This window comes from Melopsittacus undulatus, chromosome 14 (genome assembly GCF_012275295.1).
Source record: "Melopsittacus undulatus isolate bMelUnd1 chromosome 14, bMelUnd1.mat.Z, whole genome shotgun sequence".
NCBI lineage: Eukaryota > Metazoa > Chordata > Aves > Psittaciformes > Psittaculidae > Melopsittacus > Melopsittacus undulatus.
Window position 1 is genome coordinate 341,777 of NC_047540.1, and position 144,179 is coordinate 485,955.

The 144,179-nt window shown below is 49.0% G+C and overlaps 2 protein-coding genes and 4 long non-coding RNA genes across 9 annotated transcripts; 2 read left to right on the plus strand and 4 right to left on the minus strand.

Moving 5' to 3' along the window:
* The first annotated feature begins 5,086 nt into the window (after positions 1-5,086).
* Positions 5,087-7,461, plus strand: LOC117436977 (uncharacterized). 2 transcript variants are annotated; one of them, XR_004550264.1, is made up of 3 exons: positions 5,087-5,133; positions 7,128-7,226; positions 7,381-7,461. It is a non-coding gene; the product is annotated as an uncharacterized lncRNA (long non-coding RNA). The 2 variants fall into 2 exon arrangements; XR_004550265.1 differs by having other exon boundaries at positions 7,354-7,430.
* Positions 7,462-12,086: 4,625 nt separating this feature from the next.
* Positions 12,087-118,363, minus strand: LOC101869562 (E3 ubiquitin-protein ligase RBBP6-like). Of its 3 annotated transcripts, XM_034069204.1 has the most exons (7): positions 118,274-118,363; positions 115,349-115,493; positions 114,298-114,394; positions 113,274-113,315; positions 112,587-112,623; positions 13,867-13,947; positions 12,087-12,186 (listed from the first exon to the last, which is right to left on the minus strand). In XM_034069204.1, exons 2-7 carry the CDS (start codon positions 115,413-115,415, stop codon positions 12,094-12,096), a joined length of 417 nt encoding a protein of 138 aa, XP_033925095.1. In that variant the 5' UTR covers positions 115,416-115,493; positions 118,274-118,363; the 3' UTR covers positions 12,087-12,093. The 3 variants fall into 3 exon arrangements, with proteins under 3 accessions (XP_033925095.1, XP_033925094.1, XP_033925096.1); XM_034069203.1 differs by lacking the exon at positions 118,274-118,363 and having other exon boundaries at positions 115,349-115,514; XM_034069205.1 differs by lacking the exon at positions 118,274-118,363 and having other exon boundaries at positions 12,108-12,186; positions 13,908-13,947; positions 115,349-115,514.
* LOC117436974 (uncharacterized) lies at positions 45,853-47,057 on the minus strand. Its single transcript, XR_004550260.1, has 3 exons — positions 46,998-47,057; positions 46,416-46,482; positions 45,853-45,910 (listed from the first exon to the last, which is right to left on the minus strand). It is a non-coding gene; the product is annotated as an uncharacterized lncRNA (long non-coding RNA).
* On the plus strand, positions 76,101-77,305 carry LOC117436973 (uncharacterized). Its single transcript, XR_004550259.1, has 3 exons — positions 76,101-76,160; positions 76,676-76,742; positions 77,248-77,305. It is a non-coding gene; the product is annotated as an uncharacterized lncRNA (long non-coding RNA).
* Positions 96,081-97,679, minus strand: LOC117436971 (serine/threonine-protein kinase pim-1-like). The gene is made up of 5 exons (XM_034069201.1): positions 97,608-97,679; positions 97,477-97,527; positions 96,800-97,166; positions 96,417-96,593; positions 96,081-96,175 (listed from the first exon to the last, which is right to left on the minus strand). Exons 1-5 carry the CDS (start codon positions 97,677-97,679, stop codon positions 96,081-96,083), a joined length of 762 nt encoding a protein of 253 aa, XP_033925092.1.
* On the minus strand, positions 109,274-111,275 carry LOC117436980 (uncharacterized). Its single transcript, XR_004550268.1, has 3 exons — positions 111,229-111,275; positions 109,457-109,545; positions 109,274-109,343 (listed from the first exon to the last, which is right to left on the minus strand). It is a non-coding gene; the product is annotated as an uncharacterized lncRNA (long non-coding RNA).
* Positions 118,364-144,179: the final 25,816 nt, after the last annotated feature.

A 144,179-nucleotide genomic window follows, 5' to 3' on the forward strand; every position in this document is an offset into this window, starting at 1 on the left:
TGTCTGCTGCAGGGGAAGTGCAAAGCTCCTGTGAGACACTGGTGAGTGCGGGCAGAGAGTGGGGTGTGCGCAGCAGAGAGGGGGCTACAGGCAGGAAGCTGTCCCAGATGAGGTGCCCTGTCCCCACAGCATGGGATACCTTGCACCCAAGGACAACACCTTTCCTCTTGGCTCTTGCCAGCAAGTTCTCAATCCAGACCATTGGCTTTCCCACTGCTCTCCCATGGTGCTCAGTTCTCTATCCTGATGGCATCACCCATTCCTCTAGAAGCCTCCTTTAGATCAGCTTGATGAGGGATATTCACTCCACCTTATGGATTGACACTATAGTAGCAGCCTGCAACTACTGGAAATGTGGCTTCAGAGATGATGGAGGTTTTCTTGCTAGCAGGAAGAGAAGGAAACCTCTACAGAGTGCAGCCTGGAAGGTTCAGACTCCAAGTTAGGAAAGAGAAATGTGTGTCAAAAGGTGGACTTGTGGTGCAAGAGGTGACCCAGAGGGAGTCTGGCTCAGCCCATGGCTTTGTGTTTCAAGGCACAGACAGCCATGGGTGCAGAGATGGGACTGAAGGGACAGAAATGCCAGGTGAGAGCTGGCTGGGAAAGCAAGATGGGTGTCAGCAGCCTGAAGGGACAGAGGTGCAGGCATGGGCCAGTGCAGGACAGCCTGCAGCAGAGATGAGGGAGGATTCTGGCAAGGCTGAAAGGCCCCAGAGAACAAAAGGTCTCTGTCCCCTGCCCTATGGCACTTGCCTCTTTCATCAAGGCCTGGGAGGAGAACTTTCATTCTCAGCATTTCAGGCTCTACTTCTCCAAGGGCTGTGCTCAGGGCTTGGCCTTTCTGCTTCATCAAACACACCAAGGGTGTTCTCACCATCAGACACCTGCACTTTGCCTTTGTCTGCTGTAATCACAGACTACAGGTACTTGCTTTAATGAGGCCCTGGGGAGGCTTTGTCAGGAACAGCCCTCAGTGGGGGCTATTAATGCTGAAGGGACCTGGGGCTTTGTTTCTGACTTGGACTTCTTGAGAGGTTTCTTCAGTCTCCTCTCAGTACCTGAGGTTCATGGACTCAGCCCAAATACACCATGGGGCTCATTAAACCCTGACGAGCCATGTCTCACCCTGTGCATTTTGTCAAGTCTTCCAGATTGTCTTCCAGGGAATTTGGAGGTTTCTGAGTGCAGGGAGATTACAAAGAGCATCTGATAAAAGTGATTTGAAAGGGTTTATTTTATCACTTTTCCGTTCAGAAATTCCTGTTCCATTGCCACTGATCCCGAGTGTCTCTTCCAGAGGCTGCACAGGCAGGAAAAGCAGCCCTTAAGGTCCAGCGCTGCACTGAGCACCTCGCTCCTCACCTCCCCACCCAACATTGCTCTCAGCGTCCACCTGGGACTTGCACCACTTCTCCTCACACCGGAATTCTCCATTGAATCTGGTGTCTGATGCTGCAGCTCCTGTGCACAGCTCCAGCATGGAGGGGAGCAAGGAAAAGTGTCCTACACAGTAAAATACACTCGGGCACCACGTGCCTGGTGCAAGCAGCACCTCACGGGGTCCTGGTCCTGCACAGGGTAATCTCATGAGGAAGGGTTTAGAGGCACAGGTGGGTAGAAAGTGTTGGCTTTGAACATGATTGAAGAGTTGTCCAAGGTGAAACAAGGGGAACAGAAAATCACAAAATGGAATTTATAAACTTTTAGAATTAGTTTTAAGCAATGTTAAGTTCAATGTCTTTGTAACAGTAGCAGTGGAAAATTACTGAGGTGCATAATACATAGAAAAAATAGAGTACAGATAGAGAACATACTGGCACAAGATCAATCGTTATAGTTGATGTGGTCTTAAGGAAAACAGTCTAGAAAAACAGGACACAGGGATAAGGAGTATCTGGGAATAGCAGGTGTCCAGGATGGGCTGTGGGTAAACTAACTGATAAGTAGGAGGATAGGGGGATTATTATGTCTCTGGTGCTAGTGAACCAATTAAATTGGTATGAGCATCTACTGCGCGTGCTTCAAAGGCTGCCAGAAGTGATGAAGATTGTTGGAAGAAGTAAACACCCCTCAGAGACACCACCACAGTTCTGTACACATGCGGGGAGCTTTCTGGAAAGTGATGTAATCCATACGTAGCCTCATGAATATGTATGTATGCCCAGGGACTATATAAGGATGGCTTGTGTAGTAATAGAGAGACACACGTTAGGAGGAGTTATCCCCCGTGTCTGCCGGCGCAGCAATAAAGAATAGCTGCTTGTCAGCTTGAAAACTGTGTTGGCAAGTTTGTTCCTGCAGTTGTCTCCGTATCCATTTGTCACCCCAGATGGGAGCCTCTCTGCTCGGCTGCAGGACCCGCTGAGGACAGGGCTCCCCTCCACTCATTGGGATCACTGCGGGAGCAGACAAGGACCATCTTCATCAAAGGTATTATTTTCTTTTCTATAGTCTGTAAGGTGCAGGGGGCATCTTGCATATAGACTGCATTGGTCATTGGGTTGGGTTGGTAAGTGTACGTAAGGTTTGGAAGCCTTCCATAAATCGAGATAAGAAATCTCGTAGGTAAAGGTGTACACCCGGCTGCTGGCGTCCGTTTGGGATACACCCACAGGAAGCAGGTGTTCTTGTGGTTTGGGTCCTGCAAGATGCAGGGGGTGTCTCGTGGAAATGGTTTTGGATCTTGTTGTGGCTTGTGACATTAAGGATTTTGGTCTTGTGATTTTGGTATTGGTGACAGGATGTTATAACTGTGTTATTAACTGTGGTTTGTTTGATAGAGTTTTAGTCTCTGTAACTGTGTGGAGTGTGTCTGTGGGATCCTTAGTGTGTGTGTGTGTGAGAGATTGATAATGGAAAATCAGCAGAGTGAAGAGATCATGCAAAAGAGTCCTTTAGGGTGCATGTTGGCACACTGGAAAGAACTGGGAGGGTCTCCTGGGGGCTCAGGAAATAAGAAAATGTTGGTAAAATATTGTAACCGATGGTGGCCTTTGTATACTTTGGAAGATCAGGAAAAATGGTCTAAAAATGGAACCTGAACTATAATACATTGTTACAATGAATGTTGTTTTGAGGCTGCAAGGAAAATGGCATGAAGTAATGTATGCCGATATGTTCTTCACTTTAAGAGACCACGTGGAGTGACAGACGCAATGCAAAATTAATATGGCTCTGCCAGATCCCTTAATTTTGGCTTTGGAAAAGGACAGGGAAAACCTGAAAGTTAAGATGGGTGGAGAGCTGTTGTTCAGCTGTGACACTGGGGAAAGATGTTTAGAGTTAAAAACAGTAATCAGGAAGATAGGCTGGAAAATTATCTATCACAGGTACCTCCGAGGAGCACCCTCTGCATCTGTCCTGTCTGATATTCATAAGGAGCAAGAGATCCCGGCACTGGCACCAAGCGGCAGATGCACATTCTGAGTTCAGAAAGGGTTAAACCAGCAGTGCTGTTGCAGAGGCATCTGCAGCCCCTGCAGAGCAGGGTGAGCAACTGTGAGGGGAAAAAAGGAAAACCAAAGGGGAAAGGAGGGGAGGTCGCGCAGCTCCTGTGTTTGAGCATGGGATGGGTGCTGGGGCAGGCAAACAAGTGGGAACAGACATGTTCACGGACGGGACTGAGGGGTTGTTGGATAAATGTGGACAGCAGGAAGCATGGAGAGCGTATAGGAATCGGGAACAGGTAGGAAAGGCAAAGCTGGGTCGTGCTATAGCCACAGCTGCGGTGGTTGCTTTGAAACTGGGGGGGGAGAGTTCGGACGCTGGAAGTGAGACTGCCCTTGGGGGGGGTAGTGCCATGGTGTGGCTCCAGCGACTGAATTGGAACCAGACTGACAGGGACCTGGGGAATCTACCCTGGCAGATCCACTGGTTAAATCAAAAGTAGGAGCTAGAGGACATAAAGTGGAATTTTAGTGGATAGAGGAGCAACTTCTTTGGTGTTAAATCTGAGAGAAAAGAAGAATTTGTTACAGATGTGGGAGCTACTGGGCACCAAGAAAAAGAGAAAAAACAACCAACCCACCACAAAGGACCCGAGGCATCTTTCTGAAACCCTTAAAGTACAAACTGGGAAAACAAATAGGAATGCATAAATTTTATGCATGCCAAATTCTCTAAAATCTTGATTAGGGTGAGAAGCAACATTTAAAGAAGGCAGAATGGAATTTAGAGTTAAAAACAATCAGTTAATTGCAGTTTTGAGTTTATTTTAATTCAACAGAAAAGCAAACAGGACCTCCCTGAAATAGAAGAAATCCTTAATCAGGTATATCTGGGAGTATGGGCATCTGAAATTCCAGGTAAGGTGAAAAATGCTTTGCCTGTTAAAGTGGAAATAAAAAGGGAGGTCTGCCCAAGGAGAATAAAACAATATCCCTGAGAATTAGAAGATCAAAGGGAATTAAAAAAAAAGTCATTGATAAATTTTAAAATATATATTATTAATTGAATGTGAATTGGAATATTCTGGACAGTAAAGAAATAGGAGGATAAAAGTTTCAGACTGGTTCAAGATCTCAGAGCAGTCAACAAAATTGCAGAGGATATTTGTCCAGTAGTAGCTAATCTGTATGATTTATTGACTAAATTGAATAATAATAATCAGAAATGTTTTGCCATCTTGGATTTAAAGGATGCTTTCTTTTGCTTACCGTTGGCCAAAGAAAGCCAAAATTTACTTGCTTTTGAATGGGAAAATCCTGACACAGGAAGGGAAACTCATTTAACTTGGATGGTATTACCTAAAGGGTTTAAAACAGTCCAGCAATTTCTGGACATCAGCACAAGAACCAGGATCATGGAAGCCACTGCTCAGATGGGGACTCTGTTACAATATGGGGATGACCTATTAATTGCTACAGAAATAAAGGAAGAATGTATCCAGTGGACAGTGGAATTATTAACTTTTCTGGACTGAATGGTTATTGGGTATCCAGACAAAAGGCCCAACTAATCCAAACCCGAGTTTCCTACCTAGGATATGAAATAACTGTAGGACAGAGAGAACTTGGAGCTGCTGGAAAAGAAGCCACCTGTCAGACTCCACAACCATCAACCGGCAAGGAGCTCTGGACATTACTGGGAATGACTGGATGGTGCAGACTTTGGATCCATGATTACGGTGTTCTGGTAAGACCACTATATGAACTGTTGAAGGGAAACCCTCCCTCTTTAGAATGGACTGATTCAGCAGAGGGGCTTTGAGAAACTTAAAACCAGAGCTAATGAGAGCTGCAGCTCTGTGACTTCTGGATGGAACTAAATCCTTTTGGCTCTATTCCTATGAAGAACAGGGAATAGCTCTGGAGGTCCTTGCTCGAAAACCAGGACCCTACAGAAGGGCAGTGATGTGTTTTTCACAACAGCTGGATGAAGCGAGCAAAGGATGGCCCAGATGCCCAAGGGCTGTGGCAGCCGTTGTCATGAATATTGAAGAAGCTCCAAATTCACCTTGGGACAAAATTACTGTGCTAATGTCCCATGTTGTACCAGCAGTCCTGGAACAGAAAGAAGCCCACTGGTTATCTCCTTCATGTGTTTTAAATACCAGGCCACCCTTGTGGAACAAGATGATATAGAAACTGTGGTCACTTATTGATACAATTTTAGAATCATAGGTTAGGGTTGGAAAGGACCTTAAGATCATCCAGTTCCAACCCCCCTGACATGGGCAGGAACATCTCACATTACAGTATGCCATGTTAGGCTTTGTCCAAACTGGCCTTGAACAGTGCCAGGGATGGAGCATTCACAACCTCCCTGGCCAACCCATTCCAGTGCCTCAGCACCCTCACAGTAAGGAATTTTTTCCTTATATCCAGTCTAAATCTCCCCTGTTTAAGTTTTAACCCATTACTCCTTGTCCTGTCACTACAGTCCCTAATGAAGAGTCCCTCCCCAGCATCCCTGTAGCCCCCTTCAGATACTGGAAGGCTGCTCTGATGTCTCCATGCAGCCTTCTCTTCTCCAGGCTGAACAGCCCCAGCTTTCTCAGCCTGTCTTCATATGGGAGCTGCTCCAGCCCCTGATCATCCTCGTGGCCTCCTCTGGACTTGTTCCAACAGTTCCATGTCCTTTTTATGTTGAGGACAGCAGAACTGCACACAATACTGCAGGGGAGCTCTCACGAGAGCAGAATAGAGGGGCAGGATCACCTCCTTTGACCTGCTGGTCACGCTCCTTTGGATGCAGCCCAGGACACAGTTGGCTTTCTGGGCTGTGAGCGCAGAAAGAGTCCTTTAGGGAGCATTTTGGCACATTGGGAAGAACTGAGAGGGTTTCCTGGGGGCTCGGTAAATGAGAAAATGTTGATAAAATGTTGTAACTAATGGCGACCTTTGTATAGTTTGGAAGATCAGGAAAAATGGCCTAAAAATGGAACTTTGAATTATGGTACATTGTTACAATTAATGCTGGTTTTGAGCTGGCAAGGAAAATGGGATGAAGTAATGTGTGCAGATATGGTTTTCACTTTAAGAAACCATCCCAAGTGACAGCCGGAATGAGAAATTAATATACCTCCACCTGATCCCTTAATTTTGGCTTTGGAAAGGAACAGGGAAGAACTGAAAGGTGACCTGGAGAGATGTTGTTCAGATTGTGATACTGGGGAAAGATGTTTAAAGTTAAGGAAAACCAAAGGGGGAAAGGAGGGGAGATCGGCAGCTCCTGTGTTTGAGTGTGGGATGGGTGCTGGGGAGGCACAAGTGAAGGGATGTGGGGCGGAGGTGGGGGAGTGGGTTCTTCTCCTGTGGGACCGGATCGGTGTGCGCTGTGGGGAGTTTGGACTTGGAAGTGAGACTGCCCTGGGGGCAGTGCCATGGGGTGGCTCTGGCGGCAGAATTGGAACTAGACTGACGGGGACGTGGGGAATCTACCCCAGCAGATCCACTGGTTAAACTGAAACTAGGGACTAGAGGAAATAAAGTGGAATTTAGTGGATACAGGAGCAACTTATTTGGCATTAAATCAGAGGGGAAAGAATTTGTTACAGATGTGGGAGCTACTGGCACCAAGAGAAAAAAAAAGGGCATTCTTTCTGAAACCCTTAAAGTACAAATTCAGAAAACAAATGGGAATGCAGAAATTGTTATGAACGCGAAATTATCCAACATTTTTATTAGGGAGAGAAGCAACATTTAAAGAAGGTAAACTGGAATTAAGAATTGTATGATCCAGAGTAGGAGCCACTGCAGGAAGGACCTGATCTTGACTTGGAGCAGGTATGCGACCTCCTAAAGTAAGATGAAGTATGACAGTGAGGCTTGGATCTTAAAACAAACACAACACACACACACAAATGGAAGTTAATTCAAAACCATCGTTCTCTCTATATTTTTTCCTCCCAAGCTTGGTTTGGGTTTTCTTCTCTTTCAGCTGCCAACATAATGCTGCTGCAAACTGAAGAGATAACATAGTTCAATCATTTGCTGCCTGAACATGGACCCTGTGCTGTGCTTCCTGCTGATCCAGGGAGTCTCTGGGACCTTCACGCCAGGGTTGGGGATATCCCAGAAAGGAACCACAGATCCCAGACCAACTCGGGACCTTGGTAAGACCCTGAGTTTATTTCTTTCAAAAGGCTTCTTTTTGGTAACTTGTCCACATGAGTCACAGGGGATGCCCTGCGCAGTGGGTAAGGATTTGTTTCCTTGTCTGGACATTGTATTTGGATGGAGGTCAGGACCTCTGCCTCCAAAGGGAGGATTTTGAAGAAATCCCCATTGGGTTGCATTTTGTAGGGTGGGTTTGGATGCAGATGGGAAGAGAGCTCTAGCCCCATCATGAGGTGAATAACAAAAGGGGCTCTCCGAGGTATACAAGCTCCTTACACCAGGGAGCAGGTGTGGAGGTGACTATCAAGGTGTCTTTTTCTGGGTCAGATTTATGAGCCTAGAAAGAGTTAGCTGGGCCCTTTAGGGAAGATCCTGAAAAAGTAACTAAAGTGATGGAGATGATTATTAGAACACCAGATCCAGACTGGAAGGGTTTACAGGTAGTCCTGGATACTTTGGTAAATAAAGTACAGTGCTGGCAAAAGCAAGGGAGGAGGCAGAAAAGATCCATATGTAGGGGGCACAGGGCAGTGTCAGTAGACAACCACTTTCCCTCTGCAGACCCTCCATGAGATCCGAATCATCTACCTGAGCAGGAGCTATTAACCAAATACCAGCGGTTGGTTTTGTTTGGAATGAAACAGAAGGATACAGGTAAGGACCCTGAAAAAGGTGCAGCACAGTTATACGTTATCTTATATCTCATACATTACAGCCTAGGTTACAAGTAACTATATATTGAATTTCCATAGCATACTTACAGTTCACAGCTTGTTCTGGCACCTGGGCAGTGCATGGTACTGTCTGTCCTCAGAGGACCTTTTGGAGAGGGGAGAACCAAAAAAGCCCATTCTGCTTATCTGAAGGTCATTTTTTAAGAGAAATTCTAAATCTGTCATTACTTACCACCTGTGGGTACTGATGGTTGCTGCTGGATCTCCTTACAGAGCCTTTTTGTGTAGCCAACACCATTTTTGAAGTTGTTCACAGCCTAGAGGCAGAGGAACATGTTATAAAGGTAACCTGAAACTTCAGCACACACACCAACAAAAGCCTCCACATGTATGTAAATACTTGAGCGTTAACACCAAATTTGAAAGTGAGGTGATTGTGTTAAACACAAGTGTGACCTGAATTTGCCACATTGTCTCTAAAGAGCTGTCAGAGATAATGTGTCTGAAAAGTAAATTTAGCCTTATTCAATTTAGCCTTGCTTAAGGCTAAATTAATATTGCAGTAATCTTGTCTTCTCTCTCAGCTCCTTACGAGCTCTTTGTCCAATTGATGTAAAAGTCATCACACTACCTGGCGTAGGCTCTTATTGGCAACTAAACCATCAGGAGGAACGTCTGTCCGGTGACACGCTGGGCATGTATATTCCTCAGTCTCCAGCAATGCTGTTCTAATACCTGTGCATAATTAGCATAATCACAATGCAATAGTTTTTAGCCAAACTAAGGAAAGCTGTTCGGTTCTAATCAAAACACGTATATGATTCATGGGTGAATGTGGTCTCGAGCATACAGCACGAAGCTGCAGATGTTCAAGTGTCAAAAATTTCTAGTCTGCAGCAAATAGTTACACAGTTTTGACATTTTGCTGTTGTAATATTTGGAGTGTCGGATGTGTCTTCCTGATTCAACCCATCCTTTTTCCACTGTCCGTGACAGCAAGAAGTCATTGACCCCAAAGTTAAAGAACAAAGCACATCTCAAAAAAAAGCATTTGTAGGTCTGAGTTCTGAAGGTTTGAACCAGCTCTCCCGTGGAGAAGAATGTGGATTAAATGCCTAACTATCCATTTGTTGCAGACCACAGCCAGTCACCAGAGATGGCTGTATAATTTTGTATGAGAGAAAGGGCTGTGGGCAAACATTTGGTACCTAATACTGTAATCAAATGCACAGTTAGACACTCCTCTGCATGTAAAGAGGATGTAACTGGATCTGTAGAAAGAGAAATAAGTTTTCTGCCTCCCCTTTTTCTTTAGTCCTTTCCTAGTCAGGGTATACTTAGGCTTTAATTAGAACAGGTAACAAAGTAATTTTGTTCTCTGCTATTTTTGCTTTCAGAAGATGAGATGTGATGTTTTCAATTAACAACATGGGAATAACACTTACAGTCGTCACAATAACTGCTTCCACAGCAGGGAAGAACAGCTGCATCGGTCATGATGTCTTTACAAATGAGACATAACAGCTCATCCGGAACAGGACCATCAGAAGAGGAGGAGGATGGCTCCTCTGGTAAAGATGGAGGCCTTTTCCTCTTTTCTCTAGCATAAGCTTCCCTGGAGGGCATGTGGGAAAGGAAAAAGAACAAATTTAAAGATGGGTAAAGGAATACTTGTCCAAGCTTTGTGTTTTATCAAAAGAAGATACTAGATGGAATTCTTCTCACTCCACATTACCCTTCTGAACTGTAGGCACTGAGCTGAAACTACTTCTCTATAGCCATAACTCTGTAAAATAAAAACCCAGAGGGGGAGGAAATCTCAATCCAACAGCTGTTGGTTCAATTCTTGTAAGAAGCGTTTGAAACATAAACCAGATGCAAAATGAGCTCTCAAAGAGAATGACTCCCTGTCAACACTACTGAAATGTTCTGCAGAAATACAGATCCTTGGTGCACCACAACATGAACCAACTTCCAGGGGCATGACAAGTATGAATGACCACCCTCTTTTCATGCGAACAAGCATCACAGATTTTAAGGTTAAAATGCAATGGCTGTGCTTCCTCTCCTGTAATTACAGATGCAGTCCAACTTGGTTGCATTATCCACTCAGATGTTTATGCATGCTTTCTCTCATTCGCTATTTGGTCGGTCCAATTAATCCCGTACTCATAGAATCATAGAATAGTTAGGGTTGGAAAAGACCTTAAGATCATCCAGTTCTAACCCCCCTGCCATGGGCAGGGACACCTCACACTAAACCATATCACCCAAGGCTTCATCCTGCCTGCTCTTGAACACTGCCAAGGATGGAGCATTCACCACCTCCCTGGGCAACCCATTCCAGTACCTCACCACCCTCACAGTAAAGAATTTCTTCCTTATATCCAGTCTAAACCTCTGCTGTTTAAGTTTCAACCCATTACCCCTTGTCCTATCATTACAGTCTCTAATGAATAGTCCCTCTCCAGCATCCCTGTACTTACGCATTAATAATGGGGATTGCATATTTTCCAGTGTTGGTAAGCATTGCACCCTTTGTGTTGGGATCTTTCACCTCTATCAGGAAACTCCTTGGAATTCCTGTGCTCCTTTTCAGTCTGGGAACAGACTCCACATTTCTGTCCTGTTAAGAAAAGAAATGCAGACATATCTCATCTTAAGACCTACACTTAAAATGACAGTTCAGTGACGACTGGAAGAAGCAAAAGCCTTGCAATCCTCTCCTTTTACCCAGCGTGAAGGTTGTTCAACCGAAGTACTTCTTTTCCTAAATGAACATGGCCAGAGTGTTCCTAAGTCACCTATTGTTCCTAAGCCAGCTTCTCAGGGAAGTGGTGGAATCACTGTCCCTGAATTCTGCAAAAACACACGTAGAGGAGTGCCTTAGTGACACGGCTCCTGATAGATTTGGCAGTCCTGAAGCATCAGTTGGACTTGATGCACCTCTTCCAACCTAGTTGGTTCTATGATTCTGTGAAAGGCTTAAGCAGAGTTTTGATCTGAGCCGACATTCTTTGGCTTAACAACAGGTTTCTTAAGGGTGAAATATCCCTTAGCACATGATCCACTGGGAGAAGACACACAAACCTGATCCTCCCCCAAAGCACAATTCAGAGAGAAAACTTAAGTCAGGGCTCTGGGTCAGCCACTGCAGAAACATCTATTCACCAGCTATGGATGAAGGTTGAATTCATACCTCGTGTGTATACATTCAGTGACTAATGTTAAAGGGCATGCACACTCAGCCAGAGACTTGTGTCGGTAAAACACACAAATATTCAATAGATGGGGTCAACAGAAACATCTTGGTTTCATGCAAAATACTGAAAACGCCAGCTCTCATTAAAAAGAGTTAAAACAGAAACATTTCCAGTAATACTGAAATACATAAAAATATGCATGTAAATTCACAGATTAAAAGATCTATGGACTTATTTCATGTCTGTGGCTTAGAAAAAAGAAAACATTACATTTATAATCCCGGCTTTCCCTTGAACTTTGAGGGGCTTTTCAGCATTGCCATGTAACCTCTGTATTTCATCTCAAGAGAAATAGTTCTTCATACGATTATTCCTGTGTTTGTTACCTGACTGCCAAGGTCAGAAATTAAACAAGGTCGGAAAGTAACACCACAAGTCCCCAAAATCTTACCCCATTTCTTGGGCAGTCCTTTCTATAGTGGCCAGGTTTTCCGCACCGAAAGCAAACATATGATGGTGGAGGTGTAGCCAAGGACTTCTTCATGGGACTAAAAAGGTTTCAGGAAAAGAAAGGTATGCATTTGTCTCTCTTGTTAAAACAAACATCTACACAATTTTTCCATGATCATCAAAGAACTGATTTGACTTTATCAACACTTACTGGACTGGATCATATTCACGGAAAGACTGTATCATCATGGCTTTTATTTTATCTTCTTCAGAAGCACTGGCTTCAGCCAGGTTGGCAGTCTGTTTAACACAGAATTATTTGACGCACACATTAGAAACACATGCAAGCTCAGCCAGCCAAAGACAACACCACTTGCTCAGTCCTGTACACAGCACCACAATACTAGCTGATGTTGCCTGAAAACAGATGCTTCTATGAAACAGTTGTCCTGAGAGTGTGCTGGGGAGACTTTGTGCTTGTAAATGATGCTTATGTGCCTGCTAGCCTACTTGAAAAGAGCCTTCTTGGGCACTCAAAACCTTAGGCTTGACATAGACTTGTGTAACCCATCCACTTTTCTTCCAAGTGGACTGAAGTGATGAGGAAAAGAAATGACACTAGCAATAGTTTTCAACTGGTTTTGAAGCTCCAGCCCATTTGAAGGAGAAGATGGTTACTGTGCATTTAATTGAGAAAGATGTCTGCAAGTTATATGATTTACATTTTGCAGCATTAAAAAGAACACACTATGTTAGTGTCAGGTCTCTAGTTTTTGCTTGCTGAAATTCAGCATCAGACACAGAAGCACTGAAGGGAGTCTTTCGGATCCCTCAGCAAGACACAAGGCTCTCTTCAGTATAAACGTGACCATCCAGTCCTGTAGGCAATCCAAACTGCATTTCCCCAAATAATATTTCACTGCACAATGCCCCTGTGCTAAGCCAGTCTGAATAAAGTGTTTAGAGTAAGTAACAGTTTTGAGCTGCTTTATGTTTTGTTCATGCGTTTCTCAAAAGGTTCAATGTGCACCACTTGGACAGTTTTTCACATCTGAGAGTAAAACTTCACATGGGCTTACAGAACCAAGGCCACATGCAGGGACAGCCAAAGGCACAACATTTAATTTCTTCACTGAGAGAGGGAAGATGCTGCCGGTGGGAAGACCTCTCGTTCTTAGCAATGAACTCCTGTCTCTTCTCAGGAGAAAGAACTAGCTCCCATCTTTTGCATTGACTTGGCTAACTCTATGCTTTTGCACAAAGTGCAGTCATTAGTGTCTTGCTGAAGTTACAGTGTTGAGCCAAAAGAGCACGCAGTTCCATCCCAAAACAGGCCACTGCAACATTTTCAGCTGGTCACATCTAGTACACTGTAAATACACACTGGTATAGTCCTCTAAACAATCAAGTACACAATTTACACAGCTGACACAGTCTGCATTCAAACAAATTTGTGTTCTCCACTGTCTAGAGCCTGGAATTTGTGGGACTGTGCAGTATTCAAAGAATGCTTCCGTGCCTCTAACGACCAGAAATTCAAAACCAGCCATGCCATTGTCCAAGTTCCAGAAACACTTGTACTTCAGCTGTTGCAAACTGCCCTGAAATGTCCATAACATACAGACAATTAAATTCCTTTGTAAAAAATCTGTTAGATTCCAACACAAAATTAATGAAACATAGGAAAAACAGTAAACAGCTTCTGAAGTACTGCTGCTTTATTTCCTGAAGATGAGTAACGCTGCAACATTGTGTTGGCGCTGAGAAGGCACTCCCCTTCTGTCTTCCCAAATTGGCCAGTACTCTTGAGAGTACAGTATCAAACTATACATACTTCTTAAGGTTAAAATAAATACTTTAATAAAAATTAAAGTTTTGTTCACATGACAACAGTTATCCATCTATAGACTGCAAGTAAGGCTTAAAATTATGAAGGAAACACTTATTTTTAAGTATTTTACAATACATATATATACACACCTTTGAAAGCTGGGCCAGAGAATTAGATGCAGAAGACTCACCATTCTTTTGTGCAGCAAAAAATAAACGCATATCCAAGTTCTAGAATCAAAACATAGCGAGAGTTAACCCCTACTGCAGTCTGAAAATCTGCACTATACCCACTGCGTGTCACTGAAAGAGGCATTTCCAACCTACTGTAATTTGTATTTGCTCAGAATAAAGTCCCAACCTGCGACAGCTGAAAAGTGCCTGTGTGCTTAATGAGACGGAACTAAACTAACCAGCTTGCTGGAGATGGACTTACTGCTCCAGAATATCTCAGAGAGGGGCCCTTGTGAAAAATGCTCAAGTTTATTGGAGAAGGAAGCATCACTACAGGAATCTTACTTGCAGTGTAGTTTGCAAATTAATCGGTTAATGTCCCATCACTTAAACATGCATTTATACAGTTATGCTTTGATGAACACAGTAGCTGCCTGTCAAGAAAAAAAGCAGCCCTGAAACATGTGCTCTGCCCTTCTTCTCAAGAACTGCAAAGATGCCAAATTCACTATACCCCACCAAACCCAAACACCAATCTGAACCATCAGCCACAAAAGTAACCTGCCAATTTGTCTATAAAAAGAAACTGCTCAAATTAAAAAAGAAAAAGGTGTTTACTATGACAGAGTAGCCTATAAAAATGGAGAAAAAAGAATTCTTGTATTTTTATAGACCACAGGACAAATGATCCAAATTAGTTTGGGAACTGTGAGAATTTTTATTATTCTTCTGTCAGAGCAAACCCAGTCTTTCATGGTGATGAAAGCATGGATTCAAAGCACAGTCATGGCAGTTTTTTCTCCACTGCAAACACACTCCTCCCTCCCAGCTGCCTACGCCAGTAGCTTGCCACAATTAAGTCCTCAGGCCCCTAGCTAGGAATGGGCCACAGTGTTTGCAGAGAGCTACTACTGATGTGCAGCTTTTACAAAAAGCACAGAAGAGGCTGTACAAACTCACAACATTACTAGCTATAGGCAGACAGAGCTCGAACGTGGCACCAAGTTCAACTGTGCACACCTGGAACCTGCATGAACTAAAGATGATCGGGCACTATCTGCACAACACAAAGTCACACAGGACATATTCTAGCATATGCGATAGGAAATACCATGCATTACTAGGCATAAATCCCAGCATTCACATCAGAACTGGGCAAATTGATGGCGTGACTCAGTTTTCACTATGATGAAACAGTACATTTGAATGACAATCTGTACTATGTTTTACTGGGAGATAGATGAAGTTAATGTTTGGAAAATTAATACAAGACTACATAGTTTAGAATTCAGTGCAGTGTGTAGAAAAAAAGGGTGAGATTGGGTTTTTACGTACTGCTGCTGATGTTCTGCTCACTGGCTCAGTTCGACTTCTAGGAGGAGACAGAAAGGTGATCACAACTTAAAGCACTTGTACCCAACAGAAAGCACCGAAAATCAATTATAAAACCCAAACATCACAACATTACGTTCTGATAGTCTACTGAATATGGACATTTATTTGTATACACAAACTGTTATCTCTTGGTCATTCAGCGCAACTAAGAAAACCTCCAAAATCCCATTTCTACTTTGTCGTAAGTCAGACTCACAGATACAAAACACACCCGTGCAAGAGAAAGCGCTCATATTTTCTCTGCCACCTAAGTATCAAATATATCAAGTCTGTACTACGGTTTTGTGTTCTTAAATAATCAACCCTCAAACTATGAAGGTAACTTCAGGCAATCTGTACATCCCTAGTATTACAAACAGGTGTCACCTACAGTACTTTAGTTTCTATGGCAGAACAGTGATAGCCCCAACACTTCAAAGGCCAAGTTTACTTCAGTGATAGAAAAAAAAGTCAATCATCTGACAAGGAACTAACAAAACTGTCAGCAGCTTAGCCTTTAGAACAGTGTTTCCTTGTGGAAGCCCAAGCACTGTGCTCAGGTATCTACCATACTTAGCCGTGAAAGTGCCAAAGTACTAGCCATGTTACATACGCTGTACTGACTAACACTAGTAGTAGAAATGTCACCTGAAAGAAGCTGCTCCTGGGATTTTGTGTGACTGAGGAGCCCTGTGACAAAAAAAAAATAAAAATCTTAATTGCCAGAATTTGTTTTACGATAATGCTGCAGCATTTTAAGAAATACTTATTCCATCTGAAACCTTGCTGCGGTTCCACGTACTCACTGACCAAACATTAAGCACTCTACCCCCTGTTTCTGCAATGTTTCCAGCTGAAGGAATAGAAAGCTGATCTGCCCCATCAGTTTTCAATGCTAGAAGAGCAGTGCCATTCTTTCCTTAGCCCCACAGACAGGTAAAACAGCATCAGGAGGATAGCCACCAACTGCTGGTAATGTGCTAAGTTGCTTACTAAGCTTCAGGTTTGGAAAGGATTAACTACTCCTTCACTGTACTTGCACAAGAGGCAATACACTTTATGACACTGCTCTTTTCGTCTTGCCCAAAACAGACCCTGGCTTTAGGAAACTAAGAGGAATCACTTTTGAATTGAACTTCTTGTTTGCACAGTTTGCCAGCTGGCAAGCGTCGGTCTTTCCTGTGTAGCCAGTATGCAAGCCCCATCCATTTGGGGCATAAGAATACCTGACATATCCTGTCCCTCTCCCCCAGATACAAGAAAAAGTCAAACACTAAGAATCAGACTTCTGAGACAGGAGCAAATTTTAAGTTTACACTACACTGCAGAACTGTCTTCTCTCTAAAAGCCATAAAAGCAAACACATTTAACAAGGAATCCCTCCACGCAGACAAAACAGGATCTACAACTTGGCTCTCAGAAAAATTAACCCCAAGAACCAAACCCACAGAATCATTTTAAAAGGTTCTATTGTTGCAGTTTGAACCCCATATCCCAGCAGGCGTAAAAACATAAGTCTGCTTCAGGACCAATACAGGAAAATCCACCCAGTGACAACAAAAATTAACAGAAGCTTTAACAAGAAAGATACAATCTGAATGTCTCATATGCACTGGAACAGTTCACACACTGAAACCAACAGCAAAGAGTACAATGCTGTGTGGACACTTACGTAACATCCGTTTTGCTGGTAGCTTTAACTCCTCCAGCAGGGATTCTTTTAACGATTACCAATGAGTTTTTAGGAATCAGGGCATCTTCTGTGTATTCTGAACCCAACAGAAATACAGGAAAAGATATTCAAAAGGGCATGTATTAGTACATCATGAACTACACAGCACTTCAGAGAAGGCCTTTACAGGTACAGAAGCCAAATCTTATATATAACATCGTGCTTTCATTGTCTGAACACACTAACAGTACCTTTCAAGGCATTTTCAGGTTTGATAACCAAACACCACCAGCTAAATCTTTTTCATTTCTTAAAAACAGTTTGAATGCCAACAGCAAAATGGTCTCAGAGGTCACTACAGGACAGCTGGCTAATACAGGGGTTGCATTCCTGAACTAACTGAAGTTGCTTTTGCTTCTATTAGGCTACAAAACCAATAGATCTCTGGAGATACACAAACCACTCCAAAGTCTCATCTGCTCAGTGCTTTACATGTGCTTGATCAAGTCTGATGCTAAGACTAGATCCAACCACACCTAGGCTCTCTCAGGAGTTTAGAAAGCCAGGGGGTGGGTGCACTCTGAACTTTGTGTCTCAGTGGGAGGGTCTCCTCTCTTTCATCTTCGGTTTCTATGCACATCATTTTAGCTTGATTCTACCTTGATTTTCTTTTTCTACATTCCATTAGAATAAACCATTGACCAAGCCTGAGACTAAGGCTAGATCTAGCTTCACCTAGGCTCCCCTCAGGGGTTTACAAAGCTCAGGGCTCTATTCTGGACACTGTAAATCAGTGTGCACATTTGACAAACTGGTGTAGCCAGCAGGATGCCAAATCAGATTTCATGACACCACCCCACTTAGTCCCTGGCACTGCTTACCCTCTTGGTGCTCCTGCCACCTGGCGGGATGGGCCCAGGCTCACTCATGCTATGTGGGGATGAGCCATCAAAGGCAGAATGCAGCTTCTGCTGGCTGCGGCCATCATGGGGTGCTCTGCAACGTCACCAGCCAGGACATGCCCAAAGCCCTGCCCCTGCTGCGCACACGTACCTTCTTTGGTCTGGGCATTGCTGATCTGCAGAGCACAGTTGGCTGCCTTCAGCTTCTCCTTGCGCATGATCTTGCACTTGAGGTCGCAAAGGGAGATGTCGAAGCCACTGAAGGTGACCGTATCATAGTCCAGCTTGGAGAAGAACTTGTAGTGGATGCAAGACATGGTCGGGGCCAGGCAGTGCCTGCTCCACTACCGTGTCTAGCTCGGCAAATGACAGATAGAGGCCTTGCAGCCTCTATGAAGGTGAGGGCACGCGGCAAAGCCCACCGAGGGCACTGGGGTGAGCAGCACAGGCTGAGCTTGTGCTGGCCAACGGTGTTCAGAGCATGCAGCACTCTGCCACAGCCAGGCCCGGAGATATCAGGCAGCCTCGGCTGACAGAGCCTCACGCCTCCATCCTGGCTTAGTGAGGCCCTGGCTTTGTCACCTTAACTACTGCAGGCTATGGCGCTCAGCAAGTGAGCTGTGCCGTGATGTCGGCACCAGCCCCAGTCCTCCTCAGAGCCCAGGGGAGGAGAGTTCCCTGAAGCCCCAGCCTGGCCTCGGTGTCCTCTCCCGCATGCAGCACTCTGAGGATCGACCAACCAACCTCTATGGCGACTCAAGCACCTCTGCCCCAGCCTTCACCAGGTGCCACAACACAGTGCACCCGGGTGACCCAGCGCATTGTGACAAAAGGCTTGTATCACATGCAGTTCCGAGCACCCCAAAGGGGGGGGACCCATCACACCTGGGCCTGTCACTGCCCTGAGCTGCTCCTGTCCCTGCTGTCTCCCCAGCCTGACCTCACACAGTGATCATCCTCTCATCCCCCGTGCCACAGAGCCAGCAAAGGGAGGCGACAGAACAAGCTGTTTGAGTGCATCTTAAAGAATCACAGACTTCAGTCAAAGCAGCCAATGACCATTTATGTTTATTGCCATTAACCAATGGATTTTCCCAGTGTCACACATCCACAGTTGCTTCAACTCTGGAGAAAAGGATTAAAAAGTAACAAATGTGCCACCAGCATTGGGAGAGGCTCCAGGTTAGAATCAGTATCTCTTCTGAGCCCCTCACTCCCAACTACTGACAACGTGTTGCAGCCCTCTGGCAGAATGTAGCTCTAAACAGCTTTTGTATCACACTTAGGGTTTGCAAAACTAGAACAAGCTACTGCAAATACCTGAAGGCAATTAGAAAAAGCCATTCCTGAAAGCACAAACAGCGTTACAGTCCTACAGGAAGAAACCAAATCATTATCACAAACGGTAATACAGGATCAATTAGCTCTAGATCACCTTTGAGAACTACCGGACAGAGTATGCACATTACAGATGATGTGCATTGCTGACTAACAGCCACTGGGGGTTTTATGTGAATCAGTACCACAAAAACAAAACTGACAGAAACAAGATAAAGACTCATTTAAAAATATGACATGAAGTAAGGCAGGGATTTCCACTAAATCTATTTGGGTGGCAAACTTCCTGACTCCCAGACAAAGGTAGAGGACTGTGAACTAAAAGGAGCCGAGTTGCCATACTCCCTCTCTTGTTTTGCTTTCTAACGATGTATGCCTGTTCTCACTGTTGTGTGACCTTATGAACTCAACTCAGGCCTTGAACAGTGAACAGTACAGTGTGACCCTGATGGTCACAAGAAAAGGAGGGACTGTCAGGAAAATCTCTTTCCCTAACTATTGTAGCAATTGGTCTTTAGAGTATGAAGCTGTATGAACATTCTTCAGGACCATATAGTTGACACTATAAACTGCATAGCTGTGGTTCAGTCAGCACAACTAAAGAACACCAGCTCACTGCAAGGGGGAGAAGAGCAGCCCCAGCTCTGAAGAAGAAAGGATATCTCTGCACTACCCAGAACAGAGCAGCAGCTCAGCCCCTCTGACATCTCACTGAAACTCTCCCCTCACTTTGCAGCAGAGATAAGGTACAGCAGCAAGACCAGCTGCAGGGATGTCTTGCTCAAGAAAGAAGCAGATGGATGACAACGCCACACAATTAGAGCTGCTTTGCAAAACAGCACTATATGTGTGTGTTGAGTAGGCACTGCACAAATCACTGAACACTTGAAAGGTGTAACAATCGTGTAAGAATCACAGCCTGTTTAGTCTAGAGAAGAGGAGACTGAGAAGGGATTGTCATTAATGCACAGAAATAGCTGAAAGACAGGTGCCAAGAGGATGGTGCCAGACTCTTTTCAGTGCTACCCAGTGACAGGATGAGGAGCAATGGCCATGAACTAAAGCACAACAAGTTTCATCTCAACATCAGGAAGAACTTCTTTACACTGAGGGTGTCAGAACACTGGAACAGGCTGCACAGGGGGGCTGAGGAGTCCCCCTCTGCGCAGACATTCCAAAACCACCCAGACACATTCCCGTGTAACTTGCTCTGGGTGGCCCTGCCTTGGCAAGGGGTTCAACTGGAAAATCTCCAGACTTCACTTCCAACCCTAACAATTCCATGACTCTGTAAAACCACATTCCTATGCCCCAGTTTCACTGGTACACCTCATGGCCATGAACAGAGAATTACTCTCAAAATTCCATATTTTGTGTCCTAGCCTCTCTCCTTGAACAGCACATGCCAGCTCAAGAATTTTAGACTCTTACTCCTCTCCCCATTCTGAAGGGTTTCCTCCAAGGCCTTGCCCCTGGCGAGGCCCACAAAAGCCTTCTGTTCATGGGGGGACACTTTACCTCCATCATTGCACTGTCCTCCCAGGAAATGATCACTCAGGAAGGACTCTCACTGAAAACACAACTTGAATAGGACTGCTGTGGGATGTGGGTCAGGTTGGCTATGGGGACTGGGCAAGCCATTCTGTGGTGAACCAGAGACAGCGGGGGAAGTCCAGGGTAGCCAGCTGCCAGTGCTGGGGCTCAGCAGCCTGCAGGACACACACACAGATTCCCAGCTGCTCACCAGTGCTGCTGACAGACATCAGGGGTTCTTGAGTTGCCACTGCTGGTCAGAAGGCTACATGCAGCAAAACATCTGCCTGCGTGACGAGGCCTAAAGCAGAAAAACACAGTTAACAAAAGCATCCCCGTGCACAAGGGAACCCTCCGGCTTCTCCCCCAAAAAAATCAACTGCATCCTTAGATGCATCATTTAAGGAGACAGAGGCTTCAGCAACAAGCCCAAGAACTTCTTACTTGTGCACCTGGCCACCTATTTTCAGTGCATGTTGCAAATGCTCTAAGGCAGCTCACTACCCCCATCCAGGTTTTAGAAAACTGTGCAACTACAAACCTCCTCCACTTACACCCTGAGCCACAGATAAGCCCACAAAGGGCAACGGGAATGTGCTAACACCCTGATTAAGACATTCACTGCTCACTGTGCTGCTCCAGGTAGTTGCACTGGCATGAAAGGGCACATTGTACTGTGGGACAGGAAGGCAAGGGGCAAAAGGTAACACCAAACTCCTTAAACAAGCAATGCCACCACAGTCTCTGCATCCTGCAGAGTCTTTTCTGAGGTCTCAAAGAAGCAGCCATGCTAATATGCCTCTTGGGACAGTGTGCACAAACAGCCTCTACCGGAGCACAAAACGGGATCCTTACTGGGCTCTCACTGAAGTCCCCACATCTCCAGGCTGGTGGGATATCGCCAGCACATCCGCACCTTTGATGTTCAGGGCCTACTACAAAGATGGTTTCCATCCTGTCACATCCTCCGAGCTTTAACCATGGCAAGACCAGAGAACGTTCATGAAAGCACCAGCATGCAAGTACACATCCTTATCACAGACCACCTGCCCCATTACCAAAGTGAGTGATGCCGTCAGTGTGTTTGCAGATCAGGGTCTCATGATCATCAGCACCAACAAAGTCAGTTGGAATTGGAAACGAGAAGAAAACCAGATGCAATCGGTCCGATTTCATTCAAGCTCAGGTACGTTCCATTTCACATTGACTGTGATTCACAGCAGGTCCCAGGCAACCCTCCAGATCCCAACACCATCCCTGGGCAGGGGACAGAGAGGGAAAGATGAGGAAAGGGAGCAGGACACCGATTCTCCAAGAAAAACAAAGGCAGCAGGACAGGTGAGAGAGAGGGAAAATGGGACAGGAAGGCAGGACAAAGGCAAAGACAGGCAAAAATAAGAGATGGGGAGCAGGACAGAGCTGGAGGTAAGAAAGCCAGGGCTGGGCAGGAGGACAGAGAGATGGAAGGAAAAAACCACACTGTGCTGCAACTGAGAAAGAAGAACGACAGAGAGCAAGACAGGATAGTGGTGGTGGGGAGCCCTAAGAGGAAGTATGGCAGAAAAATGGGGGGGACAGAGCAAAGACAGGGAGCAGGACAGAAACAGAGAGAAAATGAGAGGGATGGAGCAGGGCAGAGGTGGAGAAAGAAGGGAAAGAAGAGAAAGGCAGCAGAACTAAGGGAAAGAGAGAAAAGAGCAGGGACAGAATGCAAGAGAAAGTGATGGAACTGAAAATCCTGATGGGCTTCAGGCTCACGATGAAGGAATGAAAACAATGGGGAGAGCAGGCCAGAATGACAGAGAGAGAAGGAAGAGAGAGCAGGGCAGCACTGGAGGACAAAACCAACTGCTGGGCACCAGGTCAAGAGAGGGAGAAAGAAAAATTCCAGAGCCATAGTGAAAGAAGGTACAGCCAGCTGGACACAGAGGCTGAGCAGGAAAGAAAAAAAGAGAAAGAAAGGAAAGGAAAGAAAAGGAAAGGAAAGGAAAGGAAAGGAAAGGAAAGGAAAGGAAAGGAAAGGAAAGGAAAGGAAAGGAAAGGAAAGGAAAGGAAAGGAAAGGAAAGGAAAGGAAAGGAAAGGAAAGGAAAGGAAAGGAAAGGAAAGGAAAGGAAAGGAAAGGAAAGGAAAGGAAAGGAAAGGAAAGGAAAGGAAAGGAGGAAGGAAGGAAGGAAGAGAAAAAGAAAAAGAAAAAGAAAAAGAAAAAGAAAAAGAAAAAGAAAAAGAAAAAGAAAAAGAAAAAGAAAAAGAAAAAGAAAAAGAAAAAGAAAAAGAAAAAGAAAAAGAAAAAGAAAAAGAAAGAAAGAATAAAAGGGAAAGAAGGACATGAGAAGAATAAAAGGGTAGGGATCTGCACAGAGATGGAGAAAGAAGCAGCAGGGAAAGAGGAAGAGAGGCAAACAGTGGGAGAGGGAGCAGGGCAGAGAGAAGTAAGGACTACGGGATTGACAGAGATCATCAAAAGACGTGGTGGGCAGAGGAAAGGTGAGTGGGTAAAAAACAAATAGGGTCAGGGAGAGCTTGCTAGCAACACCAAGCTGTGTGGTTCGGTCGATACACTGGAGGGAAGGAATGCCATCCAGAGGGACCCTGACACGCCTGAGAGGTGGCCAATGCCAACCTCATGAAGTTCAACCAAGCCAAATGCAAGCTCCTACACCTGCGTCAGAGCAATCCCAGCAATCCCAGCTACAGGTTGGGAGCAGAAGAGACTCAGAGCAGCCCTGTCCAGAAGGACTTGAGGGTGTCAGTCAATGAGAAAATGAACATGAGTGTGTGCACACAGCCCAGAAAGCAACCGTGTCCTGGGCTGCATCCAAAGGAGCGTGACCAGCAGGGTGAAGGAGGTGATCCTGCCCCTCTACTCTGCTCTTCTGAGACCCCACTTGCAGCACTGGGTGCAGTTCTGGTGTTCCCAGCATAAAAAGGACACGGAGCTGTTGGAACAAGTCCAGAGCAGGCCACGAGAACGATCAGGGGCTGGAGCAGCTCCTGTATGGAGACAGGCTGAGAACACTGGGGTCTTCAGCCTGGAGAAGAGAAGGCTGCGTGGAGACCTCAGAGCAGCTTCCAGTGTCTGAAGGGGGGCTACAAGGATGTGGGAGAGCAACTCTTCATCAGGGACCAGAGTGACAGGATAAGGGGTGATGGGTTCAAGCTGAAATAGGGGAAGTTTAGGTTAGATATAAGGAAGAAGTTCTTCCCTGTGAGGGCGGTGAGGGGCTGGCACAGGCTGCCAAAGGAACTTGGGAATGCTCCATCCCTGGCAGTGTTCAAGGCCAGCCTGGACAGAGCCCTGGGTGACATGGTTTAATGTGAGGTGTTCCTGCCCATGGCACAGGCTTGGAACTGGATGATCTGAACGTCCTTTCCAACCCTAACTATTCTAGGATTCTAAAACCACAGCAACAAACAAGACTAACAACTAAGAGAAAGAGAAGTGCAGGAGCAAGGAGCAGCTCAGAGGGATGGAGAAAGAAAGAGAAGCATCAGAAGCCCTGCAGAGTGATGGAGGAAGGGTCTGGGAGCAGCAGACACAGCCAGAGAGAGGAGAAGTAGGCAGGGAGAAAGACAGAGACGGTGGGATACAGAATGAGCTGCAAGCAGGAGAAGGGGCTGGTAGAGAGACAGAGAAAGAAGGACTTGGAGAAGAGAGGGACGTGGAGGACAGCACAGGAATAGAAGAGAGGTCTGGGGAAGGGAGACAATGACAGCAAGGGGAAAGGGAGCGGGAGCTTGGAGAGATGAGAGGCAGACACGGCCCCAAGGGCCGGGCACTCACCACAGCTCCCACTCTCCGTCCTGCCAGGGAACCTCTTCAGCCCAGGCCCTTCTTTCTCTGCCTCTCTGTGCTCTCCCCTTTCCTCCTGTGCAGGCTCAGGGCCAGCTGCAGGCCGCAGGCCGGGCTGGGGCAGCTCTCGGCGCTCTGGCAGTCGGGGTGCCCGGTGCCTGTGCCCACAGCGGGGCTGTCTCCATCTCCACAGGGGCTCGCTCACCTCAGCGCTGGCCCCGGCCCTCCCCTCAGCACAACCTGCAAGCCCCAGCACCAACATGGCCGCCGGCAGCCCCAGCACTACAGCTCCCAGCATGCCCCGGGGCGCTCCTCCTGCTGCCAGGCCCTGCTGGGCCACCGTCCATTTGGGCCCTCCCTATTAGTCCCTCCCATTTGCCCCCCCCTCCCAACCCCCTGTGCCCCCCCCTCCATCCCTCAGATCCTGGCAGTGGATGACAAGGAGCTGAACCGTTGCTGCTCCCTGCACAAGACCTGCATGTACCGGTAAGGGGGGGTACGGGGGGGGTCCATGGGTGCCCCCCCCATGTATTAGGGGTGCTCAGGACCCCTTTGCCCCCAGCTCGGAGCAGGAGGAGCGGCAGGATCAGGCCAACTACAGGCGCCTACAGGGTCACACCTAAACCTACCCCCCCCCCATCCTCATCCTCATTCCTTTATCCTCACTGTGAAAAACTAAAGAATAAGGTATTGTTTATTAAGATATATGTTAGGTATATATATGTTAAGCCCAATATAAAGGTTAGACAACAAAAGATATGAAATTGCTTATGTGATACACGGGTAACCAATGTACAGGGGGGTAATATAGAGAAATTGTACAAGGGGGTTAAAGGAATTCCTTTACTTAAACAAAAGTATTGTCTGTCCTAAGTATCTGCCATTGCCACCTTGCCAAAGCATTGATTATTGCTGGAGGGGAAGAAGCAGATGCTAGTTCTGCTGACAAAAGCAGATGAAAGGTCCTGCTGATAAGCCGGGGAGAAGCAGACTGGGCGATCAAGCCTTAAGACCATGACAAAAACCACGGATGTTTGTTCCTACTGATAAGCAGTAGGAGAAGCAGACTGGGCGCCAACTAACCCTAAATCCATGTCTGAAGATTAAAAGGTGTAAAGGTTAAGAAGAGGAAGACTCATTTACTTCATCTTGAAGACCCCTGCCCACAGGAGGAAGACTCATTTACTTCATCCTGAGACCCCTGCCCATGACCAGAAGGGGCACTGCGCAAGTGCAAAGGACCTTCTGGCTCATTATAATACGAAGCGGGGATAGATAATACATATGTATAGGCGGATTGAGCAATCTCATGTCTATGTATACCTTAAGAGAATAAGTGTAAAGGGACAACCACCCTGAGGTGTGCATGCTTTGCAGGAGCTATCCCCATGCACCTCAGCGCTGAATAAAAGCATACCTACTTTACAACTTTAACTAGTTGTGGAGTCTATCCGAGTATCAATTTGGCGAGCCAGGCAGGAGGCCTCTGTCCGGCTGCAGGATCGGCCAAGGGGTGGACATCCTCGGCGCCACAGGCTGTTTGCCTGGAGGACCTCCACTTCTCGTCTGCTCACTGCGGGGACAGACAACAACCTGTGCCGGCTGCGGAGAAACGGTATGTTTGGGTTTTGGTAATTTGGGTTTTGGTAATTTAGGTTTTGGTAATTTAGGTGGCCTGTAAGGCGTACGCGTGGCCCGGGGCTGCTGGTAAGGCGCGCAGAGACGTCTGGCGCACAGCGAAGTTCCCCTTGGTTGGTATGGCTTGCAAGCGGGGGGCTCGCCGACCGATAGAGCGGCTGCTAGCGATCCTGGGAGCGGATCGGGTGAGCCCGGGTTTTCGCTGTATCCCAAGTTTTGGGAGCCAGGACGGACCTGCCAGGGGGGCAGGTGAAGGGTAAGCGAACCCACCAGGTTTCTGCTGTATCTCAAATTCTGAGAACCGTGAGGATGGTAAGCGGAACCATAGTATGAGTGGGGGATCCCATGTGTAACTTTGTGTTTCTGTGTGACTGAGACGTAGCATAGCTACGAAGCGAGTGTGGAGTCCCAATCCGCGGTTCCGTGTCTCCGCGAGGAGAGCGGCCGGAGACGGACGAAGTGTCTGTGTTTTGTGGTCCTGTCTCTGTCCTGTGTATAAGATTAAAAGAAAAAAAAAGAGAGAGAAAAAACACAAACTGAAAAAAAAAAAATGTAAAAAATGTAAAAAAAAAAATAATTTAAGAGGCATGATTGCAAAGGTTTTCTGTAACTGAAACTTGTGTAGGTGCTCTCATATTTTCATAAGTGCATTTGCAGAGCACTGAGAAGCTATAGAGATCTGTAAAAGATTGACTGAAATGGGAGCCGGTCAAAACAAGGAAATTCTGAGGAAAAGCCCATTGGGTTACATTTTGGCTCATTAGAAAGAACTGAGAGGATCTTCTGGGGCCTCTGTAAACAAGAAAACGTTGGTAAAATATTGTAACCAATGCTGACCTTCATATACTTTGGAAGATGAAGGAAAATGGCCCAAAAATGGAATTTTGAATTATGATACATTGTTATAATTAATGTTGTTTTGAGGTGACAAGGAAAATGGAATGTATGCAGATGTGACAGTGCAAAATTAATATACCTCTTCCTGATCCCTTAATTTTTGCTTTGGAAAAGAACAGGAAAAACTAAAAGCTAAAGAAATGTTCAGATTGTGATACTGGGGAAAGATGTTTAAAGTTAAGGAGGGAGCTCGAGCAGCTCCTGTGTTTGAGTATGGGATGGGTGCCGGGATTGACAAACAAGTGGAAACAGACATGTTGATAAATGCGGACTGGGAGTAAAGGAGGAAACATGGAAAGTGGATAAAAAGAAAGCGGTTGCTTTGAAACTGGTGGAGAAGGAATGTTGAGCAGAGGTGGGGGAGCAGGCTCTTCTGTGGAACCAGATCGGTGTGTGCTATGGGGAGTCTGGACCCTGGAAGTGAGACTGCCCTGGAGGGGAGTGCCATGGGGTGGCTGCGGTGAATGAATTAGAACTAGAATGACATAAAAGCTGGAAAGAAGAGAGTTTATCCCCTCGTTGGGAGGGACCATTTCTTGTTCTTTTAACTACAGAAACGGCGATAAGAACTGCTGAAAAAGGTGGACACATGCGTCATGGATAAAAGGATCCATAAAAGAATGGAAAGTTGTGACTGAACCCGGAGACACCAAGCTGACCCTCAAGAGGACTTGGATAAGTAACTGAGAGAATTCATATTGACTCCTGTAAATTTGATATGGGAAATGCAGATATAGTTGAAATTATTTTAAGAGCCAAGTGTCCCAGTTGTTTGAAGTATATTATTACTGGTAGGGGAGACCACGAATAGTTTTTGAGAAATCAATTACAGTTCTTTTTGCATTCGGTGTGAAATTACCACCTCGTTGGAATAGTTGTTGTGGGGTATACCTTTAACCTACCAGAGAGGGCAAGACCGGAGGGAGTCGGTGCTGCAGCTGAAAAGGTCTGCCAAGGGCTGCAACCCCTGGGGCTGTGACCGCTGAGCACTATGATCCTGACTGGACCTCTTTTGGTGTCGGTTCTGATAGGAACCATATGGGAAAATGCCGTGGCTTTTAAAAACATTCACAACAACTGTAGTTGAATGCATTACCACAACTAGAAGAAGGAGGATAACCTCTAAAACCTTGGTCTATCACACTGTTTATTGAATGCAAAGGAGCAAAGATAGGCAGTTGTATATATATAATCAAACTCAGTGAGAACAAATTCAGAAGAAAGAAGGTTAATTGGAATAAGTTATAATGAAGTTATAGCCAATTTGAGTACCTCACTGTCAATAATTTTTGATGCATGTGATATTATAGATGATAATTTAGATACTAATTGTGGAAGTTTAGAGTGGAGGTGGTACTATAGTAGCCAACCAAAATATATTTGCCCAGGTGGATACCAATGTCACATAAATCCTGATGATGTACCTAGTCAAACGGCTAGATATCAGTCATCACACCTCTGTGGAAGAAAAGGATGGTCTTGTGTATGCTGGAATACTGCAGGCTGGAGATATGACTATCAATGTAAGACTCTATGAAATTTAATAGCAGGAATAGCTGTACAACCCGTGCCTGCAAGCCAGTAAATTTAACTGAAATTTAACTGAAAAATTGGAAACAAAAAAAAAAAGTAACTAAAATTGGACTTAAACTGGAGAAGACCCAAATGTGATTATTAGTATTAAGATCAAAGAAAAATATAAAGAGTCAATACAACATCATGTATTAAACTGGAGTCCAATATGAAATTCCCACAGTTGCTAAAAAAATCTCTTTGTAAAGCATTGAATGTAACTGTTGTGTTTTTGGGGGAACTAACCGGGGAGAGAGATGGCCCTGGGAGGCAATGGAGAGTAATATAAGTGACCCTGCGGTCTGGAAAAATCTAAAAGGGAACAAATGGACCAGGCCAACAATGGCAGATTGACTTTACAGAACTGCCAAGGAAGGGGGGTATAGGCATTTGTTACTAAATTGAATAATAATCAAATGGTTTGCTGTCTTGGATTTAAAGGACTCTTTCTTTGCTTAATATTGGCCAAAGAAAACCAGAATTTATTGGCTTTTGAATAAGGAAAATCCTGGCACTGTAAGGAAAACTCAACTAATTTGGACAGTATTACCTGAAGGGTTTAAAACCAGTCCGACGAGTTTTGAAATCAGTTAACACTGGAACTAGAAACATGGAATCCACCACTCAGAGGGACTCTCTTACAATATGTGAATGACCTATTAATTGCTACAGGAACAAAGGAAGAATATGTCTCGTTAATGGTGGGATTGTTGAATTTTCTGGGACTGAATGATTATCAGGTATCCAGACAAAAGGCCAAACTAATTCAAACCTGAGTTTCCTACCTAGGATATGAAACAACAGGAGAACATAGAAGTTGGAACTGCTAGAAAAGAAGCCATTTATCAAACACCACGACCATCAGCCATCAAGGAGTACGTACCTGGGAATGACTAGATGATGCAGACATGGATACATGATTATGGTGTTCTGGTAAGACCACTATATGAACTGTTAAAAGAAACCTCTCTCTTTGGAATAGACTGATTCTGTAGAGGAGGGCTTTAAAACAGAGCTAATGAGAACTGCAGCTCTGTGACTTCCGGATGTGACTAAATCATTTTGGCTATGTTCCTATGAAGAGGGAATAGCTTTGGTCCTTGCTCAGAAACTAGGACCCTATAAGAAGACAGTGGTGCATTTTTCAAAACAGCTGGATGAAGCAAGCAAAGGATAGCCCAGATGCCCAAGGGCTGTGGCTGCAGTTGTCATGAACATTGAAGAGGCTTGCAAATTTACCTTGGGACAAAAGATTACTGTACTAGTGTCTCATGTTGTATTAGCAGTTCTGGAACAGAAAGAAGCCCACTGGTTATCTCCTTCATGTTTTTTTTTTTTTTTTTTGGTTTTTAAATTTAAGCTGGTGACTCTGATCAGGAAACTGGAAATAATTTGGCCAATATTGAAGCCAAACAAGAAGCTGAACAATCTAAAATCATTCTTTTAATCCCTGATGGCAAACTAACAATTGAGAAATCTAAACCTAGATATTCAAAGGAGGATAGAAAATTGATTGAAGATCTCAAAGGACAGGAAAAAAGGGGGTTGGGTTCAGATACATGATGGGCGAATTTTAATTCCCTGTAATCAATTCTGGAAGATACTTCAGGAGGGCAAATAAATTTTCCTGAGTTACCGAGAACAGGTTACCAATATTTGTTGGTGTTAACGGATACTTTTTCAGGGTGGTCAGAAGCATTCCTTTGTAGAATAAATAATGTAAGACAAGTAATTGGAACATCGTTGTATGATATACCTTGTTTTGGAGTACCAGAGGCAATTTCTTCCGACCGAGGCTCGCACTTTAGAGCAAAATAGTCACAAGAAACTAGCAAAAATTAGAAGCTGATTGGCAACTACATGTACCATACAGGCCCCAGGTCAGTGGGCAAGTAGAAAAGATGATTCATCTGATCAAAACATCAGACTGGTAAAATATGTCAGGAAATAAATTAATATTGGTACCAAGCCTTACCACTGGCTCTATTAAGGCTTTGAACTAAACCTCGGTCGAAAGAAAAGGCTAAACCATGTAAAATTTTATATGGAAGACCATATGGGGTCCAACAGGGAGTGCCTCTCCAAGTGGGAGAAGAAAACCATGTGGCTGGAACTCGAATCAGAGGACTGGAGAGTCCAGTACATAATATACAACCTGGAGATTATGTACACATAAAATCTTTCAGACCACAGAGGAAGAAGATCTCGAACCAAGGTGGAAGGGGCCGTTCCAAGTATTACTCACGACTTGCACTACTATCAAAATTAGAGAACAAAGAGTCTGGATTCAAAAAAGGCTCCAAAAGCTCCCTGGAAAATCACATAGAGCGGTAATAACAGACAAATTTGTTAACACAATGTTGCAATTGTATTCAGAATATAAATCCAGGTATCATTTACTACCTGAATGAGATAAGGGCAGTACAAGTGCTGCGCATACTACATGAAGCTTGGCCTAATTAGGTGTATACCTGGTCCATTTGGTGTACACCCACAAGAGGCAACGGGCATCCTGTGGTTTACAGTCACAGGGGACAGTGAGCATCTTGTGGTTTGGGTCCGCAAGACACAGTGGATGTCTTGTACAAAAGGTTTTACGCACGAGAGGCAGCGGGCGTCCTGTGGTTTACAGACACAGGGGGCAGTGGGCATCTTGTGGTTTGGGTAAAGGTGTAAAACAAGAGGCAGCGGGCGTCCTATGGTTTACAATCACAGGAGGCAGTGGGCATCTTGTGGTTAGGGTCCTGCAAGACACAGTGGGTGTCTTGTAGAAAAGGTTTTGAGGATTTCAAAGGTATGTGCTGCATGAACGTAATCTGACCATTCTGAATCAATCCATGCTAAGCTGGGAAAACTGCAGGAGAATATGCAAAAGCTTAAAATTGTTGGAAGTGGATTGGATGAGGAGTTACTGGATGGTTCAGAGATATACTTAACCAAGGCCTTCTCCAGGTATAATTTTAAATCAATAGAAGGAACATGGATAGGTCTGTCATAAATAATAGAGTAAAAGAATTTACTCACTTTATAGAAAAAGGGGGGACTGATACACGGGTAACCAATGTACAGGGGGGTAATATAGAGAAATTGTACAAGGGGGTTAAAGGAATTCCTTTACTTAAACAAAAGTATTGTCTGTCCTAAGTATCTGCCATTGCCACCTTGCCAAAGCATTGATTATTGCTGGAGGGGAAGAAGCAGATGCTAGTTCTGCTGACAAAAGCAGATGAAAGGTCCTGCTGATAAGCCGGGGAGAAGCAGACTGGGCGATCAAGCCTTAAGACCATGACAAAAACCACGGATGTTTGTTCCTACTGATAAGCAGTAGGAGAAGCAGACTGGGCGCCAACTAACCCTAAATCCATGTCTGAAGATTAAAAGGTGTAAAGGTTAAGAAGAGGAAGACTCATTTACTTCATCTTGAAGACCCCTGCCCACAGGAGGAAGACTCATTTACTTCATCCTGAGACCCCTGCCCATGACCAGAAGGGGCACTGCGCAAGTGCAAAGGACCTTCTGGCTCATTATAATACGAAGCGGGGATAGATAATACATATGTATAGGCGGATTGAGCAATCTCATGTCTATGTATACCTTAAGAGAATAAGTGTAAAGGGACAACCACCCTGAGGTGTGCATGCTTTGCAGGAGCTATCCCCATGCACCTCAGCGCTGAATAAAAGCATACCTACTTTACAACTTTAACTAGTTGTGGAGTCTATCCGAGTATCATATGCACACAGTTAACGGACACAGTTTATGCAAGATAAGATAACCGCAATCGCTTACACCAATTAAACCACAATCGCTTACACCAATTAAACCAGAAACCATTTATGCAAACAGAAGATGACCACAAGGTGTTACAGAAACTGGCTTGCAAGATGTTCCAGGAACTGGCAGAAATAAGACAAACCACTCCATATAAGGACATATAAATGAAGGGTCAACTATGGAACAAAGGAGGAAGACTTCTTACTTCGGCCTCACCGACCACCGGGAGGCAGAAGTCGACCCCCTAGCAACAGCTGAAGCATGCGCAGAGTACCTCAACTACGTCATGAACACGGAAGTAAAAGATGTATAAGGGAGGGCTTTTTGAACTGCTCAGTACGGCAGTAGGCGGAGCGCAGACTCCCCTGCCGTCCAGCGCTGGCTTTGCTCATATTCTACTTGCTATAAGTAATAAAATTCTAATTGGTTTATGATCCGTTGTGGTCTCAATTTATAACAATTTCTGGTGCCGTGACTCCGATAAGGAACGGTGAGCTTTGGTCCTCCGGGGAGGCGCCCCGCGACATTTCGCGGCCCCGCGACCAACAGCCTACCTCAACCTTACCGGCGAACCTAAATTCTAGAATAGTGAGCAAAGGAAAAACCGGTAAAATCCCATAAAAATTCTGTGCACGGGAGTCCGGACGAAGACGCAGGACGCGTAAGTATATTGCGAAATTCGCAGAGCGGAATTGTTTGCGGCGAAATTGTTCGCGGGTTTGCCGTTTGGGCGGGATTGGGTTTCCTGGAATATAACGAATGAGAGGTTCGATATACTGAACCAAGCGAGTGTGGACCCTTAAGTACTGCGTTTTCCATCTCCCGCGAGGGACTGGGCCAGGAACAAGGGGGAGCGAGTGAGTGTATATTTGTGGATATTCCAGAAGATGGGGGGCGAAGGGCAGCAAGCCTTCGACTCACATGAATACCCCTTAGATAATTGGAGAGATTTCCCTGGAACCCTAGGGAAAGATAAGCAAAAAAAAATGATAGAATATTGTACTAAGATATGGGGAGGGAAGACGGGTCCCAGTAGAGGTCCCAGTCCCGGGGGCCCAGGCAGAGGTCCCCGGAGTAGGTAAATGGGTCAGAATAAGAGTCACCCAGGAAAGGATCCAAGGAGAGATCCTAAGAATAAAGCAGGGAGCAGCCCACCGGATGCACCACCGGACAGTCCCCTGGGGTTAATGATAAAGTACTGGGACATTCAGCCGTCCCAGGAAGGAAAAAAAAAAGTAAGAAAAAAAAAAATGGTCCATTACTGTATGGAAGTATGGGCAAAAGAAAAAAATTCGACCCGATATTTGGGTCCGCAAGACACAGTGGGTGTCTTGTACAAAAAGGTTTTATGCACAAGAGGCAGCGGGTGTCCTATGGTTTACAATCACAGGAGGCAGTGGGCATCTTGTGGTTAGGATCCTGCAAGACACAGTGGGTGTCTCGTAGAAAAAGTTTTGTTTTTTAGGCAGCAGACATCTGATGGTCTGAATCCTGCAAGATACAGTGGGTGTCTTGCAGAAAAGGTTTTGAGGATTTCAAAGGTATGTGCTGCATAAAAGTAATCTGACCATTCTGAATCAATCCATACTAAGCTGGGAAAACTGCAGGAGAATATGCAAAAACTTAAAATTGTTGGAAGTGGATTGGATAAGGAGTTACTGGATGGTTCAGAGATATACTTAACCAAGGCCTTCTCCAGGTAACATGGATAGGTCTGTCATAAATAATAGAGTAAAAGAATTTTCTCACTTTATAAAAAAAAAGGGGGAACTGATACACGGGTAACCAATGTACAGGGGGGTAATACAGAGAAATTGTATAAGGGAGTTAAAGGAATTCCTTTGCTTAAACAAAAGTATTGTCTGTCCTAAATACCTGTCATTGCCATCTTGCCAAGGCATTGATTACTGCTGGAGGGGAAGAAGCAGATGCTAATTCTACTGACAAAAGCAGATGAAAGGTCCTGCTGATAAGCCAGGGAGAGGCAGACTGGGCGATCAAGCCTTAAGACCATGACAAAAGCACAAATGTTTGGTCCTATTAATAAGCGGCAGGAGAAGCAGACTGGGCGCCGACTAACCCTAAGGCCATGTCTGAAGATTAAAAGGTGTAAAGGTTAAGAAGAGGGAGACTCATTTACTTCATCCTGAAACCCCTGCCCGTGATTAGAAGGGTCACTGCGCAAGTGCAAAGGACCTTCTGGCTCATTATAATACGAAGCGGGGATAGATAATAAATATGTATAGGCGGATCGGGTGAGCCCGGGTTTTCGCTATATCCCAAGTTTTGGGAGCCAGGACGGACCTGCTAGGGGGGCAGGTGAAGGGTAAGCGAACCCACCAGGTTTCTGCTGTATCTCAAATTCTGAGAACCGTGAGGATGGTAAGCGGAACCATAGTGTGAGTGGGGGATCCCATGTGTAACTTTGTGTTTCTGTGTGACTGAGACGTAGCATAGCTACGAAGCGAGTGTGGAGTCCCATTCCGCGGTTCCGTGTCTCCGCGAGGAGAGCGGCCGGAGACGGACGAAGCATCTATATTTTTTTGGACCTGTGTGTCCTGTCTGTGAGCGGGGGCCTGGCTGCCCCTCCCGCTGTCCTGTCTGTGTAACCCTGTGTGTGTCCTGTCTGTGAGCAGCTTAGAAAAGGGCGGAGGGGGAGTGTCCGGCTGCCCCTCTGGCTGCTTTTTTTTATCCTGTGTATCCTCTTGTGTACAGCCATTAAATTATAGATACCCAATCGGTAATTCTCTGAGAACAGAAATAAAATGATTATTTTGTGGAAAAAGCCACAAAAGTTCTGGGAGGTTAAAAAGAAAAAAACTGGGAAAGGGTTTGTAAAAAAAAAAAGTATCAAAGAAAATTTGAAGAGGCATGATTGTAAAGGAAATTTTGCTGTAACCGAAACTATGATCTAACAACATGGGAGCTGATCTTCAGAACCCAGAGATATTATTGTACTGACCCCCTTAACAATATCATACAACTTGTGTGTAGGTGCTCTCATTTTCATAAGTGCATTTGCAGAGCACTGGGAAAGAGAAGCTATAGAGATCTAGAAAAGATTGGCTGAAATGGGAGCTGGTCAAGACAAGGAAATTCTGAAGAAAAGCCCATTGGGTTACATTTTGGCACATTGGAAAGAACTGAGAGGGTCTTCTGGGGCCTCTGTAAACAAGAAAACGTTGGTAAAATATTGTAACCAATGCTGACCTTCATACACTTTAGAAGATCAGGAAAAATGACCTAAAATGAAACTTTGAATTATTATACATTGTTATAATTAATGTTGTTTTTGAGGTGACAAGGAAAATGGAATGAAGTAATGTATGCAGATGTGACAGAGTGCAAAATTAATATACCTCTTCCTGATCCCTTAATTTTGGCTTTGGAAAAGGACAGGAAAAACTAAAAGCTAAAGAAATGTTGTTCAGATTGTGATATTGGGGAAAGATGTTAAGAAGTTAAGATGTTAGAAGGAGAGAGCTCGAGCAGCTCCTGTGTTTGAGCATGGGATGGGTGCCGGGATAGGCAAACAAATGGAAACAGACATGTTGATAGATGGGACTGAAGGGCTGTTGGATAAATGTGGACTGGGAGTAAAGGAGGAAACATGGAAAGTGAATAAAAAGAAAGCGGTTGCTTTAAAACTGGTGGAGAAGGAATGTTGAACAGAGGTGGGGGAGTAGGCTCTTCTGTGGAACCGGATCTGTGTGTGTGCTATGAGGAATCTGGGCCCTGGAAGTGAGACTGCCCTGGAGGGGATTGCCATGGGGCGGCTGCAGTGAATGAATTAGAACTAGAATTACATAAAAGCTGAAAAGAAGAGAGTTTATCCCCTCGTTGGGAGGGACCATTTCTTGTTCTTTTAACTACAGAAACGGCGATAAGAGCTGCTGAAAAAAGGTGGACACACGCGTCTCGAGTAAAAGGACCCATAAAGGAATGGAAAGTTGTGACTGAACCCAGAGACGCCAAGCTGACCCTCTAGAGGACTTGGATAAGTAACTGAGAGAATTCATATTGACTCCTGTAAATCTGATATGGGAAATGAAGGTATAGTTGAAATTATTTTAGGAAACCATAGGATAAGGGCCAGTATTAGTCCATGTCCTCCTATATGCAAACACTGCAATTTGTATATTAGAGCCAAGTGTCCCAATTGTTTGAAGCATATTATTACTCATAGGAGAGACCATGAACAATTTTTGAGAAATCAATTACAGTTCTTTTTGCATTCAGTGTGAAATTACCACTTCGTTGGAACAGTTGTTGTGGGTCAAATACTACTGTCATAGTAGCCGACGGGGAATATACCTTTAACCTACCAGAGAGGGCAAGACCGGAGGGAGTCGGTGCTGCAGCTGAAAAGGTCTGCCGAGGGCTGCAACCCCTGGGGCACTATGATCCTGACCGGACCTCTTTAGGTGTCGGTTCTGATAGGAACCATATGGGAAGATGCCGTGGCTTCTAAAATCATTCACAACAACTGTAGTGAATGCACTACCACAACTAGACAAGGGAGAGTAACCACTCAAATGCTGATCTACCACACCTTTTATGAATGCAAAGGAACAAAAACAGGCAGTTGCATATACAATCAAACTCAGTGAGAACAAATTCAGAAGGAAGATTAATTGGAATAAGTTATAATGAAGTTATAACCAATTTGAGTACCTCACTGTCAATAATTTTTGATGCATGTGATATTATAGATGATGATTTGGATACTAATAGTGGAAGTTCAGAGTGGAGGCAGTACTACAGTAGCCAACCAAAATATATTTGCCCAGGTGGATACCAATGTCATATAAATCCTGATTATGTACTTAATCAAACAGCTAGGTATCAGTCATCACACCTATGTGGAAGAAAAGGATGGTCTTGTGTATGCTGGGATACTGCAGGCTAGGGATGTGATTATCAATGTAAAACTTTACAAGCTTCAATAGCAAGAATGCAAACAAACAATAACTGTACAACCCGTGCCTGCAATCCAATAAATTTAACTCTCATAGATTTGGAAAAAAAAAAAAAAAAAAAAAATGGAAACAGAAGCAAGTAACTAAAATTGGACTTAAAATATATGGAACTGGGGAAGACCCAGCTGTGATTATTAGTATTAAGATCAAAAAACTGGAGTCCAATATGAAATTCTCACAGTTGCTAAAAATCTCCTTGTAAATCTTGCTGAAAATATATCTAAAGCATTGAATGTAACTAACTGCTATGTTTGTAGGGGAACTAACCAGGGAAAGAGATGGGCCTGGGAGGTAATGGAGAGTAATATAAGCGACCCTACAATCTGGAAAAATCGAAAAGGAAACAAAAGGAGACAACAATGGATCTTGCAAACGGGTATAATCTGAAAAAGTTGTTGGCAAAATTTAGAAAATGGTGTAAAACCAATAGGAAATTTACTTTGTGAAGGGGGTTATATGTGGAAGAGAGCAAAGAAAGACTGGGGAAGATGGGGAAATCCCATAGAAATAAATCACCAATTCAGTAACTGGACTAATGGAACTAACATACCAAACAGTTGGCCTACTCCAAATGGATATTATTGAATCTGTGGTAAAATAACTTTTGCATTTTTACCCCAAAATTGGACAGGTTCATGTATATTAGGAATGATCAGACCTAATTTCTTCTTATTAAGGAGAAAACAATATAAAAGAGAGTTACAAAATGGAAAGACAATGAGTGGCCACCTGAATGAATAATCTATTATGATTTGACAACTTGGGCCGAAGATGCATCCTGGGGATACAGAACTCCTATATGTATGTTGAATAGAATTATAAGGTCACAAGCTGTGGTAGAAATAGTAGTAAATAAAACAGAAAATGCATTAGGATTAATTGCAAAGCAAAATACTAAAATGAAAACTGCAATATATCAGAATCGTGTGGTTTTAGATGACCTGTTGGCTCAAGAAGGAGTGGTCTGTGGAAAATTTAATCTTAGTGATTGCTGTTTAGGATTAGATCTATTGTTCTTAAAAGAAGGAGGGTTATGTGTTGCTCTCAATGAAGAATGTTATTCTTTTGCTGACCATACTGGAGTAGTCCAGGACACCATGTCTGAACTCCGGAAAAGGTTAGATCAACGTAAGAAAGATCGTGAGGTGGGCAGGTCATGGTATGAAAACTGGTTTAATGTTTCACCTTGGCTAACCACTTTGTTGTTTGCTTTAGCAGGACCGCTTATTATATTGATTTTGGGACTTATATTTGGGCCTTGTATATTACGCTATGTTTTACACTTTATTAGAGAACGATTTGACATAGCTAAGAGGATGAAGATTGTTGTGAATATATTATGTCACGTAGGGGCTACACTGATTGTAATTGTGAGGTATTACCCTGTGAGTGTTCTGATAAATGTTGGAATTGTGGAAAAAGGTTTATTTGCAATGCCGAGAATGAAAGCAGCATCTAATAAACAATAATAGGATAAAAAGAAAAAGGGGGGATTGTGAAAAAACTAACGAATAAGGTATTGTTTATTAAGATATATGTTAGGTATATATATGTTAAACCCAATATAAAGGTTAGGCAACAGAAGATATGAAATTGCTTATGCACACAGTTAATGGACACAGCTTATGCAAGATATGATAACCGCAATCGCTTACACCAATTAAACCACAATCGCTTACACCAATTAAACCACAATCGCTTACACCAATTAAACCAGAAACCGTTTATGCAAACATAAGATGACCACAAGGTGTTACAGAAACTGGCTTACAAGATGTTCCAGGAACTGGCAGAAATAAGACAAACCACTCCATATAAGGACATAAATGAAGGGTCAACTATGGGACAAAGGAGGAAGACTTCTTACTTCAGCCTCACTGACCACCGGGAGGCAGAAGTCGACCCCCTAGCAACAGCTGAAGCATGCGCAGAGTACCTCAACTAGGTCATGAACACGGAAGTAAAAGATGTATAGGGGGGGCTGTTTGAACTGCTCAGTACGGCAGTAGGCAGAGCGCAGACTCCCCTGCCGTCCAGCGCTGGCTTTGCTCATATTCTACTTGCTATAATTAATAAAATTCTAATCGGATTATGACCTGTTGTGGTCTCTATTTATAACACTTTGAACACATCCCTCCCATAAGACCCTCAGTCATATTAGAGGTGTCCTGAGCCCCAGCAGGTCTGAGGTGGCCCAAGCCTCTGACTTCCCTGAGATTTGCTGTGGATTGGCCTGGGTTTCACTGCTCTCTTCTCCCCCCACCCTCCTGCAGCCCTGATGTGGAGTTCTGTGGCTACTGCATCACACACCCCTCTGAAAGCAAGATCAGCTTCTGGATCCAGACCAGAGGTATGGGGTGTGCATTGCTTTCATGTTCAGAGCGCTTCTTTTGTGGAATCCCCTCTGCTCATGTCAGGTTTCCACCACGAGTCATTTCAATAAAGAGCACCACTCTTCTCCCTCTTCTCTGCAGGCACAGTACTGTAGTGCTGGGGTAAGGTAGATCTGCTGTGTCCAGGCAGAGGTGATGGGTGCTTCATCTGCCCCTAAATCAGCAGCAGTTTTGGAAAGCCAACCCCGAGTGTGCTGACATACAGAGCTGCAAGGAGATCATTTGCTTCTGCTTCTTCTTGCTTGTCTGGCAGCTTTGGTCATCAGGCTGTGAACCAAAGCTCTCTTGAAAAGTCTGTGCTGTCTTTTGACTTGCCTCCCAGAGGGGTCTGTGTTCCCTGTTAATAGGCAGCACTGACAACTCTGAGCCTCAGGCCATCACTTACTCCTCTCAACACACCAACCCCTTCAGCTCAGTCCACTGCATCCATGTGCTGAGGCTGTTCTTGCCAAGGGAACCCCTTCCCTGTGGGGCTACCTGCAGGCTTTGGCTCTGCCCTTCCTGCACCATAGCCTGGGCCTGAGCTCAGCTCTCAGGGTGCTGATGGTGGGCTGGTAGGAGGGAAGTGTGTGGCGTGTGCCTGGTGTAAGAGCCTGTTCCCATCATGGGGGAACAACCGCACTGCCCAGAGCGCTGAGGGAGAGAGCCACCAACCCCTTTGGACACCACTGACCATCTTCTTTCCCAAAGGGACCCTTCCTGCTGTTGAGCCATATGGGTGTTTGCTGACATGTACTCAACACCTTTGAGCTGAGACTGTTCCTGAAGAGTTCAGGGGCTTTTCTGTCTCTTGGTCTCAGAGGTGAGAGGAAGGAGCTGACAGCTGTGTTGTAGGCATGAAGAACCTACAGTTATCTCAGCCTTTCTCTGCCTGACCTGCAGCATGGCCTGGCTTCCTGCTCCTTGGAGTGAATGTAAAGCTCTATCACTTCTGAAGGTACCTGGAGCTCTGTCAGAGCTGCTCAGGATCCTCTGCACTGGACAGAGGAGCCACAGCACAGAGCAGAGTGGTGGCATGGGGTGTACGAGCCGCTCAGGTGTGTGCTGTTAACATTTGTTCTTTGTTCTCGCTTGCAGAGGAGTGTGAAGGAGCACAGGGCCCATATTTTCACCCTGCCTGACAAACCATCCACATGCATTCATCTGTATTGAGACGGAGACAAGCTGGCACTGCAGCTGATATGAGTCACTGCTGGTAAGAGTTACGGAGAGGTTTGATCTCTGCACATCTAACAGATAAAAATGATCAGGTTTTAAAAACACAAGTTGTACTTTGCTGGCCTTGCCTCTGTGGTGATTGGGAAGTGCTGGTCCTGCACAGCTACCCTGCTTGCCTGTGTGTCTCCTGGGGCTTCATGCTTGGTGCTGCAGCGATGGGTGGTTAAGGATAGATTCTGCTGCAGAATGTTGATAATAGGGACAGATAAGTGGGAGAAAAGAAGCGGGGGGGACACACTCATAGGTGAGAAAAGAATAAGGATGTCCTCCTTGGACATCTTCCTGCCACCCAAAAGCAGGCTGATACTTTTTAGGAATAGAAATGGAAGGACCTAGGCAAAGAGGTAGGGTTTAAGTCTCTTGCCTTAGTGAAGCAGTTAAACTGGTAACGGATTTCAGGGGTTTAATTGAAGTTCTGCCCAAAGTTCTCGAGCCTTTAGTAAAGGAGTGAATTTAATACTGAATTGTTCCCAGTGTGATTTGACAGCATCATGTGGCACATTGGTGATGAGTTGCTGCAGCATTTTCAAAGGAAGTTCAGGAATAAAAGATCCTATTTTTTGTGCTATTTCTCTCTGCAGTAAGCAGCAAGAAACCTCCTCTTTGTCCACTCCTACGAGGAGCAAGTTTGATCCTTTCTGGAGTGGTTCTCATTGAGATGATCTTTGTGTGAAATTTTCTCGCTGCCTCTTCCTCAGTGTCCCCTTGCAGCCGATGTGAGCTGTGCTTCACAATGTGCTGCAGGCAGGAGCAGCAGCAGGAGTCCTGCAAGGGAGGAGCAGTGGTTGGTGGGCTTTGAGGAGCAGTCATGTCCCAAGCAGAAGGGGTGCGCGTTGAGAACGGGTAAGGGGAAAGGACCGTGAAAAGCTGAGGCTGAGTGAGCAAGAATGGTCAGGCCACGATGCTCTCCAGGGGTAGTGGATCGGCTCCTGACGTTTCAGGCAGGTCCCAGTGCATAAAGGAAGAGTTTCCCTGGGACTTGACTGAGTGGCCACTCCTCAGGCAGCTGCAGCAGCTGATAGAGGTGGATTAAAACCTGCTCGTCCCAGTACACGAGCAATTTTGGGTTAGGTTTAGCATTAGGGATAGGGGTTAAGTTTAGGGTTAGTGTTAGAGTTAGTGTTAAGGTTAGGGGCTTTAGAGTTAGGTTTAGGCTTAGGGTTTGGGTTAGGTGGTAGGGCTACGGTCAGGGGTAGCTTTAGCCTTAGGCTTAGGGGTAATGTTTAGTGCTCGGGCACTAAAGGGCAGGGATTGGGTTAGTGTTAGGTTTAGTGTCAGGGGTTTGGGTTATGTTTAGTGTTCTGGTTAGGATTATGTTTAGGAGTTAGGGATAGGCTTAGGGGTTTGGGTTAAGGTTAGACTTAGGGATTAGGTTTTCGTTTAGGTTGAGTTTTAGGGTTAGGTGTAGAGTGAGTTTTAGGATTAGAGGTTTGAGTTAGGTTTAGCGGTGAGGTTTTAAATTTTGGCTGCTCCATTGTACCCAGTTTTCGCCCCCATGGTGGCACTTGGTGATGGGGCAGCCAACCTGGCCCTGCCTGTTCACTGTCATCTGATCTCAGAGCTGCCCTCAGAGCATCCCCAGGGGCTCCCTGCTGCCTGGGCCTGGCCTGGGCTGAGCTGGGCTGGAGACTTCCCATGGCAAACACCGACTCAATACAAACCCCAGTGTGTCCATGGGACAGCCAACAGAAGGCTTCCAGCTCTCAAAACTCAGGCCCTGCCCTCGCAAGCCAAAACATGAATCAGCTCCCAGCCTCCATCAACTCATCTTGGTTATCAGATGGGTCATTGCTTCTCCTTCAGCTTTTGCTCTGCAAGTAAGCTTCTTGACACCTAGTAAGCATGGCACAGCTGGTGGAAACACCAAGCAGTGCATCGCACCCACTTACAGCTTGGTCTCACCGTACTAACCCAGCCCTGGCAGCGGGATCTACGAGCTTTGTTTCATTTCTCACATCACAAGATGAGGAATGGGGAAGCAGGAAGAACCATGCCAGTTAAGTGGTTTCCAGCAAGGCACTTCTGTAAAGCAGTTTTAACACAGTACAACTGTGATCATGAAATTCGCCTCCGTGACCAAAGTGTTTGGTGGTTGTGCGTTAAGCAGCAGCTACTTGGCCATAGACAGAGCAGAATCCAAACAGCCCCAGAAGTACCATGCTTTTAGTATTACTGTAGGGAAGACCCAGAAGCAGAGTTTCTGTCTCTCCACTGTCCTTTCCAGCACATTTTTGCAGTCCTGCAATGAAATTGCCACTGCTCAAAGCAGAAGCAAAGTGGAGGAAAAGCAGTGAAATAATAATAATAAAGAGCAATAATAATAATAATAATAACTGTTGTTTGACCACACAGCTGCGTTTGAACAGAAGCAAGTACCCACAAGCAGAGGGTGCTGGAAAGCAGCACCCTGTGCCCTGGCCCAGCAATCAAACACAGGGAAGGCAGATGTGAACACAGACTGTTTATTTCAAGTGGGGACATAAAAAGGGGGTGTGGGGTGCGGTGGGGGGTGGGAATTACATAGTGACAGTTAAAAATAGTAAAATGGTAGTAAAATTATGGTAAAAACATCTTTAATTGTTACAACAACAGGGGTAGAAAAATGTGTAACAAAACCCCAATAAATATAAATAACAATAAACCAACAAAACAACTACAGTTGAACAACAAAAGAACAATATTAGAACAGTGAAGAACAAACATAGAACAATAAAATCTCCAACGGATCTTCACAGCCGCGGACGTTTTGCTGCTGCTGGCCCAAAAGGCCACTCGGTGTCAGAGCGCTCCTCCTCCTTGGGGAAGAACAAAACCCAGAGAGGACAGGGTGAGTCACCCCCACGTCCATCCCCATTTAGAAGCGAGGAGCTGCTGGAACAGCTCAGCTGTAAACCCAAAGTGTTATTCCATGAAAGAACATTGAAGTATTTGTGGTTTGTCTGTAAATTCAGACTCCACAGAGTTTGGTTCACCCCATGCTGCCCTGGGCGCTGCCACCCAGCACGGTTTCTTGCTGGTGGCAGAGAAGGGGCCTGATCCCATCACTGCGGTCCCGCCTTGGGGCTGCTCTGGACCAGGAGCCCCGCAGCTGGGGGGCCAGCAGCACTGCCATTTACTGATGGGAATGATGGATGCCTGCCTTTAGCCGCTTGAGAGTTCCCTGGGTCCTGGATCTTGCCTGCGTCCAAGAGGCAGGGCTGGTTGAACCTGCAAGCACAAAGGTTTGCTCAGGTCTCTGCAGCCGTACTCTGAGCTGGCACCGGGGCTACCACAATCCCTATCCCAGGGGGAATGGAAGGTTTGACATCCCCAGAGCCCAGCAGCCACCACCCCAGCCGGCTCCTACAGCACAGCCTGGCCCTTCAGCCATCCCCCAGCCCAAGGGGACAACACAACCCCTCAGCTCCTCAAGGCTGAAGCACCAACTCCCTCCCTACCAGGGGAAGCGATGCCTTCTGCAAGGCCTGAGGGGAGCTGCCCAAAGAAGGGTGCAGGAGTTCCAGGAAACCAACACACCATGACCAGGCTCAGCCAAGGAGGAAGAGCCTGGCCTTAGGGAGCTGGCAGCACCCACAGGAGCCGATGCATCCACTGCATCCAGAGGTGGCAAGCATTTCGGATTCCCCTCCACCCTCCGGGGCTGGGGACTGGGGCAGCGAGTGAGGGAAGAACCTTCCCTTGGCATGGCAAGGCTCTGCACAGCCCCAGCACCAGCCCCTCAGGGCTGCTGAGCCCAGGCAGCTCAGCCAGGTCTGGCAGGAAAGCTGCTGCCTAAATCTAAGCCTGCCCTTCAGCCCCGCAGAAGCCCCGTCCGCCCCGACTCACCTCCCAGCACGGGCGCGCTCCCATGTCTGGGCTGGCTGCTGTCAGGAAGGCTGCTGGGGCTGGGATCGGCTTGCCCAGAAACCACCCATGCTGTGGGCGCAGACGCTGCCCATGTGCGGCTGGTACCCGAGGAGCCCTGGGCGATGGCTGTGCCCAGGGACGTACCTTCCCCACTGGTGCTGGGGACCTCATCTGCTGGGAGGGAGCACGAAATCAGGACCCTCAACTTGCTGGATGGGACTGCCCCTTAGCAGAGCCTCCCAGCATGAACAGCTCTGGCTCTGGGGAACCCTGCGCATCACCCTGGGCACTGCAGGGCACGAGGTCTCATGCCCAAGCCTTCACCAGGCTCGAGGAGTTTCTGAGCCGAGGACCAGGCAGCACCGGCCCAGGAGCTTCCTCAGCCTTCACTGCACGGACACCCCCCTGCCCTGGCAGCCCCCACCATGGCTGCCTCCTCCTTGCCATGCCCTTTACATTCCCACTCTGCCCTTACCCTCCTTTTGCCCCAGCAGTCGGCACAACCGCTGCTGCGCTGCCTTCCTCTCCTCCTCTATGATCTCTGCCGTGATGGGGTAGCCAGGGTCAGGCCCCGGGGGCTGCCAAGAGAGAGCAGGAGCTTAGTTCCTTCTCAGGGAAGCCGGCAGAGCCGCTCTGAAGGATGTGTGGAAGCAGCTGGTGCCAGAGCCGGGAAGCCGTGGTTCTGCCACAGCCACCGCAGAGCTCTGGTTCCCATTCGTTTTGGCCCCCAGCTTGGCGCTGAGGGCACAGCACCCTTGCCCAGCCAGTACCTGCTCCAGCAGCGGGCAGCACAGTCATGCACAGCCACCACACACTGGGCAAGGGAGAGCATCACTTCCCACTCAGCCAAGGACGAGAGCTCCTGCCCCAAGGCAGGCAGGTCAGCCTGCCCCCAGCCCTGCACAAATTGCACTGGGCACATTCTGTCCCCAGACGAGGGCAAAAGAGCCTGCAAGGCAGCGACGTACCAGCACCAGTGGTTCATTATCCCAAGGCACCAGCAGGCAGATGCTCCTTCTGCGTGGCATTCCGTTTCCCGGCGATGGTGGTGGGCTCGGGGACTGCCGCCGCTTCTGCTCAGCCCTCTCGACAGCTACAGGAGGAGACAAGTCAGCTCAGCTCCCAGCAGGGGTGTTTGGCCTGTACCAAGGGGGCTCTCCCTTCTCACTCCACTCTGGATGCCCATCTTGGAGGGCAGAGCCAGGGACATGGCCTTAAGCCATGGACAAGGCTGCGATGCCCTGGGACAGCAGCTGGCCACAAGAGATCCACGGGGAAGCTGTCACAAGAGCCCCTTGGGGCTCCACGGGCCAGCGGCCCCATCCCACCTCCACAGACACTCCTTGCCTGCTGCCCATTGAACCACAAACCACACAAACTGCCAGATGTGGCCACATCTCGCACTGTGCCACAGGACCCTATCCATGGTGGGCACACGGGAGAAAACGCCACTGCCTCAGCACCAGCATGTTCCTGGTTTGCAGGGGACACCTCAAGCTCACCCCACCTGCAGACCTGAGCTACCTCGTGTCTTGCAGCTGGCCCGCACCAGTGGCCCACCCAACCCTGGCACAGAGCTGGGCCCCACCTACACTCACCTTCCTCCATCTGCACAGCCCCGGCCGCTGCCAGTGGCGGCAGCTCCATCCTCGCACCTCCCGTTCCCTGCGCAAGCCAGAGAGAGCCAGTTAGGGTCGGCCCCTGCCCTGGGAGCAGGACGAGACCCAACACGCCAAGGACTCCCACAAGCATCCCTGCTGTGTTTCTTTGCTGTCTTTGCCAAAGAGCAGAGCTCAGGACAACAGCCTTGAGTCACCGCAGCAGCCTGAGCGTGGCTCCAGGCAGAGGAGCTGCTCCGCTCCCCTCCCCAGGGCCCCGGCAGCTCAGGGCAGCAGCAGGGATCCCGGCTGGGAGCCGCTGCTCCTCACAGAGCCCTGGTCGCACCCCCCCTGTCCTGCTCTTCCACAGCACCGCAGGGGAACAAGGCTGCAGGGACGCTCATCAGCACAACACCAGGGCTTCCCCACAGCTGGGTGACCCAGCAGCCATGGCTCAGGGGCCTGGAGCGTCCCGGCTCCGGTGGAGAGCATGACTTGGCTACTGGGAGGGCTGGGAAGGTGAACGCTTTCTTCCCGGCTGGCACCGACAAGTGGGTGCTTGCTGGATGAGCAATACATTACCTTCCTGTCCACTCTGGCACCTCACAGCACACTCCTCTGCAGGACTGTGGGGACACCCCCACACGCATCTGCTTCTGGAACACAGGAAGAGACCAGCAGTAACTGATTTGGTCCTGGGGAGCACAGCCTCCTGTTCTCCTCACCACTGGGGAGTAAATCCCATCTCCCAGGCACTGGCTACCCAGCCCAGAGCCTCTCTTGCTTCAGTGCTGCTCAAACCCCCTCCAGAATGTCCATGGAGGGCAAGGTCTGAGCACCCCAAACTGGATCCACTCTGGGAGCAAGCAGCCCCCAGGCTCTTCATGACCGAGGCGATGGGGAAGGAGGATGCTGCTGGCCCAGACACAGCAAACCCTTCCCTCCGGACCCACCCTGGAGAAAACCTTTCCCTGCACAGCTGTACAGCTCCATTAGGCACAACTACATCCCCCTCTCACACCTGCAAGCCCAGCCCAGGATGTGAGCACTGCTCTATCCCAGCTCAGCAGGTGCGTCCAAGTGGGAACCCAGGGCTCCCAGGCGCTGCTGCCTCCGGCTGAAAAGCTGTCAGCCTAGCCAAGAGATTTTGTCTTCCCCTTTTCCCTGGATGTGTCCCCCCCGCAGAGGGCAGAGTGGGGAGAAGCCAAGAGCTGCGCGTTCAAGGCAGCAGTGGCTGCACCGGGTGCTCTCAGCACAGGTGGTGCCTGCGGCCGAGCCTCCATTAGAGTCCATGGGGGCAGGAGCCGTGCGGGCCGGCAGGACCGTATCGCACACCAGGACCCCACTGTGCCCTGCACTGATCCCAGCAGCACCACGCAGGGCAGCACCACAGGCAGAGCTATGGGCCCAGCACCGCCATAGCAGCGCCACCCATGTCCTTATCCTGCCCATATCCCTGTGCCACCAGCATCCCTGACAACCAGTGTCCCTGTTCCACCTGCATTCCTGACAACCCAAGCCCCTGTGCCACTCATGTCCCAGACAACCGGTATCCCTGTGCCACCTGAGTTCTTATCCCACCTGTGTTTCTCTGCCACCTGCATTCCAGACAACCAGTGTCCCTGTGTCATCTGTATCCCTGTGCCAACCATGTTCTTGTTCCACCTGCATTGTGGAACAAGACAGTGTCCCTGTTCCACCTACATCCCTGACAACCAGTGTCCCTGTGCCACCCGTGTCCTTATCCCACCCCCATCCTCCCCCTCTCTCACCCGAGGCAGTTGCCGTGGGTCGGGGCGCTGTCCCTGAGCCCGACTCCTGTGGCCGGGCAGCTGATCCTGGCCCTGCTGAAGCTCAGGCGCCGGCGGACCCGGGCCCATGGAGGTGGGAAGCGGGCACTGAGGCTCGGCCGGCAGGGGGTTGGGAGAAGTCGGGGAGGGCGCTGGGGGGGGCACGAACCGTGCGGGAGGGCGCCGGGCCGGAGGGCGCCTGGCGGGCGTGCGGGACCGCAGCGCAAACCAGGCCCCCCCCGCGCCCAGCGCCGCTCCCAGCAGCGATCCCTGCCCCAGGCAGCTCAGCAGCACTGCCAGCGCCAGGGGCAGCGCCACGGGCTCGGCAGCGCCATCGCTTCCGACCGCAGCGGCAACGGCCACCGGCCCGGAACGCGGGACCTCGGCACCCGCCGCCTTCTCCAGCTCGTGGCCCTGTTCCACCGCACCCCCATTCCAGCCGCTGCTACTGACAGCCCTGGGCCACCCGCGGCCTTGCCCCCCACTGGCCCTGGGCCACCTCTGTCCTTAGCCCACCCTCGCCTCTGTGCCTGCAGCTGCCACAGCCCTGCTGGGCCCTACCAGGCAGGCACCACGGCAGGGACCGTGACATGGACCCCACAGAGCACCATTCCCCTGAGCATCTCCCTGCCCATGACCCCACGGGCCAGCTCAGGGGCACCAGCGTGTACATCGGAGGCTTCTCAAGTTAGTAGGGAGTCCTGTAGCCTGTGTGCAGGGGCCCCGAGGGTAACAGCCAGCAGTGCAGGCCTGCTCCTGAGAGCTCCTTGTGTCAGAAAAGGCCTGATGCTGAGAGCTATGATGTGCTCCCTGTGGGCAGCTCGGTGTCCTCGCTTGCACAGTGCTCCCCTGAGCTCTGGAGGTGCTCCCCTCCCCACAGTTGCTGGGTTCTGTTCTCAGAGCTGAGGGGTGCAGACGAGCAAGCCCTTGCAGACAGCACAGGCACCACCCCTGCTGACCAGCTCTGAAAGGGGCATCTCAAAGCTGGCGTCTTTGTGCCAAGAAACAGACCCCACTATGCAGGAAGAGCAGGGAATGGTCCAGATCCCTTATGCACTTTTCCAAGTGGGATTGCCTGCAAAGGCCTCTGCAAGGAAATGCTATGACAATGTTATAAATTGAGACCACAACGGATCATAATCCAATTAGAATTTTATTAATTATAGCAAGTAGAATATGAGCAAAGCCAGCGCTGGACGGCAGGGGAGTCTGCGCTCCGCCTACTGCCGTACTGAGCAGTTCAAAAAGCCCTCCCTTATACATCTTTTACTTCCGTGTTCATGACGTAGTTGAGGTACTCTGCGCATGCTTCAGCTGTTGCTAGGGGGTCGACTTCTGCCTCCCGGTGGTCGGTGAGGCCGAAGTAAGAAGTCTTCCTCCTTTGTTCCATAGTTGACCCTTCATTTATGTCCTTATATGGAGTGGTTTGTCTTATTTCTGCCAGTTCCTGGAACATCTTGCAAGCCAGTTTCTGTAACACCTTGTGGTCATCTTATGTTTGCATAAACGGTTTCTGGTTTAATTGGTGTAAGCGATTGTGGTTTATCTTATCTTGCATAAACTGTGTCCGTTAACTGTGTGCATAAGCAATTTCATATCTTTTGTTGTCTAACCTTTATATTGGGTTTAACATATATATATACCTAACATATATCTTAATAAACAATACCTTATTCTTTAGTTTTTCACAATCCCCCCTTTTTCTTTTTATCCTATTATTGTTTATTAGATGCTGCTTTCATTCTCGGCACTGCAAATAAACCTTTTTCTACAATTCCAACATTTATCGGAACACTCACAGGGTAATACCTCACAATTACAATCAGTGTAGCCCCTACGTGACATAATATATTCACAACAATCTTCATCCTCATCAATAGATACACTCTTATAATTTGCCCCAGACCTCATAGTTAAAATAAGCAGTTTAGCTATGTCAAATCGTTCCCTAATAAAGCGTAAAATATAGCGTAATATACAAGGCCCAAATATAAGTCCCAAAATCAATATAATAAGCGGTCCTGCTAAAGCAAACAACAAAGTGGTTAGCCAAGGTGAAACATTAAACCAGTTTTCATACCATGACCTGCCCGCCTCACGATCTTTCTTACGTTGATCTAACCTTTTCCGGAGTTCAGACATGGTGTCCTGGACTACTCCAGTATGGTCAGCAAAGAACAACATTCTTCATTGAGAGCTACACATAACCCTCCTTCTTTTAAGAACAATAGATCTAATCCTAAACAGCAATCACTAAGATTAAATTTTCCACAGACCACTCCTTCTTGAGCCAACAGGTCATCTAAAACCACGCGATTCTGATATATTGCAGTTTTCATTTTAGTATTTTGCTTTGCAATTAATCCTAATGCATTTTCTGTTTTATTTACTACTATTTCTACCACAGCGTGTGACCTTATAATTCTATTCAACATACATATAGGAGTTCTGTATCCCCAGGATGCATCTTCGGCCCAAGTTGTCAAATCATAATAGATTATTCATTCAGGTGGCCACTCATTGTCTTTCCATTTTGTAACTCTCTTTTATATTGTTTTCTCCTTAATAAGAAGAAATTAGGTCTGATCATTCCTAATATACATGAACCTGTCCAATTTTGGGGTAAAAATGCAAAAGTTATTTTACCACAGATTCAATAATATCCATTTGGAGTAGGCCAACTGTTTGGTATGTTAGTTTCATTAGTCCAGTTACTGAACTGGTGATTTATTTCTATGGGATTTCCCCATCTTCCCCAGTCTTTCTTTGCTCTCTTCCACATATAACCCCCTTCACAAAGTAAATTTCCTATTGGTTTTACACCATTTTCTAAATTTTGCCAACAACTTTTTCAGATTATACCCGTTTGCAAGATCCATTGTTGTCTCCTTTTGTTTCCTTTTCGATTTTTCCAGATTGTAGGGTCGCTTATATTACTCTCCATTACCTCCCAGGCCCATCTCTTTCCCTGGTTAGTTCCCCTACAAACATAGCAGTTAGTTACATTCAATGCTTTAGATATATTTTCAGCAAGATTTACAAGGAGATTTTTAGCAACTGTGAGAATTTCATATTGGACTCCAGTTTTTTGATCTTAATACTAATAATCACAGCTGGGTCTTCCCCAGTTCCATATATTTTAAGTCCAATTTTAGTTACTTGCTTCTGTTTCCATTTTTTTTTTTTTCAAATCTATGAGAGTTAAATTTATTGGATTGCAGACACGGGTTGTACAGTTATTGTTTGTTTGCATTCTTGCTATTGAAGCTTGTAAAGTCTTACATTGATAATCACATCCCTAGCCTGCAGTATCCCAGCATACACAAGACCATCCTTTTCTTCCACAGAGGTGTGATGACTGATACCTAGCTGTTTGATTAAGTACATAATCAGGATTTATATGACATTGGTATCCACCTGGGCAAATATATTTTGGTTGGCTACTGTAGTACTGCCTCCATTCTAGACTTCCACAATTAGTATCTAAATCCTCATCTATAATATCATATGCATCAAAAATCATTGGCAGTGAGGTACTCAAATTGGTTATAACTTCACTTGTTCCAATTAATTTCCCTTCTTCTGAATTTGTTCTCATTTCTACCCCAATACAAGGTTGGAAGTTCCTTTGGATCATAACACACAGTTTTGCTTGTTTTTCCTGACACAATTCATACTGGGTTTGATTATATATGCAACTGCCTATCTTTGTTCCTTTGCATTCATAAACAGTGTGATATACCAAGGTTTTAGAGGTTATTCTCCTTCATCTAGTTGTGGTAATACATTCAACTATAGTTGTTGTGAATGTTTTTAAAAGCCACCGCATCTTCCCATATGGTTCCTATCAGAACCGACACCAAAAGAGGTCCGGTCAGGATCATAGTGCTCAGCGGTCACAGCCCCAGGGGTTGCAGCCCTCGGCAGACCTTTTCAGCTGCAGCACGGACTCCCTCCGGTCTTGCCCTCTCTGGTAGGTTAAAGGTATATTCCCCGTCGGCTACTATGACAGTAGTATTTGACCCACAACAACTGTTCCAACGAGGTGGTAATTTCACACTGAATGCAAAAAGAACTGTAATTGATTTCTCAAAAATTGTTCATGGTCTCTCCTATGAGTAATAATATGCTTCAAACAATTGGGACACTTGGCTCTAATATACAAATTGCAGTGTTTGCATATAGGAGGACATGGACTAATACTGGCCCTTATCCTATGGTTTCTTAAAATAATTTCAACTATATCTTCATTTCTCATATCAGATTTACAGGAGTCAATATGAATTCTCTCAGTTACTTATCCAAGTCCTCTAGAGGGTCAGCTTGGCGTCTCTGGGTTCAGTCACAACTTTCCATTCCTTTATGGGTCCTTTTACTCGAGACGCGTGTGTCCACCTTTTTTCAGCAGCTCTTATCGCCGTTTCTGTAGTTAAAAGAACAAGAAATGGTCCCTCCCAACGAGGGGATAAACTCTCTTCTTTTCAGCTTTTATGTAATTCTAGTTCTAATTCATTCACTGCAGCCGCCCCATGGCACTCCCCTCCAGGGCAGTCTCACTTCCAGGGCCCAGATTCCTCATAGCACACACACAGATCCGGTTCCACAGAAGAGCCTACTCCCCCACCTCTGTTCAACATTCCTTCTCCACCAGTTTTAAAGCAACCGCTTTCTTTTTATTCACTTTCCATGTTTCCTCCTTTACTCCCAGTCCACATTTATCCAACAGCCCTTCAGTCCCATCTATCAACATGTCTGTTTCCATTTGTTTGCCTATCCCGGCACCCATCCCATGCTCAAACACAGGAGCTGCTCGAGCTCTCTCCTTCTAACATCTTAACTTCTTAACATCTTTCCCCAATATCACAATCTGAACAACATTTCTTTAGCTTTTAGTTTTTCCTGTCCTTTTCCAAAGCCAAAATTAAGGCATCAGGAAGAGGTATATTAATTTTGCACTCTGTCACATCTGCATACATTACTTCATTCCATTTTCCTTGTCACCTCAAAAACAACATTAATTATAACAATGTATAATAATTCAAAGTTTCATTTTAGGTCATTTTTCCTGATCTTCTAAAGTGTATGAAGGTCAGCATTGGTTACAATATTTTACCAACGTTTTCTTGTTTACAGAGGCCCCAGAAGACCCTCTCAGTTCTTTCCAATGTGCCAAAATGTAACCCAATGGGCTTTTCTTCAGAATTTCCTTGTCTTGACCAGCTCCCATTTCAGCCAATCTTTTCTAGATCTCTATAGCTTCTCTTTCCCAGTGCTCTGCAAATGCACTTATGAAAATGAGAGCACCTACACACAAGTTGTATGATATTGTTAAGGGGGTCAGTACAATAATATCTCTGGGTTCTGAAGATCAGCTCCCATGTTGTTAGATCATAGTTTCGGTTACAGCAAAATTTCCTTTACAATCATGCCTCTTCAAATTTTCTTTGATACTTTTTTTTTTTACAAACCCTTTCCCAGTTTTTTTCTTTTTAACCTCCCAGAACTTTTGTGGCTTTTTCCACAAAATAATCATTTTATTTCTGTTCTCAGAGAATTACCGATTGGGTATCTATAATTTAATGGCTGTACACAAGAGGATACACAGGATAAAAAAAAGCAGCCAGAGGGGCAGCCGGACACTCCCCCTCCGCCCTTTTCTAAGCTGCTCACAGACAGGACACACACAGGGTTACACAGACAGGACAGCGGGAGGGGCAGCCAGGCCCCCGCTCACAGACAGGACACACAGGTCCAAAAAAATATAGATGCTTCGTCCGTCTCCGGCCGCTCTCCTCACGGAGACACGGAACCGCGGAATGGGACTCCACACTCGCTTCGTAGCTATGCTACGTCTCAGTCACACAGAAACACAAAGTTACACATGGGATCCCCCACTCACACTATGGTTCCGCTTACCCTCCTCACGGTTCTCAGAATCTGAGATACAGCAGAAACCTGGTGGGTTCGCTTACCCTTCACCTGCCCCCCTAGCAGGTCCGTCCTGGCTCCCAAAACTTGGGATACAGCGAAAACCCGGGCTCACCCGATCCGCCTATACATATTTATTATCTATCCCCGCTTCGTATTATAATGAGCCAGAAGGTCCTTTGCACTTGCGCAGTGCCCCTTCTGGTCATGGGCAGGGGTTTCAGGATGAAGTAAATGAGTCTCCCTCTTCTTAACCTTTACACCTTTTAATCTTCAGACATGGACTTAGGGTTAGTCGGCGCCCAGTCTGCTTCTCCTGCCGCTTATTAATAGGACCAAACATTTGTGCTTTTGTCATGGTCTTAAGGCTTGATCGCCCAGTCTGCCTCTCCCTGGCTTATCAGCAGGACCTTTCATCTGCTTTTGTCAGTAGAATTAGCATCTGCTTCTTCCCCTCCAGCAGCAATCAATGCCTTGGCAAGATGGCAATGGCAGGTATTTAGGACAGACAATACTTTTGTTTAAGCATAGGAATTCTTTTAACTCCCTTATACAATTTCTCTGTATTACCTCCCTGTACATTGGTTACCCGTGTATCAGTTCCCCCTTTTTCTATAAAGTGAGTAAATTCTTTTATTCTATTATTTATGACAGACCTATCCATGTTACCTGGAGAAGGCCTTGGTTAAGTATATCTCTGAACCATCCAGTAACTCCTTATCCAATCCACTTCCAACAATTTTAAGCTTTTGCATATTCTCCTGCAGTTTTCCCAGCTTAGTATGGATTGATTCAGAATGGTCAGATTACTTTCATGCAGCACATACCTTTGAAATCCTCAAAACCTTTTCTGCAAGACACCCACTGTATCTTGCAGGATTCAGACCATCAGATGTCTGCTGCCTAAAAACCAAAACTTTTTCTACGAGACACCCACTGTGTCTTGCAGGATCCTAACCACAAGATGCCCACTGCCTCCTGTGATTGTAAACCATAGGACGCCCACTGCCTCTTGTGCATAAAACCTTTTTGTACAAGACACCCACTGTGTCTTGCGGACCCAAATATTGGGTCGAATTATTTTTCTTTTGCCCATACTTCCATACAGTAATGGACCATTTTTTTCCTTACTCTTTTTTCCTTCCTGGGACGGCTGAATGTCCCAGTACTTTATCATTAACCCCAGGGGACCGTCCGGTGGTGCATCCGGTGGGCTGCTCCCTGCTTTATTCTTAGGATCTCTCCTTGGATCCTTTTCTGGGTTATAATTACGACTCTTACTCTGACCCATTGTCTTACTCCGGGGACCTCTGCCTGGGCCCCCGGGACTGGGACCTCTACTGGGACCCGTCTTCCCTCCCCATATCTTAGTACAATATTCATTTTTTTTGCTCATCTTTCCCTAGGGTTTCAGGGAAATCTCTCCAATTATCTAAGGGGTATTCATGTGAGTCGAAGGCTTGCTGCCCTTCGCCCCCCATCTTCTGGAATATCCACAAATATACACTCACTCGCTCCCCCTTGTTCCTGGCCCAGTCCCTCGCGGGAGATGGAAAACGCAGTACTTAAGGGTCCACACTCGCTTGGTTCAGTATATCGAACCTCTCATTCGTTATATTCCAGGAAACCCAATCCCGCCCGAACGGCAAACCTGCGAACAGTTTCGCCGCGAACAATTCCGCTCTGCGAATTTCGCAATATACTTACGCGTCCTGAGTCTTCGTCCGGACTCCCGTGCACAGAATTTTTATGGGATTTTACCGGTTTTTCCTTTGCTCATTATTCTAGAATTTAGGTTCGTCGGTAAGGTTGAGGTAGGCTGTTGGTCGCGGGGCCGCGAAATGTCGCGGGGCGCCTCCCCGGAGGACCAAAGCCCACCGTTCCTTATCCGAGTCACGGCACCAGAAATTGTTATAAATTGAGACCACAACGGATCATAATCCAATTAGAATTTTATTAATTATAGCAAGTAGAATATGAGCAAAGACAGCGCTGGACGGCAGGGGAGTCTGCGCTCCACCTACTGCCGTACTGAGCAGTTCAAAAAGCCCTCCCTTATACATCTTTTACTTCCGTGTTCATGACGTAGTTGAGGTACTCTGCGCATGCTTCAGCTGTTGCTAGGGGGTCGACTTCTGCCTCCCGGTGGTCGGTGAGGCCGAAGTAAGAAGTCTTCCTCCTTTGTTCCATAGTTGACCCTTCATTTATGTCCTTATATGGAGTGGTTTGTCTTATTTCTGCCAGTTCCTGGAACATCTTGCAAGCCAGTTTCTGTAACACCTTGTGGTCATCTTATGTTTGCATAAACGGTTTCTGGTTTAATTGGTGTAAGCGATTGCGGTTATCTTATCTTGCATAAACTGTGTCCGTTAACTGTGTGCATAAGCAATTTCATATCTTTTGTTGTCTAACCTTTATATTGGGCTTAACATATATATACCTAACATATATCTTAATAAACAATACCTTATTCTTTAGTTTTTCACATCCCTCATCAGTAGAACTAAGCATCTGCTTCTCCCCCTCATCAGTAGTCGATGCCTTGGCATGTTAAGTACTTAAGAAAGACAATACTTTTATTTAAGCAAAGGAATTCCTTTAACCCCCTGTCGTGGTTTAAACCAAGTCCCCCAACTCCCGGAGAGTTAGGAAGGAAAATCCAAGGAATGTAGCCCCCACAGACTGAGATAAGAACTGTTTAATAGCTAAGGCCTAACACAATAATAATGATACAGCCAATAACAAGTGAAAAGAATACAACACCTCACCAGCCACCAACCCATAACTCACTCCACCCTGCCCGACCGAGCACCGCGTGCTCCCTCCTCCATTTTCCTCTCGAGCTCCACTTCTCCTCCTCTCTCTCTCCCAGTTGCATCCTGGGCATCACGTGCTATGGTATGGAATACCTCATTGGCTAGCCTGGGTCAGGTGTCCTGTCTCTCCTTCCTCCCGGCCTCCCCTCCTCCACCTGGAGCATGTGCTCAGAACAAGCCTTGAACACAAACACCCCCAAAACTTACTTGTTATCAGCAACTGTTCCAGCCCAGAACTCAAACCACAGACTGCACCAGATACAAGAAGGACACAAATGACTGCTACGGATGAACCCAGGACACCCAAAAGTCCATTTGCGTCCAAATAATGCAGTGCCTGCCCTCGGCTGCCGGGCAGCAGAGAGGGGCATGAACGCTTGGCTCCTGAGCCCAGAGCCGAAGAGCCAGGAGGGGATACTGGTGCTGTGCCTCTTCAGTGCACAGCTGGCATCGCAACAGTGCCAGCTGTATGCCAGTCACTCCTTGTTTTCTCACCCCTATAGGACCCATATCACCCAGATCTCCATTTACCCCCTATAGGACCCAAAGTACCCAGAACTCAATTTCCCCCCCTATAGGACCCAGAATCCCATTTACTCCCCTATAGCACGCATAGCACCCAGAATCCCATTTACTCTATAGGTCCTATAGGGGTGTAAATGGGGGTCTGGTTCCTATAACGGCGGAAATCAGGGTCTGGGTTCTCTGGGTTCTATGGTTGTTATAGGGGCGTGCATGCGATCCTGGGTGCTATGGGTGCTATAGGGGTTAAATGAGGGTCTGGTTGCGATGGGTGCTATAGTGGGTTAAATGGGGTCTGGGTGCTATGCGTGCTCTAGGGGGGTAAATGGGGTTCTGGGTCCTATAGGGGGGTAAATGAAGGTGTTTGTGCTATGGGTCCTATAGGGGGTTAAATGGAGTTCTGAATGCTATGGGTGCTATAGGTGTGTATATGGGGTCTGGGTGCTATTTGGGGGTAAATGGGGGTAAAGAGAGCAGGCTGTGACTTATCAGGCTCCTTCTGCGCCAGCTGGTTGCTTGCTCCTCCCCTGCCGCAGGGCATTGAGGGAGGGGTTGTGGGTGGGCCCCGGGGTATATGAAGCCCATTCACTGCAGAGCTCCTTTAGTGCCTGGCTTTCATCGGGGTAAGTGTTGTCCTGTTGTTTGGGGTTTGTGGCCTTAGAGCTTTATGGTTTCTTTCAGTTGCCATTTCCTGGTTTTGGTTTAGTTCTTTGGAGTGGTATTGTCTGAATGAAGACCCTCAGGGCATGTCAAGACTTACTAGTGCAGACATCAATAAGTATCTTTGTGTAAAGTTCCTGTTGTTGGTTTAGTCTTAGTTTATCTGTTATCTTTGGTGGTGGTGATGAGCTTCAGTGGAACTCTGTGGCTGTTCTCAGGAGGAGGAGTTGTGGCAAAGGTCACCTTTGGTCAAGGTACTGATAAGCTGTGTACCATTGCTGTGTTCTTTTGCAGATGAAGAAGAGGAATGTGGGTACTGAAGGAATATCCCAGTGAGGTGAGAAGAGGTTTTGCTGGAGGATGGCTTTGGACCTCTGCCCCTCTGAAAGCTAAGGTACAAGTCTGGGCTTGGGGAGGGGTCAGACAGAGCTGTAAGGTGGGTGTGGGAGAGAGGTTCTTCAAGAAGTGGTCCCTTTGGGCAGGGGAAGGGAGCAGGTTGCTGTTGAGTTGGAGCTTTTGTGACTTTCCTAAGCTAAAGTATAGATGAGGCTTGGGCTCAGCCTTTAGGTCAATTGTCTTCTGGGGCATGGCTGCACATTGTCCTTGCAGCTCTGTTGTCTGCGTCCATTGTCCCAGAGCTGACTCTGTGAGCCCCACTTGTTAATTAATGGCAGGTGGCTGAAGCAGCAGCTGGGTGCGATAAGGCTTGAAGTAGCTGAAGGCACTATTGGTTTGAGCAGGAGCAGTTGTTTTCCTCTTTCTTGGTAGCTGGTGCAGTGCTGGGATTTGACTTTTGGGCTGGGAATGGTGCTGATAGCACCAACGGTTGCGGTTCTTGCTCCAGTGTTTGCTTTGTCCAATGCCTTGGTGATCCTCATTCTCTTCCAAGGAGGAAGGAGATATAGGATACCCAATCCAGGCTGGCCAAAGAGGTATCCATACCATAGCACATCATGGCCGGGATGGAACCGGGACAGACCCGGAAGGGCTGGAGCTCTGGGGGGATGGAGGAGGTATTGGTCGGTGCTCAGTGGGGTGAGTTATGGGTCGGTGCTGGTGAGGTGTTGGATTCTCTTCACTTGTTATTGCTTTTATCATTATTGTTTGTAGTAGTAGCAGGAGTGATCTGTGTTATCCCTTGGTTATTGAGCTGTTCTTATCCCAACCTGCAGGAGTTGCATTCCTTGGATTCTCCTTCCTAACTCTCCAGGAACTGGGGGAGCAAAGGCGGCAATGAGTGAACCACGACACTGTCAGAGGCCTCCTCCATCTCTTCCATAGCTCCATACGGAAGCAGCCTGGATGGAAGGGATGAGGTGGGGATCTTCTCCATGGAGTAGTTCCTTGTTCTGCGTTCTCCTGTGGGCCTAAGCGACCCCTGCTACTAAAGGGAGTAAACCTGAAGTAAGGTTCCAGTGAGGTCCTTCAGCCATGGGGCTCCTCCTTCCATCCCCTGGCTTCCACGATCCCATTCCCATGTTCCCATTGCAAAGAGCTGCCCCTCCACCCAGCTCCAAACCCTCCTCTTGGCCTGGTTGCAAAGCCCCCCTGCCCTTCTATGCTTTCCAGTGGCATTCCCGAAGCTTGGAGTAGGTTCCACTTCCCAGCTTGGTGCTTCCAAAAGAGCCAGCACCAATCCAAAGGGAATTTAATCATGGAATGGGGCCACCAAGGAGGTTCCTCACTGGAACACAAGGAGGAGGGGAAGCCAAAGCACCCCCCCCCCCCCTTTCCAACTCCATAGGGATGGATTCACAACATTCCTTACATTGACCTTGGCCTCTCTCCTTTGGTCCCTGATGCAGATAACAAATGGGATTGGGTGGGAAACCAGCATGGATATGGAAAGCCACCCCCTTCCCTATGGATTCCAGTAGCCAACGTCGGAGTTTTCCCTCTTTTCCTAGAAAAACAAAGCTCCTTTCATCTATTTCCTATTGCAATCCCAGGAAAAATAAAGGCATAGGGAAGTGTTTTCCAGCTTGGAGTCAGAATCCAGGCCCTGGGTGACCCATTCCCAAAAAAATGATGGATTCAGGCTTCGGAGGAGCCAATGGGAAAGTGATGGGGATCCGAAGCCACATTCTCCCATTGGAGCTTCAGCAGGAGCACTTCTTCCCCCCTGCTCCATATGGGATGGAGCCAGCATTCCCAATGTTTCTACACTGGGCGGCTCTGGCTCCTCTCCATGCATTCCATGATCAAATCCAGGAGCGTGGCCACAAGGAGAAAAAGAGGAGTTAGGAAGGGGCTTCCTTATGGAAGCATCAACTCTGGCTTCAGGGAAGCAGGGAATGGGGCTCATCCAGTTGGGATGAGGTTGGGATCTTGGGAAATTCATCCCTATAAAGGTGCTGATGGGTTGGAGGAGTAGAAGAGGATTCCCAAGGGATTTACTACTCCTCCAATCCAACCCATTCCATGTTTCCATGAAGAAACAGGAGTATGGATATCATGAAGATGCTCCAAGGAAGAATGAAGGTGGAATTCTGAGCTTTTCCAATCCAATCCATGTTTCCAGGAAGAAACAAGAGTATGACAACAAGTTTTCCAATGTCATTCCATCAATTTAGGCTGGGAAAAGGGGGAAAACTCTACCCTTTTACTCCACTCTATAGGTCCTACTAAAGGGGTTTGGATGCTCCAATGGAGATTAAATGGAAGGGAATGAGGCCGTGCTCTTTTCCAGCCTTTGGGAAGCACATCCTTTCCCAAAAGAACCAGGATTCCCTGGAAGCAGGAAGAGAACCAACCCAGGCTCCAATGAGATACAGGAATGAAGCTCTTCCCTATAGGGGCAGTGGGACATGGGAATGGGTTGAATCCCTCAAGGCCAGCTTGGAGAACCTCTAGCAGATCCCTATGGATGGAGATGGGAAAGTCCCTTCCAACCCATCCCATAACCCTCATGGAAAAGCAGGAGCAAATCCAGGAATACTCCATCACTTTTAAGAGCAGGTACTGGTGGTAAAGTGGATCCTGTGACTGTGTTCTTCCATTATCCAGAGCCTTAGGGATGCGCTCCATGGATTCCTTTCCCTATGGAATGGATGAGGAGACCCCTTGGTGGTCACCTTGAGCTTCCAGGCTTTGGAGACATCCCTGTAAAGCCCTGAGGAGGGTAAAGAAAGGCTTTGAGAGCAGGTTCCGTGGTAGTGTTATCCATCATGGATATGGAATGATACTTAATCCTGGAGGAATTCCATGGATTGCATGGAATTCCATAGTTTCCATCCCTATGTGTAAGCTTGGCGTAGGTGAGAGGTTAGAAATAGCATCTCAATGTAGTTTACACGGCTGGTTGGACCTCAAGGTAGTAGTAAATCAACTCGATGACACGGAATGATGCTTAATCCTTGAGGAATTCCATGGATTGGATGGAATTCCATGGAATTCCTAACTCTATGTGTGACCTTTGTGGAGTTGAGAGGTTGTAAAATACATTAAGATGCTGTCTATGAGGTTAAATCACTGTTTGGACCTCAAGGCAGTAGTAGATCAACTCAAAGACATGGAATGATGCTTAATCCTTGAGGAATTCCATGGACTGGATGGAGTTCCATGGAATCCCTAACTCTACTGCTATAGGTGGAGTAGGTATTGCCATAGATGGAGTATCTATTGCCATAGGTGGAGTATCCATTACTCACTTATGGATGGAGTTCATGAGTGGAGTCCTCTCCATAGGAAACAGTCGGAATTCCGGCTCTTCTCCTCCAGGAACCTTCAAAGGAGCCAAGGGAATCAGGTGGAAAACATGGAATTCCAAGGGCATAGATCCATGAGTTGTAGGCCCCAGTCTATGAGTTCCAACCCATCCCGTTCCATGCTTCCATAGGAATCCTGACTTTTCCCACCTCTTCCCTCTGGCTCAGACTTGCTTGGATCGCTTGGAGCTGGAACAGGAGCAGCTTCTGAGCTTCCCGAGGCCTGGAATGACCTCCATGGACCTAAAGGAGGAGGCAGAGGGGGTGAGGCCGTGCCTGGAATGTTCCTATCCCGGTTCCATAGGGAAGTTCTCCTCCTCATGGATTCCTCTGGCTTCACTTCATGTCCTTACATTGATGTCATCGGATGCGGATGGAGGATCCAAGTCTTCCTAAAATCCCTCAGTTTTCCCTATATTAGGAATTCTTCCCATTTACTCACCTTGTAGCTCTCCTTCATGCAGTCTTCCAGGAATTTAGGGATCAGGTTTGCCTTTGGGAATGCCAGAGGAGCATCCATAGCCTCCCAACATGCAACGGGGTCACTCCAGGAACATGGAATGGGGAAGAAGGAAGAGGTTTAGGACCTTTGGGAATGGCTTTGGGATGCAGAGAGCAGCAGGATGGGAGCCCCACAGTTTCCCCTCGGAGCATCCATTGGGAAGAATCCCATTGCTTCTGTGCATCCCACATCGTAATCCATACTCCAAGGGGGAGACTATTGGAACATTCCAGGTGGGAAAGGGGGATTCTGGTTCCTTACGAAGCACTCGGAGCCTCTTCCCATGATCCCAAGATCTCCGTTGTAGCAGGAATACTGCCCCTTTCCGTACTGATTCCATCCCTGCTCCAAGCCTCTGGAATGGCCTCCAAGGTGAGGAGCTGATGCTCTGAAACAGAAGAGCATCCATGTTATCCATATTATCCATATGGAAAACTACTACGAGGTGTAAGACAAGGAGGCCCCAAACTACTCTTTTAGTAGGTATTGAGGAGTTTGGGGAATGGGAATAAGTGGGAATTGCTGCTTTTCCCTATTAGAGGTTGTGTTCCCCTTGGATTGCTATGGAAAAGCCATGGAATCCATAGGTACCTCCCTTAGCGTGGTCCGAAGAGAAGTTATCCATTGGGATACATCCATGTGTAAAGTCAGAGCAGCAGCTTCCTTCCCTGTTATCACCTCTTGAATGCAAGGAAAAAGGTAGGGAAAAGTGGGAATTGTCTGGATGGGGAGGTCCTGTTTTCCAGATCTGGGATGAGGAAGCTTGGCTTTGGTTGATCCCATTCGGAGCTGGGTCACGAAGAGGTTGGAATTCCGGAGCCACATCGGACAGGGAGAAGTGGGAATGCCGCTCATCCTGGATCCACTGAGATTTGTGAGCCATCCAGGTTCATTCCCACAAGGAAAAGTGCTGGAAAACCTTTCCATAGGGTTTGGGCTTCCTTTGGAGACATTGGGCAGTGTTTTCCTGCCTGGATTCCTATGAGAATTCCAAGCGCTTCCCAAACGGGGAGGGGAGGTTTTTAGGGATTCTCCCCTTGGATTCCTAGGATTGGATGGAATGGGATGGGGAAAAGGCTGGGATCCATCGGGGGGAACGGCTAAAAGCTCCTCTGTTGTCAGGCTGATGGAGTCGGGATCCTGGGATCTCCCATACAAGGAAGGGAAGAATTCCAAGCTTGTTGTTGAAGGGAAAGATTCCAGGCCTGGAAAACAAAGGAATAATCCATGGATGAGTCCAATACAAGGATAAAGGGGGGAAAAGAAGGAGAAGAAGAGGGAGAAGGGGAGGAAAAGGGGGAAAAAGAATGGGAAAAGAATGTGGAAAAGAATGGGAAAAGAAGGGGGGGAAAGGATCCTTTCCTACCGCGTTTTCCCTTGGCACAGTGCTTGGGAAGTCGGATTTCCTTGGGAACGCTCCCATGGATGCAGCTTCCATAGGGATCTGCTTGGCTCCGGTCGAAGTCCTCAATGTAGGCGTCCAAGGCTTCGGATGCGGAGCTGTAGGAACGCTGCCCGTAAAGGACGGGATAGGGTTGGGAATTGCAGGGAGTGAGGAGGGAGGAGAGCGGGGATGCGGGCGCTGATCCTGGTTTTCCGGCCATTATCCAGGTGGGAATGGTCCTGGTGCAGCTGCAGGGAATGATGGGCACCAATGGGGTTGCTCAGCATCTATTGCGTGAGGCAGGATGGGTGCCCCAAAGGGAAGCATGGGGCAAGGAATGATGGGATTGGGAATAACAGCGGGAATGGGGGAGTGGGGTACAAGAGAGGGTGCTCAGCACCCTCAGCCCCACAGCATCAACATCAGCCCCAATAGCACCCTCAGCCCCACATCATCCCCATCAGCCCCATAGCACCCTCAGCCCCACATCATCCAGATCAGCCCCATAGCACCCTCAGCCCCACATCCCCATCAACCCCATAGCAACACCCTCATTCTCACATCAACCCCACCAGCCTGACATCAGCCCCATAGCACCATCAGCCCCACATCATCTCCGCTCCCCCCTAGCACCCTCAGACCCACATCCTCCCCCTCAGCCCCACACCATCACCCTCAGCCCTCCGAGCCCATTTGAAAGCGCCGCACTCTGCCACAAAATGGTACCGCGCAGGGCATGCTGGGAGTTGTAGTCCTTACCGGTGGCGCACAATGCTGCGCCTACAACTCCCAGCATGCCCCGCGGGACATCATAGAGGCACCAGAGGGACACCATAGAGAGATACCACAGAGACACAACAGAGACACCATAGAGACACCATAGATATACAATAGTGACACCATAGTGACCCCATAGAGACCCCATAGAGAGACCATAGAGACACCATAGAGACACCATAGATATACCATAATGACACCATAGAGGCACCATAGAGACACCATAGAGATACCATAGTGACAAAATAGAGGCACCATAGAGACAGGATAGAGATACTATTGAGACACCAGAGAGACACCATACAGGCACCGTAGAGATACAATAAAGACCCCATAGAGACCCCATAGAGACACCACAAAGACCCCATAGAGACACCACAGAGACACCATAGAGATACAATAGAGGCACCATAGAGACAAAACAGAGATACCATAGAGACACCATAGAGAGATACCATAGTGACACCATAGAGATACCATAGAGACACCATAGAGGCACCATAGATATATAATAGTGACACCATAGAGAACCCATAGAAACCCTATACAGACACAATAGAGACACCATAAAGACACCATAGAGATACCATAGAGAAGCCATAGAGATACAATAGAGACATCATAGAGAGACACCATAGAGGCACCATAGAGACAACATAGAGACACCTTAGACACACCAGAGAGACACCGTAGAGATACTATAGAGACACCGTAGAAAAACCATAGAGGCACCATAGAGACACCATAGAGATACCATAGACACCCCATAGAGACACCACAGAGGCACCATAGAGACAGCATAGAGGCACCACAGAGATAGCATAGAGGAACCATAGAGACACATTAGAGATACCTTAGAGACACCATAGAGATACCATAGAGACACCATAGAGATACCATAGAGACACCATAAAGACCCCATAGAGACACCATAGAGTGACCATAGAGAAACCATAGAGGCACCATAGAGACAAGATAGAGATACCATGGAGACACCATAGAGACACCATAGAGGCACCATAGAGACAAGATAGAGATACCATAGAGACACCATAGAGGAACCATAGAGGCAACATAGAGACACCATAGAGGCACCATAGAGACACCATAGAGACGCCATTGAGATACCATATAGGCACCATAGAGACACCATAGAGATACCATAGAGGCAACATAGAGACACCATAGACATAACATAGAGACACCATAGAGATACCATCGAGACACAATAGAGAGACACCATAGAAACACCATAGACACACCATAGGGACACCATAGATATACAATCGTGACACCATAGAGAATCCATAGAGACACCATAGAGCCACCATAGGGACACCATAGATGTTCAATCGTGACACCATAGAGACTCCATAGAGACGCCATAGACACCATACTGACACCATACAGACATCATAGAGGCACCGTAGAGGCACCAGAGAGACACCATAGAGACACCATAGAGAGATACCATAGAGACTCCATAGAGACACCATAGGGACACCATAGATGTACAATCGTGACAACATAGAGAGTCCATAGAGACAACATAGAGACACCATACTGACACAATACAGATATCATAGAGGCACCGTAGAGGCACCAGAGAGACACCATAGAGACACCATAGAGAGATACCATAGAGACACAATATAGACACCATAGAGACACCATAGATATGCAATTGTGACACCATAGAGACCCCATAGAGACCACATATAGACAGCATAGAGACACCATAGAGTCCCCATAGAGAGACAATAAAGACCCTATAGAGACACCATAGAGACCCCATAGAGACACCATAGAGATACCATAGAGTCACCATAGAGACACCATAGAGGCACCATAGAGACAAGATAGAGATACCATAGAGACACCATAGAGGAACCATAGAGGCAACATAGAGACACCATAGGGGCACCATAGAGACACCATAGAGGTACTCTTGAGGCACCATAGAGACATCATAGAGAGATATCATAGAGACACCATAGAGATAGCATAGAGAAACCATAGAGAGATACCACAGTCACACCATAGATATACCATAGAGAGACCATAGAGGCAAAATACATATACAATAGTAACACCATAGAGACGCCATAGAGATACCATAGATGCACCATAGAGACACCATAGATATACAATAGTGACACCATAGAGACCCCATAGAGACACCATAGAGATACCATAGAGACACTATAGAGACACCATAGAGACACCATGGAGACACCATAGATATACCATACAGACACCATAGCGATACCATAATGACGTCATAGAGACACCATAGAGGCACCATAGAGACACCATTCAGATACCATAGTGACACCATAGAGACACCATAGAGGCACCATGAAGACACGATAGAGATACTATGGAGACAACATAGAGACACCGTAGAGATACCGTAGAGACACCATAGAGGCACCATAAAGACCCCATAGAGACCAAATAGAGAAACCATAGAGACACCATACTGACACATACAGAGATCATAGAGGCACCGTAGAGGCACTAGAGAGACACCATAGAGACACCATAGAGAGATACCATTGAGACACCATAGAAACACCATAGGGACACCATAGACGTACAATAGTGACACCATAGAGACTCCATAGAGACAACATAGAGACACCATACTGACACCATACAGACATCCTGGAGGCACCGTAGAGGCACCAGAGAGACACCATAGAGACACCATAGAGAGATACCATAGAGACACAATATAGACACCATAGAGACACCATAGAGAGATACCATAGAGACACAATATAGACACCATAGAGACACCATAGATATGCAATTGTGACACCATAGATACCCCATAGAGACACCATAGATGCAATATAGAGATACCATAGAGACCGCATAGAGATACCATAGTAAAACCATAGAGACACCATGGATATACTATTGAGGCACCATAGAGACACCATACAGACACCACAAAGACGCTATAGAGACACGATAGAGACCCCATAGAGACCACATATAGACAGCATAGAGACAGCATAGAGTCCCCATAGAGAGACCATAAAGACCTCATAGAGACACCATAGAGACCCGATAGAGACACCATAGAGGCACCATAGAGACACCATAGAGATACCATAGAGATACCATGGAGGCACCATAGAGACACCATAGAGACACAATAGAGACACAATATAGAGACACCATGGAGACATCATAGAGACACCATAGAGGCACCATAGAGACAGGATAGTGATACCATAGAGACACCATAGAGAAAGCATAGAGGCACCATGGAGGCAACATAGAGACACCATAGAGGCACCATAGAGACACCATAGAGATACTATAGAGGCACCATAGAGACACCATGGACATAACATAGAGACACCATAGAGAGATACCATAGAGACACCATAGAGAGATACCATAGAGACACCATAGATCCACCATAGTGACACCATAGATGTACAATCGTGACACCATAGAGACTCCATAGAGACACCATAGAGACACCATACTGACACCATACAGACATCATAGAGGCACCATAGAGATACTATAGAGGCACCATAGAGACACCATAGAGGCACCATAGAGTTACCATAGGGACACCATAGAGGCAACATAGAGACACCACGGAGGCACCACAGAGGCACCACCGAGGCACCATAGGGACACCATAGAGACACCATAGAGATACCAAAATTACACCATAGAGACATAGAGGCACCGTAGACACACCGGAGAGACACCATAGAGACACCATAGTGATACGTTAGGGACACCATAAAGACCCCATAGAGACCCCATAGAGACACCATAAAGACCCCGTGGACACTCCATAGAGACACCATAGAGACCACATAGAGATACCATAGTGACACCATAGAGACACCATGGATATACTATTAAGGCACCATAGAGACACCATAGAGACCACATATAGACAGCATAGAGACAGCATAGAGTCCCCATAGAGAGACAATAAAGACACCATAGAGAACCCATAGAGACACCATAGAGATACCATAGAGTCACCATAGAGACACCATAGAGGCACCATTGAGACACCATAGAGGCACCATTGAGACACCATAGAGGCACCCTAGAGACACCATAGAGATACCATAGAGACACCATAGAGGCACCATACAGGCACCATAGAGTCACCATAGAGACCCCATAGAGACACCGTAGAGATACAATAGAGACACCATCGAGGCACCATGGAGACACCATAGAGATACCATACTGACACCATCGGGACATCATAGAGGCACAGTAGAGGCACCATAGAGACACATTAGAAGCACCATAGAGATATCATTGAGGTACCATGGGGAGATAACATAGAGACACCATAGAGATACCATTCAGACACCATAGAGGCACCATAGATATACAATAGTGACCCCATAGAGACACCATAGAGACAACATAGAGACACCATAGATGTACAATCGTTACACCATAGAGACAGCATAGAGACCCCATAGAGACACCATAGAGATACCATAGAGACACCATACTGACACCATAGAGACATCATAGAGGCACTGTACAGGCACCAGAGAGACACCATAGAGACACAATAGAGACCCCATATAGACAAAATAGAGACACCATAGAAACACCATAGATATGCTATAGTGACACCATAGAGATACCGTAGAGACACCATAGAGAGACCATAGAGGCACCATAGAGACACCATAGAGAGACCATAGAGGCACCACAGAGACACCATAGAAACACAATAGAGATACCATAGAGACACCATAGAGATACTATAGTGACACCATACAGACACCATAGAGGCACCATAGCGGCACCATAGAGACACCATAGAGACACCATAGAGATACCATAGAGACACCATAGAGACACCATAGAGACACCGTAGAGATACCATAGAGACACTATCGAGGCACCATAGAGATACCGTACTGACACCATAGAGACATCATAGAGGCACCGTAGAGGCACCATAAAGACACATTAGAACCACCATAGAGATATCATAGAGGCACCATAGAGAGATAACATAGAGACACCATAGAGATACCATTCAGACACCATAGAGGCGCCATGGATATACAATACTGACACCATAGAGACCCCATAGAGACACTATGGAGACAACATAGAGACACCATAGAGACACCATAGAGATACCAGAGAGACACCACAGAGATACCATACTGACACCATAGAGACATCATAGAGGCACCGTAGAGGCACCAGAGAGACACCATAGAGATACCATAGAGACACAATAGGGACCCCATATAGACACAATAGAGACACCATAGATATACTATAGTGACACCATAGAGATATCATAGAGACACCATAGAGACACCACAGAGACACCATAGAGACACCATAGAGACACCATAGAGACACCATAGAGATACCATACAGATACCATAGAGACACCATAGAGACATCATAGACGCACCGTAGAGGCACCATAGAGACACCATTGAGACACCATAGAGATACCATAGAGACACCATAGAGATACTATAGTGACACCATAGAGACACCATAGAGACATCATAGAGGCACCATAGAGGCACCATAGGGACACCATCGAGGCACCATAGAGACACCATAGAGATACCATACTGACACCATAGAGACATCATAGAGGCACTGTAGAGTCACCATAGAGACACATTAGAAGCACCATAGTGATATCATAGAGGCACCATAGAGAGATAACATAGAGACACCATAGAGATACCATAATGACACCATAGAGGCATCATAGATATACAATAGTGACCCCATAGAGACACCATAGAGACACCATAAAGACACCATAGAGACACCAGAGATGTACAATCGTGACACCATAGAGACCGCATAGAGACCCCATAGAGACACCATAGAGATACCATAGAGACACCATGGAGACACCATAGAGACACCATACTGACACCATAGAGACACCATACTGACACCATAGAGACATCATAGAGGCGCCGTAGAGGCACCAGAGAGACACCATAGAGATGCCATAGAGACACCATAGAGAGATACCATAGAGACACAATAGAGACACTATAGAGACACCATAGATATAGAATAGTGACACCATAGAGACCCCATAGAGACACCATAGAGACCCCATAGAGACACCATAGAGACACCATAGGGATACCATAGAGACACCATAGAGAAACCATAATGACACCATAGACACACCTTAGAGGCACCATAGAGACACCATAGAGATACCATAGAGACACCATAGATGTACAATCGTGACACTATAGAGACCCCATAGAGAGCCCATTGAGACACCATACAGACACCATAGAGATACCATAGAGACACCATAGAGACACCATTAATATACCATAATGACACCATAGAGAAACCATAGAGGCACCATAGAGACACCATAGAGGTATTATAGAGACACCATAGAGGCACCATAGAGATACCATAGAGACACCATAGAGGCACCCTAGAGGCACCATAGATGTACAATCGTGACACTATAGAGACCCCATAGAGACCCCATTGAGACACCATAGAGGTACCATAGAGACACCATAGAGACACCATACTGACACCATAGAGACATCATAGAGGCACCGTAGAGGCACCAGAGAGACACCATAGAGATACCATAGAGACACCATAGAGAGATACCATAGAGACACAATAGAGACACCATAGAGTCACCATAGATATACAATAGTGACACCATAGAGACCCCATTGAGACACCATGGAGACCCCATAGGGACACCATAGTGACACCATTGAGATACCAGAGAGACACCATAGAGATACCATAATGACACCATAGAGACACCATAGAGGCACCATAGAGACACCATAGAGATACTATAGAGACACCATAGAGACACCATAGAGGCACCAGAGAGGCACCATAGAGATACCATAGAGACACCATAGAGTCACCATAGAGGCACCAGAGAGGCACCATAGGGACACCATAGAGGCACCATAGAGACACCATAGATATGCCATAGAGACCCCATAGAGACACCTCAGAGACACCATAAAGGGCCCAGAGAATCCGCATAGAGACACCCTAAAGACCCCATAGAGATACCATAGAGACCCCATAGGGGCCCTATAGAGACACCAGAGAGACACCATAGAGGCACCATAGAGACACCACAGAGACACCATAGAGACACCATAGAGACACCATAGGGACACCATAGAGGCACGATAGAGACACCATAGAGGCACCATAGAGACACCATAGAGATACCATATAGATACCATAGAGTCACCATAGAGACACCAGAGAGATACCATAGAGACACCATAGAGATACCATAGAGGCATCATAGAGAGATTCTATAGAGACTCCTCAGAGACACCGTGGAGACACCATAGAGACACCATTGAGATACCAGAGAGACACCATAGAGATACCATAATGACACCATAGAGACACCATTGAGGCAACATAGAGGCACTACAGAGGCACCATAGAGACACCACAGAGGCACCATAGGGACACCATAGAGGCACCATAGAGACACCATAGGTATGCCATAGAGACCCTATAGAGACACCTCAGAGACATCATAAAGGCCCTAGAGAGTCCGCATAGAGACACCCTAGAGACCCCATAGGGGCCCCATAGGACACCAGAGAGACACCATAGAGACACCATAGAGATACCATAGAGACACCATAGAGGCACCATAGAGGCACCACAGAGACACCATAGAGACAGCATAGAGACACCATAGGGACACCATATAGGCACGATAGAGACACCATAGAGACACCATAGAGAGATACCATAGAGACACAATAGAGACACCATAGAGTCACCATAGATATACAATAGTGACACCATAGAGACCCCATTGAGACACCATGGAGACCCCATAGGGACACCATAGTGACACCATTGAGATACCAGAGAGACACCATAGAGATACCATAATGACACCATAGAGATACCATAGAGACACCATAGAGATACCATAGAGGCATCATAGAGCGATACTATAGAGACACCACAGAGACACCATGGAGACACCGTAGAGACACCATAGAGGCACCATAGAAGCACCATAGAGACACCATAGATATACAATAGTGACACCATAGAGACCCCATAGAGACACCATAGAGACAGCATGGAGATTCCATAGAGACACCATAGAGATACCATAGTGACACCATAGAGGCACCATGCAGGCAACATAAAAGCACCATATAGATACCATAGAGACACCATAGAGGCACCATAGAGACACTATAGAGATACCATAAAGACACCATAGAGGCACCATAGAGAGTCCATAGAGATACCATAAGGGCACCATAGAGGCACCATGTCTGTCTGAGAGGGCCGCGGCTCCGCGGTCAGGCGGCAGAGGGAATGTCCCTACGGGGCACAGCTTCCCTCGCTGCCACTGTGCTCCCTGCCGCGGGTCCCGAACCCAGACGGAGGGAAGGGTCATGGGCCAAAGAAGGAGAGGAGAGAAGAGAAATCTGGAAAGAAAACACGAACCGAGAATCCCCAAACAAACCGCACAGAGAACCCGCACTGTGATAAACACATCAATGTATTGGCGTTCGCAAATCATAGGTGTGGTTATGTGGATATAACCATACAAGTTTATAGCAACAAAACCAAATCTCCTTAAAGACATAACATGAGGAAACCGGAGTCGTATAGGAGAAGAATCGGTAAAGTTAAAAAGAAGAAGGGGGGGGGGGGGGTTTGCATGCTTGATAGAAGAAAAGCTAGTGCCTGTAAAATAGAGAGTTAAAGTACTTTGTAGCTTAACTTAGGTTGTAGAAAGAGAACAATGTTTATGTTGTTAGCCTGTGGAATTGAGTGGCCCCACTAAATGTGAGTTAACTGTTTCACACTGGTCCTCTAAAGTGTCTTTAGTTTTAAAGAACAATGTTTGTGTTGTAAGTATGTGGTGAGATAACAAGATTTAGTGACCCCACTAAACATGAAGGAGTTATTTCACACCATCCTTGTACTTACCAGTTAGTTCAGAGACAGAGCCTCCCAACCATCTGCTCCCTTGGGATGCTCCTTGTCTGCCCGTCCTGCTATACGTATTGCAGGAAGGTCACACTGTTTTAAATCTGTGTTAGTTATCAGAATCATTACAGATCTGGCTGGTGTTAGCGAGTTGTGTGATGACTGGGGCGTCCGACTGTGCCAAAGGTGAAAAGTACACTGTGAGGAAAACTGCTTACTTCATCTTGAAGACCCCTACTCACATGAGGAAGATGCCTTACTTCATCCTCAAGACCCCTGCCCACAATCATTGAAGAGCAGTGTGCACATGCCAAGGGGAGGAGACTTATGATACTAAACTACTGGACTTAATGATAATGTTCCCTGCCTATATGCAGGGATTATGAATATGTCTGTGACTAATGGAATCGTGGAAGTATATAAACCTGTAACAAATACTGATCACTTGCGCCTCTGGCTACAGTCACGCACCCAGCGCTGTTTGCTTTTGCCTTATTGACTTTGTCCCTTACTAAAACCTTGTTATCTTGTTCAGAGAAGTGAATTCGTATTTCCCACGTGTGATTCCCTGTGTGCCCCCCTCCCTCCCGGGAAGTCGGGTGCCCCTGAGCTGGCCCGTGGGGGTGATGGGCAGGGAGATGCTCAGGGGAATGGTGCTCTGTGGGGTCCATGTCACGGTCCCTGCCGTGGTGCCTGCCTGGTAGGGCCCAGCAGGGCTGTGGCAGCTGCAGGCACAGAGGCGAGGGTGGGCTAAGGACAGGGGTGGCCCAGGGCCAGTGGGGGTCAGGGCCGCGGGTGGCCCAGGGCTGTCAGTAGCAGCGGCTGGAACGGGGCTGCGGTGGAACAGGGCCACGAGCTGGAGAAGGCGGCGGGTGCCGAGGTCCCGCGTTCCGGGCCGGTGGCCGTTGCCGCTGCGGTCGGAAGCGATGGCGCTGCCGAGCCCGTGGCGCTGCCCCTGGCGCTGGCAGTGCTGCTGAGCTGCCTGGGGCAGGGATCGCTGCTGGGAGCGGCGCTGGGCGCGGGGGGGGCCTGGTTTGCGCTGCAGTCCCACACACCCGCCAGGCGCCCTCCGGCCCGGCGCCCTCCCGCACGGTTCATGCCCCCCCAGCGCCCTCCCCGACTTCTCCCAACCCCCTGCCGGCCGAGCCTCAGTGCCCGCTTCCCACCTCCATGGGCCCGGGTCCGCCGGCGCCTGAGCTTCAGCAGGGCCGGGATCGGCTGCCCGGCCACAGGAGTCGGGCTCAGGTACAGTGCCCCGACCCACAGCAGCTGCCTCGGGTGAGAGAGGGGGAGGATGGGGGGGGGATAAGGACACGGGTGGCACAGGGACACTGTTGTCAGGGATGTAGGTGGCACAGGGACACAGGTGGGATAAGGACACAGGTGTGGCACAGGGATACAGATGGCACAGGGACACTGGTTGTCTGGAATGCAGGTGGCAGAGGAACACAGGTAGGATAAGAACACAGTTGGCACAGGGATACCGGTTGTCTGGGACATGAGTGGCACAGGGGCACGGGTTGTCAGGAATGCAGGTGGAACAGGGACACTGGTTGTCAGGGATGCTGGTGGCACAGGGATATGGGCAGGATAAGGACATGGGTGGCGCTGCTATGGCGGTGCTGGGCCCATAGCTCTGCCTGTGGTGCTGCCCTGCGTGGTGCTGCTGGGATCACTGCAGGGCGCAGTGGGGTCCTGGTGTGCGATACGGTCCTGCCGGCCCGCACGGCTCCTGCCCCCATGGACTCTAATGGAGGCTCGGCCGCAGGCACCACCTGTGCTGAGAGCACCCGGTGCAGCCACTGCTGCCTTGAGGGAGCGCGGGGGGAGCGCGGGATCGGATCCTCCCGCCGCTAACGGTGGCGCTGACCGTTGTGTCCCCGCAGAGCCGCCACCGACCGTGTGCCGCCGGTTCCCGCTGCCGCCGCACTGCAGCCCCAGCACCGTTGTGCCGCCGGTACGCTGGGACAGTCAGATGCCCAGGGGCTCGCCATGGGCCCAGCCCCGCTCCGCAGCCCAGCGCGCAGCTCTTGGCTTCTCCCCACTCTGCCCTCTGTGGGGGGGACACATCCAGGGAAAAGGGGAAGACAAAATCTCTTGGCTGTGCTGACAGCTTTTCAGCCGGAGGCAGCAGCGCCTGGGAGCCCTGGGTTCCCACTTGGACGCACCTGCTGAGCTGGGATAGAGCACTGCTCACATCCTGGGCTGGGCTTGCAGGTGTGAGAGGGGGATGTAGTTGTGCCTAATGGAGCTGTACAGCTGTGCAGGGAAAGGTTTTCTCCAGGGTGGGTCCGGAGGGAAGGGTTTGCTGTGTCTGGGCCAGCAGCATCCTCCTTCCCCATCGCCTCCTCGGTCATGAAGAGCCTGGGGGCCGCTTGCTCCCAGAGTGGATCCAGTTTGGGGTGCTCAGACCTTGCCCTCCATGGACGTTCTGGAGGGGGTTTGAGCAGCACTGAAGCAAGAGAGGCTCTGGGCTGGGTAGCCAGTGCCTGGGAGATGGGATTTACTCCCCAGTGATGAGGAGAACAGGAGGCTGTGCTCCCCAGGACCAAATCAGTTACTGCTGGTCTCTTCCTGTGTTCCAGAAGCAGATGCGTGTGGGGGTGTCCCCACAGTCCTGCAGAGGAGTGTGCTGTGAGGTGCCAGAGTGGACAGGAAGGTAATGTACTGCTCATCCAGCAAGCACCCACTTGTCGGTGCCAGCCGGGAAGAAAGCGTTCACCTTCCCAGCCATCCCAGTAGCCAAGTCCTGCTCTCCACCGGAGCCGGGACGCTCCAGGCCCCTGAGCCATGGCTGCTGGGTCACCCAGCTGTGGGGAAGCCCTGGTGTTGTGCTGATGAGCGTCCCTGCAGCCTTGTTCCCCTGCGGTGCTGTGGAAGAGCAGGACGGGGGGGGTGCGACCAGGGCTCTGTGAGGAGCAGCGGCTCCCAGCCGGGATCCCTGCTGCTGCCCTGAGCTGCCGGGGCCCTGGGGAGGGGAGCGGAGCAGCTCCTCTGCCTGGAGCCACGCTCAGGCTGCTGCGGTGACTCAAGGCTGTTGTCCTGAGCTCTGCTCTTTGGCAAAGACAGCAAAGAAACACAGCAGGGATGCTTGTGGGAGTCCTTGGCGTGTTGGGTCTCGTCCTGCTCCCAGGGCAGGGCCCGACCCTAACTGGCTCTCTCTGGCTTGCGCAGGGAACGGGAGGTGCGAGGATGGAGCTGCCGCCACTGGCAGCGGCCGGGGCTGTGCAGATGGAGGAAGGTGAGTGTAGGTGGGGCCCAGCTCTGTGCCAGGGTTGGGTGGGCCACTGGTGCGGGCCAGCTGCAAGACACGAGGTAGCTCAGGTCTGCAGGTGGGGTGAGCTTGAGGTGTCCCCTGCAAACCAGGAACATGCTGGTGCTGAGGCAGTGGCGTTTTCTCCCGTGTGCCCACCATGGATAGGGTCCTGTGGCACAGTGCGAGATGTGGCCACATCTGGCAGTTTGTGTGGTTTGTGGTTCAATGGGCAGCAGGCAAGGAGTGTCTGTGGAGGTGGGATGGGGCCGCTGGCCCGTGGAGCCCCAAGGGGCTCTTGTGACAGCTTCCCCGTGGATCTCTTGTGGCCAGCTGCTGTCCCAGGGCATCGCAGCCTTGTCCATGGCTTAAGGCCATGTCCCTGGCTCTGCCCTCCGAGATGGGCATCCAGAGTGGAGTGAGAAGGGAGAGCCCCCTTGGTACAGGCCAAACACCCCTGCTGGGAGCTGAGCTGACTTGTCTCCTCCTGTAGCTGTCGAGAGGGCTGAGCAGAAGCGGCGGCAGTCCCCGAGCCCACCACCATCGCCGGGAAACGGAATGCCACGCAGAAGGAGCATCTGCCTGCTGGTGCCTTGGGATAATGAACCACTGGTGCTGGTACGTCGCTGCCTTGCAGGCTCTTTTGCCCTCGTCTGGGGACAGAATGTGCCCAGTGCAATTTGTGCAGGGCTGGGGGCAGGCTGACCTGCCTGCCTTGGGGCAGGAGCTCTCGTCCTTGGCTGAGTGGGAAGTGATGCTCTCCCTTGCCCAGTGTGTGGTGGCTGTGCGTGACTGTGCTGCCCGCTGCTGGAGCAGGTACTGGCTGGGCAAGGGTGCTGTGCCCTCAGCGCCAAGCTGGGGGCCAAAACGAATGGGAACCAGAGCTCTGCGGTGGCTGTGGCAGAACCACGGCTTCCCGGCTCTGGCACCAGCTGCTTCCACACATCCTTCAGAGCGGCTCTGCCGGCTTCACTGAGAAGGAACTAAGCTCCTGCTCTCTCTTGGCAGCCCCCGGGGCCTGACCCTGGCTACCCCATCACGGTGGAGATCATAGAGGAGGAGAGGAAGGCAGCGCAGCAGCGGTTGTGCCGACTGCTGGGGCAAAAGGAGGGTAAGGGTAGAGTGGGAATGTAAAGGGCATGGCAAGGAGGAGGCAGCCATGGTGGGGGCTGCCAGGGCAGGGGGGTGTCCGTGCAGTGAAGGCTGAGGAAGCTCCTGGGCTGGTGCTGCCTGGTCCTCGGCTCAGAAACTCCTCGAGCCTGGTGAAGGCTTGGGCGGGAGACCTCGTGCCCCGCAGTGCCCAGGGTGATGTGCAGGGTTCCCCAGGGCCAGAGCTGTTCATGCTGGGAGGCTCTGCTAAGGGGCAGTCCCATCCAGCAAGTTGGGGGTCCTGATTTCGTGCTCCCTCCCAGCAGATGAGGTCCCCAGCACCAGTGGGGAAGGTACGTCCCTGGGCACAGCCATCGCCCAGGGCTCCTCGGGTACCAGCCGCACATGGGCAGCGTCTGCGACCACAGCATGGGTGGTTTCTGGGCAAGCCGATCCCAGCCCCAGCAGCCTTCCTGACAGCAGCCTGCCCAGACGTGGGAGCGCGCCCGTGCTGGGAGGTGAGTCGGGGCGGACGGGGCTTCTGCGGGGCTGAAGGGCAGGCTTAGATTTAGGCAGCAGCTTTCCTGCCAGACCTGGCTGAGCTGCCTGGGCTCAGCAGCCCTGAGGGGCTGGTGCTGGGGCTGTGCAGAGCCTTGCCATGCCAAGGGAAGGTTCTTCCCTCACTCGCTGCCCCAGTCCCCAGCCCCGGAGGGTGGAGGGGAATCTGAAATGCTTGCCACCTCTGGATGCAGTGGATGCATCGGCTCCTGTGGGTGCTGCCAGCTCCCTAAGGCCAGGCTCTTCCTCCTTGGCTGAGCCTGGTCATGGTGTGTTGGTTTCCTGGAACTCCTGCACCCTTCTTTGGGCAGCTCCCCTCAGGCCTTGCAGAAGGCATCGCTTCCCCTGGTAGGGAGGGAGTTGGTGCTTCAGCCTTGAGGAGCTGAGGGGTTGTGTTGTCCCCTTGGGCTGGGGGATGGCTGAAGGGCCAGGCTGTGCTGTAGGAGCCGGCTGGGGTGGTGGCTGCTGGGCTCTGGGGATGTCAAACCTTCCATTCCCCCTGGGATAGGGATTGTGGTAGCCCCGGTGCCAGCTCAGAGTACGGCTGCAGAGACCTGAGCAAACCTTTGTGCTTGCAGGTTCATCCAGCCCTGCCTCTTGGACGCAGGCAAGATCCAGGACCCAGGGAACTCTCAAGCGGCTAAAGGCAGGCATCCATCATTCCCATCAGTAAATGGCAGTGCTGCTGGCCCCCCAGCTGCGGGGCTCCTGGTCCAGAGCAGCCCCAAGGCGGGACCGCAGTGATGGGATCAGGCCCCTTCTCTGCCACCAGCAAGAAACCGTGCTGGGTGGCAGCGCCCAGGGCAGCATGGGGTGAACCAAACTCTGTGGAGTCTGAATTTACAGACAAACCACAAATACTTCAATGTTCTTTCATGGAATAACACTTTGGGTTTACAGCTGAGCTGTTCCAGCAGCTCCTTGCTTCTAAATGGGGATGGACGTGGGGGTGACTCACCCTGTCCTCTTTGGGTTTTGTTCTTCCCCAAGGAGGAGGAGCGCTCTGACACCGAGTGGCCTTTTGGGCCAGCAGCAGCAAAACGTCCGCGGCTGTGAAGATCCGTTGGAGATTTTATTGTTCTATGTTTGTTCTTCACTGTTCTAATATTGTTCTTTTGTTGTTCAACTGTAGTTGTTTTGTTGTTTTTATTGGGGTTTTGTTACACATTTTTCTACCCCTGTTGTTGTAACAATTAAAGACGTTTTTACCATAATTTTACTATCATTTTACTATTTTTTAACTGTCACTATGTAATTCCCACCTCCCACCACACCCCCATCCCCTTTTTATGTCCCCACTTCAAATAAACAGTCTGTGTTCACATCTGCCTTCCCCGTGTTTGATTGCTGGGCCAGCGCACAGGGTGCTGCTTTCCAGCACCCTCTGCTTGTGGGTACTTGCTTCTGTTCAAACACAGCTGTCTGGTCAAACAACAGTTATTATTATTATTATTATTGCTCTTTATTATTATTATTTCACTGGTTTTCCTCCACTTTGCTTCTGCTTTGAGCAGTGGCAATTTCATTGCAGGACTGCAGAAACGTGCTGGAAAGAACAGTGGAGAGACAGAAACTCTGCTTCTGGGTCTTCCCTACAGTAATACTAAAAGCATGGTACTTCTGGAGCTGTTTGGATTCTGCTCTGTCTATGGCCAAGTAGCTGCTGCTTAACGCACAACCACCAAACACTTTGGTCACGGAGACGAATTTCATGATCACAGTTGTACTGTGTTAAAACTGCTTTACAGAAGTGCCTTGCTGGAAACCACTTAACTGGCATGGTTCTTCCTGCTTCCCCATTCCTCATCTTGTGATGTGAGAAATGAAACAAAGCTCGTAGATCCCGCTGCCAGGGCTGGGTTAGTACAGTGAGACCAAGCTGTAAGTGGGTGGAATGCACTGCTTGGTGTTTCCACCAGCTGTGCCATGCTTACTGGGTGTCAAGAAGCTTACTTGCAGAGCAAAAGCTGAAGGAGAAGCAATGACCCATCTGATAACCAAGCTGAGTTGATGGAGGCTGGGAGCTGATTCATGTTTTGGCTTGTGAGGGCAGGACCTGAGTTTTGAGAGCTGGAAGCCTTCTGTTGGCTGTCCCATGGACACACTGGGGTTTGTATTGAGTCGGTGTTTGCCATGGGGAGTCTCCAGCCCAGCCCAGCCCAGGCCCCGGCAGCAGGGAGCCCCTGGGGATGCTCTGGGGGCAGCTCTGAGATCAGATGACAGTGAACAGGCAGGGCCAGGTTGGCTGCCCCATCACCAAGTGCCACCATGGGGGTGAAAACTGGGTACAATGGAGCAGCCAAACTTTAAAACCTCACCACTAAACCTGACTCAAACCTCTAATCCTAAAACTCACTCTACACCTAACCCTAAAACTCAACCTAAACGAAAACCTAATCCCTAATTCTAACCTTAACCCAAACCCCTAAGCCTATCCCTAACTCCTAAACTTAATCCTAACCAGAACACTAAACATAACCCGAACCCCTGAGACTAAACCTAACACTAACCCAATCCCTGCCCTTTAGTGCCCGAGCACTAAACATTACCCCTAAGCCTAAAGCTAAAGCTACCCCTGACCGTAGCCCTACCACCTAACCCAAACCCTAAACCTAAACCTAACTCTAAAGCCCCTAACCTTAACACTAACTCTAACACTAACCCTAAACTTAACCCCTATCCCTAATGCTAAACCTAACCCAAAATTGCTCGTGTACTGGGACGAGCAGGTTTTAATCCACCTCTATCAGCTGCTGCAGCTGCCTGAGGAGTGGCCACTCAGTCAAGTCCCAGGGAAACTCTTCCTTTATGCACTGGGACCTGCCTGAAACGTCAGGAGCCGATCCACTACCCCTGGAGAGCATCGTGGCCTGACCATTCTTGCTCACTCAGCCTCAGCTTTTCACGGTCCTTTCCGCTTACCCGTTCTCAACGCGCACCCCTTCTGCTTGGGACATGACTGCTCCTCAAAGCCCACCAACCACTGCTCCTCCCTTGCAGGACTCCTGCTGCTGCTCCCCGCCTGCAGCACATTGTGAAGCACAGCTCACATCGGCTGCAAGGGGACACTGAGGAAGAGGCAGCGAGAAAATTTCACACAAAGATCATCTCAATGAGAACCGCTCTAGAAAGGATCAAACTTGCTCCTCATAGGAGTGGACAAAGAGGAGGTTTCTTGCTGCTTACTGCAGAGAGAAATAGCACAAAAAAATAGGATCTTTTATTCCTGAACTTCCTTTGAAAATGCTGCAGCAACTCATCACCAATGTGCCACATGATGCTGTCAAATCACACTGGGAACAATTCAGTATTAAATTCACTCCTTTACTGAAGGCTCGAGAACTTTGGGCAGAACTTCAATTAAACCCCTGAAATCCGTTACCAGTTTAACTGCTTCACTAAGGCAAGAGACTTGAACCCTACCTCTTTGCCTAGGTCCTTCCATTTCTATTCCTAACAAGTATCAGCCTGCTTTTGGGTGGCAGGAAGATGTCCAAGGAGGACATCCTTATTCTTTTCTCACCTATGAGTGTGTCCCCTCCGCTTCTTTTCTCCCACTTATCTGTGCCTATTATCAACATTGTGCAGCAGAATCTATCCTTAACCACCCATCGCTGCAGCACCAAGCATGAAGCCCCAGGAGACACACAGGCAAGCAGGGTAGCTGTGCAGGACCAGCACTTCCCAATCACCACAGAGGCAAGGCCAGCAAAGTACAACTTGTGTTTTTAAAACCTGATCATTTTTATCTGTTAGATGTGCAGAGATCAAACCTCTCCGTAACTCTTACCAGCAGTGACTCATATCAGCTGCAGTGCCAGCTTGTCTCCGTCTCAATACAGATGAATGCATGTGGATGGTTTGTCAGGCAGGGTGAAAATATGGGCCCTGTGCTCCTTCACACTCCTCTGCAAGCAAGAACAAAGAACAAATGTTAACAGCACACACCTGAGCGGCTCGTACACCCCATGCCACCACTCTGCTCTGTGCTGTGGCTCCTCTGTCCAGTGCAGAGGATCCTGAGCAGCTCTGACAGAGCTCCAGGTACCTTCAGAAGTGATAGAGCTTTACATTCACTCCAAGGAACAGGAAGCCAGGCCATGCTGCAGGTCAGGCAGAGAAAGGCTGAGATAACTCCAGGTTCTTCATGCCTACAACACAGCTGTCAGCTCCTTCCTCTCACCTCTGAGACCAAGAGACAGAAAAGCCCCTGAACTCTTCAGGAATAGTCTCACCTCAAAGGTGTTGAGTACGTGTCAGCAAACACCCATATGGCTCAACAGCAGGAAGGGTCCCTTTGGGAAAGAAGATGGTCAGTGGTGTCCAAAGGGGTTGGTGGCTCTCTCCCTCAGCGCTCTGGGCAGTGCGGTTGTTCCCTCATGATGGGAAGAGGTTCTTACACCAGGCACACGCCACACACTTCCCTCCTACCAGCTCACCATCAGCACCCTGAGAGCTGAGCTCAGGCCCAGGCTATGGTGCAGGAAGGGCAGAGCCAAAGCCTGCAGGCAGCCCCACAGGGAAGGGGTTCCCTTGGCAAGAACAGCCTCAGCACTGCTCATTTGTAGGAAATGAAAGAGCCACCAAGCACAAACTTGATCCTCAGGGGAAGAGCCCCATAAGGAAGGAAGTAAATAACACTGTCCTCCTGCGGCAGCAGACAAAGCTGTGGAGCCTACATGGAGGGCAGTGGACTGAGCTGAAGGGGCTGGTGTGCTCAGAGGAGTGAGTGATGGCCTGAGGCTCAGAGCTGTCAGTGCTGCCTATTAACAGGGAACACAGACCCCTCTGGGAGGCAAGTCAAAAGACAGCACAGACTTTTCAAGGGAGCTTTGGTTCACAGCCTGATGACCAAAGCTGCCAGACAAGCAAGAAGAAGCAGAAGCAAATGATCTCCTTGCAGCTCTGTATGTCAGCACACTCGGGGTTGGCTTTCCAAAACTGCTGCTGATTTAGGGGCAGATGAAGCACCCATCACCTCTGCCTGGACACAGCAGATCTACCTTACCCCAGCACTACAGTACCTGCAGAGAAGAGGGAGAAGAGTGGTGTTCTTTATTGAAATGACTCACGGTGGAAACCTGACATGAGCAGAGGGGATTCCACAAAAGAAGGGCTCTGAACATGAAAGCAATGCACACCCCATACCTCTGGTCTGGATCCAGAAGCTGATCTTGCTTTCAGAGGGGTGTGTGATGCAGTAGCCACAGAACTCCACATCAGGGCTGCAGGAGGGTGGGGGGAGAAGAGAGCAGTGAAACCCAGGCCAATCCACAGCAAATCTGAGGGAAGTCAGAGGCTTGGGCCACCTCGGACCTGCTGGGGCTCAGGACATCTCTAATATGACTGAGGGTCTTATAGGAGGGATGTGTTCAAAGGACACCCCCTCTAACCTTATTCACACCCTTCCATCTCTCTCTGAGCTGCAGAACACTGCTCTTTTTCTTGTCCTGATGATCTATCAGAGAATTCCCATGGCATTTGCAATGAGACTGTCATTTGAGATGATGCATTGAACTTCCTGCTGGAATTCTTCTGAGCCTTCCCAGTGAGTCTTCACAACCCCCAGTGCCTCCCAGTTCAATAAGATCAGAATGAAGCCATTTTAATGGGGGCAGCAGGATTATTAATTTTCAGCATCAATTCCTGCATCTTGATGCAACCATTACAGATGATCAATTTGCTTAATACTGGCTGTTCCTACCCTCTTTTCTGACAGCACTTGCCCCAGAAGGTGACACAGATACAGCCTGACCACCTGTACTTACAGAGTTGCACATTGTCTTACCCAGAGCCACATAAGACATTCAGAAGTCTGCCACATGTCTGTCATTCCACTTCCTCTGCACTAACCATAAGAGCAGTGAGGCTTGGGTGCTCCTTAATGGGATGGGGAGCTGGGAGCATGAGCTGTAAGCCAGTCAATAGGGCAGAGAACTCACTGGCCAGCCCTGTCCCACAGCACCCAAGCAAGGGAGTAAGGTGGGTGCAGAGGTGGTAGCCAGGGCCAGCCAAGGGTCCAGGTCACCACACAGGCTTGTGGGGGTGAAAGAGTTCCGAGGCCAGGCCAGGAGGACAATCTGCAGGTCAGGGGAGGGTAAAGAGGGTCAGACAAAACCTATGACCACCAAGCAGATGTACAATGTACAACGATGAGGAGAGGCTGATGTTGGGTCAGGAGGTCAGTCCATGGCTCAGCATCCAACAGCTCAGGACAGGCTGAGCTCAAGACCCATATTGATACAACACAGGTCAGGAGGGACTGAAAGCCCTGAGCTGAGCAGCTCCTGAGCCTGGGGGCAGGGTGTGTGTGGAGGCCCCAGGTGAGGCTCTTCAGACTCATCAAGGCCAATTAAGTGCTCTCAGGGCTAACAGCACAAGGAGAAAGTGAATCCTGTTAAGAGAGGGGGTAGGTACCAGCTACCTACTATACTAATACTGCCTCTGGCACCAGCTCTGATATTCATACTCCAACAGGCAGGCACAGAGGGAGTTTTGCCTTGTTCCAGCAGCAACTGAGATGCAACTTAGTGAGAAGAAGGGCAGAAGAGGAGACAGAGGAACCCCCAGTGGTACCAGGAGCTGTGGAGACTCCACTTACTTCTTCATGACCATGGAGTGGAGGGCATTGCCAAGCATGTGGTCCTCATCGGGCAACACAAACGTGACTCAGTTTCCATCTGTCCCACCTGCCATGAATGGGGAGAGAAGAGATGCTGTAAGGTTCTCTGAGCACCAGCCCCAGGGTGAAGAATCAACAGCTGTGCTCAGCTTCAGCACAGCACCTGTAGCTCTGGCTGGCCCATGGCTGTGGCTCATGGCTCCAGTGCTGCAGTGTGACCAAGAGCAACTTCACAGAGGAGGGAAGGTGGCAAAATGATGGAGCTCAGAGAAACCTCCCCCTGGTTATCCAAGTGCCCGTGCACCCTTGCTCCTCACAGGGGAGAAGAGGAGCCCAAAGCAGCTGCAGCTTCGGGACCCAGGGTGGAAAGAAGCTGGGAGTGAGTGTTGAGGACTTTGTGAGTGCAGGTCCTGCCACCAGCCCAGGCTGGACAGGAATGAGAGGGACAGTAAAGAAGTGCCCAGGGAGGCCTGGGGGCTGTCAGCAGGGAAAGCGGATCCCACTTCAACACCAACATCAGCCCAAAGTCCCACCCCTCGGAGGAGCCTGGGAAGGCACCGGCAGCCTCAGGCTGCTGAGCCCACGTGTCATGACCCCCACAATGGCAGCAGCCGCCCCTGCAGTGGCAGAGCCGCTTTCCTGCTGTGCGGCTGCCCTGGAGCTCAGCTCTGCCCCGCTCCCAAAGCCAGAGCCGCGCAGGGAGCACCCGATGCTCCTGGGCAGCTCTCCCTGTCAGGCTCTGCCAGCACAGTCAGGGCAGGACAGAAGATGTGCAGTGTTGGACTTTTCAGTCTCATGCTCTGTCAGCGAGGAGGGGCATGTGAAGCCAGGAGGAAGCAGAGACAAAACACCTTACCCAAACGAGCCAAAGGGGTATCCATCCACAGCACGTCATGCCCAGTATAGAAACTGGGGGGAGTCACCCCGAAGGGGCAGGCTGCAGATAGGGCAGGGTTGTGCTGAGCATCTCTATTGTGCATCACTGCTGACTACTGGTTTTTTCCTTTGCTCTTTTAGTTTTATATTGTCTCTTGTCATCATAGTTATTACCATTATTAGTACTAGTAGAAGTAGTTGTATATTATGCTTGCTATGGGACTGTTCTTACCTCAGTCCATGGGATAGTAGTAGTAAAAGTGGTTTTATATTATACTTCAGTTACGGGTCTGTTCTTAATGTCAACCCGTGGAGAATTCTTTGGATTCTCCTCCTCCCCAACCGCCCCATCTTGCCTGGAGAGAGGCTGGGGAAGGGGAGCTGAGTGAGTGGCTGCCTGGTGCTGAGTTGCCAGCTGGGCTTAAAGCACAACGCACCTAATGCCAGTGAGCTACCAAGGTGTCTGTGACTCGTGTGCTCTGGCTGACACATTGCATCTTCATCTCCTTCCACCTGGGACAGGAATCTGGAAATAAAGGAAAGGCCAAGTAACTCCTGGGTTTCCAACAAGGCCCTGGAACCTTAGGATGCACCCTGCAATTCACGGCATGGGTGAAAACAAGCTGACTGCAGAGAGCGGTGGAGATGGGAGCCTTCCACTGGGCAAAGCTGATCCATCTCCAAAACCAGTTTTGGAGGGGAAGGAAGACAGCAGCACGAAGAGTGGATGTCCACCTGGACACCCCTTACTTGCAGCTCAGCTCTGCCTCCCTTTGGCTGTATGGTCTCTGTCCAATATTACCTATATTTCAGACTGGGAAATGCTCTGTGTGTTCTGGAAAAGCATGGGAGTTCCTTTCAAATCCTCCCTTTGAGGGCATCCTCTCTACAACATGCTATTGATTCATGAATCATGAATCCCAGCTTGGTTTGGACTGGAAGGGACCTTAAAGCTCCTCCACTTCCAGCCCCCTGCCAGGGGCAGGGACATCTTCCACTAGAGCAGTTTGCTCCAAGCCCCATCCAACCTGGTCTTGAACACTTCCAGGAATGGGGCAGCCACAGCTTCTCCGGGTAACATGTGCCTGTGCTTCAGCCCCCTCACAGGGAAGAACTTCTGCCTAATGTCTAATCTGTGTCTCCCTCCAAAGCCCTTCTGTGTGCATTCAGCTGAGATAACACCTGAGGTCCCTACATACACACCAGCTTTAATGGAGCAAATATCCTGAAAATGTTGCCCCTCTCACAGTTGGACTCCACCTGAGCCCTGCAGCTCCATGAGAAGTTGAGGTGGGCATTGTGTTACTTAGCAACTTGAAAGAAAAAGAGAGAGAGCAAGAGAGAAAGGGGAGTGTTGGGGATGCAGAGAAATGGAGAGATCACCAGTCTTCCAATGGGGGTGTTTGGTGTGGAGAGGGAGCCCCAGGGGCTCGCACACACCCCTGGTTATTGGCCCCAGTTCCTGGACTTCTGGAAGCTTCTCTCGCCCATGTCCAGGTGTGACTGACACAGCAGTGAGTCAAGAGAAGTTGCTCCAGGCCCGTGCCCATGACTTCCCTTTCCAACTGCTGGGACCTTCTGTTGATGCATTCTGTCTCTGCCTTCACAGCCACAGACCCCGAGTGAGGAACCAGCCGGGCACACGGGGTCAGGAGGGAAGCGAAGGCCATGCGTGTGCTCCTGCTACACTGCAGCTTCCCAGACACAGCCTTTAGAGCTGGTTCTCAGCAAGATCAAGTTGTTCTCCGCTTGCTCCAGTTGCACTGTGGAGCTTCGTGTGCCTGCGTGTGCAGCCGCACACAGGGTGGCCAGGAGTACAAGGTGGTTTCCCAACCCCAAACACAAACCAAGAGCTGTGTGCGCATTCCTGCACAAGTACATCTGCAGTCTTGGGGCCACCTCCCTGTCCTGCTGCTGCTGCTGCAGTTGTGGGGACACAAGGCCATGGCTCGGGGCAGCTGCAAGACCCCCTGCACTCGGTTGATTGGAAGATCTAGGATGGGGAAGCGAGGGATTGATCGGGGTCACCCGTCTGCTGACCATTTACAGTTCTGCTTCTGGAAACACTGCCAGCTTCTCACTGCATTGCTCCAGTGCTTGCGCGTGTAGGACAATCACAGTCTCTTGTCCCTTATCTCTGGCCTGAGCAATTCCAAGCCTTGCTCCTTATTCCTCCCATCCCTTCTACACCCCTCTCACTGTGGGCACCGGGTTGCAGCACACACCGGGCTTCAAAAGCCAGCTGAGGTGGGAACCACTGCATCACACTGTTTCATCCCGTTGGGAAGTTGCTTCTCGTGGTGGGAGGAAGCTGTTAAGGTGGGGAAGGGGAAGCTCAATTTGGCGATGAAGCTTGAGCCCAGGGATATTCAATGACATTTATCCTGCTCTGCTATTAACACTGCTGTAGGTTTTTCCTGTGACTGATTCCAGGAGAAATATTTTCCCTGCAAATAGGACTGAACACCTGAAAAATAACCAGGGTCTGTTGTGTATTACAGCAAAGTAAGAGACTGGTTTGAAATGAATATTCAGATGGGAGGTTTAAAATAAATACATTTCAAATGAAGGCTAGAGTGGGACATGAAAAATCAATGAGCACTTACTGTGTATTAGCCTGATAATAAATCAACCTCATTTCCCTCAATCATAAAAGTTTATGCTACCACTGTACCAAAAGAGCTGTAAAACCCCAGCTTTTTGCAATTTATCACACAGAGAAACAGAGCAGATGCCTCAGGATGATGGGAGGAGCTTTGCTCCAGTGCACAAAGCAGTGGTGCAGGTATATGTTAACATGTCTTAGAGGCCTTATTCTTGAAAAGTATTTCATATGCTCTAACTTAAGAGCAGCTGCTTTAGACAATCTACAGATTTCAGGTATCCCCAGGAAGAGAAAAACCCTACATCTGCAGTTATGCAGGAGTTCTTACCCAGCACTATACCCAGGTCATGCTTTAAGATTCTAGATGAACATAAGTTTTTAATCAAGAGCCCTGAAGGTGTGAGAGCAGCAGGCAAGAAGTGAAGCCAAAGGTGAGCCCTGACAAGAGGATGTGCTCAATGCTAAAGGTGAAAAGTAGCACCCTCCATTCCATGCCAATCCATTGCCTCCCATCCCATGCCATTCCCTACACCCAGCCCGAGCTGAATAACAGTGGCACTGCTATTCCCCTGCAATGCCAGGGTTTTTCAGCTCCAAAACCACTTTCAAGGAGGTGAAACACAAAGCTTACAAGTGGAAAAAAGCTTTTATTTTAGGATTTCATTTGATTTTAGTTTGGTTTCTTATCTTTGACCGAATTTTCCATGATGTTCCATCATGGGGTTTTGCTGTGGGTTGGTTTCAGGGGCGATGCTCACAAGCATCCAGGCCTTGCAAGCACAGTGCTGCTGTGCAGAAGGCAGAAGGCCCGGGTATACGGAGCCAAGGGAAGAGCAGCAGTGGCTCCCTCTGCGAGCTTGCAGTGGAGCTGGAGAGTGGGAGGGCAGGAGTGCTGGGCTGCAGGTGCGAGAGCAGCGGGCAAGAAGCGAGCCCAAAGGGGAGCCCTGTCAAGGGGCTGTGCTCAGTGCGACAGAGGAAAGCAGCAACGTCCAGGGGCTACCCCGGGAGTGGTGAAAGCTTCCTCCCCCCACATGCATGGGGGCATGAGGGGCCACCTGCGTGGAGCAGGAGCAGCAGCCCTTGGGCCACAATAGCCCAAAGGAGCCCTGTCAAGGGGCTGGCTCACCGCTGCAGGGGAAGGCAAAAAACCCGCGGGGACACTGGCAGGCCCTTCATGCGGGAAAAAAAGCCTTCCCCCCCCAGCTGCAGGACACCAGGGGCCACCTTCATGGTGCACGAGCAGCAGGCAGTAGTGCAGCCAGAATGGAGCAGAGGAGCCCTGACAAGTGGTCCTGCTCCATGCTCAGAGGAAGGCAAAAAACCCCCGGGACCAGTGCCAATGTGGCCCGGGGGAAAATTCCTTCCTGACCCCAGCACTGGCGATCGGCTCTCCCTGAGCATGGGAGCAGGACCTGCTCCTGCTCCACAGGCTGCTCACGCCTCCCCGCAGATGCCCAAGCCCTATTCTCCCTCAATCTGGAGCCACCTCAGGGGCTGCTGAGAGTGGCCAAAAGCCCCTGGCCTCATGGAGCCTGGGGGCAAGAATCCATCCTTCCTACACGTGGCAGGGCATCAGTGGCTGCTCCAAAGCGCTGGCATCTCTGCAAGCATGTCCGCATCCCATTGCTGATGGCTTCTGCCCCTGGCTGCGTGGGGGATGAGAATGGTGAGCTCTGCGGTGCTCCTCCAAAAGGCATTCCTAGAATCTAGCCCTGCCTATCCAGCTGAAAAGGATTGCTATCCCTGCCGTGTGCTAAGAAGCTGGCCCTGCCAGGAGCTGGCTTTGCAGCGCAGAGCTCTGAATCTCTTCTCTGAAACAAGAGGAACATAAAATCACAAAATGGAATATATAAACCTTTAGAATTAGTTGTAAGTAATGTTAAGTTCGATGGCTTTGTAGCAGTAGCAGTGGAAAGTTACTGAGGTGCTTAGTACATAGAAGAAAAACTAGAGTCCAGCTAGAGAACATACTGGCATAAGATAAATCGTTCTAGTTGAGGTAGTTTTAAGAAAAACAGGCTAGAAAAACAGGACGCAGGGATAAGGAGTATCTGGGAATAGCAGGTGTCCAGGATGGGCTATGGGTAAACTAAGTGATAAGTAGGAGGACAAGGGGACTATTATGTCTCTGGTGCTAATGAATTCTGTACGCATGCGGGGAGCTTTCTGGAAAATGATGTAATCCATACGTAGCCTCATGAATATGTATGTGTGCCCAAGGGCTATATAAGGATGGCTTGTGTAGCAATAAGGGAGACACACGTTAGGAGGAGTTATCCCCCGTGTCTGCTGGCACCGGAATAAAGAATACCTGCTTGTGAGCTTGAAAACTGTGTTGGCAAGTTTGTTCCTGGGGTTGTCTCCGTATCCATTTGTCACCCCAGGTGGGACCCTCTCTGCTCGGCTGCAGGACCCGCTGAGGACAGGGCTCCCCTCCACTCATTGGGATCACTGCGGGAGCAGACAAGGACCATCTTCATCAAAGGTATTCTTTTCTTTGTATAGTCTGTAAGGTGCAGGGGGCATCTCGGTTTGGTACATTGGTTTGGTAAGCGTACGCATGGTTTGGAAGCCTTCCATAAATCGAGATAGGAAATCTCGTAGGTAAAGGCGTATACCCGGCTGCTAGCGTCCGTTGGTATACACTCGCAAGAAGCAGGGGGCTTCTTGTGATTTGGGTGAGTCCTACAAGACACAGGGGGTGTCTTGTGGACACGGTTTTGAACCTTATTGGTATAAGTATTCGAATTGGTATTGGTATCCGATTTGTTCCGGTTCGTTCTAGTGCTGATTTTGGTTCTGTGATTTTGGTATCGGTGACAGATTGTTAAAATTGTGTTATTAACTGTGGTCTGTTTGATAGAATTTTAGTCTCTGTATCTGTTCCAAGTGTTGTAACTGTGTGCAGTGTGTCTGTGGGATCCCATGTCTGTGTGTGAGAGATTGATAATGGGAAATCAGCAGAGTGAAGAGATCATGCAAAAGAGTCCTTTAGGGTGCATGTTGGCACACTGGAAAGAACTGGGAGGGTCTCCTGGGGGCTCGGTAAATAAAAGAGCATTGGTAAAATATTGTAACCAGCCTTTGTACACCCCAGAAGATCAGGAAAAATGGCCTAAAAATGGAACTCTGAATTATAACACATTGTTACAATTAATGTTGTTTCTGAGGCAGCAAGGAAAATGGGATAAAGTGATGTTTTCACATTGAGAAATCACCCGGAGTGGCAAAGAGAACGTGGAATTAATATAGCACCTTCAGATCCCTTAATTTTAGCTTTAGAAAAAGAAAGGAAGCAGGCAGGGAATAAATTGGAAAGATGTTGTTTTGGTTGTGATATTGGGGAAATTTGTTTGAAACTTAAGAAAAGAGCTGAGGATCATAGGGTTGAGGATAGAATGGAGGATTATATATCCCCAAAAGTACCGGATCAGAATCCACCTCCGATCGAGGAGGAAACCCCTGATTCAGATGTAAAACAAGAACAAAGTGTAAAACAAGAACAAGGTGTGAAACAAGAACAAAGTGTGGAACAAGAACAGAGTGTAAAACAAATTCCCTCCCCGCCCGTTGCTGCCCAGATTCGTAGTAAAACTAAGACTGTTCTGCAAGCCCCTCTGAGGGAAGCAATGGGACCGGAGGGACCTACCAAAATAAAAGTGAATTTTTCTTTAGGAGATTTGGATAGATGGAAACAGATTGCAAAAGAGAATCGAAATGACCCTCTAGGGGTAGCAAAGAAATTTGAGATCCTGGTAAAAAGTCAAGATCCTGACTGGAAGGATATAGATGTCATCCTGGATGCATTAACAGAGACAGAAAAACAGTTAGTTATAAAAACTGCTTGCACTCAGGTAAATGCCCAGATTTCTGCAGGGGCAATGGATGGGAGGGTTGAAGATCATACTCCCCTTACAGCTCCAGATTGGGATTATGATGATGATGGAGATGATGCATCTTTAAAAAGATACCAGAATACCAGAAGATACCAGAAAAGATACCAGAATCTGCCCAGCCTGTAGCTCTGCTGGGATTTCAGGGCCGTCTGGATGCTCCCCCTGTTGATCGCTGGGCTGGCTGCTGACTCCTTATGGCAGCCGCCTTCCACCGTGTTCTCAGACCCATTGGGGAGAGCACTGAGCAAGGCACTCCTGTCGTGGGTGTTGGGGATGGTGTCGTCGTCGTTCCCCTGCCTTGCCACGGCTGCTGGCTCTTTGGATCTGACACCGTTCACCACTTTCTCAGGTACATCAGGGAGAGCACTGAGCAAGGCACTCATCCCATGGGTGCTGGGGATGCTGTTCTGACTATTCCCCAGTCCTGCCACGGCTGCTGGCTCCTTGCGGCAGCTGCTCTGCACCGTGTTGTCAGTCAGGTCAGGGAGAGCACAGAACGAGGCAGACAAATCATAGACTGTGGGGACAGAGTCCTCATTGTCTGCCAGCCCTGCCACTGCTGCTGGTTCTTTCTGGCTGCTGCCCTCCTCTGCACTCTCAGTCAGGTCAGGGAGTGCTTTGAGTAAGTCCATCAAATCACAGACATCAGGGCCACTGTCCTTGCTGTTCTCCAGCACCGCCACTGCTGCTGGCTCCTTGGAGCAGCCACTCTCCTCCACATTCTCAGGCACAATAGGGAGACCACTGAGCCAGGCACCCCTATAATGGGTGTTGGGGATGGTGTCCTCGTTGCTCCCCTGCCTTGCCACGACTGCTGGCTCTTTGGATCTGACACCCTTCACCACTTTCTCAGGCACATCAGGGAGAGCACTGAGCAAGGCACTCATCCCATGGGTGCTGGGGATGCTGTTCTGACTATTCCCCAGCCCTGCCACAGCTGCTGGCTCCTTGCAGGCCTTAGAGTAGTGCCATTGCTGCTTCCCAGAGTTGGAATAGCTGCAGGCCTGAAAACTGGTGGTGGAGTAACTGCAGTGCTTGTGCCTGGGGCTGGGTTGGCCAAAGTGCTTGTTGATGGGGCTGGAACAGGCACAGTGCCTGTCCTTTGCATTCAAGTGGCTGATGTGTCTGTCACGGTACTTTGAGTATCCACAGTGCTTGTGGATTGGTTTGGAAAAGCCTCACTGCTCGTGAATGAGGTTGCAGCAGCTGCAGTGTCTGTCTCAGGCATTGGAGTAGCTGCACTGCTGTTGCTGGCACTGCAGTAGCTGCTATGCTTGTTGCAGTTGACACACACTGCAGGTATTCCAGCCACATCAATCAGCAGTGAGGCTTCTCCAGTGCCAGCCACAAGCACTGTGGCTTCTCACTGCCTGCCAAAGCCCTGTGGCTACAGCAACCCCAGTAACTGGGACAGTGGCTACTACATGGCAATGATAGGCATAAACACTGCAGCTATTCCAGCCACTGCAACAAGCACAGCTGCTGCTGCAGTGCCAGCCACAGCAGTGCAGCTACTTCAATGCCTGAGACAGACACTGCCGCTCCTGCAACCTCATTCAGGAGCAGTCACATGCAGTGTGGGTACTCAAAGTACTGTGACAGACACATCAGCCACTTGAATGCAAAGGACAGGCACTGTGCCTGTTCCAGCCCCATCAACAAGCACTTTGGCCAATCCAGCCCCAGGCAGAAGCACTGCAGTTACTCCACCACCAGTTTTCAGGCCTGCAGCTATTCCAACTCTGGGAAGCAGCAATGGCACTACTCTAAGGCCTGCAACGTATGCAGTGGCTACGTCAACCTCCTCTACAAACAGTGCGGCTTCTCCAACACCAGTGACACACACTGGTGCTTTTCCAGCCCCATTGACAAGCAGTGAGGCTTCTCCAACCCAAGGCCTAAGAACTGTGTTTGCTGCAACCATGGGGGGGGTCAGTTGGGGGGGCAGTTGTGGGTCTGGGAGAATCAGTTGGGGGGCAATTGTGGGTGTGGGGGGTCTCTTTGGGGGCAGTTGTGTGGCTGTGGAGTTACAGGGGGATGACTTTGGGAACAGTTGTGGGTCTGGGTGATCATTGGGGGGTCACCTGTGGGGCAGTTGTGGGTCTGGGGAGTACCCACACTGCACGTGGCTTGGTTTGGAGAAGCCTCACTGCTCGTCAATGAGGTTGCAGTAGTGGCAGTGTCAGTCTCAGGCATTGAGGCAGCCACACTGCTGTGACTGGCACTGCAGTAGCTGCTATGCTTGTTGCAGTGGCTGGAATAGCTGCAGTGTTTTTGCCTGTCAGTGCCACATAGTAGCCACTGCCCCAGTAACTGGGGTTGCAGTAGCCACAGGGCTTGTGGCTCGCATTGGAGAAGCATCACTGCTGATTGATGTGGTTGGAATACCTGCAGTGTGTGTGTCATTGGAGCTGTAGCAGCCACAGCACCTGTCCTTGGCATTGGAGTAGCCCGTGTACCTGCTGCCATGGTTGTAGTAGACACAGTTCTTAGGCCTTGGGTTGGTGAAGCCTCACTGCTTGTTGATGGGGCTGGAGGAGCAGCAGTGTGTGTCACTGGCATTGAAGAGGCTGCAGTGTTTGTGACTGGCACTGGAGTAGCTGCAGTGTTTGTGGCTGGGGTTGACGTAGCCACTGTATACATAGCAGGCCTTAGAGTAACACCATTGCTCCTTCCTAGAGATGGAGGAGCTTCAGAGCTGAAAACTGGTGGTGGAGCAACTGCAGTGCTTGTGCCTGGGGCTGCATTAACTGCAGGGCATGTTGAATTGGCTTGTAGTAGCCACATTGACTGTCCTTGGCGTTCGAGTGGCCAATATGTCTGTCTCTGTACTTCTAGTACCTGCAGTACCTGTGGCTTGGGTTTGAGAAGCCTCACTGCTCGTCACTGAGTTTCGAGTAGCCGCACTGCTTTTTTTGCCCTTGTTGGAATAGCAGCAGTGCTTGTCTGTGGAGTCGTATCAGCTGTAGTGACAGTCCTTGCCATTGGAGTAGTCACGGTGCCTGTTGCCATGGTTGGTGTCATCGCAGTGGTTGTGGTTGGTGTTGGAGTAGCTGCAGTTCTTGTGGCTGGTGTTGCAGTAGCCGCATTGTCTGTTGCTTTGCTATTAGGTCTTGCCTGCCCTCACTGCAGAGCATGAGAGACTGAATCAGCCTTGCTCAGGGGAAGTGCTAATCAGAAACCACTATACAATCCGTGTGTTACCAGCGTTATCCTCAGACTAGAGCCGAACCTAACCACTGCCTCAGCTACAAGAGCAGAATGAACTCTTACGAGGTGTCCCTCTGACACCTGTTGCCCTCCAAAGAACCCAGAAACCAATCCCCACAACCCCCCAATAACTGCAAAAGTCCCCCCAAAACACCCTATCCCCCAATAAACACCCAACCTCACCAAGGTCCCAAAACCGCAAAACACCCAAACCCACCAACTCTCCGCAAAACCCACAAGGTCCCCCCAAGAAACCGACCCCCAAACCCTCAAAGTCTCCAAAAAATCCCCACAGGCCCCAAAAATCCATCCTAACCCTCCAAGAGCCCAAATCCTCGCCAAAAACCCCAACCTCCCAAAACCCCCAAACCCCACAAACCCCACGCTCCCCCCAGAAGGCACCCCAGGCTTACTTGCCTGGCTGCTGGCTCAGGCTGTGAGGGTGGAGTGTGGCTGTCTCCTGGGGCAGTTCATGTTTGCAGCCAAGGGTGGTTGAACACATCCTCCAGGGATGGTCTGGCCCAATCTTTCATGTTCAAGCACCACCTGATGAGCTGCTGGCATTCTGGGGAGAATCCGGGAACCACCACTCAGTTGCAGGAGGCTCCTGCCCACCTTGTGCCACCGTCCGCAGCGCCCAGGCCGGGGTGTGCTCAGAGCTGCACCCAAACCTCCTGCTCCATGATCCGGTTTGGAGGAGAGCAGGATGGCAGGACATGTGCCACCTCCTCCAGCTGACCAAGGGAGATCAGCTGCCACCCTCTAAAACTTGACCTCCCCCTGCTGCCGCCAAGCCGAGTACCTACCAACAGAGATCTGGCGCTTGAAGAAGAGCTGCCCGCTGGTGATGTCCTCGCAGCACCGGAAGGGGAGGACCCCGCACACCATCTCATACAGCAGCACGCCCAGGGACCAGATGGCCGCCGGACGGCCGTGGTAGCAGTGGTAGAGGAACCACTCCGGCGGGTAGTACAAAGGTGTTCCTACAACAGGATACAGGAACAGCTCATCAGGCGGATGCCGCCTGCTCCCGCATCCTCAGCCGCGCATCCCCAGGGATGCAGGGGCTGCACCGGTGGCCCCATGGACGTGGGGAGACACACTCGGTGTGAGCTGCCACTTTGTCACCAGCACGTGACTCTTTTCCCAAACTGCCTGCTGCTGGAAGCACCCTGGGCTGTGCGCTCACCGCTAAATTTGGTGTAGACCATGTTCCTGAGGAGGGTGCTGCAACCAAAGTCAATTAGCTTGATCTTTCCGGTGACCAAGTGGATGATGATGTTGTTGGACTTGATATCCCTGTGCAGGACACCGCGGCTGTGGCAGTGCCGCACGGCCCTCAGCACCTGGAGGAAAATGCCCTGCGCCGGAGACTCGGGCACGAACCCGCGGTTTCTGATTAACTCAAAGAGGTCCTGCGATGGCTCCGGACGCTCCAAAACCAGCAGGAAGGAGTCGGGCAGCTCAAACCAATTGAGGAGCTGGATGATGGTGCTGCAGTCGGAGCGCACTTTCCTCATCATGGCTATCTCCATGGGAATGCGGGTGCCGCTGCGCTGCAGGGTGACCGTGGCACCGTTAGCGGGGCTGATGCTGGCCCGGGGATCCTGTGCCTCCCTGCCTGGGATGCTCTGATGCCCCCCTGCCCGGCCCCACTGTTCCCAGGTGCCCAAGTCCGCAGGGATGCTCTGGTGCACCCCTAGCCGGCCCCAAGGGTACCAGGCACCCTCTGCCCAGGATGCTCCGTGTCCCCCGGTGACTCCACAGCCGCTCCCCTCGCGCTGTCCCGCTTTCCCCCCTCCCGGCGCCACCGCCTCACCCCCACCAGCCCTGCCCCACGCTGTGCCGGTGGCCCCGCGCACTCACCCGCTGGCCCCACGAGGAGATGCGCTCCCGAGCCACTTGTTTGATGGCCACCTGCAAGCCGAGAGCAGCGCTGGGCTGAGCCTCGCCTGGCCCCGCCGCCTCCCCGCCCCGCCGCCGGCCCCGCCCCTTACCGGGGTGTTGTCACCCAGGCGGACCCCCGAGTACACGGAGCCGAAGCCGCCTCTCCCCAGCAGCGGTCCCATTCGGTAGAGCCGCTCGAAGGTCTCCTTGTCATGCCCGACGCGAGAGACGCTGCCGCTGCCGCTGTCGCTGCGCGCGGGGTCCCCGCCGGCCCCCAGCGGCCGCTCCGGGCCGAGCGGAGCCGCATCATTCCCGGCCTTTCCCGGCCGAGGCTCCGCGGCGTGCCGCTCGCCGCCGCTCCCGGGGCGCAGATAGAGCGACGGGTCAATGCGGGTGAGGAGCACCACGGGCACCTTGGCCGAGCGCGCTGCCGGTGCCGGCACCCCCGCAGGGCTCTCGGGGGTCGCGGCTGCCGGGCGGCTGCGGGGCGGGGCCTGGGGGCGGGCCGGGGAGCGCCAGGGGGCGGCGCTGCCTCGCCAGACCCAGCGGCGGCGGCTCGCCCAGCGCCGCCACTGCCAGTACCGGGAGAGCCGAGCGGCGCCGCGAGCCCCGGCGGGGGGCACCATCGCGGGGAGCGGCGGAGGGAGGGCTCCGGACCGCCGAGAGCTGCCGCCGCCGCGCCGGGTGCTGCTGCCGCTGCTGCCGATGACAAAGTCGCTGCGGCTCAAAAGCCGCTGGAAAAGTCGCTGCCGCTCCAAAGCCGCTCCAAAGCCGCTCCAAAGCCGCTCCAAAGCCGCTCCAAAGCCGCTCCAAAGCCGCTGCTGCCGCTGCCGCCGCAGCCTCGCTCTCAACGGCTCTGTCCACGCGGCCGCAGGAGCCCGTGGAACGGCGGAGCGGGCCCTGCCCAGCCCCGCGGCCGGGCTCGTGCACCCCCCGCCCGGCCGCAGCATCCCCGCGGCCGAGCCTTTGTAAACTGAACCTGAGCCTTGGGACCCTGCGAACGAGGCTTTAATAAAGAAGTGAGACCGGAGGCTTTGGAAAGTCAAAAGGAGGCTTCATTTTACTGCTTATTTGATCCCCTTTTCCCTTTCCACAGAGGTGGATTGAGATGAGATCTCAGGAAGCTCTTCCCTGGGAGGGTGCTGAGGCGCTGGCACCGGGTGCCCAGAGCAGCTGTGGCTGCCCCATCCCTGGCAGTGCTCAAGGCCAGGTTGGACACAGGGCTTGGAGCAGCTGCTCCAGTGGAAGGGGTCCCTGCCCATGGCAGAAGATCGGAACTCGGTGAGCTTTAAGGTCCCTCCGGACACAAACCACATGAGGGTTCAGGTGCCCTGACTGGATTCACTTATCCAGACCCTTTCAGACAGATCATTCAGAAGGGAATGATCAGTGCCCAGGCTGAGACAGCAGCAAAGACCACAGCAACCACCGTGATCCTCAGCACATCCTGCAAGGGAGAGGAGAGACCTGGAAAACACAAACCCGAGGAGCTGAGAGTGAGAGCACCGCTGGGCCCAGCAAGGGTGGCTCTGCTGCTCCATGGGGCTTCTCTGTCACCAGGACATTGGATTCATTTGTCACCCGCTGTCGAATCAGCGCTTTGTGCTGCAGCTGTGGTCCATGGAATGCCCAAGCTGGGACAAATCCTGCCCACGGCTTCCTTGGCCACCCCCCGGCTCCAGAAGTGCTGCAGGTTCCCTCTGCAGTGGGCACTGACACACAGCACTGCCCCAGTCCCTCCCTGCCTGCACTGACAACAGAAAGCAAGGGAGGGAATTGTGTTTCCAGGATGGAGCCTCTGTCACAGCCTGGAAGGTCTCCTTGGGCAGCAGCACCAAAGCTGCTCCCCCAGGACATGTTGGGAACCTCTTCCCAGAGTCTCCCTGCTGATGTCTCCATTCATGACAAGCTGATAGTGCATCAACAGTCAGGTAATGCCCCTGCCCTGCTTGCACCCATTACTTGCTCTTTCCTCCCATGCTGTCCTGGGTTTAGCTACTACTGATTGAGGACTTCCAGCAGGATTTTCAGGCTCTCCCTTTCTCCCATGTTGACAGTTGCTTTGTAGATGCCACTGTCCCTTTCCGGGACACCCTCCAGCAGGAGAGATCCATTGGATGGATGAGAATCAGCTCATCCTGCATAGGGAGCATGGATGGCTGGGCTGTGGGACCCCCTGTAGTACTGCAGGATGGTGTGGGAGCTGTGCCATTGAGGTATTCCCACTGCACAGAGTAGACCTGCGTGATGTTACCCAGCCCAGGAAGCAGCACTGGGGGTCCCACAGCAGCAACTTTACCCTTGAGGGGTTCCCAGATTCCTGCAGCTGTTGCAAAGGCACCAGCAGCCTTTTCCCTGCTCAGGGAAAGCTGAAGGTCTCAAAAAACACCCAGTTTTGGGGAAGGACAAACTGGGAAGAGTAAAATTCCTTCCTTTTCCTTTCAGCCTGGAAACCTCCAGCAATGACAGATAACAATGGTACCTTTGCCTATGAGGTTCACGTACATGGGACAGGCAGCAGACTCCTGCTGGCTTCCTCCTCAACAATCCCCCCCCTGTGAGAGAGCCCAGTGAGCTCTCACTGCCCACGGACACCCCTTCCCAGCGCCCTCACCTCCCATTCCTCTGGAGCACAGCCCCCGGGCTTCTCTTCCCCACGGAAAGCCTTCAGTGGGATCCAAGAGCTCACGGGGAGGACTGAGGCTTGGAAGGAGCTTAAGATGCCTTCTACTGGAGCAGCTGCTCCAAGCCCCTGTGTCCAACCTGGCCTTGAGCACTGCCAGGGATGGGGCAGCCACAGCTGCTCTGGGCACCCTGTGCCAGCGCCTCAGCACCCTCACAGGGAACAGCTTCTGCCTCAGAGCTCAGCTCAGTCATCCCTTGGCACCCCCATAGCCCCCCCAGCACCCCAATGATCCCCCTCCACCCCAATGACCCTCCCTGCACCCCCATAGCCCCCCTGCACCCCCCATAATCCCCCCAGCACCATATAACCTCCCTGTGCCCAGTGACCCTCCTGGCACCCAATGTCCCCCCGCACCCACTGAGCCGCTTGCACCCCAATATCCCCCCAGCACCCCAATAACCCCTGCACCCCCATAACCCCCACAGCACCTCATAACCTCCCTGCACCCAATGCCCCCCAGCAGCCAATGGGCCCCCAGCACCCCAATACCCCCTGCACCCCCAGCACCCCAATACCCCCCTTAATGTGTGTGTCATCCCCCCAGGAGCTGCTCAAGCTGGAATCCTGCCTCGGCATCATCGGTGGCAAACCCCTGAATTCCCTTTATTTCATCGGCTTCCAATGTTCCATATGGGAACTGGGGGGGGGGGGATATCCCCAGGACATGGGTATGGGGGGTCCCCCTAATTCACCCTATCCCATCTTCAGATGATTTTCTGCTCTACCTGGACCCCCATTACTGCAGCCCTGTGTGGATACAGAGCAGGAGAACTTCCCACTGCAGTTAATGGGTGGGGGGGGACGGGGACATCCCATCAATGGGGTATTTTTGGGGGGGGAGGGGAATTATCCTGACATCCCCCCCCCCTTTTCCAGTCATTCCGATGCAGATCCCTGCGGAAGATGCCCTTTGGGAAGATAGATCCCAGCTGCACCATTGGCTTCTATGCGGGCGCTGGGACCGGGCTGGATGCGCTCTGCAAGGACCTGAGCTGGGTGAGCCCACATCGCATTACGGGGGGGGGGGGTGTTTTGGGGGTGCCCCCCCCATTGTAACCCCCTTTTCCCTCCCCCGCCCATATCCACGTCCTGGCCCCCGCCACAGCACCCGAGCGTTATCCCCTCTTCACCCTGGTCGAGGGGGGGGGGCAGGGGATGGAGCCCCCCCCTCCTGCGGAGACGCCCCCCCGACCCCCTCCGGGGCAGAGGAGTTCGTGTTCCTCCGAGCACACCCCCCCCCCCACGGGACTGAACCATTGTGGGTTATGGGGGGTCTCCTACTACTAAACAGCCCCACCTCCCCCCCCCCACGGGACTGAACCATTCTAGGTTATGGGGGGGATGGGACTGAATCATTGTGAGTTATTGGGGGGTTCCCAACCCCTCAACTCCCCCCCATGGGACTGAACCCAATGGTTATGGGGGGGGTCCCAACCCCTGACCCCCCCCCCCCCCCACGGGACTGAACCACTGTGGGTTATGAGGGGTCCCCAACCCCACAATGACCTCTCAGGGACACCCACCCCCACCCCTTTGTGCCCCCCCCACCCCAGGGAGTACCAGACGCTGCTCACGGTGGGGGGGGTCACAAGTTATTTATTGCTCCCCCCCATAAAGATGAACTGAACCAGGCGCTGCCGTCACCCATGGGGACCCCCCCATTACCCTCGGGCCGGGGGGGGCAGCGGCTCCCCCCCCCTTGTGCTGCTGCCGGTACCGGAGGCGCCAGGTGCTGAGGCCGAAGGAGCCAAATGGCTCCTGGTGAATTCCTGCCCCCCCAGGTGCACCGGGGGGGGGGGGGGGGCACCTTTAAGCGGCCCCCCCGGGGTCGTTTCCGCTGTCCCAGGGCTTCTGCTCTGCTTCCGGCTCCGCTTCTGGCTCCTTGGGGCTGGGAGAGGGGAGGAGGATGAAGGGATGAGGATGAAGGGGGGGGATGAGGATGAGGATGAAGAGGGGAGATGAGGATAAAGGGATCAGGATGAGGATGAAGGGGAATGAGAATAAATGGATTAGGATAAAGAGGGTGAGGATAAAGAGGGATCAGAATGAGGATGAAGGGATAAGGATGAGGATGAAGGGAGGGATTAGGATGAGGATAAAGAAGACGAGGATAAAGGGATGAGGATAAAGAGGGGGTGAGGATAAAGGGATCAGGATGAGGATAAAGGGACAGGGATGAGGATAAACGAATGAAGATGAGGATGAAGGGATAAGGATGAAGATAAAAGGTGAGGATAAAGGAATGAGGATGAGGATGGTTGGGTAGGTTTAGGTGTGACCCTGTAGGCGCCTGTAGTTGGCCTTATTCTGCCGCTCCTCCTGCTCCGAGCTGGGGGCAAAGGGGTCCTGAGCATCCCTAATACATGGGGGGGCACCCATGGACCAATGTTTGTATAGTTTGGAAGATCAGGAAAAATGGCCTAAAAATGGAACTTTGAATTATGGTACATTGTTACAATTAACGTTGGTTTTGAGCTGGCAAGGAAAATGGGATGAAGTAATGTGTGCAGATATGGTTTTCACTTTAAGAAACCATCCCAAGTGACAGCCGGAATGAGAAATTAATATATCTCCACCTGATCCCTTAATTTTGGCTTTGGAAAGGAACAGGGAAGAACTGAAAGGTGACCTGGAGAGATGTTGTTCAGATTGTGATACTGGGGAAAGATGTTTAAAGTTAAGGAAAACCAAGGGGGAAAGGAGGGGAGATCGGCAGCTCCTGTGTTTGAGTGTGGGATGGGTGCTGGGGAGGCAGAAGTGAAGGGATGTGGGGCGGAGGTGGGGGAGTGGGTTCTTCTCCTGTGGGACCGGATCGCTGTGCGCTGTGGGGAGTTTGGACTTGGAAGTGAGACTGCCCTGGGGGCAGTGCCATGGGGTGGCTCTGGCGGCAGAATTGGAACTAGACTGATGGGGACGTGGGGAATCTACCCCAGCAGATCCACTGGTTAAACTGAAACTAGGGACTAGAGGAAATAAAGTGGAATTTAGTGGATACAGGAGCAACTTATTTGGCATTAAATCAGAGGGGAAAGAATTTGTTACAGATGTGGGAGCTACTGGCACCAAGAGAAAAAAAAAAGGGCATTCTTTCTGAAACCCTTAAAGTACAAATTCAGAAAACAAATGGGAATGCAGAAATTGTTATGAACGTGAAATTATCCAACATTTTTATTAGGGAGAGAAGCAACATTTAAAGAAGGTAAACTGGAATTAAGAATTGTATGACCCAGAGTAGGAGCCACTGCAGGAAGGACCTGATCTTGACTTGGAGCAGGTATGCGACCTCCTAAAGTAAAATGAAGTACGACAGTGAGACTTGGATCTTAAAACAAACACAACACACACACACACAAATGGAAGTTAATTCAAAACCATCATTCTCTCTATATTTTTTCCTCCCAAGCTTGGTTTGGGTTTTCTTCTCTTTCAGCTGCCAACATAATGCTGCTGCAAACTGAAGAGATAACATAGTTCAATCATTTGATGCCCGAACATGGACCCTGTGCTGTGCTTCCTGCTGATCCGGGGAGTCTCTGGGACCTTCACGCCAGGGTTGGGCATTTCCCAGAAAGGAACCACAGATCCCAGACCAACTCGGGGCCTTGGTAAGACCCTGAGTTTATTTCTTTCAAAAGGCTTCTTTTTGGTAACTTGTCCACATGAGTCACAGGGGATGCCCTGCGCAGTGGGTAAGGATTTGTTTCCTTGTCTGGACATTGTATTGGGATGGAGGTCAGGACCACTGCCTCCAAAGGGAGGATTTTGAAGAAATCCCCATTGGGTTGCATTTTGTAGGGTGGGTTTGGATGCAGATGGGAAGAGAGCTCTAGCCCCATCATGAGGTGAATAACAAAAGGGGCTCTCCGAGGTATACAAGCTCCTTACACCAGGGAGCAGGGGTGGGGGTGACTATCAAGGTGTCAATTTCTGGGTCAGATTAATGAGCCTAGAAAGAGTTAGCTGGGCCCTTTAGGGAAGATCCTGAAAAAGTAACTAAAGTGATGGAGATGATTATTAGAACACCAGATCCAGACTGGAAGGGTTTACAGGTAGTCCTGGATACTTTGGTAAATAAAGTACAGTGCTGGCAAAAGCAAGGGAGGAGGCAGAAAAGATCCATATGTAGGGGGCACAGGGCAGTGTCAGTAGACAACCACTTTCCCTCTGCAGAACCTCCATGAGATCCAAATCATCTACCTGAGCAGGATCTATTAACCAAATACCAGCGGTTGGTTATGTTTGGAGTGAAACAGAAGGATACAGGTAAGGACCCTGAAAAAGGTGCAGCACAGTTATCTTACACTTTTATTGGTCAATCAGACCCAGGTATTAAATGCTAGCTGCAAAAACTGGGAGGGACAGACTCTTGGTCACTCAATAAACCAGTGGAAACAGCCTGGAGAGTATCCAGTAACAGAGAAGTTGAAAGGGAAAGGGAAATAGTAGGGAGAAAAAATACATTGTTGGCTGTTGCTCTCACCCAGGAAAGCAGGAAAGAGGGGAGCAGCCTGGGAGGAAAGGGTCAGAAAGAAGGATTATATGGAAAGGCTGTGAACAGACTGCATGGGATGCACTTGGAGAATGACCAGAGTGCAATCTGTAAACAGAGGGAGCACCGGAAGAGAGAATGGCCTCGGAGTCAAACACCGGAGATCGAGTGGAATGTCAGGGCCTGCCCTGACATACTTTAGATGAAGCCTGAGGAGGAGCGGGGGAAGATTCAAAACCCTCCCCAGCAGAGCCTCCGGTTACAGTTAGGTTGGGCAATGATAAAGTACAAGTTCTTGTAGAAACAGAAGCTACTTATTCTGTTATAAATTCTTGTAAAGTGCAAGTTATCTCTGTAGAAGCTTCTATACAGAAAAGCTATCTATAAGAAATCTATGCCAAAACCAAGGACTAACATGACACAGAAACAGGCTCTTCTCTCTCCAACTGAGAGAAAGCAGCTTGGCTGTTTGGGATGGCTAAGTGGAAAAAAATCAGAATTGTCATAAAACGACAGCACTGATTTTTCCAATAACTGCCTCAATCAGTAGCAACCTTGTTGTTAAACCAAGAATGTTGGATGCTGATTTCTACTGAAAAACACATTTCTCAGCCCTACTCAGCCAGCAATGCAAAGCTTTCCATCTGATTCTTTAATTGAGCTTAATTTTTAGATGTACTTATGGTTTTTCTCAAAAAGCATCCTTCTTTCAGTCTTCTTTTTAATCATGTACCAGAGTTTTAGTTGAAATAATCTTACTGCAAGCACGCATCCCCTTTCTTATAGCCAATTCAAATGAAGCCGTTTAAAAATCAGTTGTCAGTTGTATTCCCCACAACTCTCTGTGCACACTGATTATCGATCAGCTGTTGTGTAAGTCATACGTTACAGCCTAGGTTACAAGTAGGTATATATTGAATTTCCATAGCATACTTACAGTTCACAGCTTGTTCTGGCACCTGGGCAGTGGATGGTATTGTCTGTCCTCGGAGGACCTTTTGAAGAGGGGAGAATCAAAAAAGCCCATTCAGCTTATCTGAAGGTAATTGTTTAAGAGAAATTCTAAAGCTGTCATTACTTACCACCTGTGGGTACTGATGGTTGCTGCTGGATCTCCTTACGGAGCCTTTTTGTGTAGCCAACACCATTTTTGAAGTTGTTCACAGCCTAGAGGCAGAGGAACATGTTATAAAGGTAACCTGAAACTTCAGCACACACACCAACAAAAGCCTCCACATGTATGTAAATACTTGAGCGTTAACACCAAATTTGAAAGTGAAGTGACTTGAGGGTTAACACCAAATTTGAAAGTGAGGTGATTGTGTTAAACACAAGTGTGACCTGAATTTGCCACATTGTCTCTAAAGAGCTGTCAGAGATAATGTGTTTGAAAAGTAAATTTAGCCTTATTCAATTTAGCCTTGCTTAAGGCTAAATTAATATTACAGTAATCTTGTCTTCTCTCTCAGCTCCTTACGAGCTCTTTGTCCAATTGATGTGAAAGTCATCACACTACCTGGCGTAGGCTCTTGTTGGCAACTAAACCATCAGGAGGAACATCTGTCTGGTGACACGCTGGGCATGTATAATCCTCAGTCTCCAGCAATGCCGTTCTAATACCTGTGCATAATTAGCATAATCACAATGCAATAGTTTTTTGCCAAACTAAGGAAAGCTGTTTGGTTCTAATCAAAACACGTATATGATTCATGGGTGAATGTGGTCTCGAGCATACAGCACGAAGCTGCAGATGTTCAAGTGTCAAAAATTTCTAGTCTGCAGCAAATAGTTACACAGTTTTGACATTTTGCTGTTGTAATATTTGGAGTGTCGGATGTGTCTTCCTGATTCAACCCATCCTTTTTCCACTGTCCGTGACAGCAAGAAGTCATTGACCCCAAAGTTAAAGAACAAAGCACATCTCAAAAAAAAGCATTGGTAGGTCTGAGTTCTGAAGGTTTGAACCAGCTCTCCCGTGGAGAAGAATGTGGATTAAATGCCTAACTATCCATTTGTTGCAGACCACAGCCAGTCACCAGAGATGGCTGTATAATTTTGTATGAGAGAAAGGGCTGTGGGCAAACATTTGGTACCTAATACTGTAATCAAATGCACAGTTAGACACTCCTCTGCATGCAAAGAGGATGTAACTGGATCTGTAGAAAGAGAAATAAGTTTTCTGCCCCCCTTTTTTTTAGTCCTTTCCTAGTCAGGGTATACTTAGGCTTTAATTAGAACAGGTAACAAAGTAATGTTGTTCTCTGCTATTTTTGCTTTCAGAAGATGAGATGTGATGTTTTCAATTAACAACATGGGAATAACACTTACACTCATCACAATAACTGCTTCCACAGCAGGGAAGAACAGCTGCATCGGTCATGATGTCTTTACAAATGAGACATAACAGCTCATCCGGAACAGGACCATCAGAAGAGGAGGAGGATGGCTCCTCTGGTAAAGATGGAGGCCTTTTCCTCTTTTCTCTAGCATAAGCTTCCCTGGAGGGCATGTGGGGAAGGAAAAAGAACAAATTTAAAGATGGGTAAAGGAATACTTGTCCAAGCTTTGTGTTCTATCAAAAGAAGATACTAGATGGAATTCTTCTCACTCCACATTACCCTTCTGAACTGTAGGCACTGAGCTGAAACTACTTCTCTATAGCCATAACTCTGTAAAATAAAAACCCAGAGGGGGAAGAAATCTCAATCCAACAGCTGTTGGTTCAATTCTTGTAAGAAGCGTTTGAAACATAAACCAGATGCAAAATGAGCTCTCAAAGAGAATGACTCCCTGTCAACACTACTGAAATGTTCTGCAGAAATACAGATCCTTGGTGCACCACAACATGAACCAACTTCCAGGGGCATGACAAGTATGAATGACCACCCTCTTTTCATGCAAGCAAGCATCACAGATTTTAAGGTTAAAATGCAATGGCTGTGCTTCCTCTCCCGTAATTACACATGCAGTCCAACTTGGTTGCATTATCCACTCAGATGTTTATGCATGCTTTCTCTCATTCGCTATTTGCTCAGTCCAATTAATCCCGTACTTATAGAGTCATAGAATCATAAAATAGTTTGGGTTGGAAAGGACCTTAAGATCATACAGTTCCAACCCCCCTGCCATGGGCAGGGACACCTCACACTAAACCATATCACCCAAGGCTTCATCCTGCCTGCTCTTGAACACTGCCAAGGATGGAGCATTCACCACCTCCCTGGGCAACCCATTCCAGTGCCTCAACACCCTAACAGTAAAGAATATCTTCCTTAGATCCAGGAATATATCCATTATACCCATAATCCATATATTATTATGTCTAAACCTCTGCTGTTTAAGTTTCAACCTGTTACCCCTTGTCCTATCATTACAGTCTCTAATGAATAGTCCCTCTCCAGCATCCCTGTACTTACGCATTAATAATGGGGATTGCATATTTTCCAGTGTTGGTAAGCATTGCACCCTTTGTGTTGGGATCTTTCACCTCTATCAGGAAACTCCTTGGAATTCCTGTGCTCCTTTTCAGTCTGGGAACAGACTCCACATTTCTGTCCTGTTAAGAAAAGAAATGCAGACATACCTCATCTTAAGACCTACACTTAAAATGACAGTTCAGTGACGACTGGAAGAAGCAAAAGCCTTGAAATCCTCTCCTTTTACCCAGTGTGAAGGTTGTTCAACCAAAGTACTTCTTTTCCTAAATGAACATGGCCTAAGTCACCTATTGTTCCTAAGCCAGCTTCTCAGGGAAGTGGTGGAATCACTGTCCCTGAATTGTGCAAAAACACACGTAGACGAGGGCCTTAGTGACACGGTTCCTGATGGATCTGGCAGTCCTGAAGCATCAGTTGGACTTGATGCACCTCTTCCAACCTAGTTGGTTCTACAATTCTGTGAAAGGCTTAAGCAGAGTTTTGATCTGAGCCGACATTCTTTGGCTTAACAACAGGTTTCTTAAGGGTGAAATATCCCTTAGCACATGATCCACTGGGAGAAGACACACAAACCTGATCCTCCCCCAAAGCACAATTCAGAGAGAAAACTTAAGTCAGGGCTCTGGGTCAGCCACTGCAGAAACATCTATTCACCAGCTATAGATGAAGGTTGAATTCATACCTCATGTGTATACATTCAGTGACTAATGTTAAAGGGCAAGAACACTCATCCAGAGACTTGTGTCGGTAAAACACACAAATATTCAATAGATGGGGTCAACAGAAACATCTTGGTTTCATGCAAAATACTGAAAACACCAGCTCTCATTAAAAAGAGCTAAAACAGAAACATTTCCAGTAATACTGAAATACATAAAAATATGCATGTAAATTCACAGATTAAAAGATCTATGGACTTATTTCATGTCTGTGGCTTAGAAAAAAGAAAACATTACATTTATAATCCCGGCTTTCCCTTGAACTTTGAGGGGCTTTTCAGCATTGCCATGTAACCTCTGTATTTCATCTCAAGAGAAACACTTCTTCATATGATTATTCCTGTGTTTGTTACCTGACTGCCAAGGTCAGAAATTAAACAAGGTCGGAAAGTAACACCACAAGTCCCCAAAATCTTACCCCATTTCTTGGGCAGTCCTTTCTATAGTGGCCAGGTTTTCCGCACCGAAAGCAGACATATGATGGTGGAGGTGTAGCCAAGGGCTTCTTCATGGGACTAAAAAGGTTTCAGGAAAAGAAAGGTATGCATTTGTCTCTCTTGTTAAAACAAACATCTACACAATTTTTCCATGATCATCAAAGAACTGATTTGACTTTATCAACACTTACTGGACTGGATCATATTCACGGAAAGACTGTATCATCATGGCTTTTATTTTATCTTCTTCAGAAGCACTGGCTTCAGCCAGGTTGGCAGTCTGTTTAACACAGAATTATTTGACGCACACATTAGAAACACATGCAAGCTCAGCCAGCCAAAGACAACACCACTTGCTCAGTCCTGTACACAGCACCACAATACTAGCTGATGTTGCCTGAAAACAGATGCTTCTATGAAACAGTTGTCCTGAGAGTGTGCTGGGGAGACTTTGTGCTTGTAAATGATGCTTATGTGCCTGCTAGCCTACTTGAAAAGAGCCTTCTTGGGCACTCAAAACCTTAGGCTTGACATAGACTTGTGTAACCCATCCACTTTTCTTCCAAGTGGACTGAAGTGATGAGGAAAAGAAATGACACTAGCAATAGTTTTCAACTGGTTTTGAAGCTCCAGCCCATTTGAAGGAGAAGATGGTTACTGTGCATTTAATTGAGAAAGATGTCTGCAAGTTATATGATTTACATTTTGCAGCATTAAAAAGAACACACTATGTTAGTGTCAGGTCTCTAGTTTTTGCTTGCTGAAATTCAGCATCAGACACAGAAGCACTGAAGGGAGTCTTTCGGATCCCTCAGCAAGACACAAGGCTCTCTTCAGTATAAACGTGACCATCCAGTCCTGTAGGCAATCCAAACTGCATTTCCCCAAATAATATTTCACTGCACAATGCCCCTGTGCTAAGCCAGTCTCAATAAAGTGTTTAGAGTAAGTAACAGTTTTGAGCTGCTTTATGTTTTGTTCATGCATTTCTCAAAAGGTTCAATGTGCACCACTTGGACAGTTTTTCACATCTGGGAGTAAAACTTCACATGGGTTTACAGAACCAAGGCCACATGCAGGGACAGCCAAAGGCACAACATTTAATTTCTTCACTGAGAGAGGGAAGATGCTGCCGGTGGGAAGACCTCTCGTTCTTAGCAATGAACTCCTGTCTCTCTTCTCAGGAGAAAGAACTAGCTCCCATCTTTTGCATTGACTTGGCTAACTCTATGCTTTTGCAAAGTGCAGCCATTAGTGTCTTGCTGAAGTTACAGTGTTGAGCCAAAAGAGCACGCAGTTCCATCCCAAAACAGGCCACTGCAACATTTTCAGCTGGTCACATCTAGTACACTGTAGATACACACTGGTATAGTCCTCTAAACAATCAAGTACACAATTTACACAGATGACACAGTCTGCATTCAAACAAATTTGTGTTCTCCACTGTCTAGAGCATGGAATTTGTGGGACTGTGCAGTATTCAAAGAATGCTTCCGTGCCTCTAACGACTAGAAATTCAAAACCAGCCATGCCATTGTCCAAGTTCCAGAAACACTTGTACTTCAGCTGTTGCAAACTGCCCTGAAATGTCCATAACATACAGACAATTAAATTCCTTTGTAAAAATTCTGTTAGATTCCAACACAAAATTAATGAAACATAGGAAAAACAGTAAACAGCTTCTGAAGTACTGCTGCTTTATTTCCTGAAGATGAGTAACGCTGCAACATTGTGTTGGCGCTGAGAAGGCACTCCCCTTCTGTCTTCCCAAATTGGCCAGTACTCTTGAGAGTACAGTATCAAATTATACATACTTCTTAAGGTTAAAATAAATACTTTATTAAAAATTAAAGTTTTGTTCACATTACAACAGTTATCCCTCTATAGACTGCAAGTAAGGCTTAAAATTATGAAGGAAACACTTATTCTTAAGTATTTTACAACAATACATATATATACACACCTTTGAAAGCTGGGCCAGAGAATTAGATGCAGAAGACTCACCATTCTTTTGTACAGCAAAAAATAAACGCATATTCAAGTTCTAGAATCAAAACATAGCAAGAGTTAACCCCTACTGCAGTCTGAAAATCTGCACTATACCCACTGCGTGTCACTGAAAGAGGCATTTCCAACCTACTGTAATTTGTATTTGTTCAGAATAAAGTCCCAACCTGTGACAGCTGAAAAGTGCCTGTGTGCTTAATGAGACGGAACTAAACTAACCAGCTTGCTGGAGATGGACTTACTGCTCCAGAATATCTCAGAGAGGGGCCCTTGTGAAAAATGCTCAAGTTTATTGGAGAAGGAAGCATCACTACAGGAATCTTACTTGCAGTGTAGTTTGCAAATTAATCGGTTAATGTCCCATCACTTAAACATGCACTTATACAGTTATGCTTTGATGAACACAGTAGCTGCCTGTCAAGAAAAAAAGCAGCCCTGAAACATGTGCTCTGCCCTTCTTCTCAAGAACTGCAAAGATGCCAAATTCACTATACCCCACCAAACCCAAACACCAATCTGAACCATCAGCCACAAAAGTAACCTGCCAATTTGTCTATAAAAAGAAACTGCTCAAATTAAAAAAGAAAAAGGTGTTTACTATGACAGAGTAACCTATAAAAATGGAGAAAAAAAAATCTTGTATTTTTATAGACCACAGGACAAATGATCCAAATTAGTTTGGGAACTGTGAGAATTTTTATTATTCTTCTGTCAGAGCAAACCCAGTCTTTCATGGTGATGAAAGCATGGATTCAAAGCACAGTCATGGCAGTTTTTTCTCCACTGCAAACACACTCCTCCCTCCCAGCTGCCTACGCCAGTAGCTTGCCACAATTAAGTCCTCAGGCCCCTAGCTAGGAATGGGCCACAGTGTTTGCAGAGAGCTACTACTGATGTGCAGCTTTTACAAAAAGCACAGAAGAGGCTGTACAAACTCACAACATTACTAGCTATAGGCAGACAGAGCTCGAACGTGGCACCAAGTTCAACTGTGCACACCTGGAACCTGCATGAACTAAAGATGATCGGGCACTATCTGCACAACACAAAGTCACACAGGACATATTCTAGCATATGCGATAGGAAATACCATGCATTACTAGGCATAAATCCCAGCATTCACATCAGAACTGGGCAAATTGATGGCGTGACTCAGTTTTCACTATGATGAAACAGTACATTTGAATGACAATCTGTACTATGTTTTACTGGGAGATAGATGAAGTTAATGTTTGGAAAATTAATACAAGACTACATAGTTTAGAATTCAGTGCAGTGTGTAGAAAAAAAGGGTGAGATTGGGTTTTTACGTACTGCTTCCGATGTTCTGCTCACTGGCTCAGTTCGACTTCTAGGAGGAGACAGAAAGGTGATCACAACTTAAAGCACTTGTACCCAACAGAAAGCACCGAAAATCAATTATAAAACCCAAACATCAAAACATTACGTTCTGATAGTCTACTGAATATGGACATTTATTTGTATACACAAACTGTTATCTCTTGGTCATTCAGCGCAACTAAGAAAACCTCCAAAATCCCATTTCTACTTTGTCGTAAGTCAGACTCACAGATACAAAACACACCCGTGCAAGAGAAAGCGCTCATATTTTCTCTGCCACCTAAGTATCAAATATATCAAGTCTGTACTACGGTTTTGTGTTCTTAAATAATCAACCCTCAAACTATGAAGGTAACTTCAGGCAATCTGTACATCCCTAGTATTACAAACAGGTGTCACCTACAGTACTTTAGTTTCTATGGCAGAACAGTGATAGCCCCAACACTTCAAAGGCCAAGTTTACTTCAGTGATAGAAAAAAAAGTCAATCATCTGACAAGGAACTAACAAAACTGTCAGCAGCTTAGCCTTTAGAACAGTGTTTCCTTGTGGAAGCCCAAGCACTGTGCTCAGGTATCTACCATACTTAGCCGTGAAAGTGCCAAAGTACTAGCCATGTTACATACGCTGTACTGACTAACACTAGTAGTAGAAATGTCACCTGAAAGAAGCTGCTCCTGGGATTTTGTGTGACTGAGGAGCCCTGTGACAAAAAAAAAAATAAAAATCTTAATTGCCAGAATTTGTTTTACGATAATGCTGCAGCATTTTAAGAAATACTTATTCCATCTGAAACCTTGCTGCGGTTCCACGTACTCACTGACCAAACATTAAGCACTCTACCCCCTGTTTCTGCAATGTTTCCAGCTGAAGGAATAGAAAGCTGATCTGCCCTATCAGTTTTCAATGCTAGAAGAGCAGTGCCATTCTTTCCTTAGCCCCACAGACAGGTAAAACAGCATCAGGAGGATAGCCACCAACTGCTGGTAATGTGCTAAGTTGCTTACTAAGCTTCAGGTTTGGAAAGGATTAACTACTCCTTCACTGTACTTGCACAAGAGGCAATACACTTTATGACACTGCTCTTTTCGTCTTGCCCAAAACAGACCCTGGCTTTAGGAAACTAAGAGGAATCATTTTTGAATTGAACTTCTTGTTTGCACAGTTTGCCAGCTGGCAAGCGTCGGTCTTTCCTGTGTAGCCAGTATGCAAGCCCCAGCCATTTGGGGCATAAGAATACCTGACATATCCTGTCCCTCTCCCCCAGATACAAGAAAAAGTCAAACACTAAGAATCAGACTTCTGAGACAGGAGCAAATTTTAAGTTTACACTACACTGCAGAACTGTCTTCTCTCTAAAAGCCATAAAAGCAAACACATTTAACAAGGAATCTCTCCACGCAGACAAAACAGGATCTACAACTTGGCTCTCAGAAAAATTAACCCAACAACCAACCCCATAGAATCATTTTAAAAGGTTCTATTGTTGCAGTTTGAACCCCATATCCCAGCAGGCCTAAAAACATAAGTCTGCTTCAGGACCTATACAGGAAAATCCACCCAGTGACAACAAAAATTAACGGAAGCTTTAACAAGAAAGATACAATCTGAATGTCTCATATGCACTGAAACAGTTCACACACTGAAACCAACAGCAAAGAGTGCAATGCTGTGTGGACACTTACGTAACATCCGTTTTGCTGGTAGCTTTAACTCCTCCAGCAGGGATTCTTTTAACGATTACCAATGAGTTTTTAGGAATCAGGGCATCTTCTGTGTATTCTGAAACCAACAGAAATACAGACAAAGATATTCAAAAAGGCATGTATTAGTACATCATGAACTACACAGCACTTCAGAGAAGGCCTTTCCAGGTACAGAAGCCAAATCTTATATATAACATTGTGCTTTCATTGTCTGAACACACTAACAGTACCTTTCAAGGCATTTTCAGGTTTGATAACCAAACACCACCAGCTAAATCTTTTTCATTTCTTAAAAACAGTTTGAATGCCAACTGCAAAATGGTCTCAGAGGTCACTACAGGACAGCTGGCTAATACAGGGGTTGCATTCCTGAACTAACTGAAGTTGCTTTTGCTTCTATTAGGCTACAAAACCAATAGATCTCTGGAGATACACAAACCACAAAAGTCTCATCTGCTCAGTGCTTTACATGTGCTTGATCAAGTCTGATGCTAAGACCAGATCCAACCACACCTAGGCTCTATCAGGAGTTTAGAAAGCCAGGGGGTGGGTGCACTCTCAACTTTGTGTCTCAGTGGGAGGGTCTCCTTTCTTTCATCTTCGGTTTCTATGCACATCATTTTAGCTTGATTCTCCCTTGATTTTCTTTTTCTACATTCCATTAGAATAAACCATTGACCAAGCCTGAGACTAAGGCTAGATCTAGCTTCACCTAGGCTCCCCTCAGGGGTTTACAAAGCTCAGGGCTCTATTCTGGACACTGTAAATCAGTGTGCACATTTGACAAACTGGTGTAGCCAGCAGGATGCCAAATCAGATTTCATGACACCACCCCACTTAGTCCCTGGCACTGCTTACCCTCTTGGTGCTCCTGCCACCTGGCGGGATGGGCCCAGGCTCACTCATGCTACGTGGGGATGAGCCATAAAAAGCAGAATGCAGCTTCTGCTGGCTGTGGCCATCATGGGGTGCTCTGCAACGTCACCAGCCAGGACATGCCCAAAGCCCTGCACCTGCTGCGCACACGTACCTTCTTTGGTCTGGGCATTGCTGATCTGCAGATCACAGTTGGCTGCCTTCAGCTTCTCCTTGTGCATGATCTTGCACTTGAGGTCGCAAAGGGAGATGTCGAAGCCACTGAAGGTGACCGTATCATAGTCCAGCTTGGAGAAGAACTTGTAGTGGATGCAAGACATGGTCGGGGCCAGGCAGTGCCTGCTCTACTACCGTGTCTAGCTCAGCAAATGACAGATAGAGGCCTTGCAGCCTCTATGAAGGTGAGGGCACGCGGCAAAGCCCACCGAGGGCGCTGGGGTGAGCAGCACAGGCTGAGCTTGTGCTGGCCAACGGTGTTCAGAGCATGCAGCACTCTGCCACAGCCAGGCCCGGAGATATCAGGCAGCCTCGGCTGACAGAGCCTCACGCCTCCATCCTGGCTTAGTGAGGCCCTGGCTGTGCCACCTTAACTACTGCAGGCTATGGTGCTCAGCAAGTGAGCTGTGCCGTGATGTCGGCACCAGCCCCAGTCCTCCTCAGAGCCCAGGGGAGGAGAGTTCCCCGAAGCCCCAGCCTGGCCTCGGTGTCCTCTCCCGCATGCAGCACTCTGAGGATCGACCAACCAACCTCTATGGCGACTCAAGCACCTCTGCCCCAGCCTTCACCAGGTGCCACAACACAGTGCACCCGGGTGACCCAGCGCATTGTGACAAAAGGCTTGTATCACGTGCAGTTCCGAGCACCCCAACTGGGGGGGACCCATCACACCTGGGCCTGTCACTGCCCTGAGCTGCTCCTGTCCCTGCTGTCTCCCCAGCCTGACCTCACACAGTGACCATCCTCTCATCCCCCGTGCCACAGAGCCAGCAAAGGGAGGCGACAGAACAAGCTGTTTGAGTGCATCTTAAAGAATCACAGACTTCAGTCAAAGCAGCCAATGACCATTTATGTTTATTGCCATTAACCAATGGATTTTCCCAGTGTCACACACCCACAGTTGCTTCAACTCTGGAGAAAAGGATTAAAAAGTAACAAAGGTGCCACCAGCATTGGGAGAGGCTCCAGGTTAGAATCAGTATCTCTTCTGAGCCCCTCACTCCCAACTACTGATAACGTGTTGCAGCCCTCTGGCAGAATGTAGCTCTAAACAGCTTTTGTATCACACTTAGGGGTTGCAAAACTAGAACAAGCTACTGCAAATACCTGAAGGCAATTAGAAAAAGCCATTCCTGAAAGCACAAACAGCGTTACAGTCCTACAGGAAGAAACCAAATCATTATCACAAACGGTAATACAGGATCAATTAGCTCTAGATCACCTTTGAGAACTACCGGACAGAGTATGCACATTACAGATGATGTGCATTGCTGACTAACAGCCACTGGGGGTTTTATGTGAATCAGTACCACAAAAACAAAACTGACAGAAACAAGATAAAGACTCATTTAAAAATATGACATGAAGTAAGGCAGGGATTTCCACTAAATCTATTTGGGTGGCAAACTTCCTGACTCCCAGACAAAGGTAGAGGACTGTGAACTAAAAGGAGCCGAGTTGCCATACTCCCTCTCTTGTTTTGCTTTCTAACGATGTATGTCTGTTCTCACTGTTGTGTGACCTTATGAACTCAACTCAGGCCTTGAACAGTGAACAGTACAGTGTGACCCTGATGGTCAAAAGAAAAGGAGGGACTGTCAGGAAAATCTCTTTCCCTAACTATTGTAGCAATTGGTCTTTAGAGTATGAAGCTGTATGAACATTCTTCAGGACTATATAGTTGACACTGTAAACTGCATAGATGTGGTTCAGTCAGCACAACTAAAGAACACCAGCTCACTGCAAGGGGGAGAAGAGCAGCCCCAGCTCTGAAGAAGAAAGGATATCTCTGCACTACCCAGAACAGAGCAGCAGCACAGCCCCTCTGACATCTCACTGAAACTCTCCCCTCACCTTGCAGCAGAGATAAGGTACGGCAGCAAGACCAGCTGCAGGGATGTCTTGCTCAAGAAAGAAGCAGATGGATGACAAAGCCACACAATTAGAGCTGCTTTGCAAAACAGCAGTATATGTGTGTGTTGAGTAGGCACTGCACAAATCACTGAACACTTGAAAGGTGTAACAATCATGTGTAAGAATCAGCCTGTTTAGTCTAGAGAAGAGGAGACTGAGAAGGGATTGTCATTAATGCACAGAAATATCTGAAAGACAAGTGCCAAGAGGATGGTGCCAGACTCTTTCTACCCAGTGACAGGACGAGGAGCAATGGCCATGAACTAAAGCACAACAAGTTTCATCTCAACATCAGGAAGAACTTCTTTACACTGAGGGTGTCAGAACACTGGAACAGGCTGCACAGGGGGGCTGAGGAGTCCCCCTCTGCGCAGACATTCCAAAACCACCCAGACACATTCCTGTGTAACTTGCTCTGGGTGGCCCTGCCTTGGCAAGGGGTTCAACTGGAAAATCTCCAGACTTCACTTCCAACCCTAACAATTCCATGACTCTGTAAAACCACATTCCTATGCCCCAGTTTCACTGGTACACCTCATGGCCATGAACAGAGAATTACTCTCAAAATTCTATATTTTGTGTCCTAGCCTCTCTCCTTGAATAGCACATGCCAGCTCAAGAATTTTAGACTCTTACTCCTCTCCCCATTCTGAAAGGCGTCCTCCAAGGCATTGCCCCTGGCGAGGCCCACAAAAGCCTTCTGTTCATGGGGGGACACTTTACCTCCATCATTGCACTGTCCTCCCAGGAAATGATCACTCAGGAAGGACTCTCACTGAAAACACAACTTGAATAGGACTGCTGTGGGATGTGGGTCAGGTTGGCTATGGGGACTGGACAAGCCATTCTGTGGTGAACCAGAGACAGCGGGGGAAGTCCAGGGTAGCCAGCTGCCAGTGCTGGGGCTCAGAAGGCTGCAGGACACACACACACATTCCCAGCTGCTCACCAGTGCTGCTGACAGACATCAGGGGTTCTTGAGTTGCCACTGCTGGTCAGAAGGCTACATGCAGCAAAACATCTGCCTGCGTGACGAGGCCTAAAGCAGAAAAACACAGTTAACAAAAGCATCCCCGTGCACAAGGGAACCCTCCAGCTTCTCCCCCAAAAAAATCAACTGCATCCTTAGATGCATCATTTAAGGAGACAGAGGCTTCAGCAACAAGCCCAAGAACTTCTGACTTGTGCACCTGGCCACCTATTTTCAGTGCATGTTGCAAATGCTCTAAGGCAGCTCACTACCCCCATCCAGGTTTTAGAAAACTGTGCAACTACAAACCTCCTCCACTTACACCCTGAGCCACAGATAAGCCCACAGAGGGCAACGGGAATGTGCTAACACCCTGATTAAGACATTCACTGCTCACTGTGCTGCTCCAGGTAGTTGCACTGGCATGAAAGGGCACATTGTACTGTGGGACAGGAAGGCAAGGGGCAAAAGGTAACACCAAACTCCTTAAACAAGCAATGCTACCACAGTCTCTGCATCCTGCAGAGTCTTTTCTGAGGTCTCAAAGAAGCAGCCATGCTAATATGCCTCTTGGGACAGTGTGCACAAACAGCCTCTACCGGAGCACAAAACGGGATCCTTACTGGGCTCTCACTGAAGTCCCCACATCTCCAGGCTGGTGGGATATCGCCAGCACATCCGCACCTTTGATGTTCAGGGCCTACTACAAAGATGGTTTCCATCCTGTCACATCCTCCGAGCTTTAACCATGGCAAGACCAGAGAACGTTCATGAAAGCACCAGCATGCAAGTACACATCCTTATCACAGACCACCTGCCCCATTACCAAAGTGAGTGATGCCGTCAGTGTGTTTGCAGATCAGGGTCCCATGATCATCAGCACCAACAAAGTCAGTTGGAATTGGAAACGGGAAGAAAACCAGATGCAATCGGTCCGATTTCATTCAAGCTCAGGTACGTTCCATTTCACATTGACTGTGATTCACAGCAAGTCCCAGGCAACCCTCCAGATCCCAACGCCATCCCTGGGCAGGGGACAGAGAGGGAAAGATGAGGAAAGGGAGCAGGACACCGATTCTCCAAGAAAAACAAAGGCAGCAGGACAGGTGAGAGAGAGGGAAAATGGGACAGGAAGGCAGGACAAAGGCAAAGACAGGCAAAAATAAGAGATGGGGAGCAGGACAGAGCTGGAGGTAAGAAAGCCAGGGCTGGGCAGGAGGACAGAGAGATGGAAGGAAAAAAACACACTGTGCTGCAACTGGGAAATAAGAGCGACAGAGAGCAGGACAGGATAGTGGTGGTGGGGAGCCCTAAGAGGAAGTATGGCAGAAAAATGGGGGGGACAGAGCAAAGACAGGGAACAGGACAGAAACAGAGAGAAAATGAGAGGGATGGAGCAGGGCAGAGGTGGAGAAAGAAGGGAAAGAAGAGAAAGGCAGCAGAACTAAGGGAAAGAGAGAAAAGAGCAGGGACAGAATGCAAGAGAAAGTGATGGAACTGAAAATCCTGATGGGCTTCAGGCTCACGATGAAGGAATGAAAATAATGGGGAGAGCAGGCCAGAATGGCAGAGAGAGAAGCAAGAGAGAGCAGGGCAGCACTGGAGGACAAAACCAACTGCTGGGCACCAGGTCAAGAGAGGGAGAAAGAAAAATTCCAGAGCCATAGTGAAAGAAGGCACAGCCAGCTGGACAGAGAGGCTGAGCAGGAAAGAAAAAAAGAGAAAGAAAGGAAAGGAAAGGAAAGGAAAGGAAAGGAAAGGAAAGGAAAGGAAAGGAAAGGAAAGGAAAGGAAAGGAAAGGAAAGGAAAGGAAAGGAAAGGAAAGGAAAGGAAAGGAAAGGAAAGGAAAGGAAAGGAAAGGAAAGGAAAGGAAAGGAAAGGAAAGGAAAGGAAAGGAAAGGAAAGGAAAGGAAAGGAAAGGAAAGGAGGAAGGAAGGAAGGAAGAGAAAAAGAAAAAGAAAAAAAAAAGAAAAAGAAAAAGAAAAAGAAAAACAAAAACAAAAACAAAAAGAAAGAAAGAATAAAAGGGAAAGAAGGACATGAGAAGAATAAAAGGGTAGGGATCTGCACAGAGATGGAGAAAGAAGCAGCAGGGAAAGAGGAAGAGAGGCAAACAGTGGGAGAGGGAGCAGGGCAGAGAGAAGTAAGGACTACGGGATTGACAGAGATCATCAAAAGATGTGGTGGGTAGAGGAAATGTGAGTGGGTAAAAAACAAATAGGGGCAGGGAGAGCTTGCTAGCAACACCAAACTGTGTGGTTCGGTCGATACGCTGGAGGGAAGGAATGCCATCCAGAGGGACCCTGACACACCTGAGAGGTGGCCAATGCCAACCTCATGAAGTTCAACCAAGCCAAATGCAAGCTCCTACACCTGTGTCAGAGCAATCCCAGCAATCCCAGCAATCCCAGCTACAGGTTGGGAGCAGAAGAGACTCAGAGCAGCCCTGTCCAGAAGGACTTGAGGGTGTCGGTCGATGAGAAAATGAACATGAGTGTGTGCTCACAGCCCAGAAAGCAACTGTATCCTGGGCTGCATCCAAAGGAGTGTGACCAGCAGGGTGAAGGAGGTGATCCTGCCCCTCTGCTCTGCTCTTCTGAGACCCCACTTGCAGCACTGGGTGCAGTTCTGGTGTTCCCAACATAAAAAGGACACGGAGCTGTTGGAACAAGTCCAGAGCAGGACACGAGAACAATCAGGGGCTGGAGCAGCTCCTGTATGGAGACAGGCTGAGAACACTGGGGTCTTCAGCCTGGAGAAGAGAAGGCTGCATGGAGACCTCAGAGCAGCTTCCAGTGTCTGAAGGGGGGGCTACAAGGATGTTGGAGAGCAACTCTTCATCAGGGACCAGAGTGACAGGATAAGGGGTGATGGGTTCAAGCTGAAATAGGGGAAGTTTAGGTTGGATATAAGGAAGAAGTTCTTCCCTGTGAGGGTGGTGAGGGGCTGGCACAGGCTGCCAAAGGAACTTGGGAATGCTCCATCCCTGGCACTGTCCAAGGCCAGCCTGGACAGAGCCCTGGGTGACATGGTTTAATGTGAGGTGTTCCTGCCCATGGCACAGGCTTGGAACTGGATGATCTGAACGTCCTTTCCAACCCTAACTATTCTAGGATTCTAAAACCAGAGCAACAAACAAGACTAACAACTAAGAGAAAGAGAAGTGCAGGAGCAAGGAGCAGCTCAGAGGGATGGAGAAAGAAAGAGAAGCATCAGAAGCCCTGCAGAGTGATGGAGGAAGGGTCTGGGAGCAGCAGACACAGCCAGAGAGAGGAGAAGTAGGCAGGGAGAAAGACAGAGACGGTGGGATACAGAATGAGCTGCAAGCAGGAGAAGGGGCTGGTAGAGAGACAGAGAAAGAAGGACTTGGAGAAGAGAGGGACGTGGAGGACAGCACAGGAATAGAAGAGAGGTCTGGGGAAGGGAGACAATGACAGCAAGGGGAAAGGGAGCGGGAGCTTGGAGAGATGAGAGGCAGACACGGCCCCAAGGGCCGGGCACTCACCACAGCTCCCGCTCTCCGTCCTGCCAGGGAACCTCTTCAGCCCAGGCCCTTCTTTCTCTGCCTCTCTGTGCTCTCCCCTTTCCTCCTGTGCAGGCCCAGGGCCAGCTGCAGGCCGCAGGCCGGGCTGGGGCAGCTCTCGGCGCTCTGGCAGTCGGGGTGCCCGGTGCCTGTGCCCACAGCGGGGCTGTCTCCATCTCCACAGGGGCTCGCTCACCTCAGCGCTGGCCCCGGCCCTCCCCTCAGCACAACCTGCAAGCCCCAGCACCAACATGGCCGCCGGCAGCCCCAGCACTACAGCTCCCAGCATGCCCCGGGGCGCTCCTCCTGCTGCCAGGCCCTGCTGGGCCACCGTCCCCTGGCCATAGGCCAGAGGGAGCAGGAGAAGGGCAGGAGCCGGAGAGGTGAGGAGCTCACCTGTGGGCTGGGGCTGTGCTGGGGTTGGTCCATGTCCCGTCTGCTTCTGCCCCACTTGTCAGCACAACCAAACATCTGCTTGTGTCCCTTACCAGTAGAGCTGAGCATCTGCTTTTGTGTCTTACCAGTAGAGCTGAGCATCTGCTTTTGTCCCTTACCAGTAGAGCTGAGCATCTGCTTTTGTCCCTTACCAGTAGAGCTGAGCATCTGCTTTTGTGTCTTACCAGTAGAGCTGAGCATCTGCTTTTGTCCCTTACCAGTAGAGCTGAGCATCTGCTTGTGTCCCTTACCAGTAGAGCTGAGCATCTGCTTTTGTCCCTTACCAGTAGAACTGAGCATCTGCATTTGTCCCTTACCAGCAGAGCTGAGCATGTGCTTTTGTCCCTGACCAGTAGAGCTGAGCATCTGCTTTTGTGTCTTACCAGTAGAACTGAGCATCTGCTTTTGTCCCTTACCAGTAGAACTGAGCATCTGCTTTTGTGTCTTACCAGTAGAGCTGAGCATCTGCTTGTGTCCCTTACCAGTAGAGCTGAGCATCTGCTTGTGTCCCTTACCAGTAGAGCTGAGCATCTGCTTTTGTCCCTTACCAGTAGAACTGAGCATCTGCTTTTGTGTCTTACCAGTAGAGCTGAGCATCTGCTTGTGTCCCTTACCAGTAGAGCTGAGCATCTGCTTGTGTCCCTTACCAGTAGAGCTGAGCATCTGCTTTTGTCCCTTACCAGTAGAATTGAGCATCTGCTTTTGTCCCTTACCAGTAGAGCTGAGCATCTGCTTTTGTCCCTCATCAGTAGAACTAAGCATCTGCTTCTCCCCCTCATCAGTAGTCGATGCCTTGGCATGTTAAGTACTTAAGAAAGACAATACTTTTATTTAAGCAAAGGAATTCCTTTAACCTCCTGTCGTGGTTTAAACCAAGTCCCCCAACTCCCGGAGAGTTAGGAAGGAGAATCCAAGGAATGTAGCCCCCACAGATTGAGATAAGAACTGTTAATAGCTAAGGCCTAACACAATAATAATGACACAGCCAATAACAAGCGAAAAGAATACAACACCTCACCAGCCACCAACCCATAACTCACTCCACCCTGCCCGGCCGAGCACCGCGTGCTCCCTCCTCCATTTTCCTCTAGAGCTCCATCCCTCCTGCTCTCTCTCTCCCAGTTGCATCCTGGGCATCACGTGCTATGGTATGGAATACCTCATTGGCTAGCCTGGGTCAGGTGTCCTGTCTCTCCTTCCTCCCGGCCTCCCCTCCTCCACCTGGCTGGAGCATGTGCCCAGAACAAGCCTTGAACACAAACACCCCCAAAACATACTTGTTATCAGCAACTGTTCCCAGCCCTGAACTCACACCACAGAACTGCACCAGATACAAGAAGGACACAAATGACTGCAATGGATGAACCCAGGACACCCCAAAAGTCCATTTGCGTCCAAATAATGCAGTGCCTGCCCTCGGCTGCCCGGCAGCAGAGAGGGGCATGAACGCTTGGCTCCTGAGCCCAGAGCCGAAGAGCCAGGAGGGGATACTGGTGCTGTGCCTCTTCAGTGCACAGCTGGCATTGCAACAGTGCCAGCTGTATGCCAGTCACTCCTTGTTTTCTCACCCCTATAGGACCCATATCACCCAGATCTCCATTTACCCCCTATAGGACCCAAAGTACCCAGAACTCAATTTTCCCCCCTATAGGACCCAGAATCCCATTTACTCCCCTATAGCACGCATAGCACCCAGAATCCCATTTACTCTATAGGTCCTATAGGGGTGTAAATGGGGGTCTGGTTCCTATAACGGCGGAAATCAGGGTCTGGGTTCTCTGGGTTCTATGGTTGTTATAGGGGCGTGCATGCGATCCTGGGTGCTATGGGTGCTATAGGGGTTAAATGAGGGTCTGGTTGCGATGGGTGCTATAGTGGGTTAAATGGGGTCTGGGTGCTATGCGTGCTCTAGGGGGGTAAATGGGGTTCTGGGTCCTATAGGGGGGTAAATGAAGGTGTTTGTGCTATGGGTCCTATAGGGGGTTAAATGGAGTTCTGAATGCTATGGGTGCTATAGGTGTGTATATGGGGTCTGGGTGCTATTTGGGGGTAAATGGGGGTAAAGAGAGCAGGCTGTGACTTATCAGGCTCCTTCTGCGCCAGCTGGTTGCTTGCTCCTCCCCTGCCGCAGGGCATTGAGGGAGGGGTTGTGGGTGGGCCTCGGGGTATATGAAGCCCATTCACTGCAGAGCTCCTTTAGTGCCTGGCTTTCATCGGGGTAAGTGTTGTCCTGTTGTTTGGGGTTTGTGGCCTTAGAGCTTTATGGTTTCTTTCAGTTGCCATTTCCTGGTTTTGGTTTAGTTCTTTGGAGTGGTATTGTCTGAATGAAGACCCTCAGGGCATGTCAAGACTTACTAGTGCAGACATCAATAAGTATCTTTGTGTAAAGTTCCTGTTGTTCTTTTATTCTTAGTTTTTTTCTCTGTTATCTTTGGTGGTGGTGATGAGCTTCAGTGGAACTCTGTGGCTGTTCTCAGGAGGAGGAGTTGTGGCAAAGGTCACCTTTGGTCAAGGTACTGATAAGCTGTGTACCATTGCTGTGTTCTTTTGCAGATGAAGAAGAGGAATGTGGGTACTGAAGGAATATGGCAGTGAGGTGAGAAGAGGTTTTGCTGGAGGATGGCTTTGGACCTCTGCCCCTCTGAAAGCTAAGGTACAAGTCTGGGCTTGGGGAGGGGTCAGACAGAGCTGTAAGGTGGGTGTGGGAGAGAGGTTCTTCAAGAAGTGGTCTCTTTGGGCAGGGGAAGGGAGCAGGTTGCTGTTGAGTTGGAGCTTTTGTGACTTTCCTAAGCTAAAGTATAGATGAGGCTTGGGCTCAGTCTTTAGGTCAATTGTCTTCTGGGGCATGGCTGCACATTGTCCTTGCAGCTCTGTTGTCTGCGTCCATTGTCCCAGAGCTGACTCTGTGAGCCCCACTTGTTAATTAATGGCAGGTGGCTGAAGCAGCAGCTGGGTGCGATAAGGCTTGAAGTAGCTGAAGGCACTATTGGTTTGAGCAGGAGCAGTTGTTTCCCTCTTTCTTGGTAGCTGGTGCAGTGCTGGGATTTGACTTTTGGGCTGGGAATGGTGCTGATAGCACCAACGGTTGCGGTTCTTGCTCCAGTGTTTGCTTTGTCCAATGCCTTGGTGATCCTCATTCTCTTCCAAGGAGGAAGGAGATATAGGATACCCAATCCAGGCTGGCCAAAGAGGTATCCATACCATAGCACATCATGGCCGGGATGGAACCGGGACAGACCCGGAAGGGCTGGAGCTCTGGGGGGATGGAGGAGGTATTGGTCGGTGCTCAGTGGGGTGAGTTATGGGTCGGTGCTGGTGAGGTGTTGGATTCTCTTCGCTTGTTATTGCTTTTATCATTATTGTTTGTAGTAGTAGCAGGAGTGATCTGTGTTATCCCTTGGTTATTGAGCTGTTCTTATCCCAACCTGCAGGAGTTGCATTCCTTGGATTCTCCTTCCTAACTCTCCAGGAACTGGGGGAGCAAAGGGGGCAATGAGTGAACCACGACACTGTCAGAGGCCTCCTCCATCTCTTCCATAGCTCCATACGGAAGCAGCCTGGATGGAAGGGATGAGGTGGGGATCTTCTCCATGGAGTAGTTCCTTGTTCTGCGTTCTCCTGTGGGCCTAAGCGACCCCTGCTACTAAAGGGAGTAAACCTGAAGTAAGGTTCCAGTGAGGTCCTTCAGCCATGGGGCTCCTCCTTCCATCCCCTGGCTTCCACGATCCCATTCCCATGTTCCCATTGCAAAGAGCTGCCCCTCCACCCAGCTCCAAACCCTCCTCTTGGCCTGGTTGCAAAGCCCCCCTGCCCTTCTATGCTTTCCAGTGGCATTCCCGAAGCTTGGAGTAGGTTCCACTTCCCAGCTTGGTGCTTCCAAAAGAGCCAGCACCAATCCAAAGGGAATTTAATCATGGAATGGGGCCACCAAGGAGGTTCCTCACTGGAACACAAGGAGGAGGGGAAGCCAAAGCACCCCCCCCCTTTCCAACTCCATAGGGATGGATTCACAACATTCCTTACATTGACCTTGGCCTCTCTCCTTTGGTCCCTGATGCAGATAACAAATGGGATTGGGTGGGAAACCAGCATGGATATGGAAAGCCACCCCCTTCCCTATGGATTCCAGTAGCCAACGTCGGAGTTTTCCCTCTTTTCCTAGAAGAACAAAGCTCCTTTCATCTATTTCCTATTGCAATCCCAGGAAAAATAAAGGCATAGGGAAGTGTTTTCCAGCTTGGAGTCAGAATCCAGGCCCTGGGTGACCCATTCCCAAAAAAATGATGGATTCAGGCTTCGGAGGAGCCAATGGGAAAGTGATGGGGATCCGAAGCCACATTCTCCCATTGGAGCTTCAGCAGGAGCACTTCTTCCCCCCTGCTCCATATGGGATGGAGCCAGCATTCCCAATGTTTCTACACTGGGCGGCTCTGGCTCCTCTCCATGCATTCCATGATCAAATCCAGGAGCGTGGCCACAAGGAGAAAAAGAGGAGTTAGGAAGGGGCTTCCTTATGGAAGCATCAACTCTGGCTTCAGGGAAGCAGGGAATGGGGCTCATCCAGTTGGGATGAGGTTGGGATCTTGGGAAATTCATCCCTATGAAGGTGCTGATGGGTTGGAGGAGTAGAAGAGGATTCCCAAGGGATTTACTACTCCTCCAATCCAACCCATTCCATGTTTCCATGAAGAAACAGGAGTATGGATATCATGAAGATGCTCCAAGGAAGAATGAAGGTGGAATTCTGAGCTTTTCCAATCCAATCCATGTTTCCAGGAAGAAACAAGAGTATGACAACAAGTTTTCCAATGTCATTCCATCAATTTAGGCTGGGAAAAGGGGGAAAACTCTACCCTTTTACTCCACTCTTTAGGTCCTACTAAAGGGGTTTGGATGCTCCAATGGAGATTAAATGGAAGGGAATGAGGCCGTGCTCTTTTCCAGCCTTTGGGAAGCACATCCCTTCCCAAAAGAACCAGGATTCCCTGGAAGCAGGAAGAGAACCAACCCAGGCTCCAATGAGATACAGGAATGAAGCTCTTCCCTATAGGGGCAGTGGGACATGGGAATGGGTTGAATCCCTCAAGGCCAGCTTGGAGAACCTCTAGCAGATCCCTATGGATGGAGATGGGAAAGTCCCTTCCAACCCATCCCATAACCCTCACGGAAAAGCAGGAGCAAATCCAGGAATACTCCATTGCTTTTAAGAGCAGGTACTGGTGGTAAAGTGGATCCTATGACCGTGTTCTTCCATTATCTAGAACCTTAGGGATGCGCTCCATGGATTCCTTTCCCTATGGAATGGATGAGGAGACCCCTTGGTGGTCACCTTGAGCTTCCAGGCTTTGGAGACATCCCTGTAAAGCCCTGAGGAGGGTAAAGAAAGGCTTTGAGAGCAGGTTCCGTGGTAGTGTTATCCATCATGGATATGGAATGATACTTAATCCTGGAGGAATTCCATGGATTGCATGGAATTCCATAGTTTCCATCCCTATGTGTAAGCTTGGCGTAGGTGAGAGGTTAGAAATAGCATCTCAATGTAGTTTACACGGCTGGTTGGACCTCAAGGTAGTAGTAAATCAACTCGATGACACGGAATGATGCTTAATCCTTGAGGAATTCCATGGATTGGATGGAATTCCATGGAATTCCTAACTCTATGTGTGACCTTTGTGGAGTTGAGAGGTTGTAAAATACATTAAGATGCTGTCTATGAGGTTAAATCACTGTTTGGACCTCAAGGCAGTAGTAGATCAACTCAAAGACATGGAATGATGCTTAATCCTTGAGGAATTCCATGGACTGGATGGAGTTCCATGGAATCCCTAACTCTACTGCTATAGGTGGAGTAGGTATTGCCATAGATGGAGTATCTATTGCCATAGGTGGAGTATCCATTACTCACTTATGGATGGAGTTCATGAGTGGAGTCCTCTCCATAGGAAACAGTCGGAATTCCGGCTCTTCTCCTCCAGGAACCTTCAAAGGAGCCAAGGGAATCAGGTGGAAAACATGGAATTCCAAGGGCATAGATCCATGAGTTGTAGGCCCCAGTCTATGAGTTCCAACCCATCCCGTTCCATGCTTCCATAGGAATCCTGACTTTTCCCACCTCTTCCCTCTGGCTCAGACTTGCTTGGATCGCTTGGAGCTGGAACAGGAGCAGCTTCTGAGCTTCCCGAGGCCTGGAATGACCTCCATGGACCTAAAGGAGGAGGCAGAGGGGGTGAGGCCGTGCCTGGAATGTTCCTATCCCGGTTCCATAGGGAAGTTCTCCTCCTCATGGATTCCTCTGGCTTCACTTCATGTCCTTACATTGAGGTCATCGGATGCGGATGGAGGATCCAAGTCTTCCTAAAATCCCTCAGTTTTCCCTATATTAGGAATTCTTCCCATTTACTCACCTTGTAGCTCTCCTTCAAGCAGTCTTCCAAGAATTTAGGGATCAGGTTTGCCTTTGGGAATGCCAGAGGAGCATCCATAGCCTCCCAACATGCAACGGGGTCACTCCAGGAAGATGGAATGGGGAAGAAGGAAGAGGTTTAGGACCTTTGGGAATGGCTTTGGGATGCAGAGAGCAGCAGGATGGGAGCCCCACAGTTTCCCCTCGGAGCATCCATTGGGAAGAATCCCATTGCTTCTGTGCATCCCACATCGTAATCCATACTCCAAGGGGGAGACTATTGGAACATTCCAGGTGGGAAAGGGGGATTCTGGTTCCTTACGAAGCACTCGGAGCCTCTTCCCATGATCCCAAGATCTCCGTTGTGGCAGGAATACTGCCCCTTTCCGTACTGATTCCATCCCTGCTCCAAGCCTCTGGAATGGCCTCCAAGGTGAGGAGCTGATGCTCTGAAACAGAAGAGCATCCATGTTATCCATATTATCCATATGGAAAACTACTACGAGGTGTAAGACAAGGAGGCCCCAAACTACTCTTTTAGTAGGTATTGAGGAGTTTGGGGAATGGGAATAAGTGGGAATTGCTGCTTTTCCCTATTAGAGGTTGTGTTCCCCTTGGATTGCTATGGAAAAGCCATGGAATCCATAGGTACCTCCCTTAGCGTGGTCCGAAGAGGAGTTATCCATTGGGATACATCCATGTGTAAAGTCAGAGCAGCAGCTTCCTTCCCTGTTATCACCTCTTGAATGCAAGGAAAAAGGTAGGGAAAAGTGGGAATTGTCTGGATGGGGAGGTCCTGTTTTCCAGATCTGGGATGAGGAAGCTTGGCTTTGGTTGATCCCATTCGGAGCTGGGTCACGGAAGAGGTTGGAATTCCGGAGCCACATCGGACAGGGAGAAGTGGGAATGCTGCTCATCCTGGATCCACTGAGGTTTGTGAGCCATCCGGGTTCATTCCCACAAGGAAAAGTGCTGGAAAACCTTTCCATAGGGTTTGGGCTTCCTTTGGAGACATTGGGCAGTGTTTTCCTGCCTGGATTCCTATGAGAATTCCAAGCGCTTCCCAAACGGGGAGGGGAGGTTTTTAGGGATTCTCCCCTTGGATTCCTAGGATTGGATGGAATGGGATGGGGAAAAGGCTGGGATCCATCGGGGGGAACGGCTAAAAGCTCCTCTGTTGTCAGGCTGATGGAGTCGGGATCCTGGGATCTCACATACAAGGAAGGGAAGAATTCCAAGCTTGTTGTTGAAGGGAAAGATTCCAGGCCTGGAAAACAAAGGAATAATCCATGGATGAGTCCAATACAAGGATAAAGGGGGGAAAAGAAGGAGAAGAAGAGGGAGAAGGGGAGGAAAAGGGGGAAAAAGAATGGGAAAAGAATGGGAAAAGAATGGGGAAAAGAATGGGAAAAGAAGGGGGGGAAAGGATCCTTTCCTACCGCGTTTTCCCTTGGCACAGTGCTTGGGAAGTCGGATTTCCTTGGGAACGCTCCCATGGATGCAGCTTCCATAGGGATCTGCTTGGCTCCGGTCGAAGTCCTCAATGTAGGCGTCCAAGGCTTCGGATGCGGAGCTGTAGGAACGCTGCCCGTAAAGGACGGGATAGGGTTGGGAATTGCAGGGAGTGAGGAGAGCGGGGATGCAGGCGCTGATCCTGGTTTTCCGGCCATTATCCAGGTGGGAATGGTCCTGGTGCAGCTGCAGGGAATGATGGGCACCAATGGGGTTGCTCAGCATCTATTGCGTGAGGCAGGATGGGTGCCCCAAAGGGAAGCATGGGGCAAGGAATGATGGGATTGGGAATAACAGCGGGAATGGGGGAGGGGGGTACAAGAGAGGGTGCTCAGCACCCTCAGCCCCACAGCATCAACATCAGCCCCAATAGCACCCTCAGCCCCACATCATCCCCATCAGCCCCATAGCACCCTCAGCCCCACATCATCCAGATCAGCCCCATAGCACCCTCAGCCCCACATCCCCATCAACCCCATAGCAACACCCTCATTCTCACATCAACCCCACCAGCCTGACATCAGCCCCATAGCACCATCAGCCCCACATCATCTCCGCTCCCCCCTAGCACCCTCAGCCCCACATCCTCCCCCTCAGCCCCACACCATCACCCTCAGCCCTCCGAGCCCATTTGAAAGCGCCGCACTCTGCCACAAAATGGTACCGCGCAGGGCATGCTGGGAGTTGTAGTCCTTACCGGTGGCGCACAATGCTGCGCCTACAACTCCCAGCATGCCCCGCGGGACATCATAGAGGCACCAGAGGGACACCATAGAGAGATACCACAGAGACACAACAGAGACACCATAGAGACACCATAGATATACAATAGTGACACCATAGTGACCCCATAGAGACCCCATAGAGAGACCATAGAGACACCATAGACACACCATAGATATACCATAATGACACCATAGAGGCACCATAGAGACACCATAGAGATACCATAGTGACAAAATAGAGGCACCACAGAGACAGGATAGAGATACTATTGAGACACCAGAGAGACACCATACAGACACCGTAGAGATACCATAGAGACATCATAGAGAGACACCATAGAGATACCAGAGAGACATCATAGGGAGACACCATAGAGACACCATAGAGATACCATAGGGAGACACCATAGAGGCACATTAGAGATACCATAGAGACACCATAGAGGCACCTTAGAGATACCATAGAGACACCATAGAGATACCATAGAGACACCATAAAGACCCCATACAGACACCATAGAGTGACCATAGAGAAACCATAGAGGCACCATAGAGACAAGATAGAGATACCATGGAGACACCATAGAGGCACCATAGAGACAAGATAGAGATACCATAGAGACACCATAGAGGAACCATAGAGGCAACATAGAGACACCATAGAGGCACCATAGCGGCACCATAGAGACGCCATTGAGATACCATATAGGCACCATAGAGACACCATAGAGATACCATAGAGGCAACATAGAGACACCATAGACATAACATGGAGACACCATAGAGATACCATCGAGACACAATAGAGAGACACCATAGAAACACCATAGACACACCATAGGGACACCATAGATATACAATCGTGACACCACAGAGAATCCATAGAGACACCATAGAGAAACCATAGGGACACCATAGATGTTCAATCGTGACACCATAGAGACTCCATAGAGACGCCATAGAAACACCATACTGACACCATACAGACATCATAGAGGCACCGTAGAGGCACCAGAGAGACACCATAGAGAGATACCATAGAGACTCCATAGAGACACCATAGGGACACCATAGATGTACAATCGTGACACCATAGAGAGTCCATAGAGACAACATAGAGACACCATACTGACACAATACAGATATCATAGAGGCACCGTAGAGGCACCAGAGAGACACCATAGAGACACCATAGAGAGATACCATAGAGACACAATATAGACACCATAGAGACACCATAGATATGCAATTGTGACACCATAGAGACCCCATAGAGACCACATATAGACAGCATAGAGACACCATAGAGTCCCCATAGAGAGACAATAAAGACCCTATAGAGACACCATAGAGACCCCATAGAGACACCATAGAGATACCATAGAGTCACCATAGAGACACCATAGAGGCACCATAGAGACAAGATAGAGATACCATAGAGACACCATAGAGGAACCATAGAGGCACCATAGAGGCAACATAGAGACACCATAGGGGCACCATAGAGACACCATAGAGACACCATAGAGGTACTCTTGAGGCACCATAGAGACATCATAGAGAGATATCATAGAGACACCATAGAGATACCATAGAGAAACCATAGAGAGATACCACAGTCACACCATAGATATACCATAGAGAGACCATAGAGGCAAAATACATATACAATAGTAACACCATAGAGACGCCATAGAGATAGAATAGATGCACCATAGAGACACCATAGATATACAATAGTGACACCATAGAGACACCATAGAGATACCATAGAGACACTATAGAGACACCATGGAGACACCATAGAGATACCATACAGACACCATAGCGATACCATAATGACATCATAGAGACACCATAGAGGCACCATAGAGACACCATTCAGATACCATAGTGACACCATAGAGACACCATAGAGGCACCATAAAGACACGATAGAGATACTATGGAGACAACATAGAGACACCGTAGAGATACCGTAGAGACACCATAGAGGCACCATAAAGACCCCATAGAGACCAAATAGAGAACCCATAGAGACACCATACTGACAAATACAGAGATCATAGAGGCACCGTAGAGGCACCAGAGAGACACCATAGAGACACCATAGAGAGATACCATTGAGACACCATAGAAACACCATAGGGACACCATAGACGTACAATAGTGACACCATAGAGACAACATAGAGACACCATACTGACACCATACAGACATCATAGAGGCACCGTAGAGGCACCAGAGAGACACCATAGAGACACCATAGAGAGATACCATAGAGACACAATATAGACACCATAGAGACACCATAGAGAGATACCATAGAGACACAATATAGACATCATAGAGACACCATAGATATGCAATTGTGACACCATAGATACCCCATAGAGACACCATAGATGCAATATAGAGATACCATAGAGACCGCATAGAGATACCATAGTAAAACCATAGAGACACCATGGATATACTATTGAGGCACCATAGAGACACCATACAGACACCACAAAGACGCTATAGAGACACCATAGAGACCCCATAGAGACCACATATAGACAGCATAGAGTCCCCATAGAGAGACCATAAAGACCCCATAGAGAGACCATAAAGACCTCATAGAGACACCATAGAGACCCGATAGAGACACCATAGTGGCACCATAGAGACACCATAGAGGCACCATAGAGACACCATAGAGACACAATAGAGACACAATATAGACACCATGGAGACATCATAGAGACACCATAGAGGCACCATAGAGACAGGATAGTGATACCATAGAGACACCATAGAGAAAGCATAGAGGAACCATGGAGGCAACATAGAGACACCATAGAGGCACCATAGAGACACCATAGAGATACTATAGAGGCACCATAGAGACACCATGGACATAACATAGAGACACCATAGAGAGATACCATAGAGACACCATAGATCCACCATAGTGACACCATAGATGTACAATCGTGACACCATAGAGACTCCATAGAGACACCATAGAGACACCATACTGACACCATACAGACATCATAGAGGCACCATAGAGGCACCATAGAGATACTATAGAGGCACCATAGAGACACCATAGAGGCACCATAGAGTTACCATAGGGACACCATAGAGGCAACATAGAGACACCACGGAGGCACCACAGAGGCACCACCGAGGCACCATAGGGACACCATAGAGACACCATAGAGATACCAAAATTACACCATAGAGACATAGAGGCACCGTAGACACACCGGAGAGACACCATAGAGACACCATAGTGATACGTTAGGGACACCATAAAGACCCCATAGAGACCCCATAGAGACACCATAAAGACCCCGTGGACACTCCATAGAGACACCATAGAGACCGCATAGAGATACCATAGTGACACCATAGAGACACCATGGATATACTATTGAGGCACCATAGAGACACCATAGAGACACCATACAGACACCACAAAGACGCTATAGAGACACCATAGAGACCCCATAGAGACCACATATAGACAGCATAGAGACAGCATAGAGTCCCCATAGAGAGACAATAAAGACACCATAGAGACCCCATAGAGACACCATAGAGATACCATAGAGTCACCATAGAGACACCATAGAGGCACCATTGAGACACCATAGAGGCACCCTAGAGACAAGATAGAGATACCATAGAGACACCATAGAGATACCATAGAGACACCATAGAGGCACCATACAGGCACCATAGAGTCACCATAGAGACCCCATAGAGACACCGTAGAGATACAATAGAGACACCATCGAGGCACCATGGAGACACCATAGAGATACCATACTGACACCATCGGGACATCATAGAGGCACCGTAGAGGCACCATAGAGACACATTAGAAGCACCATAGAGATATCATTGAGGTACCATGGAGAGATAACATAGAGACACCATAGAGATACCATTCAGACACCATAGAGGCACCATAGATATACAATAGTGACCCCATAGAGACACCATAGAGACACCATAGAGGCACCATAGATATACAATAGTGACCCCATAGAGACCCCATAGAGACACCATAGAGACACCATAGAGACACCATAGATGTACAATCGTTACACCATAGAGACAGCATAGAGACCCCATAGAGACACCATAGAGATACCATAGAGACACCATACTGACACCATAGAGACATAATAGAGGCACTGTACAGGCACCAGAGAGACACCATAGAGACACAATAGAGACCCCATATAGACAAAATAGAGACACCATAGAAACACCATAGATATGCTATAGTGACACCATAGAGATACCGTAGAGACACCATAGAGAGACCATAGAGGCACCATAGAGACACCATAGAGAGACCATAGAGGCACCACAGAGACACCATAGAAACACAATAGAGATACCATAGAGACACCATAGAGATACTATAGTGACACCATAGAGACACCATAGAGGCACCATAGCGGCACCATAGAGACACCATAGAGACACCATAGAGATACCATAGAGACACCATAGAGACACCATAGAGACACCGTAGAGATACCATAGAGACACTATCGAGGCACAATAGAGATACCGTACTGACACCATAGAGACATCATAGAGGCACCGTAGAGGCACCATAAAGACACATTAGAACCACCATAGAGATATCATAGAGGCACCATAGAGAGATAACATAGAGACACCATAGAGATACCATTCAGACACCATAGAGGCGCCATGGATATACAATACTGACACCATAGAGACCCCATAGAGACACTATGGAGACAACATAGAGACACCATAGAGATACCAGAGAGACACCACAGAGATACCATACTGACACCATAGAGACATCATAGAGGCACCGTAGAGGCACCAGAGAAACACCATAGAGATACCATAGAGACACAATAGGGACCCCATATAGACACAATAGAGACACCATAGATATACTATAGTGACACCATAGAGATATCATAGAGACACCATAGAGACACCACAGAGACACCATAGAGACACCATAGAGACACCATAGAGACACCATAGAGATACCATACAGATACCATAGAGACACCATAGAGACATCATAGAGGCACCGTAGAGGCACCATAGAGATACCATAGAGACACCATAGAGATACTATAGTGACACCATAGAGACACCATAGAGACACCATAGAGGCACCATAGAGGCACCATAGGGACACCATCGAGGCACCATAGAGACACCATAGAGATACCATACTGACACCATAGAGACATCATAGAGGCACTGTAGAGTCACCATAGAGACACATTAGAAGCACCATAGTGATATCATAGAGGCACCATAGAGAGATAACATAGAGACACCATAGAGATACCATAATGACACCATAGAGGCATCATAGATATACAATAGTGACCCCATAGAGACACCATAGAGACACCATAAAGACACCATAGAGACACCAGAGATGTACAATCGTGACACCATAGAGACCGCATAGAGACCCCATAGAGACACCATAGAGATACCATAGAGACACCATGGAGACACCATAGAGACACCATACTGACACCATAGAGACACCATACTGACACCATAGAGACATCATAGAGGCGCTGTAAAGGCACCAGAGAGACACCATAGAGATGCCATAGAGACACCATAGAGAGATACCATAGAGACACAATAGAGACACTATAGAGACACCATAGATATAGAATAGTGACACCATAGAGACCCCATAGAGACACCATAGAGACACCATAGGGATACCATAGAGACACCATAGAGAAACCATAATGACACCATAGACACACCTTAGAGGCACCATAGAGACACCATAGAGATACCATAGAGACACCATAGATGTACAATCGTGACACTATAGAGACCCCATAGAGAGCCCATTGAGACACCATACAGACACCATAGAGATACCATAGAGACACCATAGAGACACCATTGATATACCATAATGACACCATAGAGACACCATAGAGGCACCATAGAGACACCATAGAGGCACCCTAGAGGCACCATAGATGTACAATCGTGACACTATAGAGACCCCATAGAGACCCCATTGAGACACCATAGAGACACCATAGAGGTACCATAGAGACACCATACTGACACCATAGAGACATCATAGAGGCACCGTAGAGGCACCAGAGAGACACCATAGAGATACCATAGAGACACCATAGAGAGATACCATAGAGACACAATAGAGACACCATAGAGTCACCATAGATATACAATAGTGACACCATAGAGACCCCATTGAGACACCATGGAGACCCCATAGGGACACCATAGAGACACCATTGAGATACCAGAGAGACACCATAGAGATACCATAATGACACCATAGAGACACCATAGAGGCAACATAGAGACACCATAGAGATACTATAGAGACACCATAGAGACACCATAGAGGCACCATAGAGATACCATAGAGACACCATAGAGTCACCATAGAGGCACCAGAGAGGCACCATAGGGACACCATAGAGGCACCATAGAGACACCATAGATATGCCATAGAGACCCCATAGAGACACCTCAGAGACACCATAAAGGGCCCAGAGAATCCGCATAGAGACACCCTAAAGACCCCATAGAGACACCATAGAGACCCCATAGGGGCCCTATAGAGACACCAGAGAGACACCATAGAGGCACCATAGAGACACCACAGAGACACCATAGAGACACCATAGAGACACCATAGGGACACCATAGAGGCACGATAGAGACACCATAGAGGCACCATAGAGACACCATAGAGATACCATATAGATACCATAGAGTCACCATAGAGACACCAGAGAGATACCATAGAGACACCATAGAGATACCATAGAGGCATCATAGAGAGATACTATAGAGACACCTCAGAGACACCGTGGAGACACCATAGAGACACCATTGAGATACCAGAGAGACACCATAGAGATACCATAATGACACCATAGAGACACCATTGAGGCAACATAGAGGCACTACAGAGGCACCATAGAGGCACCACAGAGGCACCATAGGGACACCATAGAGGCACCATAGAGACACCATAGGTATGCCATAGAGACCCCATAGAGACACCTCAGAGACATCATAAAGGCCCTAGAGAGTCCGCATAGAGACACCCTAGAGACACCATAGGGGCCCCATAGAGACACCAGAGAGACACCATAGAGACACCATAGAGATACCATAGAGACACCATAGAGGCACCATAGAGGCACCACAGAGACACCATAGAGACAGCATAGAGACACCATAGGGACACCATATAGGCACGATAGAGACACCATAGAGGCACCATAGAGACACCATAGAGATACCATATAGATACCATAGAGTCACCATAGAGACACCATAGAGATACCATAGAGACACCATAGAGATACCATAGAGGCATCATAGAGCGATACTATAGAGACACCACAGAGACACCATGGAGACACCGTAGAGACACCATAGAAGCACCATAGAGACACCATAGATATACAATAGTGACACCATAGAGACCCCATAGAGACACCATAGAGACACCATAGAGACACCATGGAGATTCCATAGAGACACCATAGAGATACCATAGTGACACCATAGAGGCACCATGCAGGCAACATAAAAGCACCATATAGATACCATAGAGACACCATAGAGGCACCATAGAGACACTATAGAGATACCATAAAGACACCATAGAGGCACCATAGAGAGTCCATAGAGATACCATAAGGGCACCATAGAGGCACCATGTCTGTCTGAGAGGGCCGCGGCTCCGCGGTCAGGCGGCAGAGGGAATGTCCCTACGGGGCACAGCTTCCCTCGCTGCCACTGTGCTCCCTGCCGCGGGTCCCGAACCCAGACGGAGGGAAGGGTCATGGGCCAAAGAAGGAGAGGAGAGAAGAGAAACCCGGAAAGAAAACACGAACCGAGAATCCCCAAACAAACCGCACAGAGAACCCGCACTGTGATAAACACATCTATGTATTGGCGTTCGCAAATCATAGGTGTGGTTATGTGGATATAACCATACAAGTTTATAGCAACAAAACCAAATCTCCTTAAAGACATAACATGAGGAAACCGGAGTCGTATAGGAGAAGAATCGGTAAAGTTAAAAAGAAGAAGGGGGGGGGGGGTTTGCATGCTTGATAGAAGAAAAGCTAGTGCCTGTAAAATAGAGAGTTAAAGTACTTTGTAGCTTAACTTAGGTTGTAGAAAGAGAACAATGTTTATGTTGATAGCCTGTGGAATTGAGTGGCCCCACTAAATGTGAGTTAACTGTTTCACACTGGTCCTCTAAAGTGTCTTTAGTTTTAAAGAACAATGTTTGTGTTGTAAGTATGTGGTGAGATAACAAGATTCAGTGACCCCACTAAACATGAAGGAGTTATTTCACACCATCCTTGTACTTACCAGTTAGTTCAGAGACAGAGCCTCCCAACCATCTGCTCCCTTGGGATGCTCCTTGTCTGCCCGTCCTGCTATAAGTATTGCAGGAAGGTCACAGTGTTTTAAATCTGTGTTAGTTATCAGAATCATTACAGATCTGGCTGGTGTTAGCGAGTTGTGTGATGACTGGGGCGTCCGACTGTGCCAAAGGTGAAAAGTACACTGTGAGGAAGACTGCTTACTTCATCTTGAAGACCCCTACTCACATGAGGAAGATGCCTTACTTCATCCTCAAGACCCCTGCCCACAATCATTGAAGAGCAGTGTGCACATGCCAAGGGGAGGAGACTTATGATACTAAACTACTGGACTTAATGATAATGTTCCCTGCCTATATGCAGGGATTATGAATATGTCTGTGACTAATGGAATCGTGGAAGTATATAAACCTGTAACAAATACTGATCACTTGCGCCTCTGGCTACAGTCACGCACCCAGCGCTGTTTGCTTTTGCCTTATTGACTTTGTCCCTTACTAAAACCTTGTTATCTTGTTCAGAGAAGTGAATTCGTATTTCCCACGTGTGATTCCCTGTGTGCCCCCGCTCCCTCCCGGGAAGTCGGGTGCCCCTGAGCTGGCCCGTGGGGGTGATGGGCAGGGAGATGCTCAGGGGAATGGTGCTCTGTGGGGTCCATGTCACGGTCCCTGCCGTGGTGCCTGCCTGGTAGGGCCCAGCAGGGCTGTGGCAGCTGCAGGCACAGAGGCGAGGGTGGGCTAAGGACAGGGGTGGCCCAGGGCCAGTGGGGGTCAGGGCCGCGGGTGGCCCAGGGCTGTCAGTAGCAGCGGCTGGAACGGGGCTGCGGTGGAACAGGGCCACGAGCTGGAGAAGGCGGCGGGTGCCGAGGTCCCGCGTTCCGGGCCGGTGGCCGTTGCCGCTGCGGTCGGAAGCGATGGCGCTGCCGAGCCCGTGGCGCTGCCCCTGGCGCTGGCAGTGCTGCTGAGCTGCCTGGGGCAGGGATCGCTGCTGGGAGCGGCGCTGGGCGCGGGGGGGGGGCCTGGTTTGCGCTGCGGTCCCGCACGCCTGCCAGGCGCCCTCCGGCCCGGCGCCCTCCCGCACGGTTCATGCCCCCCCAGCGCCCTCCCCAACTTCTCCCAACCCCCTGCCGGCCGAGCCTCAGTGCCAGCTTCCCACCTCCATGGGCCCGGGTCCGCCGGCGCCTGAGCTTCAGCAGGGCCGGGATCGGCTGCCCGGCCACAGGAGTCGGGCTCAGGTACAGTGCCCCGACCCACAGCAGCTGCCTCGGGTGAGAGAGGGGGAGGATGGGGGTGGGATAAGGACACGGGTGGCACAGGGACACTGTTGTCAGGGATGTAGGTGGCACAGGGACACAGGTGGGATAAGGACACAGGTGTGGCACAGGGATACAGATGGCACAGGGACACTGGTTGTCTGGAATGCAGGTGGCAGAGGAACACAGGTAGGATAAGAACACAGTTGGCACAGGGATACCGGTTGTCTGGGACATGAGTGGCACAGGGGCACGGGTTGTCAGGAATGCAGGTGGAACAGGGACACTGGTTGTCAGGGATGCTGGTGGCACAGGGATATGGGCAGGATAAGGACATGGGTGGTGCTGCTATGGCGGTGCTGGGCCCATAGCTCTGCCTGTGGTGCTGCCCTGCGTGGTGCTGCTGGGATCACTGCAGGGCGCAGTGGGGTCCTGGTGTGCGATACGGTCCTGCCGGCCCGCACGGCTCCTGTCCCCATGGACTCTAATGGAGGCTCGGCCGCAGGCACCCCCTGTGCTGAGAGCACCCGGTGCAGCCGCTGCTGCCTTGAGGGAGCGCGGGGGGAGCGCGGGATCGGATCCTCCCGCCGCTAACGGTGGCGCTGACCGTTGTGTCCCCGCAGAGCCGCCACCGACCGTGTGCCGCCGGTTCCCGCTGCCGCCGCACTGCAGCCCCAGCACCGTTGTGCCGCCGGTACGCTGGGACAGTCAGATGCCCAGGGGCTCGCCATGGGCCCAGCCCCGCTCCGCAGCCCAGCGCGCAGCTCTTGGCTTCTCCCCACTCTGCCCTCTGCGGGGGGGACACATCCAGGGAAAAGGGGAAGACAAAATCTCTTGGCTGTGCTGACAGCTTTTCAGCCGGAGGCAGCAGCGCCTGGGAGCCCTGGGTTCCCACTTGGACCCACCTGCTGAGCTGGGATAGAGCACTGCTCACATCCTGGGCTGGGCTTGCAGGTGTGAGAGGGGGATGTAGTTGTGCCTAATGGAGCTGTACAGCTGTGCAGGGAAAGGTTTTCTCCAGGGTGGGTCAGGAGGGAAGGGTTTGCTGTGTCTGGGCCAGCAGCATCCTCCTTCCCCATCGCCTCGGTCATGAAGAGCCTGGGGGCCGCTTGCTCCCAGAGTGGATCCAGTTTGGGGTGCTCAGACCTTGCCCTCCATGGACGTTCTGGAGGGGGTTTGAGCAGCACTGAAGCAAGAGAGGCTCTGGGCTGGGTAGCCAGTGCCTGGGAGATGGGATTTACTCCCCAGTGATGAGGAGAACAGGAGGCTGTGCTCCCCAGGACCAAATCAGTTACTGCTGGTCTCTTCCTGTGTTCCAGAAGCGGATGCGTGTGGGGGTGTCCCCACAGTCCTGCAGAGGAGTGTGCTGTGAGGTGCCAGAGTGGACAGGAAGGTAATGTACTGCTCATCCAGCAAGCACCCACTTGTCGGTGCCAGCCGGGAAGAAAGCGTTCACCTTCGCAGCCATCCCAGTAGCCAAGTCATGCTCTCCACCGGAGCCGGGACGCTCCAGGCCCCTGAGCCATGGCTGCTGGGTCACCCAGCTGTGGGGAAGCCCTGGTGTTGTGCTGATGAGCGTCCCTGCAGCCTTGTTCCCCTGCGGTGCTGTGGAAGAGCAGGACGGGGGGGGTGCGACCAGGGCTCTGTGAGGAGCAGCGGCTCCCAGCCGGGATCCCTGCTGCTGCCCTGAGCTGCCCGAGCCGGGGCCCTGGGGAGGGGAGCGGAGCAGCTCCTCTGCCTGGAGCCACGCTCAGGCTGCTGCGGTGACTCAAGGCTGTTGTCCTGAGCTCTGCTCTTTGGCAAAGACAGCAAAGAAACACAGCAGGGATGCTTGTGGGAGTCCTTGGCGCGTTGGGTCTCGTCCTGCTCCCAGGGCAGGGGCCGACCCTAACTGGCTCTCTCTGGCTTGCGCAGGGAACGGGAGGTGCGAGGATGGAGCTGCCGCCACTGGCAGCGGCCGGGGCTGTGCAGATGGAGGAAGGTGAGTGTAGGTGGGGCCCAGCTCTGTGCCAGGGTTGGGTGGGCCACTGGTGCGGGCCAGCTGCAAGACACGAGGTAGCTCAGGTCTGCAGGTGGGGTGAGCTTGAGGTGTCCCCTGCAAACCAGGAACATGCTGGTGCTGAGGCAGTGGCGTTTTCTCCCGTGTGCCCACCATGGATAGGGTCCTGTGGCACAGTGCGAGATGTGGCCACATCTGGCAGTTTGTGTGGTTTGTGGTTCAATGGGCAGCAGGCAAGGAGTGTCTGTGGAGGTGGGATGGGGCCGCTGGCCCGTGGAGCCCCAAGGGGCTCTTGTGACAGCTTCCCCGAGGATCTCTTGTGGCCAGCTGCTGTCCCAGGGCATCGCAGCCTTGTCCATGGCTTAAGGCCATGTCCCTGGCTCTGCCCTCCGAGATGGGCATCCAGAGTGGAGTGAGAAGGGAGAGCCCCCTTGGTACAGGCCAAACACCCCTGCTGGGAGCTGAGCTGACTTGTCTCCTCCTGTAGCTGTCGAGAGGGCTGAGCAGAAGCGGCAGCAGTCCCCGAGCCCACCACCATCGCTGGGAAACGGAATGCCACGCAGAAGGAGCATCTGCCTGCTGGTGCCTTGGGATAATGAACCACTGGTGCTGGTACGTCGCTGCCTTGCAGGCTCTTTTGCCCTCGTCTGGGGACAGAATGTGCCCAGTGCAATTTGTGCAGGGCTGGGGGCAGGCTGACCTGCTGCCTTGGGGCAGGAGCTCTCGTCCTTGGCTGAGTGGGAAGTGATGCTCTCCCTTGCCCAGTGTGTGGTGGCTGTGCATGACTGTGCTGCCCGCTGCTGGAGCAGGTACTGGCTGGGCAAGGGTGCTGTGCCCTCAGCGCCAGGCTGGGGGCCAAAACGAATGGGAACCAGAGCTCTGCGGTGGCTGTGGCAGAACCACGGCTTCCCGGCTCTGGCACCAGCTGCTTCCACACATCCTTCAGAGCGGCTCTGCCGGCTTCCCTGAGAAGGAACTAAGCTCCTGCTCTCTCTTGGCAGCCCCCGGGGCCTGACCCTGGCTACCCCATCACGGCGGAGATCATAGAGGAGGAGAGGAAGGCAGCGCAGCAGCGGTTGCACCGACTGCTGGGGCAAAAGGAGGGTAAGGGCAGAGTGGGAATGTAAAGGGCATGGCAAGGAGGAGGCAGCCATGGCGGGGGCTGCCAGGGCAGGGGGGTGTCCGTGCAGTGAAGGCTGAGGAAGCTCCTGGGCCGGTGCTGCCTGGTCCTCAGCTCAGAAACTCCTCGAGCCTGGTGAAGGCTTGGGCATGAGACCTCGTGCCCCGCAGTGCCCAGGGTGATGTGCAGGGTTCCCCAGGGCCAGAGCTGTTCATGCTGGGAGGCTCTGCTAAGGGACAGGCCCATCTAGCAAGTTGGGGGTCCTGATTTCGTGCTCCCTCCCAGCAGATGAGGTCCCCAGCACCAGTGGGGAAGGTACGTCCCTGGGCACAGCCATCGCCCAGGGCTCCTCGGGTACCAGCCGCACATGGGCAGCGTCTGCGACCACAGCATGGGTGGTTTCTGGGCAAGCCGATCCCAGCCCCAGCAGCCTTCCTGACAGCAGCCAGCCCAGACGTGGGAGCGCGCCCGTGCTGGGAGGTGAGTC

Excerpts from the sequence above, each read along its gene's own strand:
- LOC117436971 (XM_034069201.1), bottom strand. The coding sequence starts at position 97,679 with ATGGGACCGCTGCTGGGGAGAGGCGGCTTCGGCTCCGTGTACTCGGGG. Across the intron at positions 97,528-97,607 it reads GCCTGGGTGACAACACCCCG|GTGGCCATCAAACAAGTGGC; the intron begins GTAAGGGGCGGG and ends CTCGGCTTGCAG. Across the intron at positions 97,167-97,476 it reads TCTCCTCGTGGGGCCAGCGG|CGCAGCGGCACCCGCATTCC; the intron begins GTGAGTGCGCGG and ends GTCACCCTGCAG.
- LOC101869562 (XM_034069203.1), bottom strand. The coding sequence starts at position 115,514 with ATGTCTTGCATCCACTACAAGTTCTTCTCCAAGCTGGACTATGATACG. Across the intron at positions 113,316-114,297 it reads ACCAGCAAAACGGATGTTAC|GGCTCCTCAGTCACACAAAA; the intron begins GTAAGTGTCCAC and ends TTTTTGTCACAG. Across the intron at positions 12,187-13,866 it reads CTCTGGCCCAGCTTTCAAAG|ACTGCCAACCTGGCTGAAGC; the intron begins GTGTGTATATAT and ends TGTGTTAAACAG.